General features: G+C 38.9%; 8 protein-coding genes and 1 pseudogene across 9 annotated transcripts; 5 read left to right on the top strand and 4 right to left on the bottom strand.

Annotated features, from left to right (window-relative positions):
• The first annotated feature begins 2,415 nt into the window (after positions 1–2,415).
• Positions 2,416–9,685, top strand: LOC144655160 (IQ motif and ubiquitin-like domain-containing protein; annotated as a pseudogene).
• Positions 9,686–16,678: 6,993 nt separating this feature from the next.
• On the bottom strand, positions 16,679–26,000 carry LOC144653755 (protein phosphatase 1J-like). Its single transcript, XM_078513850.1, has 11 exons — positions 25,698–26,000; positions 24,457–24,583; positions 22,723–22,965; positions 21,965–22,077; positions 20,996–21,080; positions 20,640–20,758; positions 20,255–20,321; positions 19,928–20,035; positions 19,350–19,445; positions 19,010–19,065; positions 16,679–18,713 (listed from the first exon to the last, which is right to left on the bottom strand). Exons 1-11 carry the CDS (start codon positions 25,946–25,948, stop codon positions 18,497–18,499), a joined length of 1,482 nt encoding a protein of 493 aa, XP_078369976.1. The 5' UTR covers positions 25,949–26,000; the 3' UTR covers positions 16,679–18,496.
• A 2,354-nt stretch (positions 26,001–28,354) lies between these two features.
• LOC144653738 (IQ motif and ubiquitin-like domain-containing protein) lies at positions 28,355–35,173 on the bottom strand. The gene is made up of 13 exons (XM_078513819.1): positions 34,441–35,173; positions 34,073–34,207; positions 33,380–33,547; positions 32,536–32,765; positions 32,263–32,361; positions 31,614–31,824; positions 31,276–31,451; positions 30,584–30,848; positions 30,294–30,376; positions 29,998–30,098; positions 29,469–29,616; positions 29,053–29,238; positions 28,355–28,747 (listed from the first exon to the last, which is right to left on the bottom strand). The coding sequence occupies exons 1-13, from the start codon at positions 35,066–35,068 to the stop codon at positions 28,586–28,588; spliced, it is 2,592 nt and encodes an 863-aa protein (XP_078369945.1). The 5' UTR covers positions 35,069–35,173; the 3' UTR covers positions 28,355–28,585.
• A 280-nt stretch (positions 35,174–35,453) lies between these two features.
• Positions 35,454–53,806, top strand: LOC144653728 (ubiquitin-like modifier-activating enzyme 1). The gene is made up of 35 exons (XM_078513801.1): positions 35,454–35,726; positions 35,831–35,895; positions 36,248–36,333; positions 38,073–38,155; positions 38,381–38,515; positions 39,293–39,399; positions 39,518–39,608; positions 39,822–39,905; positions 42,138–42,186; positions 43,147–43,244; positions 43,593–43,685; positions 43,972–44,025; positions 44,520–44,582; positions 44,843–44,953; positions 45,071–45,172; positions 45,293–45,373; positions 45,780–45,935; positions 46,366–46,462; positions 46,621–46,689; positions 46,781–46,863; positions 47,005–47,118; positions 47,303–47,367; positions 47,643–47,691; positions 48,449–48,595; positions 48,881–48,955; positions 49,209–49,272; positions 49,738–49,809; positions 50,058–50,117; positions 50,389–50,480; positions 51,026–51,118; positions 51,497–51,583; positions 51,677–51,781; positions 52,203–52,304; positions 52,716–52,816; positions 53,433–53,806. Exons 1-35 carry the CDS (start codon positions 35,616–35,618, stop codon positions 53,566–53,568), a joined length of 3,180 nt encoding a protein of 1,059 aa, XP_078369927.1. The 5' UTR covers positions 35,454–35,615; the 3' UTR covers positions 53,569–53,806.
• A 1,374-nt stretch (positions 53,807–55,180) lies between these two features.
• On the top strand, positions 55,181–66,237 carry LOC144653759 (histone deacetylase 11-like). 2 transcript variants are annotated; one of them, XR_013570819.1, is made up of 15 exons: positions 55,181–55,346; positions 57,278–57,426; positions 57,653–57,753; positions 58,020–58,136; positions 58,634–58,676; positions 59,278–59,354; positions 59,740–59,802; positions 60,718–60,814; positions 61,538–61,607; positions 61,867–61,922; positions 62,143–62,195; positions 63,181–63,267; positions 63,978–64,059; positions 64,344–65,450; positions 65,485–66,237. XR_013570819.1 is itself a non-coding variant. In XM_078513859.1 (14 exons), exons 1-14 carry the CDS (start codon positions 55,195–55,197, stop codon positions 64,412–64,414), a joined length of 1,218 nt encoding a protein of 405 aa, XP_078369985.1. In that variant the 5' UTR covers positions 55,181–55,194; the 3' UTR covers positions 64,415–66,237. The 2 variants fall into 2 exon arrangements, 1 of the variants encoding a protein (XP_078369985.1); XM_078513859.1 differs by having other exon boundaries at positions 64,344–66,237.
• LOC144653761 (RIB43A-like with coiled-coils protein 2) lies at positions 66,135–70,506 on the bottom strand. The gene is made up of 6 exons (XM_078513861.1): positions 70,252–70,506; positions 69,865–69,946; positions 68,945–69,227; positions 68,179–68,587; positions 66,805–66,971; positions 66,135–66,471 (listed from the first exon to the last, which is right to left on the bottom strand). The coding sequence occupies exons 1-6, from the start codon at positions 70,366–70,368 to the stop codon at positions 66,390–66,392; spliced, it is 1,140 nt and encodes a 379-aa protein (XP_078369987.1). The 5' UTR covers positions 70,369–70,506; the 3' UTR covers positions 66,135–66,389.
• Positions 70,507–72,719: 2,213 nt separating this feature from the next.
• On the top strand, positions 72,720–90,179 carry LOC144653735 (uncharacterized). The gene is made up of 15 exons (XM_078513816.1): positions 72,720–73,083; positions 76,028–76,116; positions 76,340–76,811; positions 77,040–77,293; positions 77,751–77,915; positions 78,388–78,658; positions 78,913–79,184; positions 79,964–80,406; positions 84,417–84,582; positions 84,749–84,938; positions 85,842–85,880; positions 86,196–86,268; positions 87,432–87,481; positions 88,152–88,400; positions 89,878–90,179. Exons 1-15 carry the CDS (start codon positions 72,996–72,998, stop codon positions 89,952–89,954), a joined length of 2,898 nt encoding a protein of 965 aa, XP_078369942.1. The 5' UTR covers positions 72,720–72,995; the 3' UTR covers positions 89,955–90,179.
• A 1,059-nt stretch (positions 90,180–91,238) lies between these two features.
• Positions 91,239–116,690, bottom strand: LOC144653737 (uncharacterized). Its single transcript, XM_078513818.1, has 20 exons — positions 116,548–116,690; positions 114,739–114,949; positions 114,043–114,236; positions 112,865–113,026; positions 111,676–111,813; positions 110,030–110,152; positions 109,276–109,398; positions 108,281–108,415; positions 100,959–101,042; positions 100,340–100,423; positions 99,597–99,668; positions 98,966–99,097; positions 98,648–98,728; positions 97,686–97,814; positions 96,627–96,749; positions 94,945–95,067; positions 94,413–94,523; positions 93,940–94,066; positions 93,411–93,547; positions 91,239–92,858 (listed from the first exon to the last, which is right to left on the bottom strand). The coding sequence occupies exons 1-20, from the start codon at positions 116,612–116,614 to the stop codon at positions 92,614–92,616; spliced, it is 2,601 nt and encodes an 866-aa protein (XP_078369944.1). The 5' UTR covers positions 116,615–116,690; the 3' UTR covers positions 91,239–92,613.
• On the top strand, positions 103,865–107,203 carry LOC144653797 (LIM domain only protein 3-like). Its single transcript, XM_078513901.1, has 3 exons — positions 103,865–104,145; positions 104,477–104,693; positions 106,553–107,203. Exons 1-3 carry the CDS (start codon positions 104,142–104,144, stop codon positions 106,782–106,784), a joined length of 453 nt encoding a protein of 150 aa, XP_078370027.1. The 5' UTR covers positions 103,865–104,141; the 3' UTR covers positions 106,785–107,203.
• Positions 116,691–117,778: the final 1,088 nt, after the last annotated feature.

Raw genomic sequence — 117,778 nt, 5'->3', positions numbered from 1 at the left:
TTTCATCTTTTTTTTATCTGGCTATCCAAGCTACAAATCAAAAATAAAATGTATCAAAGTATACAATCAAATAATGGTAACAGTTACTGCAGTACTGTCTGTACTGTCTAACAGTAATACTACAGTTGAGCTTAACCGTTACTAATAAACAAAATAAAATAAGTGTTTCTCACTTAGTGTTTAAATCTGTTTTAAACTATTATGTACCTCTTTTATTAAAAAAAACTTTGAGCAAATCCAGACAGTACAGTACCACATCCTCCACTTTTTACTTATCTTTTTTATTTTTTTCTTTGTATACATTTCTATTTTTTATTTTCTTTTTCCCTATTTTCTCCTTTTTTCATTCTTTATTTTTTTTTTATATTTTTATATGCTACAATGATTATTTATTTCTAATTTTTCATTCTACTTCTTTCTTTCATCTTCTCCCACATCCCCTTTTCACTAATAACTTTTCCTCTTCGTGGCATCACCTCCCAACTTTCCTCTAACTAACTTTTCTACCTCTTTTTTCTGTAAACTAACAACTTATTTCTTCCACTTCAAAGGAACCTTAAAGCTGTGGTAAAGTGCAACCTTGCACTACAATGGTATTTATTTTTACACATCTTCTTACATTTTAAACTTTTTTCCCTTCTTAAAAAAATAAAAAAAACTGCACATTACATCGACTTTGTGTGAGTATCAACTCTACTAAATATCTTTACTTTTCTCTTTCTATTCTTCTTTTCTTTTACTACTTTGATCTTCTTCACTCCGCTCTTTTTTCCATTCTCACTTAAAACTCAATCAAAAATAACAAAATCATCCCTGTAGCTTTCTTAATTGAATCCACATGATATAACTATACATTCACATCAAACTAAAATTACTTTCTACTACTTCTCTAATTCATTAACTGTGTTCAAACTTAACGCCACTACATACCCTTTATATTCATTATTATTATTTTTACCTGAGCAAATCTACTTTCCACCTTTCCTATCATAACGTTACTGACTTACACACATACGACATTTTTACTGTGGATAAATTTATTTTATGATTGATGTTTATGATTAGGAGGAGGGGAAGGGGCTTATACACACAAAAATGTTTCAAATACTACACGTTGATCAAAACATTTTTCTTTACAGTTTTGAACTTTACTCATAAATCAATTCATTTTAACTACCTATTTGATTGATCATTTTTCGCATTTTCCATACGTACACGGTCATCACTCGTTTTCACTTTGTCGATCGTTGCTTTGTTTTCTACTCCTTACTTTGGCTAATCTCGCGCCACTTTCTCACCTCACTAAAACATTACTCGCTGCGACTTTTTTCCGCTTTGCGTATGTACTGTTGTATGATTTTTCTGTGTTGCAGTCTGGCGACTATTTTATTATTCTTGGGAGGAGTGGTGGGGGAGGGGGGGGGGAGACTGGGTGAGTGAAAACTTATCTGTGGCGAGTGCTCCAAATTTTAGTTTCAACCCTGGATTGGCAATTTTACAGGACTTTTCATGAGTAGCTGTATGTTTTACCTATTTCAACTCCAGTCCTTTCAGTCCAGAGTGAGGACATTGACCTTTTTTTCTTGCTTCTGGCCAATACCTGAAGGAAAGGATTAAATTTTAACATTTTACAAAGTAGATTGAAATGTTTAAATTTTTTTTTTATTTATGATTTTTTATGAGTGCTGAGTATTTCCTTTGTTCACATTCTCGTGATTTACTTCTTGTCCGGCTGCTTTTTTGTTTTCTTTTTTCTTTTACTTTTAAAGTTTTTATTTTTATTTCCGGGCTTTTTCTTTTCCTTTTCTCTCTTGGGCCTGGAGGAGTGGCAATATTAGGAAAAATAAATATACTGTGGATTTTATTTTATTTTGGACTTTGACGTACCTTATCTGCTGTGTGATTTTCTTGGGACAAAGTTCGTCCGTCCGAGTTAAGTTCCGTCTTTTCGCTGGGGCGCTGGGTCCGTCTCCTGATCAGTGACATCTACTGCACTCATCAAACTAAAGGCGGTATTTGCTTTATTCTATTCTTCCCTGACGATGTGCAGCTGTTTTCGTAAAAGCTCCACAATAGGTTCAACAGCAAAAAACCGGAAAAGTTCACCAAGAAACTGACGTTTTCCAACGCGACTCACCCAAGTTGAAAAAGAAAGATTACTGAGTGACCAAGCCTTATATCAGCTGGGTGACCACGCTTTGCGAGACCACTCACTTCTGACGTCACAGCTTTTGGTTTCGTTTCCCTTTTCTTTGAAAGTTTTCTATTTTGCTTCAACAGTTTTTCCTCTCTTTTTAAGCCCTGTTTCCAAAGAAAAGAATTTTTTGTGAAAAAAAGAACTAGTCAAAATTAAAATTTTATGGCAAATTTTTTCGCGCGAAAGCCCTTTTTTGCCGCTCTCTAGCCGCTGTTTCTATGGAACAGCAATCTGAGAAACAGCGAGGGGAAAGAGTCTACAATCTGCGGCTGTATGTTAAAACTCTTGTTTATCAGTAATCTAACAACCTTTACCGAGAAATGTCTCCGCTGAAGAAGTGCTGAGAATCGGTGCAAATGATGGCAACAGTGGGGATCAAAAGCAACAAGAAATTTCTCCTCAAGGTGAAAATGTCGGCGATCCAACACAACCCGCCGATCAAAATGGCGGCGATATTGGTCAGGACTCTGCACAAGTTACAGAGGCTGATAAAGAAGGTGAAACTGATAAAGTAAAAGACGAGGAGAAAGAAGAGAAAAGCGAAGTTGCTGATGTGAATAATGATCCAGAGAAGCCAAATACTGCTGAGGAAAAAGCGAAAACCCGACCGAGGAACAGCAAAGCCCAGCGGGTCAAGAGGAGGATAGTAAAATGGATGAACCAGCTATGTCAGTCGTTATATCAGAACCAGATAAAAACGTTACAACACAAGAAGCGAATGCTCAAACAGAAGGAAGAGAATCGCCCGTTGGAAACGTGGAAAACGTTATTCCAGGGAAAGAAAATGACAAAGTAGTGGAATCAAGTCAGAGAGTGAATCGCCTTTGGTTGCTCCTCCGACATCTAAAGCTGAGAGGTCTATAGTAGTGAAACCCCGGCAAAAAATGCCCGAGATCAGCCTGAATCTGGAGGAATAGCTAAGGATGGCTTCACTGCAAATGGTAAATAGAGAATGGAACTTGAATTTCCCTTAATATTTTCCTGATCAAAGTTTGTAGGATGTAATTCCTTACTGTCAACTAAAAGGAGCAGGCTGCTATGCACAGTACTTGTATTTAGTCATTTTACACTTTACAGTGTATGTTTCTGCAAGTCATACTCCTTCTGCAATACTCACACCACAGTGTAGCGTATAAACCTGCATTTTAACAATCAGGTACTTTTCCTTTTCAGTTAGTTCTCATTATGCCAGAGGCCATGTACAGAGCATGACTTGTTCATTGAAACAGTCCTTCTCTGAGCTAAGAAACATTTTGCATCAGATTTAAGCCATCTCAATTGATCCTGATGTTTTGATGGTAAGTTGATTGATATTGGGAATGCAAAAATCCTGTCCGTAACGATGGTGGAGTTCAATATATTGAAAATGAGACCTGATTATTCAGAACTTGCTGAACTGACCAGTATACCCAAAATTTCCCCTCAAAATATGCAATACCAATTTAAAACAAGTAACTTTATACTCCCTAAAGGCCCATTTTAGGTAAAAACAGTATACCCAGTTTAAATGCCCCTGTTACCGTATACCTAAAAACCCTGCCCAACCCTGAGGTAAAGTGAGTGTGTTACTGAGGTAATGATTGTTATTGAGTGATTAATGGCCAGAGGATTGTGCTCAGAAGTCTAATTATGGACAGTGTAGGAGACATTCATAAAGTGTATGTTTCAGACTGATTTCTTATATCTTTGTCCTTTCGATTCTATAAAGGAAATGGTGAGACCACACAGTGTTGTCAACCTGGGTGTCAATCTGGAAGACAGTGCAAGTAAAATTCATACAGATCCTGTTAACAGACCTCTACAGTACAGGAAAGCATCACCAGCTTATAAACTACCAGACATGTCAAGGTCAAAGTGGAAGTTGGTAATATAAGATCTTTTATGTACGTTGTACTTTCCCAAATCATTTCAAACTATAAATGGGCAAAACTACAATTCTGTAAAAAGGTGATGTTAAACATTGCGATTTTATAAAATGATTTATATAATAAATAAATAAATAAATATGTGTTTATAGTGGTCATGCACTTAGCTTCATATCTCAACGAGATAGCTAGTTTACAGGCATGCCACTGAAACAGAGGAAACAAATAATTTATAAATGAACATAACAAGGTTAAAAATCCCAACTGGCAGGAGGCAGACCAGTTGGCTATATACAAAGCGTGGTCGAGGATTAGAACTCGGGACAACCGAGATACAAATCCAGCTAGTGGCAAGGGCAGGCCTCGAACCGGTGACCTCCGGATTACAACACCAGCGCCCTAAAGATCAGCTTAGTAAACTCTTCGACTCATTAATATGTATTATTTCTGTATGGATTAGAAGTGTGGGGCTCCGCCTATCAAGGCAAATATTTAGATCGGTTTGACACTTTTTTCCGGCGAGCCTATCGTTTTGGCTATACAAATAAGATATTTTTATATCTGATGTTATTAAAATAGGGACAGTGATCTTTTCAACAGAATCACAAGTGACACTGGCCATGTATTATATGACTTGCTCCCACCCAAACGTAACAGAGCTCTTAGAGAAAGGGGCCATGACTTTATACTCCCTAAAGTAAAAACGGAACATTTCAAACGCACTTTTGTAAATAGATGTCTTTTTAAATTTATTTCTTAAAATCCTTGTAACTGATACATATAATAGGTTCATTCTACTATTTTAGCTTATTTTAGATTTTTTTTTATTGTAAAGCCACACGTCTGTTGTGACTAGCATCTTAATAAAGACTTCTACTACTACTACTACCACTACCACTACCACTACCACTACCACTACCACTACCACTACCACTACCACTACCACTACCACTACCACTACCACTACCACTACCACTACCACTACCACTACCACTACCACTACCACTACCACTACCACTACCACTACTACTACTACTACTACTACTACTACTACTACTACTACTACTACTACTACTACTACTACTATATCAAAACGGTTCAGTTCATGAACGATTTTGTTAAAATCATTGTTAAAAATTGTCTTTAAGTGTAACAACACTTAATGATTATTTTATTAGTAGTCTGGCTATATTTCAAGAAACCTCTGCACTAATCCATGTGGTGATATTGTTAAATTACATAAGATGTTCACTTCCTTTCTGAACTACAGTATACCTCTTCATTTTTTTAAAAAGCTTACAATCCTCTTTGTATTTAGTGAGTTCAGGTCTTGTCTTAACTGGTACTGAATACATGTAGTATTGGCCTTTTACATGCTCATCCAAGGGGTTAACTTTCTGTTAATATTTCAGGTGGCAAAGAAGTTGAAGTTGTTGTCCACATCATACAGGAGACTAGAAAAAAGCCATTTTTAGGTGGCTACAAAACAGACTGACAGGTGCAGAGTTTCATATGCATCTGTACAAACACTACCCAATCCGTGTGCCATCATCTGTTGAGAAGTTTCACGAGACACTCAGACATACAAGCTGCGAAACAGAGTCCAGCAGACAACAAATACAACTTCCACACTTAAAAATATTAAAAGTATTTATTTTTAACTGCTCTTGTTACACTTGGAAACTTGTCAAGTATTCCTCCTACAAAGTATAAGTCATTTATGAGATAATGTCTTTATAATACTGTATCTTAATACTACACTGATATTCTGACTTTGTTTTTTTTATTCAGACAAGTGGCTGTTATGTGTCAGTCACAGATAATTCTGATTCCTGGTATTGTGACAGCTGAACAGCATCAAGAAAAATTTTGAAGAAGGTTAGTACATGTATGTTTAACTATTGACTTGGTAAACTGTGAAAATCAAGCTACTTACAAGTTTAGTCATTTTCCTGATGTCCAAAAGTGTTAACTTTAAATTCAGAAACATGATAGTGTCTTAGGTAGCAAAATGCAGAGAAGGAATAATAAATGAATGGCTACAATTGAGTAAAAAATGCAATATGACAGTTTCATGACAAAGTTGAAAAGTTGGCCATTTTTTTGAGATGCACTGTCTTTAGCTCAGCTTCTTTGAACTTGAACTTGCTTATTGTCGGCTCAGTTTGTAATAAAAATGCCTGATTTCAATCAGTGCCTTGCATGTTACAAATACAATATTTTATTCAACCTTATCCTTTTAGAGGTGAAAAATAGGTGCATCTTGAGAGAACAATATGGATTTGATTTTTTTAGGTGATCATCCTTCAAACTTACTGGAGAGATGGCTGGCTAAGAGATATGTCCAGAGACTAAGAGAGGATCGATACGGCGACAAGAATGGGAAAGACAGGAGGAACTAAGAAAACAGAGAGAAAGAGCTGAGAGAATTAAGAAACAATGGGAAAGAAGGATGAATCCGAAGACAAAGGAAGACTTTGATCTGCTCTATGCTCATTTGGAGAGTAAGTGAAATATAACATTGTCTGATTTTTCTGTAAAAGATGGTTGTTAGAACTTCATAATTGAAAAATGTTCTGATCACCCAGTGTTCAATTTTCCCTCTACTATCGTATTCTAATAGAGTGATGAAGTCATTCTAATCAAGTCTATTTCTTTGTTCAGAATGGCGTAATGAAGAGATGGCATTAATAGATGAGCTATATTCAGGCCCTGAGAGGAAAGCAGCTCTTGTGGGGTTATTAGAACAGGAAGCATACCTAATTGCGTCCATTGATAGGCACAAGCTGGCTGCAGATGATGAAAACAGGGAAAAAGAGTCAAGAACTTCTTGAATAGGTCTGCATAGGCTACATACATGCGTATCTTAAAACATTTTTTTTTTCCAAATATTATTTCTGCATGGCTTGTCGTATGTAATTAAAAAGGTAATTTTAATAATCCAAAATCCTTAGAGTTTTACCTAAAAATGCCAAAATCCTAAACAAATCCTCCAGTCTCACTGCAACACCTGCAAGTATTTTTGTGCCACCATTCGCAGGCAGGATTCTTGGCACAATGTAGTGCCAGTGTCAAAACTGTTACTCTCATAACTGCTTATTGTTTGTTTCTTATAATACCAGCTTGGAGAATTTAATGTTTCATCAAGAAATAATTTATCGCTTTATCTTTTGATTTATTCTTCTACTATAAATATCAGACAGGATTAACTATGAAGATTTATAATTAAATTTTATTTCTCTCTAGGCTGCTGCTCCAAAAAGTGGAAAGCTTTTGACGGCAAGGTCACTGAAATGGACACACCGTACACATCCTGCCCAGGAGCTGCGGGACATTTACAGCACACTCAGATGAAGTACCTAACGCAGGATGAGAGGCTGGACGTATTGTTGACACTAAAACACAAGTGAAAGAACATGACTGTAAACTGACACAAAAATTATTGAACTGATCGATAGAGAAGCTGATTTGCTCATGAGAGGAGTCAAGGAATCCAATCTAGAAGGTAAAGTGTGAAATATTATTAGAGCTCGTTGAAAGAAGATCACGACAAGATTCCTTTTGCTTGGTAAAGGATCTCATCATTTACAAAAAATTCAAAATCATAACGCAATGCAAACTGCACAAGTGCGGCCTGAAAGGTTCCTCCTGGCTTGGACATCCATTTCACAATAACTGTCAACTTACCCTGTCACAATTGTCTTTCCAGGTTTACGCAAGAGAATTTTAACATTGTTCCTGCAATATTGCAAAACACCTCTTTTCAATCCTGAGGCGGCTCGTCTTATCAAGGTACAGTCTTAAACTTTTTTTCTTCGTATGCCCCCTCAGTTTAGCCTCAAACACATGTAGTATCCGTAAACCACGAGTAACCCTTCTTTTAGCTACCGCCACTCAATGCTGCAAAACTAACGCTTTCGTTTGCTTTTGCTCGTGGCATGAAAGCGTACCGCGTATTAACTCACTGATCTCCTTTCAATTTCCAGGTTCCCCAAGACCCACAGTGTTACGTAAGAACATTTACTTCTGTCCAATTGTAATGCGTACCTGCCGTCAACGGAGTTTCAACTTTCGTCAAATTCAAGGTAAGCCAAAAGTGATCGCATAACCGAGAGAGCGTTGACCAACAGGGCGGGGGGGGGGGGGGGGGGAGCGATCGGTAATAATTATTATAATCATGACAGGTGAACCACTCGGCGTCTTGCAGTAAGTTAGCGCCAGACAAGGTATCAAGTCACTAATTACACGAAGAAATAGTGTTCATATTTCCATTTGTTGGGATGGTTTGAATTTTTTTTTATTTTGCCGTAGTGATTTTCCCGGTGGCGAGGTAACACTGTTAATGTTTGGTTTCGGAGTTTGTTTCGATTGTTTTCGGAATTATTCGGCAAACAGTCCATAATCTTCGGCTTTGAAGATCGATTGATCTGGCCTGTATACATTTATCTCTTCGTTTTATAGGGTTGTCGGAAGGTGTAGAAAGTGCACGAAACTTGACAACGACGCAAATTACGGCACGACTTCTCACAATACAGAGTCATGTTGAAAGATCTGAGACGTTCTGAAGAAACCTTTGAAGATGGTTCCAAAGTCGCCTACCTTTTACAGGTAAAGTAATGAGAAACACGTTGAAGATTCTGTACAGGGATGTTTATAATTAATGGTTTTGCCCATAAGTCGATTTACATTACATACACCTAGCCAGAGTGAACATTTGTTACTTCGCGCCTCAATTTTTCTGAGATTTGATTAAAAATTTCATAGATTCCTGTAGTGTCGTTAATGTTCGTTTATAATTTTAACCATGGTCCTATACTGTGCCGTTTCCTTCAGGAGCCTGATCTTCGTTATTTAGTGGAGAACATTTGGAACAGTCAGAGTGTGTTGAGCGCTCATGAGGACCTGTTTGACTTGGTGCTGGTTCGATGGAACAAGTACGAGGAGTGGTCCCCGTGGAATTGTATCTTGCTCACAAAAGAGGAAGCATCAGCACATGCAAAACTCGAGAACGTCACTGAGGTACTTGTTTGTTTTTGTTTCTTTAAGTGGCTGGTGTTTAATGGCTCGCCGTTTTCGTCTCCTGTCTCCAACTTGAAGACACAAAAGAACCACACACGCCTTGAAGCTTAAAGTTATGGGTAGGGTGGGGGTGGAGGTGGTGATGGGGGGTGCGTTTCAGTTTCGGATCTTTTGGCTCCAATTTGCCCTGCGACGTATTTGCGTTTTGTATTCCCCTCCTCAAAAAATTAACCGGCTGCCCGATTGATGCAGATGTTTGCCTTGTTCCAACTTTCTAACCTCGCGTTTTTTTCAATTTCTCCACAGGCGTACGGACGAATGTTTATAGGCAATTCTTCACAAGCTGTCCTACAAGGAACTACTTTTCACGGCTGCCTGGAATGGCCGAACATATGAAGAAAATATCTGGACAGAATCGAGGATTAGCTAACAACGGACCTAGAACAGCGTCTTTGAAAGCTTGATCTATGTAAACAATGTAAATGAACTTAGGTGCTTGATGTTGCACAACTTTCAAATTTTAGTTGTGAAAATATAATATTCAGTTAAAAAGATGATTTTTAGAGCAGCTGGATCGAAGTATCCCTCTGGGCAGATTTTTTAACCATTGTATTAGTATGTATAATTTTCTTTGGAAACTGTAATGAATTGTTCTTGCGTCATTTGTAAAAATTGATGATTGAGAAGTGTCCTTCCTTTAGTTTGTCCACTCTCCCAATTGTTTTTTGATCGTCACCTAACACTGTCTGTTTACATATTATATCAGTGTTGTGCCTTTTTATCTCTGATTTCTTTAACCCGCTTTCTATACTCATATCTTGATCCGCTACCTGTGACCACTGTCCTATTCCCCGATCCTCCCCAGTCGTTCTAGGGGCGATCGTGTGGGGAGGAGTGAAACACGATCGCCCCTAAGAACGACTGCGTGGGAGGCTAATTCCCCGAGATCTGGGCCATATCTTCTGTCGGGCAGGAATAGGACGGTTACCCGTAAACGGCTTTTAAACCTACTCAAGGGCAGATTTGTCTTGCTGGTAAAAATTAATAAAGACGCGACTATATAGCCCTTAGCTTTCTTATCAGAAATTAGGGGAGTGTATTCGACCCAAGATGGGTAATTTTCACAGAATGGTAATGAGGTATTAAAATAACTATCGTTTGCACTCACTCGATCACTCACTAACTTCATTATGATATCAAACCCAGTTAATGTATGCATTAAACAGTAAACGTGCTGACAAAAATGTTGTTTCTGACGAATGAGCTTGCGAAAAACTGAAACAACTATTTTGCCGGCACGGGATACAACACGGCCTGGGTCCCAGGCCGGTGCATTATGGGGGTTAGCCAGGGGTATATAAGGGGAGTTTAACATGTGATAGTCATCTAGGCCTCTGAACCAACCCTGTTCAGGGCTCCGTGAATTCGTTGTTTTTAGTTTTTCATATTTTCTTCCGCCTTGTTGCTGACTAGAATCGATTTTACTTGTTAAGCCTCCGTAGGATGGGCAGCCTATCGTTGGAGCATGAGCCATGGTTCCTACCCAGATTTCCAGCCTACTTATGGCAGGTTTTTTCTGGCCTCCGTGCTAATCAGTCTTGTCTTGACACTTCAGTATTAGTTGTTTACTTATTGCGGTTTATGCTCGCTCTATAGCCTTACCGGCTGCCAGTAGTGAAAGTTTGTTCCTCCTGTAGTTTTTTAGCCTACCTGGTACTAATTGTTTTGTACTTTTTGTTTTGTATGAGTAGGTTCTTGGTTTTAATTCTGAAGTTGTGGACTACTCAGCCCATCTGTCAGTTTACGCAATTAGAGTTTGTTTAACTTGCAACTATATTTGCCTTACTGGCTCTACAAGTTTGTATTTAGGGGATTTAAGTCCAAAGAAGTGGGCCCCTCAGACTAACTGGCAGTTGTACACAAAGTTTGTTTCCCTTGCACTTTATTTGCCTCAATGGCTCAATTATTTGTATAAAGGGGTCTTAGTCAAATGTAGTGTACTCCCAGTTCGTTTGCCTTGCAAGTTGTTAACCTACCTGGCATGGCGCTTTTGTTTGTGGGGTATTTTGGTCCAAAGTTGTGGACTCCCCAGCCTAACTGGCAGTTTGAGATGTAAAGCTTGTTTAGTTACCGTTTGGTCGTGCACTTACCGGTTTATGTAAACTTGAGAAATGCTCCGCATTTTCATATTCATTTTTTCGTAGTGATTCACAGTGTGATGTTATTCTACTTCAGTATACGTATGAGTTGTTACGTATTTACTATTGTTTACACTGGCTCTGTAGCCCTAGCAGCTGTTTGTAGAGAATTAGGTTTGTAGCTACTGTAGTTTATTAACTGGTACTATATTTATTTCTGACGAATGAGCTCGCGAAGGAGGCTGAAATAACTATTTTGTCGGCACGAGATACAACTAGACCTGGGCTCCAGGCTGTGGGGTCATGGGTAATGACGTAGGGCTATATAATCAATCAATTAATCAATCTTTATTCATTTATTCACACGGTAAAAAACATCAGTTAGCTAAAAATGTAAAAAAGCATGCATGACACTGCCGTTACATGATTGCCGTGTGGGAATCCGATATGTCAGAGATTCGATTTACGATTTCTCGTTTAAAGTGCTCAATGGAGCCAACATCCCTCAATTGCTGGGGCAAGTTGTTCCATAAAAGGGCCCCACTATAACTAAAACTTCGTTTTAAATAGTTTGTGTGTGGCTTGGACAGGTCAAGTTTTCCTTCGAGATTTCTTAAATTGTATTCTGCGCGGCGGGTAGTGAATAATTGGGACAAGTACTCTGGGGCAAGTTTGTGTATTGATCAATGCTTTTTGCTTCAGACAACGTTTAGATAACTTCTCCCACTTGAGTTTTTCCAAAAGGAGGTTCGAGCTCGTATCATAAGGCGATTTGGTAATCACTCTAGCTGCGCGATTTTGGAGTTTTTGCAGTTTATCGCTTAACTGGCTGCTCAAACAATCCCAAACGGGGCTGCAGTAATCATAATGCGCTAGTATTAGGGCATTGTAGATTTGTACCGCAGTTTTAGTAGAGATAAAAGGTCTTACACGTTTTAAAGCGCCTATAACGAGGAAACTTTTTAATATTTCTTAACGTGTTTAGACCAAGAGAGTCGATCATCAATAATAAGTCTAAGGATTTAGTATGATCAACCCTCTTGATTTTCTCCCCGTCTATTTCAATATCAAATTCGTCACTTTGGGTTTGTAATCTTTGCCTAGATCCTATTATCATTATATAAGGAAGAGTATAGCACGTGGACGTGGCTGTCATCTAGGCCTCAGAACCAACCGCGTTCTTGGTCTGCAGTTAACGTTGATTTTTTTTAATAAAAAAAATCTTTTATTAGGAAGCTCAATCACTTAAGTGGTTTACATGGAGGTCCTAACACTAGATATATTATATAATTAAAATCTATTAAGGATTGGCTTGGAGCTTGAGCCATGGTTCCTACCCAGATTTCCTGGCATTTTTTCCCCACTGGGGTTTTTTGTGCCAGGTTTTTCCTGGCCTCCGTCTAACCGTATTTGTTTTGTAAGCGGTTGCTCTGTACGCTTTAGGGCTTTTTCGTTCGTTTTTCATTTTCAATGTTTTAACGGTATGCTTTTAAGTTTAAAATACTTTTCTTGTTTGTTTTTCCGCCTATGGCCTTTACTTCGCGTTTTCGTCCACTCGTTAAACATATAGTTTGTGGATCCTTTCTTTCTTATCGGTTGTGGTTCTCCGGCCTAACTAACCTGTGTTTAGAGTTGCTCCCAACCTAACTGGCAGCCTAACTGGCACTAGTCTGAGGCTTACTGGGAAAAGTAGGTCAAGGCGTGGGTTTTCGTCTACGTCGTTAGAACATATGAGATTTGTGAGATCCTAGTTCTTTCTTATCGGAGTTGTGGTTCTCCAACCTAACTGGCTCTAAGCCTGTGATTAGAGTTGCTCCCTAGCCTAACTGGCACTAAGCCTGAGAGCTTACTGAAAGATGTAGGTCAAGGCGTGGGTTTTTTTGTACGCCTAACTGGCGTCCTATCGCCTTGTCTAGTTGATGTCGTAGCGACTATTTGTAATGCCAGTCATTTAATTAAGTTTAAAATGGATAAGGAAAATTGACTATAGCTGTGTTCTGTAACTAGAGTTTTGATGTGTTCTCACTGTATGTAAAATTGTAAAGTACAGGGAAATGTATGGAGTTTGGGTTGGTTCTTGCCAGGCCGCCCTCCTAAATAAACTTATATGACCTTTAGCTGTGTGCTTGTTTGTTGTGTAGTGGAGGCAAAATAGGTCCTTTAAACGCATCTGGGGACGAGAATGAGGCGAGCCATTCTCGTTCCCAGACCCGCGTCCCCCTGGACCAGCGGTCCACGTGGACGCGGGATCTGGGAAAGAGAATGGAGGCGAGAAGAAACACAACGTGCTCAGGCGCATCTTTCTCTGAAATTTCATCGGCAGCTAAAAAATAACGCTTGTCGCGGCCCGGTACGTATATAATCTACGTGCTGACAGGAAAGTAATTTAAAACGCAATTCAGCGCATCGCAGACAGTAAAAACATATTCAAAGGTTACACTTTATTTTTGTGGTGAAAAAATAGAATTTGCGATATGAGCCAGAGAGCGCAAGCATCAGTGACCCATTGACGCAACTCCCATGAACAAAAAACATTCAAAGGCAAATGAAGTGAGACTGTTACATCATTGAACGCTTATTTGGAAAGAAAAGGCGAAGGACGGCACTTCATCGAATTACCATGAGGTTGCTCGAAGGGCCTTTGATTTTTTTGCCACTGATGATGGCCTCTTTGTCGGACTCGTTATGAAGTTGAAATGGCCCAATCCACACCCTCCCCTCCCTTCCAACACCCTTCCCCACCGCCACTGAAGCGATTTGGAATCGACATTGTTCAGCGGTTTCCCGTTTGAGAGCTGTATTGTTTTAATTTTATCTTTTATTTTCCTTCGCTCGAAAGAGCCCTAACTATACAGCTCGTTAGGGATCTAAATATGAGCTTCAATGGCCTTAAGCGTATGCTAAACATTAACCCAGCCAATGCGCTTGCTTACTTCACCAATGTGAACTCGGACAGACGGCTGGGCTTTCGAGTATATGATGACATGTTGGACGAAAAGTACACGTATCGAAGGCCGGAGTTTCTTCAGCTGAACGAGGAGTCTGAGCAAGCAGCCTCGGACCACGAATCAAGGCCGATTATTATTCCACACAGGGAACTGCCCTTTAATGCAGGATATGCCGAGTAAGTCTCCCATTATCTTATGTAGTGACCGCGCTTTTAATAGTTGCATATCTAAGATAGTAGTCGCTCAAGCACGTACAAACTGCGTTAACTTCCTGCTGAAATGAACTAGGAAGGGAAGTTTTTTAGTTTGTTTTCCACTCCCCGTAAAAATAAAAGTCCTTGATTTAAGGTCGGTAAATTTTAACTTTTTTCACTGATAAATGAGTAGGTCCCGACCCAAAATAAAACAATGATCTCGATCGCTAAAATGGTTTTTGTCGATATAGTGGGTAAGCTGAATAATAAATGAGTAAGGCTTTCCACAAGAGCACTTGTACTGAATGGCGGTTTATTCCAAATAACCACGACTTGAGCGATTTATCTTACAGTGAATTCATTTGAAGATTCTTGTCAACATTTATTTTTTGATCCATTCTTTAGATGTATGGTAAAAAATATTGAGTTTTGTTTTGACTTCCGTGATCCCAACGGGACGTTTTCAAATACTGTCTGAATTTTAATAGGGAATTCTGGCGCCTGCCACTATATTTTTTCTGGTAATTTACTGCTGACTCATTTTGCATAATTTGATAATTATCTCTTCATATTGAAAAGCATTTATATGTGCAGATACTTGACTTTTTTGATGGTCCTTGCATTTGTACAGGAAGCACAGAAGTGCATTTTTGCACAACCTGTTTGTGTGACTGTTTTCATTTAACCTCACTCTAGCTATTAGCATTAGGCTAATCTGATCAACACCCTCAGAGCGTACTCCAGTTTCAGAAGATTTTTGAGGTTTATAATATAATCTTATGGAGACTTGTCAGGTTTCCTTGGATGGGAGCCTGACAGTTTGCAATGGTAGCTTTTTGCTCTCTCTTTTGCTCTTTTTCTCTCAGCCGATTTGTGAGGTTGTGTTAACATTCCTTGGTGGTGACAACAACTCCCAAAATGCTGGATTGAGCCTTAATGGAGAGAGGCTCTATGAAAGTAAACTACCTTACGTAAAAACACAAAAGTTCAACCCCAACCACCACTCAACCCAGACAAGTTTTTGGTATTTATTTATGAACATTTCATGATTTGTCAGGCTATCATGCTGGAAAAACACAAAAAATGAAGACAATCTGTGAAGGAATGTCTGCTTATGTTAGTAATAACAGTGAAGCAGAAGTGAGGAGTCCTACACATGTTACACAGGTACATGTTGAATTAAATTCAAACTTTTAAAAAATTTAATGTCAGAGGGTGGTTCACGGACTTTAGTTCTAGATATAGATCAGTAAAAGACCGCCCTTGTAGTCCAAACCAGGGACCACCCTTTCGACCCAATCCATGTCCCACCCTTTAATCCCACCATGGACAGGCCTTATGGATCCATTCCAGGGACAAGCCTTGACTTCTCTACACCCTTTGACCCAATCCATGGAACCCTTGTGGGGCCAATCCTTGGAACACAATCTACATGTAAAATTGGAGCATTCTTGTACCAATTACATCTTGCAAACCCATTGTGGAGCAAACCCTAGATCACCCTTGTGGACCCAGTCCATGACCACCCTTGTGGATGTACCATTCTACTTTGATCAGTCCATTAACCACCCTTGTAGAGCCAATCTGTTGTCCACTCATTTGTTGACCACAGACCATGCTATTGGTCTTAAATCCCAGGGGGGGATACTCCTGATTTCTAGACTGTTCACAGTCCCCTATTTTTCCGTGAAGTCGTAGAGATCGATCGTTCGTCCACGAGCCGCCATCTTGGTTTACAAACGCGAACAAAAACTGGGGAGAGTGCAACCCGTGGGTGGCTGGGCTGGATGCTCATAGCGTGGGGGTAGGAGAGCGGAAAAAATAGGGGGACTGTAACAGCTTCATAACTTTCTTACTAAAAGTACTTGTTTTCGTCGCGTTCGCTTGAAAATGTTTTGAAATAAATTGTACTTTATTATTTCACAACTGTACAATAACACGCACCTAAGATCACATTTCCTTGATTTGACAGGTTTTTTCACCTGGGGACGAGGTTGTTAATTGATTCAATTAGTGTAGATGACAAAATCGGACACACCCCTTGAACACGAGATGGAGTGAAGCTGTTACAGTCTCCCTATTTTTTCCGCCCCCGCCACACTCCCCCCCCCCCCACCCACCCACGGGGTTTTTTGCACTCTCCCCATTTTTTGCTCGCGTTCGTAAACCAAGATGGCAGCCCGTTGGACTGAACGATCCATTTCTACGACTTCACGGAAAAATAGGGGACTGTGAACAGTCTACCTGATTTCAAAAAGCGGGTTGTCGTTGAAACATTAGGGTCAATTTGATTACAGTGACGGAAAAACTTAATAGCTACGAGGTTGAAAAGTTTTTATTTCACCGTACAGGAAACAATGATTAATAAGTACGCCATGATATGATATTACGCAATGATGTCTCCCTGGGTGCCAGAAGTTTTTCTAGAACCATCCCGCTACGCGATAAAAATACTTTTGGTACCCAGGGTAAGTTAGTGTTCGAGTTCGTAGCTAATTTAGTGTAAGATTTACCACAAATCAAATATACGATGTTGCTGAAAATAAAGGATAGAAGTATTTTAATTGTGTGGTTATGTAAAGAAATTATGTTACCCCTAAATTACAATTTATAACAAATTTTGAATCAGTCATGGAAAGACATAGTCTCCGCAGCCGTTTGACATCCCAAAAAACGGCCGCGAAGGAGACTAGGAAAGACTATATTTTCCCATCACTTACTTTGCCAGACACATTTGTCTAAAGAACGAGCGATAAGAGAAGTATATGATTTTACGAATAGTTAGGCTTTTTTAAAAAATTGTTTCAACTGGCTGAATTAATTATTGTCGATTTTTTACTCTCCTCACGTGGAGTGTGTTTTTGCAGGTATTTCAAGTGATTTTTAAAATATCTTGACGGATCATATTAAGCTTTTGTACAATCATGTCAAAATAGCATCCTTGCCGACAAAATCTTATAGATTCAACACCAAAACTAGGGACTTTGTTTTTTTTAGCGCTTGGATTTCTGGGATTGTTTGGGAGGCAACAAAGACGAACCGGCGTCTCTGAGACCGACGAGGATTTCTAAAATACAAGCCCATAACCAATTACGAGCCTTGCAGTCGACAAAAGGTTTTGATTTTGCGATAGTACACTGATGGCTTGTTTTCAGGTGTTGTCTCCATTTTGAATTCTCTTGCATCTAACCAAATCATTCCAGAAACGCTTGCGCCCAGATTTCAATTGTTTACCAGTATTTGACATAAGGAAACTCGACTCGCTACAAAAGTAACTACCACAAAACTGAAATAGATGAGGAAAATCCCTGAACGAATATGAACTTTTGAAAGTTCCCACTTGAATTCCCATGTTTTACATGAACCTCCTCCTGCAAATATACTTGACATTTAACATATTCTTGATTGTACAAATTAGCTGTACTTTGGATGGCTCTAAGGAACTTTTTTCAAATTTACATTAAGTTGTAATGGTGGATTTTTTTCTAGTAGAATAGTCTTGGACTAGGATAAATCGACGGTGGTTCTACTTTATTCCAATTAATAAATTACTCAACATTTGAACCTACAAAATATATTAGCAATGCAATTATTTCCCGCGAATATTGCGGGGACAAGAAGGAGATTGGCACAAATCCTAACCAGAATTGAGCCAAGAATTTCAGAAATTGGTCTGCGACGTTTGCTAGGTAGCAGGTCCCATTTTCGGATAAATAATTCAACTCAATTTTCTCTAATTTCAATTCTTTCCCGTTTAATCAACTTGCCGCGCAGAAAAACGTTTAACACCCGCGATTTCTAAACAGTATTGCGGGTCAGGGAAGAAAACCTCTAGAACGTTTCTACATTATTTGCCAAGAATACTTCTTGTCCCCCCTGAATAAAACGAAATTCTATAGTAGTCTATTACGAATGTGTTAAGCGCTAAATTGCAATTATTTTACGTATAGTTATCTCTTATCGCATGGAAGAAAGGCATCATGGGAAACACTGGAGTCACACAGTAGCTGAGAAACTAACTTCCAGTCTACCGCAGACATGAGCAAGATGGTAGTCCTCAACAAACTCCGACTTTTAACCAATAAAGTCACATTATTTCCAATGGAAATCCACCTAAAAGTTCATTTTTAACACCTCAATCCTCCTCGTTGTCAATGGAATGTGTTGGTTTTAACGTTGGGGTGTCGTACTCTACAGTAAATTTAGCCATTTCACTGCTGCATTCACTAATGGGAATTACAAACGCCGAGATGTCATCGTACGAGGCCAACTCGCCATTAGCCCGCCTCCAGCCTTTCTCGGTCAGAGTGCCTCGAGCGTCCCCAACAAGGGCCTGGGCTGCCATGACGTACCTAGGGAAAAAGGAATTTTGACATGGACTTTATGGAAAAACTCATAAAGTCAATTTAATTAACCTTCCAGATTACTACCGAACCTGAGTAACGTCAACAAGACATAACACTGTTGAAGTTGCTGCGTTGTTGCTATTGATGTTAATTTGGGACCAGGCCCCTGTTTCAACAATTTACAGGAAGCGCCTAAATTCTCACAATTCTTCATTAACTACGAGACCAATAATAAGTCAGCTAATAGTTAAACAAGAACCCAATTGATCTTCTACATTTCTTTACATTCCAGCAATAAATACCTTCTTTTGTCGTCTTTAGGAACTTTGGAAAACGTTTCCATAACTAATGCAGCAGCCTAAAAAGAGAAAACAAAGTGTCATGAAAAGCTCTGGTTATAAACTCACACAGGGGGGGGGGGGGGGGGGGGGGTGGGGGGAGTTGATTGGGAATAAAGTGAAGAGAGGGAGGAGTGGGGACTACAGTGATAAATATAACGTGTCTATCCCTTCTGAATGACAAGCACTACTCAATTTCAATTGGATGCGTTTACAAAGGAGAACCACACAAATTAACCTCCTGTTAGTACGTTGCTTCCCTCTCCAATTAATTCATTTATACAACAGTTCATGATTTGATTACCTTTTCACTCGATAATCTTTCCCAGAGTCCATCAGAAGCCATTATCACGACATCATCTTCTGTCAGCTTACTGCTTGACAAGTCAAACTTTCGCACCTGAAAAAAAAGTACCTTAATTTGTTAAAAAGCGGGTGTATCAACAGGACAACCACAATGATCGTCATATCTTCCAATAAAAACAAGTCATCGCACTAGACAGACCTACAATAGCCCCTACTGATGTCCGGTACTGTTATTAACTGTTACCTTCTTCCATCATCAGGTGTTTTAAAATGTTTTGAAGTAAGAGTCAGCAACTTGAAGAGTAGGTGGCTGTGACAATGCCAAGCTTGTTTGTCACAAGCTGAGTAACCGGTGACATCTAATCAAGTAGCCGGCGGAACTCCGGCGGTTGCCCGTTTGTTTTGAAAACCCTGCATCATCAATTTTTTCTTTGTAAAAAATGAGCTCTTATTGTTGTTATTCAGGCTGATAGGATGCTGCTGTTATTTCAATTGCCCATAAATTAAAGATGTATACTGTGTACCATTGGGTCAGGGTTAAGGTATATACTGTGTACCGTTTTACATTAAACGTACCTCAGGTTGTGGGGTGAGAAAAGGTTTAATAGGAAGACTACAGAAAGCAACTTTCAGATCGTGATCGCCAAAGCCACGGGTCGTCCCTATGGTGTCCAGCAGGCGGGCCTAAATAAACATAAACAAAAAGCACTTAAAACTTGTCTTACAGCACGTATACAGTTCTCAGTAAATAGCGAGTCCTACAGAAAGAGTAGTAAGTCGTTCTTTTCTGGGAGGAATCTCATCGTGGGAAACTGTCTAATATTGTAAACGTTCGCTGACTGTGTTCGCGAGTTCTAACGCGCACAATTCTCATCTAATATGAGGTGGTTTCAAAGTCATTACCTTCTTTCCTTCTCCATTTATCATGGGAAATTTTCTTGAATCTTCTTCAGTCACTGTCTTTAGAGCCCTGTTCAAATTATCGTAACGGTGTTAGTTAAAGCAATGGAAATGGAAACAGTTCTTGCTTACTATATAGAACGAAACTAACCCATATAAAACAAACTTTGTTATAAACCCATCTCATGTACCAGGTAGTGAAAAACTGGCTGTGTTGGATCAAGGATCGTGGTCGATTGTCAGTAAGGGCCGGATTTTCGCTTTTCGCTCCTGTAATATCACTATCTTAAGACTGATAACAAACTTGCTGGGCTTATACCAGTGTACCGCTTCAGTAAAAGAATATATAAACTGGAATATCAATCAATTTTACATTAAAAAAACGCACCACCCAGTCATGTGTCTGTCTCTGTACAGAAGCTTTTGACCAATATGCTTTTTTCTTGCTCTTTGTTGAAACTCAAGCCGACCAAAGTCACTTCCAAGAAGCTGGGGCCTCTGATAAGCCTACCGAGAAAAAAGCGTTTATTGGCAAAAAGATTATTGTCATGTTGAGGCGAAGTGGTCAAGTGGTTAGAAAAACCAATCTTTACTTTTATTTTAACTAAGACAAGGACAACAGGGAATTGTCTAAACAAAGTAAATTTTGAAGGTACCTTTTAATAACCTTGGCATTTCGTGAAAGAAATCGCTTGACACTAAATAAAAATTAACTGATACTGTACAACAATAATCCATTCTTACAATCAGTTGAACTCTTTGTCGTTCTGTCTCAGGAGTGAAGTCTCTTGACAAAGGAATAACTTTTCCTTTATGTGCAACAATTGCTCTAAAAAACAACAATCAAAAGTACAACTTAAATCCAACTGAATCTCTGTTAACAAACACTTACATCACTAGGTACGATCACCTCTTGAGTGGATGTGAGTATTAACGATTTCCAAGCTATCCCAAATTTGATTGGTTTCAAGAAACCAAATCAAACTGCTTTCCAGCTCTGAGAGACACTGCAAGGTAGCAAATGTCTAGGCTGAATCAATGTTTCCTTTGTAGCAAATATTCGACTCCCTCCACTGTGGTTGCCTCGGAGTAGCTCAGTGGTTAGAGCACCTTCCATGAGATTGGGGTGTTATGGGTTCGAATCCCGCTCGGGGCATTTGATTTTTTTTTTCCGACATTTGTTCTGTTTATATATAGATAGGCATATCAGAGTTGACCTCTCTGATGATGAACAGTAAAGAGTCTTATCACAGCTAAACGTAACAAGGATTACAAAATACTGCAAATGGTGGCAAGAGCCTAAAGCTGAAAAATGCGTTTTACACAATCATTTAATATGTAATGAAAAATTATTGGCTTGGTTGTTGCATGATAGCATCATCTGGGCTTGAAACGTATTGCTATCATGCCCAACGTTATTCAGTCCATGTTTTGTTTTTGTTTACATGTTTTTTTTTTACAAAATAAACAGCTACAGTCATTCTGCCATCACGCCATATGCATAGCTGGGGAAATGTAGCAAATGATAAGATCTTCAAACAGAGATGGACTGATGCTGTAGCTGTTGGCATGACAACAAGCTGATGTGAAAACGTGGTACAGCTCTTGTTGCTTCTGGTAACAGGCACTGGAAAGTGCCTGTTACCAAGTGTTTTCCAAAGAATTTGCAGAAACCATCAACTGTCTAATGTAAGTCAGAGTAACTTGTGTTACCTGCAGTCTCCTGCATTAGCCACATATAATCTCTTTCCAAGAAACAGAGCCACTAAAGCTGCACAGCCTCCATCAATCCTGTATGTGACTTTTTCTCTTCTGATCTGTTCATCCTGGCAGAGGAATAATGTAATTCAGTCAATTCAACATTTCTATGACATGACATACATATAACTGGGGATTCCCCCACAGGAGGTACTCCCATATATGGGCTATATAGGTATGTGCCACAGGATAGGACATGGTTTTTGTGGTTTGCAGTCCTTAAATAGGGTATCCCTGTTGCTTCTTTTCACATTGTGTTCCTGGTATGATCGTTAGATTGGGTATCTTAATTCTATCAGCTAAAATAAACGCCCAGCTAAACAGAAAAAATTGTGTTTTGCCGTGCACTGTTAATCGTTATCTGAATTGTCACAGAACGCTTCTCCTCTCCTTCAATAGGGTGTCATTTTTCAGTTTTGGGCCTGAAAAAGGGTATCAATTTTTGCTTTTTTATCCTTACATAGGGTCAGGGTTTAAGAACCTATGCGGCACACGCCTATTCAAATTTTATGACAGTGCGCTTCCCCCCTCCTACCCGTGACATTCCCATGGAGCAGTTATTGTAACAAGAGAGGTCCCAAGTCCTTTCTTGGCAAATTATGCCCACACCAACACACTTTGTTCACGAAATGAAGCCTCTTGAGGAGGCACTTATTTCCACATTAGGTAAGTTTACTTTAAACATAGCAAACGATCTAAGCACACAGACTCACCATTTCAAAAAAAGCTTCTTCCAAGACTCCAGTGACTAGACTATCAATTGTGATTGATGAGACAACAGCTTCTGCCAACTCTCCTGCCATTGCAAGCTTTTCGTCACTCTCATAAGCTAACAGCTCTTTTACGCCCTGCAGTTTCTCCATGATATGAATGTGAAGTTGATTGACAGCCATCAGAGCTGCCCCACATCCAGCGTGACCATCAAATATCCCAAAATATGCATAGGGGATCTTGGTCTGTAAATAGTCATATGAAGGTCAGTTGATGCTCGCAAGAGTACAAAGTAGAAACTGATTTTCATCCTCAACAACTGATTTAACAACATCCTCTTTGATTTACATAGTATGACTTTCCCATATGCGACAAGCTTATGACAGGCCTACGACATGACTTGGGACCATTCACATGAGCAGGTGTCTGTTGTAAGGATGTGGTAGGGTTATTTACATGACACGATTCGTGTTGTAGTCATGATGTAATCATGTCGCATACGTTAAATATAGGCAAAATCACACTTTCTTATAAGCCCCTAAAACAGCTGTAACCACTGGAGCAAGAGGAAATCCTCCTTCAGACACTTGACTACCCAATCTGTGGACCACCCTCATGGCTTCAGTCCACAGATCCTCTTAATGAATTTCATGCCACAATTAATCATGGGGGTCTACTCAAGTGTGGCATGGTCCACGGATTAGCTCTTCAAGGGAACTGGGCTTACAGGAGTGGCCCATAGATGGGGCTGACTAGTATACAAGTCAAGGGTGACCTATGGATTGGGGTAACTTAACAAGGTTGGCCTAGGGATTTGGGTTATCTTCACAAGGTTGGCCCATGGAACTGATTTAATTTAAGCCACAGGAAAAGTACTCGGATTTCAAGTGATGGGGATGATCGAATGGGGGCAAAAAACAATACCCAAAAAAATTCCCTAGGGCTTCTAACATAACCCAAAAAAATCCCTAGCTCACAAATTGACCCCTCAAAAATCAACAGCAAAACAAATTTGTATGTACTTTATTCGCATAACTATGCATCCAAGGCACTACCAAGAATCTTTGGATTGTTCTTAACACCCCAAAACATCCATACTTAAATCCAAAAAATACTTGCCATGTTTTCCTACCCAAAAAATCCCGGAATCAAAAATTTCAAACCCAAAAAAATCCTTTGATCGTCCCCATCACTTGAGATCAGGGGGGGGGGGGGGCACAAAAGGGAACAAAAAAAGTACCCCCCTGGGATTTAAGACCGATAGCATGGTCTGTGGTCAACAAATGAGTGGACAACAGATTGGCTCTACAAGGGTGGTTAATGGACTTGATTCACAAGTTAGAATGGTACATCCACAAGGGTGGTCCATGGACTGGGTTCACAAGGATGATCTATGGGTTTGCTCCATCAACTGAGTTTACAAGATTGTACATTTGGGTACTCAAGAATGGTCCAATTTTGGTTAACATGTAGGTTGGTGTTCCAAGGATTGGGTCGATGTCACAAGGGTGGTAGATGGATTGGGTCTACAAGGCTTGTCCCTGGAATGGATCCATAAGGCCTGTCCATGGTGGGAATTAAAGGGTGGGATATGGATTGGGTCGACAAGGGTGGTCCCTGGTTTGGACTACAAGGGCGGTCTGTTTACTGGATCTATTATCTAGAACTAAAGTCCGTGAACCACCCTTTCTGACATTAAATTTTTTAAAAGTTGTGAATGTTAATTCAACATGTACCTGCGTAACATGTGTAGGACTTCCTTCACTTTCTGCTTCACTGGTTGATTTGCTAACATTTAAGCAGAACATTCCTGTCACAGATTGGTCTTCATTCTTGTGTGGTGTTTTTCCAGCATTGATAGCTCTGACAAATCATGAAATGTTCATAAATAAATACAAAAAACTTCAAACTCTTGATGAATCAGTCTGGGTCGAGTGGTGGTTGGGGTTGAACTTTTGTGTTCTTACGTAAGGTAGTTTACTTTCATAGAGCCTCTCTCCATTAAGGCTCAATTTCCAGCCATTTTGGGAGTCTGGTTGTCATCCTCCAAGGAATGTTAACACAACCTCACAAATCGGCTGGAAATCAAGCGTACTCCCGATCCAGGAGAGCAAAAAGCTACCATGGCAAACTGTCAGGCTCCCATCCAAGGAAACCTGACAAGTCTCCATAAGATTATATTATAAACCTCAAAAATCTTCTGGAAACTGGATTACGCTCTGAGGGTGTTGATCAGATTAGGCTAATGCTAATAGCTAGAGTGCAGGTTAAATGAAAACAGTCACACAAACAGGTTGTGCAAAAATGCACTTCTGTGCTTCCTGTACAAATGCAAGGACCATCAAAAAAGTCAAGTATCTGCACATATAAATGCTTTTCAATATGAAGAGATAATTATCAATGCAAAATGAGTCAGCAGTAAATTACCAGAGAAAATATAGTGGCAGGCGCCAGAATTCCCTTATTAAAATTCAGACAGTATTTGAAAACGTCCCGTTGGGATCACGGAAGTCAAAACAAAACTCAATATTATTTTTTCCATGACATCTAAAGAATGGATCCAAAAATAAATGTTGACAAGAATCTTCAAATGAATTCACTGTAAGATAAATCGCTCAAGTCGCGGTTATTTGGAATAAACCGCCATTCAGTACAAGTGGTCTTGTGGAAAGCCTTACTCATTTATTATTCAGCTTACCCACTATTATCGACGAAAACTATTTTAGCGATCGAGATCATTGTTTTATTTTGGGTCGGGACCTACTCATTTATCAGTGAAAAAAGTTAAAATATTTACCGACCTTAAATCAAGGATTTTTTTTTTTACGGGGAGTGGAAAACAAACTAAAAAAACTTCCCTTCCTAGTTCATTTCAGCAGGAAGTTAACGCAGTTTGTACGTGCTTGAGCGACTACTATCTTAGATATGCAACTATTAAAAGCTGCGGTCATCTACATAAGATAATGGGCAGACTTACTCGGCATATCCTGCGTTAAAGGGCAGTTCCCTGTGTGGAATAATAATCGGCCTTGATTCGTGGTCCGAGGCTGCTTGCTCAGACTCCTCGTTCAGCTGAAGAAACTCCGGCCTTCGATACGTGTACTTTTCGTCCAACATGTCATCATATACTCGAAAGCCCAGCCGTCTGTCCGAGTTCACATTGGTGAAGTAAGCAAGCGCATTGGCTGGGTTAATGTTTAGCATCCGCTTAAGGCCATTGAAGCTCATATTTAGATCCCTAACGAGCTGTATAGTTAGGGCTCTTTCGAGCGAAGGAAAATAAAAGATAAAATTAAAACAATACAGCTCTCAAACGGGAAACCGCTGAACAATGTCGATTCCAAATCGCTTCAGTGGCGGTGGGGACGGGGGTTGAAAGGGAAGGGAGGGTGTGGATTGGGCCATTTCAACTTCATAACGAGTCCGACAAAGAGGCCATGGTAAGCTGCCTTCATCATCAGTGGCAAAAAAAATCAAAGGCCCTTCGAGCAGCCTCATGTAGGCCTTTCTCGATTATGCTAGCATTTTTTTCGGCATTTTTTTGGAAAAACGAGCATTTTTTCGTTTTTTCTTCAAAAAAGAATTGCTAGCATTTTCTGTCACTTTTCATGACTGTGATTCAGATTTTCAGCACTCAGTACCCAGAAGGATAAATAATCCTAAAGTTTCACAATTTTGATTACATAATTTGATTGTTTTCTGTCTGTTTCGACTGTTTGTGCGTTGTATTACTTGTGTAGTTGTGTTACTTGTGTGTGTTTTTCAGTTTTTTATTTTTTATTTCTTTTAAAAAAATAAATATTTTTTTTAATTTTTTTTTTATAAACAAACAATTATTAAGTATCACCTGTTGTTGATATGAGCATATAATGTGAAAGTTTGTACGTTTTGTTTGAAATAAAATAAAGCATTTTTTGGAAATCAAGTGGCATTTTTAAGGAAATCAAGCATTTTTTTAGCATTTTTTTGGCTTTATTCGAGAATTTCTAGTAGCATTAAATGCCAGTTTTACTAGCATAATCGAGAAAGGCCTAACCTAACCTCATGGTAATTCGATGAAGTGCCGTCCTTCGCCTCTTTTTTTTTTCCAAATAAGCGTTCAATGATGTAACAGTCTCACCGGGCAGTCTCACTTCATTTGCCTTTGAATGTTTTTTTTGTTCATGGGAGTTGCGTCAATGGGTCACTGATGCTTTGCGCTTTCTGGCTTCATATCGCAAATTCTTTTTTTCACCACAAAAATATAGTATAACCTTTGAATATGTTTTTACTGTCTGCGATGCGCTGAATTGCGTTTTAAATTACTTTCCTGTCAGCACGTATATTATATACGTACCGGGCAGCGACAAGCGTCATTTTTTAACTGCCGATGAAATTTCAGAGAAAGATGCACCTGAGCACGTTGTGTTTCTGCTCGCCTCCATTCTCGTTCTCAGAGGCCGCGATCCCTGTTGCTGACCAGAAGGATCGCGGCCTCTGGGGACGAGAATGTGCTCGCCTCAAAAAGATGAAAAATGGATAATGACACGAGATGACGTGACGCGAAACAAAAGCGTGCCGTCTTGAACTTGTGTTTTTTCCAGTGAGCCGAAACGTTTATTATAAAATCACGTCATATGGTTTGCGAAACTGCATGTATCTCATATCTGCTATCAGTAAGTCACAATCTCACTTCATTTCCCTTTTTGAATGTTTTCTTTTTTCATGGGAGTTACGTGAACGGGTCATTGACAGCTTGTGCACTTAGACTTAGTAGAGCGATATTTTTACCACCACAATAAAGTGTAATAACCTTTCATCCCCTTTCGCATTCAGGAAAATTTATTTTGTAAATAATCAACCTCGTTCCCTGGAAGAGAGACCCTGGGAATGAGGTTGGAGAATAAACAACCCTAAAGAATTAACGGAGCCCTGAACAGGGTTGGTTCAGAGGCCTAGATGACTATCACGTGTTAAACTCCCCTTATATACCCCTGGCTAACCCCCATAATGCACTGGCCTGGGGCCCAGGCCGTGTATCCCGTGCCGGCAAAATAGTTGTTTCAGCCTTCTTTGCAAGCTCATTCGTCAGAAACAACATTTTTGTCAGCACGTTTACTGTTGCATACACTAACTGGGTTTGATATTAGAATGAAGTTAGTGAGTGATCGAGTGAGTGCAAACGATACCTCATTACCATTCTGTGAAAATTACCTATCTTGGGTCGAATACACTCCCCTAATTTCTGATTAGAAAGCTTAGGGCTATATAGTCGCGTCTTTATTAATTTTTACCATTCAAGACAAATCTGCCCTTGAGTAGGTTTAAAAGCCGTTTACGGGTAACCGTCCTATTCCTGCCCGACAGAAGATATGGCCCAGATCTCGGGGAATTAGCCTCCCACGCAGTCGTTCTTAGGGGTGATCGTGTTTCATTCCTCCCCACACGATCACCCCTAAGAACGACTGCGTGGGAGGCTATCGGGGAATAGGACAGTGGTCACAGGTAGCGGATCACAGATCATGAGTCATAGAAAGCGGGTTAAAGAAACTCAGAGATAAAAAGGCACATACACTGATATAATATTGTAAACAGACAGTGTTAGGTGACGGTCAAAAAACAACTTGGGAGAGTGGACAAACTAAAGGAAGGACACTTCTTAATCATCAATTTATTTACAACATGACGCATGGAACAATTTCATTACAGTTTCCAAAGAAAATTATACATATCTATATACAATGGTTAAAAAATCTGCTCAGAAGGATAACTTCGATCCAGCTGCTCTAAAAATCATCTTTTTAACTGAATATTATATTTTCACAACTAAAATTTGAAAGTTGTGCAACATCAAGCACCTAAGTTCATTTACATTGTTCACATAGATCAAGCTTTCAAAGACGCGGTTCTAGGTCCGTTGTTAGCTAATCCTCGATTCTGTCCAGATATTTTCTTCATATGTTCGGCCATTCCAGGCAGCCGCGAAAAGTAGTTCCTTGCTAGGACATGCTTGTGAAGAATCTTGCCTATAAACATTCGTCCGTACGCCTGTGGAGAAATTGAAAAAACGCGAGGTTAGAAAGTTGGAACAAGGCAAACATCTGCATCAATCGGGCAGCCGGTTAATTTTTTGAGGAGGGGAATACAAAACGCAAATACGTCGCAGGGCAAATTGGAGCCAAAAGATCCGAAACTGAAACGCACCCCCCATCACCACCTCCACCCCCACCCTACCCATAACTTTAAGCTTCAAGGCGTGTGTGGTTCTTTTGTGTCTTCAAGTTGGAGACAGGAGACGAAAACGGCGAGCCATTAAACACCAGCCACTTAAAGAAACAAAAACAAACAAGTACCTCAGTGACGTTCTCGAGTTTTGCATGTGCTGATGCTTCCTCTTTTGTGAGCAAGATACAATTCCACGGGGACCACTCCTCGTACTTGTTCCATCGAACCAGCACCAAGTCAAACAGGTCCTCATGAGCGCTCAACACACTCTGACTGTTCCAAATGTTCTCCACTAAATAACGAAGATCAGGCTCCTGAAGGAAACGGCACAGTATAGGACCATGGTTAAAATTATAAACGAACATTAACGACACTACAGGAATCTATGAAATTTTTTAAGTCAAATCTCAGAAAAATTGAAGCGCGAAGTATCAAATGTTCACTCTGGCTAGGTGTATGTAATGTAAATCGACTTATGGGCAAAACCATTAATTATAAACATCCCTGTACAGAATCTTCAACGTGGTTACTCATTAGCTTTTACCTGCAATAGATAGGCGACTTTGGAACCATCTTCAAAGGTTTCTTCAGAACGTCTCAGATCTTTCAACATGACTCTGTATTGTGAGAAGTCGTGCCGTAATCTTGCGTCGTTGTCAAGTTTCGTGCACTTTCTACACCTTCCGACAACCCTATAAAACGAAGAGATAAATGTATACAGGTCAGATCAATCGATCTTCAAAGCCGAAGATTATGGACTGTTTGCCGAATAATTCCGAAAACAATCGAAACAAACTCCGAAACCAAACATTAACAGTGTTACCTCGCCACCGGGAAAATCACTATGGCGAAATAAAAAAAAAATCAAACCATCCCAACAAATGGAAATATGAACACTATTTCTTCGTGTAATTAGTGACTTGATACCTTGTCTGGCGCTAACTTACTGCAAGACGCCGAGTGGTTCACCTGTCATGATTATAATAATTATTACCGATCGCTTCCCACCCCTCCCCCCCCCCCCCGCCCTGTTGGTCAACGCTCTCCCGGTTATGCGATCACTTTTGGCTTACCTTGAATTTGACGAAAGTTGAAACTCCGTTGACGGCAGGTACGCATTACAACTTGGACAGAAGTAAATGTTCTTACGTAACACTGTCGGGTCTTGGGGAACCTGGAAATTGAAAGGAGATCAGTGAGTTAATACGCGGTACGCTTTTCATGCCACGAGCAAAAGCAAACGAAAGCGTTAGTTTTGCAGCATTGAGTGGCGGTAGCTAAAAGAAGGGTTACTCGTGGTTTACGGATACTACATGTGTTTGAGGCTAAACTGAGGGTGGCATACGAAGAAAAAAGTTTAAGACTGTACCTTGATAAGACGAGCCGCCTCAGGATTGAAAAGAGGTGTTTTGCAATATTGCAGGAACAATGTTAAAATTCTCTTGCGTAAACCTGGAAAAACAATTGTGACAGGGTAAGTTTACAGTTATTGTGAAATGGATGTCCAAGCCAGGAGGAACCTTTCAGGCCGCACTTGTGCAGTTTGCATTGCGTTATGATTTTTGAATTTCTTTGTAAATGATGAGATCCTTTACCAAGCAAAAGGAATCTTGTCGTGATCTTCTTTCAACGAGCTCTAATAATATTTCACATCTTTACCTTCTAGATTGGATTCCTTGACTCCTCTCATGAGCAAATCAGCTTCTCTATCGATCAGTTCAATAATTTCTTGTGTCAGTTTACAGTCATGTTCTTTCACTGTGTGTTTTAGTGTCAACAATACGTCCAGCCTCTCATCCTGCGTTAGGTACTTCATGCTGAGTGTGCTGTAAATGTCCCGCAGCTCCTGGGCACGGATTGTGTACGGTGTGTCCATTTCAGTGACCTTGCCGTCAAAAGCTTTCCACTGTTTTGGAGCAGCAGCCTTTTGAGAGAGAACATTTAAAACTTTAGATTGATCAATATTCTGTCAGTAGTTAATCCTGTCTGATATTTATAGTAGAAGAATAAATCAAAAGATAAAGCGCATAAATTTATTGTCTTGATGAAACATTAAATTCTCCAAGCTGGTATTGTAAGAAACAAACAATAAGCAGTTATGAGAGTAACAGTTTTGACACTGGCACTACATTGTGCCAAGAATCCTGCCTGCGAATGGTGGCACAAAAATACTTGCAGGTGTTGCAGTGAGACTGGAGGATTTGTTTAGGATTTTGGCATTTTTAGGTAAAACTCTAAGGATTTTGGATTATTAAAATTACCTTTTTTAATAACATACGACAAGCCATGCAGAAATAATATTTGGAAAAAAAAAATGTTTTAAGATACGCATGTATGTAGCCTATGCAGACCTTATTCAAGAAGTTCTTGACTCTTTTTTCCCTGTTTTCATCATCTGCAGCCAGCTTGTGCCTATCAATGGACGCAATTAGGTATGCTTCCTGTTCTAATAACCCCACAAGAGCTGCTTTCCTCTCAGGGCCTGAATATAGCTCATCTATTAATGCCATCTCTTCATTACGCCATTCTGAACAAAGAAATAGACTTGATTAGAATGACTTCATCACTCTGATTAGAATACGATAGTAGAGGGAAAATTGAACACTGGGTGATACAGAACATTTTTCAATTATGAATTTCTAACAACCATCTTTTACAGAAAAATCAGACAATGTTATATTTCACTTACTCTCCAAATGAGCATAGAGCAGATCAAAGTCTTCCTTTGTCTTCGGATTCATCCTTCTTTCCCATTCTTTCTTAATTCTCTCAGCTCTTTCTCTCTGTTTTCTTAGTTCCTCCTGTCTTTCCCATTCTTGCCGCCGTATGCGATCCTCTCTTAGTCTCTGGACATATCTCTTAGCCAGCCATCTTCTCCAGTAAGTTTGAAGGATGATCACCTAAAAAAATCAAATCCATATTGTTCTTCTCAAGATGCACCTATTTTTCACCTCTAAAAGGATAAGGTTGAATAAAATATTGCTATTTGTAACATGCAAGGCACTGATTGAAATCATGGCATTTTTATTACAAACTGAGCTCTGACAATAAGCAAGTTCATAGTTCAAAGAAGCTGAGCTAAAGACAGTGCATCTCAAAAAAATGGCCAACTTTTCAACTTTGTCATTTGAAACTGTCATATGTGCATGTAATTTTACTCAATTGTAACCATTCAGTTTATTATTCCTTCTCTGGCATTTTGCTACCTAAGACACTATCATGGTTTCTGAATTTAAAGTTAACACTTTTGGACATCAGGAAAATGACTAAACTTGGTAAGTGCATGAGCTTGATTTTCACAGTTTACCAAGTCAATAGTTAAACATACATGTACTAACCTTCTTCAAAATTTTTCTGTGATGCTGTTCAGCTGTCACATATTTACCAGGAATCAGAATTTTATCTGTGACATTTGACACATAACAGCCATCTTTGGTCTGAATAAAAAAAAAGCAAAGTCATGAATATCAGTGTAGTATCTAAGATAAAGTACTTATAAAGACAGTTATCTCCATAAATGACTTCATTACTTTGTCATTGGGAGGAATACTTGACAAGTTTCCAAGTGTAACAATTGAGCAGTTAAAAATAAATACTTTTAATATTTTTACCATTTGTGTGGAAGTTGTATTTGTTGTCTGCTGGACTCTGTTTCGCAGCTTGTATGTCTGAGTGTCTCGGTGAAACTTCTCAACAGATGATGGCACACGGATCTTGGGTAGTGTTTGTACAGATGCATTATGAAACTCTGCACCTGTCAGTCTGTGTTTGTAGCCACCTAAAAATGGCTTTTTTCTAGTCTCCTGTATGATGTGGACAACAACTTCAACTTCTTTGCCACCTGAAATATTAACAGAAAGTTAACTCTTGGATTGGCATGTAAAAGGCCAATACTACATGTATTTCAGTACCAGTCAAGACAAGACCTGAACTTCACTAACATACGAAGAGGACTTGTAAGCTTTTTAACAACAGATAGTTGAATGAGGTATACTGTATGTTCATGAAAAGAATTGCTGAACATCTCGATGTAGATTTAACAAGTATCACCACATGGATAGTGCAGAGGTTTCTTGAAATTATTAGCCAGACTACTAAGAGTAAAATCTTTATATCACTTAAGGTTTTGTTACACTGTACATTAGACAATTTTTAACAATGATTTTTAACACAAAATCAATAACATGTAACATGACATGCTGAACCGTGTTTTGTTACTGTTTTTTGCATTCCTTTAAGACCCTGCAATAATGTTGTAGGAATTTTTACCATTGCGTTAAAAAGCATCTCATGTATTACAGTAGTCGCCCCCATATAGCATACATGTACATTAAAAATCCTTGTTATAAAATCGCAATGTGTAACATCACCTTTTTACAGAATTGTAGTCTTTTCCCATTTTAGTTTGAAATGATTTGGGAAGGTACAACGTACATAAAAGATCTTGATATTTACCAACTTCCACTTTGACCTTGACATTGTCTGGTAGTTTATAAGCTGGTGATGCCTGCCTGTACTGTAGAGGTCTGTTCACAGGATCTGCTGACTGAATTTCTACTTGCACTGTCTGTCCAGATTGGACACCCAGGTCTGATAACACTGTGTGGTCTTCTACCATTTTTCCTTTATTAGAATGGACAATGGACAACAGATAGAAGAAATCAGTCTGAGAACATACACTACATGTAGCTATGAATGTCTCCTACACTGTCCATAATTATTTAGACTTCTGAGCACAATCCTCTGGCCATTAATCGCTCAATAACAATCATTTACCTCATGTAACACATCTTATTTTATACCTCAGGGTTGAGCAGGGTTTTTAGGTATACGGTATACAGGGGCATTTTAAACTGGGTATACTGTATTTTTACCTAAAATTGGGCCTTTTGGGGGGTATAAAGTATACTGTGTTATTCCAAATTTTGGTATTTTGCATGATTTTGAGGGGAAATTTTAGGTATACTGGGTACATGCTTTTCAGGTATACTAGTATACCACCACCCCCCCCCTCCCCCCCTCCCCCACATGGCCGACCCTGATACCTCATGCAAGTTCTGAATGATCAGGGTCTCATTTTCAAGTATATTGAACTCCACCATCGTTACGGACAGGATTTCTTGCATTCCCAATATCATATGAACTTACCGTCAAATATCATCAGGATCACTTGAGATGGCTGGTTAAATTCTGATGCAAAATGGTTTCTTAGCTCAGAGAAGGACTGTTTCAATGAACAAGTCATGCTCTGTACATGGCCTTCTGGCATAATGATGAACTTAACTGAAAAGGAAAAGTACCTGATTGTTAAAATGCAAGTTTATACGCTACACTGTGGTGTGAGTATTGCAGAAGGAGTATGACTTGCAGGAACATACACTGTAAAGTGTAAAATGACTGAAATATAAGTACTGTGCATAGCAGCCTGCTCCTTTTAGTTGACAGTAAGGAATTACATCCTACAAACTTTGATCAGGAAAATATTAAGGGGAATTCAAGTTCCATTCTCTATTTACCATTTGCAGTGAAGCCATCCTTAGCTATTCCTCCAGATTCAGGCTGATCTCGGGCATTTTTTGCCGGGGTTTCACTATCTATAGACCTCTCAGCTTTAGATGTCGGAGGAGCAACCAAAGGCGATTCACTCTCTGACTGTGATTCCACTACTTTGTCATTTTCTTTCCCTGGAATAACGTTTTCCACGTTTCCAACGGGCGATTCTCTTCCTTCTGTTTGAGCATTCGCTTCTTGTGTTGTAACGTTTTTATCTGGTTCTGATATAACGACTGACATAGCTGGTTCATCCATTTTATTATCCTCCTCTTGACCCGCTGGGCTTTGCTGTTCCTCGGTCGGGTTTTCGCTTTTTTCCTCAGCAGTATTTGGCTTCTCTGGATCATTAATAACATCAGCAACTTCGCTTTTCTCTTCTTTCTCCTCGTCTTTTACTTTATCAGTTTCACCTTCTTTATCAGCCTCTGTAACTTGTGCAGAGTCCTGACCAATATCGCCGCCATTTTGATCGGAGGTTTGTGTTGGATCGCCGACATTTTCACCTTGAGGAGAAATTTCTTGTTGCTTTTGATCCTCACTGTTGCCATCATTTGCACCTTGATTCTCAGCACTTTCTTCAGCGGCAGACATTTCTCGGTAAAGGTTGTTAAATTACTGATAAACAAGAGTTTTTAACATACAGCCGCAGATTGTAGGACTCTTTTCCTCTCGCTGTTTCTCAGATTGCTGTTTCCATAGAAACAGCTGGCTATGAGGAATCGCGGTTTCAATAAAAGGGCTTTCGCGCGAAAAAAATTGCCATAAAATTTTAATTTTGACTAGTTCTTTTTTTTTTTCACAAAAAATTCTTTTCTTTGGAAACAGGGTTTAAAAAGAGAGGAAAAATGAAGCAAAATAGAAAATTTTCAAAGAAAAGGGAAACGAAACCAAAAGCTGTGACGTCAGAAGTGAGTGGTCTCGCAAAGCGTGGTCACCCAGCTGATATAAGGCTTGGTCACTCAGTAATCTTTCTCTTTCAACTTTGGGTGAGTCACGTTGGAAAACGTCAGTTTCTTGGTGAACTTTTCCGGTTTTTTGCTGTTGAACCTATTGTGGGGCTTTTACGAAAACAGCTGCACATCGTCAGGGAAGAATAGAATAAAGCAAATACCGCCTTTTAGTTTGATGAGTGCAGTAGATGTCATCTGATCAGGAGACGGACCCAGCGCCTCCAGCGAAAAGACGGAAAACTTCTAACTCGGACGGTGTCACGAACTCTGTGTCCCAAGAAAATCACACAGCAGATAAGGTACGTCAAAGTCCATTCAAATTTTAAGGATTATATTCTGAAATATCCACAGTGATTTATTGTTGATTTTTTTTCCTGAATCATTTGCCATCTTGCCTTTCCAGGCCTCGAAGTCAGACGGAAATATGGACCAAATGCAGATAGACGAAGGGCTTTATTCCCGGCAACTGTGAGTTTAAAATTTTTACATAAACATTCGTGTTAAATTTGTAGCATATATGTTGCCTAAAACGTGAAAAAACTAGTGCTGATTACAAGTATTTTCACATAAATTTCTTGTACTTTCACGTACTTTTGTAACTTACAAAAAATGCAGGCTGGATCATATGAAGTTCAATATCATGAGGTTCATACTTGTGCATATCAAATGGCATTGATTTAATTACTCAGCCTTTCAGTTTCAATATTCAGATGATTTTGTGTTTTGTCCATAAATATACAACAATCTGAAAATTTTAAACATTTCAGTTTCCTGTATTTCTCTTTGTGGTTTTATAAATTTTATTAATCCTTTCCTTCAGGTATGTTCTTGGCCATGAAGCAATGAAAAAAATGGCTGTTTCCAATGTCCTCATCTCTGGACTGAAAGGACTTGGAGTTGAAATAGGTAAAACATACATGCTTATCATGCTTGTTTACATGAAAAGTCCTGTAAAATTTGCCATATTCCAGGGTTGGAAACTAAAATTTTGGAGCACTCGCCATCAGATAAGTTTTCACTCACCCAGTCTCCCTTTTAAGAAAAAGAAAATTTAGCCCCCCAACACTCCTCCCAAGAATAATGAGAATAATTGGTCATTCGCGATACAGACTGCAATCTATTTCTTCATTGAAAAATTGCAAAAAATAGACCTTACTCCACAATTAAAACACGAGCACACTTACTTCAAAAGTTAAAAACACAGTTTCATGTGATATGAATTCCAAAATTCTTGTAGTTTGCAAGCAAAGTGTCGAAATTGTACAGGAAAAGAGGCAGGGAAGTCGGGGGAAATAACCATTTTGCAGCATATCTGCGGCTTGGTGGACGAGTTAGTGTATTTATGACCAGAGGTATTACCTTGTTCAAGTGTGTTGATTATGTAACAATCACCTAACAAAAGCCATTTTTGTCCATTTACAAATGCAAACACAGCTTTGTTGGAGATTTCAAAATGTTGGTAAGCTATTGGCTTGTGGACAGTGTATATTATTTTAAAGTGGAATGAATCATGGAATGAATCATTGTTTTTGAAAAGAAGGTCTGAAGTCTCTACAAACTATATTGTGAGAATGAAAATAACAATCTAGTTCTCATTTTTGATTAGTGACCAGTTAGTTATATTTGAGTGGAATCTCTTGAATTGAAGACTTTCCAATTGGAACTGGCTATTCCTGGTGTTGACCCAAAAGGATGTGGCCTCCAGTGATGATAATCAACAATTAGATTAGGAGCTTGAAATTTCTCTGAGATATGGCTACAGACAAAATCAGCTATCATCTCATAGAAATTGAGAGCAAAATGTATTAATCTAGTTGTTTTAGTAAAATTCTAACAAAAGTACTTCCAATTGAATTATTTAATTGTTTCTACACTAAAAAGTATACCATAAAATTCTGCTTTTAAGCCCCCCCCCCCGGTCACGAATAGACAAATCTACCTATAGACAAAAAAGTACATTCGATTATAGGCCCCCTGGGTATAAGCCCCCCTCTCCCAATATCATTTTTTTGCCTGGTTAGCTCAGTTGGTAGAGTGCCGGACTGATGTGCAGGAGGAAGAGGGTTCGAACCCTAGACTGCAGACCGGACTAATTCTCAGGGTCTTTAAATAACTGAAGAGAGATTGTGCTGCTTCTGTAATTACATGTACATCTGCAAATGGTCCAAAGACATTCTAGTCTTCTTGGAAAAGGATGATAAACTGTAGGTCCCATCTCCTGTAACTTCACTCTTATAGCATGGGACATTAAAGAACCCACTCACTTTTTGCCAAGATTAGAGCACAAAGCTTCCGGTGTTGTGGCCTGGCCTTTGTGTAAAGTAAATTACAGTATTGTATATTGTGCATTGTGTTCTATTGTGTATTGTGCATAGAGGGAATTGCAGTATTGTGCATTTGACCGTGTACGTAATGGAAAATGTGCTTATAAATGCATTATCATTATCATAATAGGTAGTTAAAATGAATTTGATGTATCATGAGTTTTTAAAGCTTAATTCAAAACCTGTAAAGAAAAATGTATTTTGATCAACGCTGCTGTAGCTCATTTTGAAACATTTTTTTTGTGCTGCTTATAAGCCCCCTTTCCCCTTCCTCCTCAATCATTAACACTCAGTCATAAAATAACATTTATTTATCCACAGCTAAAAATGTCGTACTGGGTGGTGTAAAGTCAGTAACGCTTCATGATTCAGGAAAGGTGGAAATGTCAGATTTGTCTTCTCAGGTAAAAATTAATTAATTAACATTAAACTTATAAAGGGTACTGTTGTGGCGTGTTCGAACACAGTTAATGAACTCTAGAGATAGTAACATTGTACACAAAGCTAATTTCTTTTCTAGCTTACTGCACTGTGCACATGTATAGTTACCTGTTCATGTGGAATATTTTCTTTTTTCCAATTTACAATTGTACAGGGATTGATGTTTGTTGATTATTTCGTTATTGCAGTTCTTTCTTCAAGCTGATGACATTGGAAAAAACAGAGCAGAGGTCTCTTTGCACAGAATCTCGGAACTCAACAGCTACGTTAATATGTCTGTTCACACAGAGCAACTTACAGAAGAATTTCTAGGACAATTTCAGGTTAGTTTATGACAACAGTAAAGACTATTCTCTGTTGAGTTTAGTACTGTTCTGACTACTCACACACAAGTCGATGTTCAATGTGCCAGCTACTTGTCTTGTTATGTTTGTTCTAATGAAGGTTGTGCACACAAAACAGTTGTAACATATTGTGAGAAGCATGCTGTGAAATAACATTAAGGTGATTTCCTAGTCTTGCATTGCGCATCCTTACTGCGCAGAATTTTACGCGTAATTAGCGTGCGCACATAAACAAAATGCCGGCTTTTTTCTATGCGGCTTGGCTCGCGAGATAGCCTGCGTAGCAGAAATCATCGTTTTCTCGTAAACGAGTTCGGTGACCTACCGTTTTTTTCTCTTAGTTCGAAAGTAGCGATCAAAGTCGTTCTATAAAATGAATACAGATCAATTTCTATGGCGGAATAATGCATAATCACCGAAAACGTGCACTTTCAGCATTACTTTCAAAGGAAATATAAGGAATTATATGGAAAATACAAGGTCTTCCTGCTCCTAAACGAATACGGTGACCCCCGTTTTTTATTTCAAAATTTAACTTCCTTTAAGGTAAACAGCAAACTGGCAAAGTTTGGTTGGAAATCTATGAGCAGTTCTATTTCTAGGGAATCACCTTAAATACCACTTGTAGTGCAAGGTTGCACTTTTACCACAGCTTCTAGGGTTCCCTGTTTCTGAATTTGCTGGATCCATCCCTGAAACTGAAGTTGTTAGTTTACACCCGTGATAGTTGAAGAATTCTTTGGATTTTTTTTCCAGGTTGTAGTACTTACACAGTCTAGTCTAGAGGAACAGCTTTGGGCAGGTGACTTTTGCCACGCAAGAGGAATTAAGTTTATTATTGCTGACACAAGGGGATTGTTTGGGTTAGTCACTTTTGATGACATTACATGTATCAAGCATTAGTAGAACCTTGAATATATCCTGTTTACTTAATACTTGTATTAGAAATCATAATAAGTATTTGCAATTCATTTTTTTCAGTCAAATATTTTGCGATTTTGGTGAAGGTTTCACAGTAGTGGATACAAATGGTGAACAACCCATAAGCAACATGATTTCCTCTGTAACAAAGGTAACATTTTAATTTTTGTCCATATTTGTAAAGAAACATCATCCACCTATCCATTTGGCAGCTTACTGCAGTTGACTTTGTTAGGTACACTGTACAAGAAAATAACTTGTCCATGTTTTTATGCAGATTTATATGCAGGAATAGACTTACTGTACAAGCAGACTTTTCAATTATTACTAAAATAAATTAACATTCTTCTCGTGTTGTTTTTAGGATGAGGATGGTGTTGTGACTTGTCTTGATGAACAAAGGCATGGTTATGAATCTGGTGACTTTGTCACATTCTCTGAAGTACAGGTACTGGATAAATTCCTCCCTCCCTCCTTCCTCCCTCCAACCCATCCCCGCTTCCACTTCCCAAACCTTCCTTCCTCCCTCCAATCTTTCCTCACTCCTCCCTCCCCCCTCCATCCCTTCTTCTCTTACTCAAACCTTCCCTCTCTTCTTTCCCCCATCCCTCCCTTTCTCCCTACAACCTTCCTTCCTTCAACCTCCTTCCCTTTCTTTCTCCAACATTCCCTCCATTTCTCCCTTCAACCTTCCCTCCCTTCCTCCCCTCCAACCTTGCCTCTCTTCCTATTTTCAACCTTCCCTCTGCTACTCCCTCCCTTCCTCCCTTCACCTTCCCCCCTACAACCCTCCTTCCCTTTTCTTTCTCCAATGTTCCCTCTATTTCTCCCTCCCTCCCCACCTCTCTCCAACCTTCCCTTCCTCCCTCCATCTTTTCCTCCCTCCCTCCCTTCCCCTCCCTTCCTTCCTCCATCCCTACCTCTCTTTCTCCCTCTTACCATCCTTTCTTTTCACTCTCCCCTTCCTCTATCTAACCTTCTCTCACTTCCTCCCTTGAATCTTCCCTCTCTTCCTCCCTTTGACACTCTTTTCTTCCTCGCTTCCACCGTTCAACCTCTCTGCCTTCAACCCTCCTTCCCTTTCTTTCTCCAAAATTTTCTTCATTCGCGTCTCTAACCCTCCCTCCCTTCATCCCTCCAACCCCACTTCCTTCATCCCTTCAACCCTCACTTCCTTTATCCCTTCAACCCTCCCTCCCTTCATCCCTTCAACCTTCCCTCCAGTCCTCCCTTTAACCCTCCCTCTCTAGTGGCCTTCGACCTTCCCTCCTTCCCTCCAACCCTCCGTCCCTTTCTCCCTCTAACCTTCCGGCCTTCTCTTCCTTCCTTTACCTTCCCTCTCTTCTTCCCCCCATCCCTGCTTCTGTTCCTCCTTCCAAGCCTCCCTCCCATCCTCCCCCCTTTCCTTCATCCCTTCAACCATTCCTCCCTCTATTTTAACCCTCCCTCCCTTCTGACCTCCAACCTTCCCTATTTCCTCCCTCCAACCCTCCCTCCCTCTAACTCTCCGGCCTTCTCTTTATCCCTCTAATACCTTCCCTCCCTTGCTCTCTCCAACCCTCCCTCCATTCCTCCCTCCAACCTTCCCTCCCTCCCTTCCTCCCTCCATTGTTCCTTCTGCTCCTCCCTGCCTCCCTCCAACCTTCCCTCCCTCCCTCCCTCTCTTCCCCCATTCCTCCTTCTGTTCCTCCCTCCAACCGTCCCTCACTCCCTCTCCCCATTCCTCCTTCTGTTCCCCCTCCTCCCTCCCCTCCCTCCCTCTCTGCCCCTTCCTCCTTCTTCCCCCTCCCCTCCAACCGTCCCTCCCTCCCTCCCCCATTCCTTCTTCTGTTCCTCCCTTCCTCCCTCCACTCTTTCCTCCCTTCCTTTCTTCAACCTTCCCTCCCTCCATCCATCCCTCTTTCTGTTCCTCCCTTTCTCCCTCCACTCTTCTCTTCCTTCCTTCCTCCACTCTTCCCTCCCATGCTTTCTCCACTCTTTCCTCCCTTCCGCCCTCCAACCCTCCCTCCCTCTCTCCCTCCATTCCTCCTTGTGCTCCTCCCTTCCTCCCTCCAACCTTCCCTCCCTCCAACCTTCCCTCCCTCCCTCCCCCCATTCCTCCACTCTTTCCTCCCTTCATCTCTTTAACCTTCCCTCCCTTCATCCATCCCTCTTTCTGTTTGTCCTTTTCTCCCTCCACTCTTCTCTTCCTTCCTTCCTTCCTCCACTCTTCCCTCCCATGCTTTCTCCACTCTTTCCTCACTTCCTCTCTTCAACCTTCCCTCCCTCTTTCTGTTTGTCCTTTTCTTCCTCCACTCTTCTCTTCCTTCCTTTCTCCACTCTTCCCTCCCATGCTTTCTCCACTCTCCTCCCTTCCGCCCTCCAACCTTCCCTCCCTCCCTCCCTCCCTCCCTCCAACCTTCCCTCCCTCCCCCCATTCCTCCACTCTTTCCTCCCTTCCCCTCTCTAACCTTCCCTCCTTCCCTCCCCTCATTCCTCCTTCTGTTCCTCCCTTCCTCCCTCCACTCTTTCCTCACTTCCTCTCTTCAACCTTCCCTCCCTCTTTCTGTTCGTCCCTTTCTCCCAACACTCTTTTCTCCCTTGCTCTCTCCAACCTTCCTTGATCTTGAGAGAGATATTAACAAGTTGACCATGAAGTGATGTTTTACAATATTTGTTTATTTTATTTTATTTTACATAGGGAATGACAGAATTGAACCAATGTGAACCACGAAAAATAAAAGTTTTAGGTAAATAACATTTTTATTCTTCACCCTCAGCATACACCTTATTCCAAAATGGCGGAAAATACATTAATCTTTTGCCTATATGTTAATTAGCCCTTATTGCCTCGTTTTAAGCCAATGATTGTTTTGAATTCTGCAAATACAATTGAGGCAATGAGGGCCAATTAACATGAAGACAAAAGAATAACATATTGTCCACCATTTTGGAATAAGGTGTATATAGATTTTTAAATACTTCGTTTTTTATTACTAAGGATAATATTACTGACAATGATTATTTTTAGTTTGTATTAGTGTTATAGAGAAGTTAAATGACTGTGATTATTCCATGAGCAGTCTTTAAACATTTTATTAAATTACATGGAAATCTTCTGCAATATAGCATCTGTAGATAAATAATACAGACAGTACAGACATTACTTATTCATAAAAGTGTATGCATTAGTGGTTTCCATATCTAAGTGGTAAACACACCATTTAATTTGGTAAACAACTGGCCCCAAGGCTGGATGTACTGCAGTTTAATTCATTAAGGTTAATTTAAAATCAATAATTTCTAGTTGTATTTAAAATTACTCTTATTAAAAACTAGCAATGGTATATTGCAATTCCTGAGTTTTGATTGGTTAACAGGCAATGGTATATGAGCTCATATACCATTGACCAAAATATGATAGCTGATACGTGTCAGCGAAAACAGCTGGGGAACTCAAATATTGCAAATTTTTGGGCGTTTTTAAAACAATTATTCCTCTCGGGCTTGTTGGATATGAGACAGTTATAGCCAACTCTGCACTTCACGCCTTGTTGGCTATGTAACATCTCATATTCAAAGCGCGCTCATGGCATAATTGTTAAATATTACTTGTGGAAAGCCGTGATAATTCTATTAAAACAATCATTATTCTGGTATTGGTTATGAACATTTTATTTGCATTGACACACATGTTTCTTGCCTTCCAGGACCTTATACCTTTAGTATTGGTGATACAAGGGGATTTTCAGATTATGTTCGTGGTGGCATTGCCACTCAAGTTAAAATGCCCAAAATAGTCAAATTTGTAAGTACATCACTTGAAAATACTTTAATTTATTCATTTTTCTAGTATCTGCTTGTATGCACTGGAGGGTACCTTGTAGGCAATGATGTTTTGCTGTCCCAAGACTAACTCCAGGAATAGTTATTTTGGGACCAGAGTCTGTACCAATTCTTAAAAATATTTAATTCTAATAAATAATATAAATTAAACTTTCTAAATATTGTCATTAAATGTGAAATTACATGAACCAGTAAGTACTTATATCATATTTTACAAGTTGTCTTTAGCCTATCACCTGAAACAATTTTGATTTTGGAAAGTTTTTGTTTAAATTTAATAACTTGGGGGTTATTTTTATATTTCCATTAGAAATCATTTAGAGAGTCACTCATGGAACCAGAGTTTGTACTGACAGACTTTGCAAAAATGGAACGACCTGGACAACTTCACCTTGGATATGTAGTGAGTTAACTGTTTTTTTTTTGTTTTTGTTTGTTTGTTTGTTTGTTTCCTTTTTTGTTTGCCACACGGAAAAACGTACAATTATAAAAATATTTAAGGTAGGTTAAACGTACTTATAGAAGTGGCAAGGCATCTAAAAGAAACAACAGTGACACTGGTGTGTAAAACCCCCAGCAATAGTATTCACTTAACAATGTACAACAGAAGCCCTTCTGGTAAAAGGCTTTGTTCTAACACAAATAATAACTGTCTTTAAAATTTTCTTTTACCTTTGTTTTCCATCTAGGCACTGCATAGATATGCAAAAGAACATGGAGCTCTCCCAAGACCAAGAAATGATGTAAGTTTTTATGATCAATGTTTGCTGCAGACAGTAGTTTAAGACTTTTATAAATTATGTGGTTATGCTTGATTAATGTCTCAATAAAATTTGGAAGCTTTGTTGTACATAGCTTCAGGTCTGAACCCAACTTCTTGCCAAATGCCACTTACCAAATATTACTTGATATTTTATAAGTTATTTGATAAGTTATTTAATAGCAATATTCAGGAACAGAGGCTAATCAAGATTTCAGTTTTGAATTTTAGTGTGTTTTTGGTGTGTCAAAGTAAAAAATAGAATGTAACAGAAATCATGAACATTTCAAAGTTCATGCTAATTGCTCAGTTAATCATGGATTAGCTACTTCCTCTGTAAAAAAGATACCCATGCCTTCAAGTTTACTACACCCTTACATGTATAATCATCTGTTCTGCTGAATTCTTTTCCAGTTGAGAGACCATTTATTATAAGATTGTTATAATAAACAAAACTGTTTCTTTTCTTTAACAAAGGAAGATGCTAAGAAATTTGTGGCACTGGCCAAGAAGCTTAATTCAGAAAAGATATGCTTGCAGGTGAGCAATACTGAATTCCAATTCCAGTTAATTATTATTAAAAAGGTAAGAGGGTAGGGTTGTTTGTTCCTTAACAATAAGGTCACGGGGCTCCCAGTGTCTTTGCTGGAACATGAGAGTAAAATTGGAAGAACTTGATGGTGCCTCTCCTCAGATGATACTATTAACAGAACTAGTATGTCACACATACACACTTGAATGGAACATATAATTGTATTAGACATTATAACTTAGTGTATTGTCTTTTAATACTTTCCCAGGTTGATGAAGTGGATGAGAACCTGTTAAAGCAACTGGCATTCAATGCTAGAGGTGACATTTGCCCCATGCAAGGAGTTATTGGAGGCATTACAGCTCAGGAAGTCATGAAGGTATGTTCCATTGTAGCAGTTAACCATGACACTATAAGCTGTAGCCTAAGACCAGCACCCACCTTTTTCATGGTTAGTGAGACTTTTTAACAACTTCTTTGTCTTTATTGTTTTCAGGCATGCAGTGGAAAGTTCAACCCCATCTTTCAGCTCCTTTACTATGACAGTCTGGAATGCTTACCAGAAGAAGGAGACATCTCAGAAGCGTCGTGCCAACCTGTATGATGATCGTCACTTTCTTAAAATTTCAAATATTATAGTGAAAACCTCTTGAACATTATATGGAATGTACATCCCTGTATTTGACTATTTTTTGTGTGTGTGAAACGTTTTTTTCAGACTGGTTCAAGGTATGATGCACAAGTTGCAGTCTTTGGAAGTGATTTCCAAAAGAAACTGGCAGAACAGAAGTACTTTATTGTAAGTGGACTCAAGGCATCACTACAAAGCAAAATCTAATTGCATTGTAATATTTACGTAAGGGGAATACCATTGCTGGGTTTAATTTTGTAAACTTGTGACTGTCTGAAATGAGCCGGTGCCACATGAGGAATTCACATGAAAAAGCCTGAACTTGAGGACAGGTCTCCTGAACAAGCTCAATATCATGGGACCATCAGGTGTTGCCTAAAAACCTCATCCCACTCTGACTAAGCTGATGAAATCCACAGTTATTTTCCATCAACACAAACAAGCCTTTAATTTTCAGAATCAGTGGCTAGCTTGACGCACTATAAATTGGTCTCTTTTCCATAAGCAATCTCTTTTTTAAAACTTTTATTAATGGCTCTTGACATTCAAATTCTTATTTTGTTTCTTTGATAAGGTTGGTGCTGGCGCCATTGGATGTGAACATCTCAAAAACTTTGCCATGATGGGGTTAGGCTGTAGTAGTGCAGGACAATTGTTTGTTACAGACATGGACACCATTGAGAAATCAAACCTCAACAGACAGTTCCTGTTTAGACCAGGAGATGTGCAGGTGACATTCCTATTCAATTTCCGTTTAATAACCACTTTCAAGTGAAGGGCATCTTCAGGCCATCAGAAATCTGAAGTGTCTGACAGTTCATTCAGTAGTATTACACAGGTTCTATGTAATGGTGTCTTCCGGCAACTCTTCTGTGTGCCTTGTGTAAGGTATTTGTGTCTGAAATTAAGTTTACTGATAGCCTATTGTTTTCTTATTAATATACTGTGAAAAAATTCTTAATCATACTATCTTGCAACATGAATTTTCCATCAGATGTACAAACACTGTCTTTAAGGCTGATTTACATTTTTTTACTGTGTTTCCTTAATAACTTCCCTTAATGAGAGATTTTCCTTAGTTTCGATAAAGGTTATGCTAGTTTTCACTCTTATTCAGTACACGACTATCAAAGTATCTCAAAGATGTCTTATTGTTGTAGCAAATAAAGTCAGAAGTTGCAGCACGAGCAGTGAAGGTTATGAATCCTGAGATCAATATCACAGCTCATCAGAACAGAGTTGGGCCAGAAACAGAAAGTATCCTTTACAACAGTAGCAACAGAAATATGTTTTTCTTTTCATTTGGATTTTGGATTTGTAATGTGCCATCCAAGAAACAATTTTGAAATTTTGCTGCCAGCCTTTTTCTGACCTCTTTCTCCCTAGGATTGTAATATATTCTTTAACTAAGTAAGAAATATACAATGATGATTTCTTTGAAGCTCTCCATGGTGTGACAAATGCCTTGGACAACATTGATGCTAGTAAGTCTTCCACTTCTCATTTGTACAGTGTCTTGTACATTACCAAGGCCGCTAGGTTAGGTTTAATAACTTGTGGGTTTTTTTTCTTCAGGAATGTACATGGACAGGAGATGTGTATATTATCATAAACCGCTCTTGGAATCAGGAACTTTAGGAACAAAGGGAAATGTTCAGGTAAATGTACAAATTGTAAGGAGCTATTTGCGACTTTGTCGCTTGTAAATCGTAGGTCAAATTGTAGCAAACCTTCAGCTTGCTTCCTTCATTCCTTTTTTTTCCTCGTTTCATACTTTGTATGTTTTAAACTGTTTTTAGGTTGTGCTGCCTTTCCTGACAGAATCTTACAGCTCCTCACAGGACCCGCCAGAAAAATCAATTCCTATTTGTACACTGAAGAACTTCCCTAATGCCATTGAGCACACTTTACAGGTAGAAAAAGGCATATGGTTAACTAAATTCAAAACAATCCTGGAAAACAGAAAGCAGAGCAGCATTTTTTTGTACAGCTTCCTTTTGTAAAACAAATGGCGTGAATTCACTAGAAAGATTGTATTTTTTAATTTCCAGTTCCTTGTGCGGTATTTTACCATTTCTTTCTATTTGTCATGTACAGTGGGCAAGAGACGCGTTTGAAGGCCTCTTCACTATACCAGTGGAGAATGTTAACCAGTTTCTCAGGTCTGTTACTCCTTTTTAGCAACATAATTGCCATGATCAAGTTGTCTGAGGATAGTTATGTTATTTCATGATTGTAAAAGCCTGACCTTACCAACTTATCGAGTTATAACTATACTCATTGTTTCCGTTACTAAGTCGTTTTTGCAAAACGCGTTATTCCATGTAAATGGTGACCATGGCTTCTACGTGTTTCCCGCCAAACTGATGCTGATCCCTAATGCGTGCACTGGGCTTAATTGTATCATCAAAATGAAAATTATTTTTTCTTTGTCCAGTGACTCCAAGTTTGGTGAAAGAACAGACAAGCTTCCTGGCATGCAAGCAGTGAGTTTTCTTCATCATTAAACATGTGACAGTAGTGACTAGTGAACCTATAGCCTGCGAATAAGCCAAATCAAGCACTGATGATACATAAACATTAAAGAAAAGGTCACTGACTTTAGTACGTAACACTGTGTTCCAAGAATTCATACCTACCGTTCATCATATTACAGTAGAACCCCAGTAACTTGAACTCAGATAACTCGAACAACCCCGCTATCTCGAACTAACTTCCATTTCCCTTGGATTGAACTCACTTTTCAGTCATTTTCACTCGGTTAACTCGAACTCGGATAACTCGAAAACCCCGCTAACTCGAACTAAATTTCGTTTTCCTTGATCAAAATTTGAGTCAAATTTACCCCGATAACTCGAATTCCGGTTCTTGCAACTCGCCACGGTTGCCCATTGATTAGAGCAACGAACAGATCACGTATTAATTTAAACAGCCTTTTTCCACTCTTATCATAAGAATTTATGATCGTGTTAGAGTTTCTGAAGAGATAAGTTTAATTTGCTGAAAAATCAGTAAACTATCAATTATTAACTTGGTAGATTAAATATTCAATCGACCCCGATAACTTGAAACCCCGCTAACTCGAACTGTTTTTCGTTTCCCTTCAGAGTTCGAGTTAGTTCTACTGTATATCATACCAACGATATGATACCTACCTTTCATCCAGACACACCTGCTTTAACTACCAATTTTGAGACGAACTTGGCTCCACATTGGTATTAATTCTCCTTTATTATTACATAGACTGAAATTTACGAGAGCATCAAGAAATGTCTAGTTGATGAAAGACCGCGTGAGTTTGCTGACTGTGTAAGCTGGGCCAGATTACAGTTCCAAGAAAACTACCACAACACAATCAAGCAACTGCTTTACAACTTTCCTCCTGATCAGGTTTGCTTCAGTTCCATCTTCACTCATAACTATGTTGTAAGGTCATTGTTTGTTATGAACAAAACTACCTGCAGATTTTTAATTCAATGGAAACCTTAAAAATAATAATTTGCAAAGGCAGAATGAACACCAAGGATGGAATAAACCAAAATGAAAAGGTTGATAATGACGGATTACGAATAACAAACTGTCATCCTTGACCCAGCATCTTATGGCTTTTAGGTTCTAACTGTAATACGGAATTTTTGCACCGTTATAAACTGTTTTCTTTTTCTCTCTTTGCAGTTAACCAGTTCAGGACAGCCATTTTGGTCTGGTCCTAAGCGATGTCCTCATCCTCTGGAATTTGATCCCTGTGAGGTTAGTTTTTAGGGAATAATGATAATATAATCAGTATCGTTGCACCCTCGACCTCTCACCTCGCCCACCCCTGCTTGTCACACAAGGATACAGGATCTTCTGCTCAGTGGCGTAGCGGAGTCCTCTCGTTCTTCTCCACAATATTTATATTCAAAGAAATTGATTTCACTTGAAAAAGCGGTTCTTCTAGGTAACGAAATGGACAACGCAAGACCCGGTCGGTTATTTTAATGAACACGTTTTATATTTTTAGCAAACACACATGGACTATGTTGTTGCCGCTGCTAACTTGAGAGCATTCATGTTTGGAATTAAAGGTATCCTTTTAATTTGTTTTCTCATCGTTAACTCAGTTTGTCAAAGTGTATGTTACACAGATTACACGTCAACCTAGTCATGGGATGTCACGCTCTTCTGTTTCTTTTTGTTCTTATATTTCAAGCTCCAACCTAAAAAGTACATGTTACAGTAAAAAAGGAAACAAATGAAAACATTTCTCTAACCTAGACAGAATTCAAGACATCTACAATGCTTTAAAATTTTTACCTTTCCCTTCTTCAATATAGGACATACTTTTATTTTACATAATTTTCTAAAATGGCGTGACTCGGCCCTTTGTAGAGACAAAATATAAAAACGTCAAGTTCCATTGCAGTGTCATAAAAACTAAACACCTGAGGCTTTAGTTTCCGATCGCGAAAAAAATGTGTTCCCCAAGCGGCAAGTGAATGCTAGTAAATTGCATTTTAGAGTAATTGTTTTTTTATTTTTACTTCCTGTAGGATCAAGAGACCAAAAACTTGTTCTTGATTGTTTGAAAACTGTCAAGGTGCCGAAGTTTCAACCCAAATCAGGTTTGTTGTGGGGGACCCCCTCAGTCAGTTGTTATCACTCAGAGTTACCGTTCGCATGTATGTTCCGTGTCTCCGCCCATGAAACATTACAGTCAAGTAACTAAACAACATGCATTTTACATTGTGAACAAGTCCAGATATTGTTTTCGTTTCCTTCTTTGTTTTTTGTTTTAAGAAAAAAAGTTAAGTGCGCGAAAATAAAAGAACGTTGGTTTTCATTTGTTCATTTAACATTACATTTTTTTCAGGCGTGAAAATTTCTGTTACCGATGAAGAGGCAGCTCAAGAAAACAACTCAGGAACTGTTGGTTAGTCGTTGTATTTATTTCAGTTTATTACGATACTATTGATCAGACCCAGAGCACTATTTAAACTAACTTAAGTCTGCGTCACGTAGAACAGTTTGTCGTCGACTTGTGTCGAAAAAAAAACATTTTGCAAGTTGAATTCACGAGTGTAAACCCAAGATACGTTGCTTTCTCTATAAGAAAGCAGTGTCAAACTTGATATGAAGTGTGCTTTCAAGCGATATCTAGTATTGTAGAGATTCTTATCATCTTATGCATTACCTAACTGTAGATGAAGATGATCTTGAAAGGGCAAAAGCCGCTGTTACTGCAGCCAAAGATCACATGTCAGATTTCAAGATGGTGCCTGTTGATTTTGAAAAGGTTTGATACGTTACTTTGATACGTTTTAAAATGTTTTTTAATTCGCACGAATCTTGAAAAGATTATTTTCCATTAGCAGTCAACATTTGAGTCTCCCTTGAAAGTTGAAGCCGACATTGCATGTAGCTTGACATTTTTCCCTTCATTTAGTCTCTTTCATTTAGACACCTCCCACCATACCATGGATTTCACATCAGACAGTCGTAAAAAGGAGTGTTGATAAACTCTTTTAAACCGACGTGCGTAGTTGTGTTTGATGTAATGTATATGAAATGATTCATATATGAACTGCGGATGTATATGAAAGTGATAAATAATCATCGCAGTGAATTTCCCATTTAAGCAATTGGAATAAAGAAGCCTGAAAAAAAAAAAATCCAGGGCTTCAACGGGAAGAAGCCCTGAATTTTTTTTCAGGCTTCTTTATTTCAATTGCTTAAATGGGAAATTCACTGCGATGATCATTTATCACTTTCGTGGTTGTGTTTGTTGTTTATTGCTGCAACTTATCAACTTTGTTCATTGCGCTGAATTTTTGTTTGTAGGATGATGACACAAATTTCCACATGGATTTCATAGTAGCAGCCTCGAACCTAAGAGCAGCTAACTACGACATTCCACCGGCTGATAGACACAAGGTACACTGCAACTTATCGGAAACACACTCCCTAAGTGTAGCCAACTGGTCAGTCTGCCACCAGTTAGGAGCTTAAGCCGTTATGTTTACTGAGTTTGTGATATTGTGTCCTTTAGTGTATAATATACCCAAATAGCCCAGTAAAAAGTAAATCAAATTAAAAGTTTTAATTTGATTTACTTTTTGCCTTCATTATTTTCCCTGAATTCTGCTTTCTAATTTTTTCCCGCTTTGCTGTGATCGCTGTACTTATTTCGATTTTCCTCGTGCACCTTACGAAGGAGTCATGTCAAAAGCAAAACTGATTTGGCAATAGATATTAAACGAAGTTTACTTGTCACAGTATAAACATGTAATTTATCTCTTTTCGTCTTAATAGAGTAAGTTAATTGCTGGTAAGATTATCCCTGCCATCGCTACCACAACCGCCTTGGTCAGCGGTCTGGTCGCACTAGAGTTGTACAAGGTAAGCTTTTGATTTCATCTTTCTGTTGTTGTGTAACTTTGCGGCAGATTTCAACAGCAATGTTCATGCTGACTTTATTCCTGGATATTTCAGATTGTTCAAGGAAATAAGAAACTGGAGACCTTCAAGAACGGCTTCATCAATCTTGCATTGCCGTTCTTTGGATTTTCTGAACCGATCACTGCACCTAAAAACAAGGTATAAAGAATTGTTATTATTTATTTGCCCGTGTGCTTTTGACACGCACTGACACGAGAAGAACCAGCTAGAGCTTGATGTGGCTTCCTCTCTAAATATAGCAAGTTATTTGTTGATCTTTTTTAAACCATTCGCTTTTGCTTGTTCAATTGAACATGAATGAATTATCAGATGATATGGTCAACGATTTGGAGGAATGCTTTGTGCTTGGAAGGGGAATGCACGTAAGACTGACTCAACAAGCTGACATCCACGTGGGGGGGAGGGAAGGGGGAAACTCGTGGGAACTGTAACTTTCCCACCTCCCAAACTGTTTTGTTCAGTTGGAGTGTGAAAAGTAACCCTAACTCTGATGCAAACGAATAATGACGTTTGTTTCGAGTTTTCATCGTGTTTAGTCTCTTCCGTTTCGTGTTTTCAGTATTATGACAAAGAATTCACGCTTTGGGATCGGTTTGAAGTCAACGGTCTGAAAGATGGCGGCGGCGAGATGACTATGCAGGAGCTTTTTGATTACTTCCAGGTAATAAATATTAAAAAAAAAACTTACTTGAGCTTTACAACCGGCTGACAAAACGCGTGTTTCATGCTGTAACAAATCAGGACAAACAGTTATTTTTACACCATAATAATATAATATTATTATTATGATAACCTATCCTGGAGCAAGACCAAAAATAATCGTGACTAGGTGTACGGATGCTTGGTACCGATGGCGAGTTACTCACTTGTTTCTTAACTTGTATAGTTACGAGGGGAAGTAAAACAAGTTATGACAGTCGAACAGATTTTACCCGCAGACAACGAGTTCTAAACAGCTGTTTAGTTGAAGCTGCATGTAAGGCTCAAAACAATCGGTAGTTGATGTGATAAAAATTTTGCTTTTTAAGTTTCAAATAATTTTTTGCTTTCTTTTCTTCCTCTATTTGTACAGAACGAGCACAAACTTGAAGTAACAATGCTTTCGCAAGGAGTTTGCATGTTGTACTCATTCTTCATGCCTGCTGCTAAGATGAAGGATAGACTTGCCACAAAGTATGTTTATTTTTCTCCTATAATTTACAGTTTACCTCTGTGTAATAAGCACTCCAGCACATCTACTGCACAAAAAAAGAGAAGGTAACCTTACCTGCATCGCAATTTTAAAACACGGAGTTTTTCAAGTTTCAACTTTCTTGGTTGATTTGTAAATAGAATGTCCTTTTTTTTTTTTTTAAAAGGGGGGGGGGGGGGGGGGGGGGGGGCTGGAAAAAAAAAAAAAAAATCCCCAAATTTGAAAAAACCGATAAAAAAATATTCTCCCCCAAAAAAAAAAAAATAAAAAAAAAAAAAAAAAAAAAAAAAAAAAAAAAAAAAAAAAAAAACCAACAAAAATCAACAAAAAAAATCGGTATCTCGAAGAGAATTTATTTAAGAAAGAGCGTTTTGCAGAAACCCGAACAACTGCCAGAAAGCCTGAAAAAATTTAGACACACACGTCGATTCGAACCCAGGACCTTTGCGGTGTAGGTGTAAATGCCCTACCACTAAGTGGTGAAACCACTGGAAAGTGATCAGTTTGACAGTTGCGAGTTATTTTCATACCCGTAAAAGGATAAATATGCTTTATTGTTCTAACAAGTTTTTCTTCACTCTCTTCCCTTCTCAACAGAGTCTCTGAGGCTGTAGAAAAGGTTTCTAAGAAGAGAATAAAACCTTACGTCAAAGCTCTGGTCCTCGAGCTGTGCTGTAATGATACAGATGGCGAAGATGTCGAGGTCCCGTATGTGCGCTATCGTTTCCGGTAGACGTGTATTTCAAGTCCCGTATGTGGTTTTCAGTCGCACGCGTACCAACCAATGTTTTGGATAAAAAACGAAAGTAAAAGTTACTATTTAGTTAGAAAAATTACGCATCCGAACAGGGCTTAAAGCCCTTGTGGTAAAATTTTAGTTCAGTGCTTTGTTTTGTTTTTGTTTAAGTTACTTTTCATCTGCTGAGTGAAATCACCTTTGAATAAATAAAGAAAGCTAGCGTCTGTAGAAATGGTGTCTGTTTTTCATTCTAAAATGTGTTACATTCCACACCCACCTCCCCTACCCACCCATTGACATATTCTCCATTTTTGCCTTCTATCTTTTAGTCACCTCCGTAGACTTTCTCAAAGTCCTTTTAATTTTTTTTTCTCTGGTTGGTCAGTAGCCTGCTAAGTGACTGCTTTCTTTCCGAGACACCTGAGCTCTCGGGCGCATTTCACACAATTATAATTACATACGCAAAATACGCTACAGTGACAAACATTTTTTAGCACGATACATCAGAACAGTTACGTATACTCCGGTCCTGAAGCCTGATATTTCGTTAGTGAATATTTGTCGAAGAAAATTTCGGATAGGGGTGTGCCGCTAAGGTTCTTAAACCCTGACCCTATTTAAGGATAAATTAAGAAAGCGAAAATTGATACCCTTTTAAGGGCCCAAAACCGAAAAATGACACCCTATTCAAGGGGAGGAGAAGCGTTCCGTGACGACCCAAATAACGGCTAACCGCGCACGGCAAGACACAAATCTTTATAAAATCGCTTTTCTAATACCTGAACAGAAAATTCAGTTTAAGATATCTTTTTATCGTTTAGCTGGGCGTTTATTTTAGCTAATAGAATTTACCGTAATGATTCGATTAAGCGCCCTCCTTCCAATAAGCGCCCCCTTCCGAATAAGCGCCCCCCTTCGAATCTGTTTTTGTTAATAAGCGCCCCTATTCTAATAAGCGCCCCCATTCTTTTAAGCGACCCCATTCGTATACGCAACCCTTTTCTTAAAAGCGCTCCTATTGTGGCTAACTGACTCTACTGAAGTCGTTGACGTGGAAAAGATAAACTCATGAACATTCACCGTACCGTACATGTATACATTTACTGCTAAAATGAACAATTCTTGTAAAAGTAACTGAACTTTCAACAAGTTTTGCTGTTGCAGTTTATGTTATTGCTAGTTATTTTAAAAATATATTACAGTTTTGTTTTAAACATTTGGTTGTTTCGCAAAAAATTAAATAAGCGCCCTGTCCCGAATTAGCGCCCTCTCTCGAATAAGCGCCCTCCCTAAAGGTGCCAAAAGTAAATAAGCGCCCCGGGCGCTAAATCGAATCATTACGGTAGGTACCCTATCTAAGGATCACACCGGGAACACATTGCCAAAAGGAGCAAAAATGGTACCCTATTTAAGGACCGAGAACCTCAAAAACCATACCCTATCGGGCGGCACATACCTATATAGGCCACATATGGGAGTACCCCCCCCCCCCCCCCGGGCAACAAGACTGACTTATTTACTAGACAGTCTGTGTTGCAGTACACAACGTCCCTAAGAAACGACCTAGCCCCAGTGCTGGAAGCCGAGAGGCCCTGGATCCGAAAATTAAAATGGCGGACTATGCTGCATGATTTGTTTCCTGTTTTGTCGAGTTTTGTTTTCGCTTCTCGACATGCAGTTATTCTTGACTTAAAGCACTCTCTTTTCTGTCGACGACAAACAAGACGTGACATGTCAGTTCTGAAGAAGCTCACTAAAGAAGAACAAGATGGGTGAGTACAAAGACAGTGCAGGATTTTCTTGATCAGTGATCTGTAGGTTTTGAATGAATGGATTCATTTATGAGTTATCATCTGTGCGATAAAATATTAAAACTAATAATCAAAGATGTTTTAAAAGATTTCTCCTTTAGCTTAACTGAAGAACAAAGTCAGTTTGTAAATCACTTGAACGGTAATGACCGTGTACTTTTAGACGGCTTTCTATTTTAAATGACAGCTGCTTCCGAGTACAAGCATAAAAAAAATCACTAAATGTTGATATTAGGAGTTACAACTACAAGCTACTACAGTAAAACTAAGTGTTGGGTTAAGGCTCCTTTTCGGCCTTTGGTTTATAATGAAGGTTAACCAATTGGTTATGGGTCGATTGAGTCTGGGGTTTAACCTCAGACTCACTCAACCCAAAAACAATTGTTTAGTACTTGCTCTAAGCACCATGCAGCAGTTTTGTGCCAGAAAATGGTTGCTTTCTTCCAATGAATCAACCTATTTGCAACTTTTCAATAACTGCCACACCTTCCCATTATCTCATTTAAATGCCACTAGGGGACAGCACCTATACTGAATTATAAAAAAATGTACCTCAGGACCTAGCTCCTATGAGCCTGGTTCAATGGGCTGGCCCAGTTACTGAGATCTTGCCCCACTCCTATTTCCTTGCCAGAAATTTCATTGTGTTTGTATGAGAAGATGGGCCAGCCCGGTTACCAAGATCTAAGTTGTAGAAACTCTGTTCCAGGGACGGTGGAGCATTTTTCCAAGTGTGTGTGTGTGTGTGTGTGTGTGTGTGTGTGTGTGTGGGGGGGGGGGGGGGGGGGCTTAAAAGACTCTTCTCTTAGTAAGTCTTTATTTTTTCGAACATTCTAGGGGACTATACCCCCCTCCCCCAGCCCCCTGGCTCTGCCGTCCCTGTGTTTACAGCAACCAGGATGGAAATTTTACCGTATGCACACTCCAGCCCGGTTACTGCACGCAATGAACTTATTTTGAGAAAATAGTTTCGCTTCCGCAACTGGGTGGTCATAAAGGCATAATTTTGCCTTGTATGTATTGATTTACACTTTAGAAGTATATGAATTTGCTTTATTAGAAAAGTTGCAAGTGTTGATAAAGCTATGATAGTCGCAAACAATGCAACTTTATTTGTTGCTATTTTGATTTCATCCTGGTCAGTCGGGTTGAAATTTCCCATATAAACAGCAATAACATTTAATAAAAATTTTTCCCGGTTAACCCGACTGGGTTCATACACATGTAAAACAAGGCCCTTAGAATATTTAACTAGTATACAGGGTTTTCAAAACAAGCCAGCACCCGCCGGAGTTCCACCAGCTACTTGATTTTATGTCACCGGCTACTTTGGCCATGCCAATCAGCTTGTGAGAAACAAGCTTGGCTTGTCACAGCCACCTACCCTTCCAGTTGGGGACACCTACTTCAAAACATTTTGAAATCCCTGAGTATACACCTTGCATGTAGGTCATAAGAATAAAGAAATTAAAGTTGCTACCATTTGAAGGATTCTATGCGTGGTACCGATGTGTGGAATAGCGCCAAATATTCGCCTTGCTACCTGCCCACTTTTGTTGATAAATTCCAGAGATTCCTGTTTCTCACATAATATGCCTCCTTGCCAACACTGTTGTTGCTGTTGTTTGGGGCTGTAGCTCCACTTCACCTCCCCCTCCTCCCGCTCTTCCTCCCCCCCCCCCCCTGCCCGGTACACCTATGACTATGCACAGCTGGCCCAGTCTTTCATTTCAACATCAGCAAAATGGGGGGAGTTGAACTGACTCATGCTTCTATCACAAACCACCTGCAAAGGGTTGGCTGTATTTGCAGGATAAACTACAATAAACACATGATTGCTAATTACAAGTTATTGGAAAACCACTGCCCACTTTCTGTTATTTTTTCTGCAGTGCTCAGGGATGTCATTTGTATGTGGAAGTGAAAGCCAACCAGTGGCCCATTGTGTACTCTGCAGATTATAATATTGGTTTCCTGGGTTTGGAGAGACTCCATCCATTTGATTCAGGAAAATGGGGAAAAGTTTTTCAATATCTAAAAGGTAACAAAAATCTTATTTGAAAAGTTGTTTTAACAGCTTGTCTGCTAATTTATTTTTTTTCTTGTTGCCCACCTGTCTGGATCCCTTCAGTACCCAGCTCCCTGGGTGATGTACTGACATTGAAATAAGTCACATGATTACTTAATTTATGGTGCTCATGCCATGCACTACATTATTAGCAGTCAAGGTTAGATTAAAGCAATCATGGTAACTGTTTTTGTATCAGATGCAAAGATGGTGGATGAGGCAACGGTTGTAGTTCCTAAAGAAACAACAAGTGAAGATCTGTTGGTTGTACATACTCAGACCTACTTAGACAGCCTTAGGGTAAGCTCTGTGTGCAGTTATATGTAGCACCTTGTGAAACATTAGAAACATAGAAATCTTGTTAACTTTGTACTTTATAATGAACATGTTTTGATCAACCAAATCATCCCACTTAATTACCCCTATGCTTATTTGACAGTTTGATGATATGGCTAATAAAATCCCTTAGTTAATAGCAAATGAGAGAATACTGTCACCTGGTTTATGTGGCATGAAATATACCTGGTAATACAGTTAATACCCTGTAATAAATGTTTTCTTTCTAGTGGAGTGTTAATGTCGCCATGATATGTGAGGTACCTCCAGTGGCACTTCTTCCCAACTTTATTGTACAACGTAAAGTCCTCAAGCCCATGAGAATACAGACTGGAGGAACAATACTGGTGAAGTTTAAAGCATGGATGCTTACTATTTATTCCTATTTTGTATTATTATATCTTCATGTAGTACAGTCGACAGTTCTGTAATGTGAGCAAATCTATATTGTGTTCCAATATAGAATAATGTTCTGCCAAAATTTACATTGTATGTAGATCAGTATTCTGCAAAAATGTACATTGTATGTACGGTAGATCAGTATTCTGCACAAATGTACATTGTATGTATGGTAGATCAGTACTGCACAAATGTACTTGTATGTACGGTAGTCAGTATTCTGCACAGATGTACATTGTATGTACGGTAGATCAGTATTCTGCACAGATGTACATTGTATGTACGGTAGATCAGTATTCTGCACAGATGTACATTGTATGTACGGAGATCAGTATTCTGCACAGATGTACATTGTATGTACGGTAGATCAGTATTCTGTCATGATAATGTAGACTAGTACAGTGTAGTTCCATAGCACAATAATATTATTGATATTTTATCACAGGCAGCTAAACTTGCAGTTGAAAGAGGCTGGGCAATAAATATTGGTAAGAACATTTGTAATAGACCTGTTCTCTTAGTCCTTTTCATTTTTTAAGAGATATTAAGGGTACACTAACTAACAGCTTGTTATAAAGCTTGTGAATTTTAAATTTGAACTTTTAGCTTTTTTATTTTTTCCCCTAATAATATTGTTAATTGATAAATTTTCACAAAAAGTTAATGGTAAAAATAAGCGACGTTTCGACCGATCTTCAGTCATTATCAAGCTAAGTGTAAGAAATAAAATTTGCATAGATATATATAGCTACAAAGAGGTAAAAATGTATGAGAAATATTAATGAAGTAAAAATATGTAAAAATGTACTACCGGTAAGTAAAAAGAATTTACAACATAGTTGCTAAAAACAATAAAAGGCATGCAAAGCTAATAAATAAATATTATTTGAAAACTTTCGTACGTATAGAGTCAGATTGTACATTGAGACTAGGTCTTAGTTCGGGAATAAAAAACATTTAAAAACAACCGTTTTACATTTCTTTAAATTCCCGGGCCAGAGTGTTCCCGAGTAAGTTTTCCAAATAACTATGTAAATTTATTTTGCATGAGTGTGTTACTAATTATTAAACCTGGTGACATTGGTTTAGGTGGTGGCTTCCATCACTGTTCTGGATCAAAGGGAGGAGGCTTCTGTGCTTATGCAGATATAACATTAGCAATCAAGGTACTTACAGTAGAAAGCAAACAAGCATCAAATTATGAACAAATAAACACACAATCAATGTAGTTATAAATACAGTACCTTAATTATATTTCTAATACTCACACACATTAAAGGTCCAGCCAGCAAGAGAACCAGTGGACATCTTACACTTGTATGACAGTTTACCATAATTTACCCACTGTCTTAAGTTAATTTGTTATTAAGTGTCAGGGCTCTAATGGTAATAAAAGTCACAACTTGTACTTTTTTCTCCTTTTATATCAATATTTCACACCTTTTTAACTGTACCTCGTGAGGATTCATGTTTAATAGCACCTGCTATAGACTGTGTTCACTCTTGACTACCATTTTTTTAAACATATGTTTAACTTGACTTTCTTTCTAGTTTCTTTTCAAGCATGTGGATAGTGTTACCAAAGCCATGATTATTGATCTTGATGCCCATCAGGTATTTAGTTTAAGTAATGTATAGCTGTAGTGTGTTTTTGTTCCTCTGGTATAAAGCTATTATAAACAGGATCCAGAATGTTTCCAAACTTTCAGCATTTTTTTCCAGACTCAAATTTTCAAGTTTATAAAACAATTAAATTGCTCATCTTTTCTAATTTATAAACAAGTTTGATGTACCAAGTTACAAAAAAAGATGCCATACTGTTATTAAACATAAAAAGTGGCCCTTTTGCTTTTAAAAGCAGAAATAAAGTGGACATTTTGCTTATTTATCAAAAGTATTGCAACATAAATAAAGTGAAACAAAATAAATAAAATTACCCACCCCTACCCCCAAAAAGCAGCTATTTGAAAATGCTTGGAAGGTGGAAATTAAGTCAGGTTTATTCAGTTTACGGGTGCAATTTTTTATCTTTTTCATACCTTTTTTGTAACTTTTTCCAATCTGTTTCATCAGTTCACCAGTACAAAACCAGGCTTGCTTCCAGATCAACTTATTATATTAACTCTGTCAAAACAAACTATGGTAAATTCAACATTTGCTTTGCTGCTGTAAAAGTTTGGAATGATTTGGATGAAAACATCAAATACCTCCCCCTCAAAAAGTTCAAAAATGAAGTTAAACTTGACATCTTACTAACAGAAATACTGCCAACATTAATGAGTGTTCATCTGGCACTTAGTAGTTACTTAATATTTAATACTTATCTTCCTTATTTAGCTTTTATACATGTATATATATTTTTTGCTATAGAATGTCTGTGTTAGCTTTAACGTTTTTCATTAACCGCTCTTTTTTCCTTTGCTTTATTGCCAACCACCTCCTTAGTATTAATGTAATTTAACTTCACTCAGCTCGATAAGCTTTTTAGTTTTTCTGAGTGTTATTACCATATTCTATTTTAATTATTAGGGGAATGGTCATGAAGCAGACTTTGATGGAGATGAACAAGTGTACATCATGGATGTCTATAATGCCTACATCTACCCAGGAGACAGGAAAGTCAAAAGTAAGGGGGGTTTACTTCAAGGTTACTTTTAAATTCATTACAATCCATTAATTCACTAAAAGACAACCTAGGATCAGCACCAAAAAATTAAATTTGCATTACACCTAGCTACAGTCAAACACCACCAAGATACAACTAGAATAACGAAATGATTTATTTGTTTGTTATTTTATTTGTTATTTTGATTATTGAAAACCATTAATATTAAGGAATCTTATCATTACAATTATCAGAATTAAGTTAATCATTTGGACTTTCTACTAGTAATGGACAGAAAAACATTGCACACTACAAAACTAGTGAGCAGGTGTCATTTTTGTCTCAGTGGACAGCTTATTAAATTAGCTACTATTATAAATGAATGTGTGTCCAGCAGCAAAAAAAAAAAAAATTTTCAGGTCTTCAGTAGTGTAAGGCCGCATTTGCATTAATCATATATATATTTCATTGCTACTGCTGGACACACATTCATTTATCTCACATATACTTGGGCCGAGTATCATGTCCACCATAAAGGGATTACCCATATACGACCACTCTCATGTGACTTTGATAGCTCAGTGGTAGAGCATTGCACTGGCAACGCAAAGGTCGTGGGTTCGACTCCCGCTCAGAGCCTGAAAATTTTTTTTTTCAGGTCTTCAGTAGTGTAAGGCCGCATTTGCATTAATCATATATATCTATAGCTACTATTATATTTTCTTAAAATGTTTTTTTCCTCAGGTGCAATAAAGAAAAATGTGGAGTTAACTCATCACACAGATGACAAAACATACCTTCCACTATTAAGAAAGTGTGTGCTCATTTCGCTCTTTTTGATTTTATTAAATATCAGAAAATTAATTAATGCTTTAACTGCATCTCACTCAAAAATGTGTTTCATCCTCAAGTTTGTTTGGTGTTTTTGCTTTAATAAATATAAGTATTATTACTTTTTATCATTTTATGCCTCAGGCCAGATATGATTTAATGCTTTAGTTTTCATTGAACTGTACATTTAATGATTGTCAGTAGAATTAAATGTACTGGTATTTGGTGCTTCTTTATTTTAGACACATTCCTGAAGCATTGGATGAATTTAAACCTGATATCATTGCATATAATGCTGGTAAGTTGGCTGTTGTATGGCTTTGTTATTGTCAGTGATTACTGATATTGATATTGCTTAAGCTTGACAGAACAAAACTTAATTTAATTTATTTTATAACATTTGTAATCAATTTCTGTCATTATTTCAAAAATCTTTAATGTCCTATGATAGCCTACCAATTTGGATATTAATTATCATGATTTTAAGTTTTAATTAAGCAATTTATTTTCTCTTTAAGGGACAGATATTCTTATGGGGGACCCTCTGGGTAATCTGGCAATCACACCTCAGGTAGGGCTTAAACTTAATAGTTTAAAATTCTAGCACTAGATACAATTTTGTAAATTATATAAAATTATGATTTTATAGTTGATTTCGACAAACTTATCTTCAACACATTGTCACATATTAGTTTAATTTATTTTATATTTGACGTGTAGTTTTTTTTTTATTTTGCTTATGATTGTCAAAAAACTTTTCTTATTAGTAAATAATACCCGAACCCTAATTCCATCCAGCAGAAATGTTCATTTGGTGACTGCAGACTATGTATAGCTTGTTTTTTTTTTATTTTGTTCAGGGGTCCTTTTTATAGTTTCATCAATATAGGGTATTCTTAAAAAAATTCAAGCTATTGCTTGAAATCTTTTGGTTAGATGGCCATAGCCCAAATCACAACCTCACAGCTCACAGCTCATGCAGAATTCACTAGAAATAATCCTTTCAAACAACATTTAGCTTGCTGACCAATTGCTTCATTCTCATAACCTGCATTCATGCCATATAACTTCTTACTTATAAAGTGCTGATTGCATGTGGAACTGAAATACAGTAAAAACCCGCGTATAAGAACAAGTGGATTAAGAACACCCAGGCCTGATTTTAGGAAATAAAGTACCATTTAAATAAGAACACATTCAACCTGAAAAATGAAAGTTGTTCTTATATGGAAAAATATCTACACTACTTTTCATTGCACACATAATAGTTCCACCCCAATTACAGTACAGTATTGCCTTGATTTATCAATTTTATTAAAATTAAAATACAATTGTGTGCATATATATTGATTTCATCTATTGGTAGCATAGTATGTTCCTTATTTTAAGAAACTTTTTTAAGAACACTTAAGAACACTTACAGGCTGATTTTGCAGATTATAACCCTTTATATAAGAACCAAATAAGCCTGAACCGCCAAAATAGGTGTTCTTATACGCAGGTTTTTACTGTATCCAAAATTATGCTTTCATTGTTAAAAATGTTTTTTACCTAAGGGAATCATTGAAAGAGATCAGATTGTATTTCAAGAGGCTCGGCAGAGAGGAATTCCAATCTTTATGTTAACCTCTGGAGGATACCAGGTAGAAACAATAATAATATTATTAATATAATCAATAAAAGTATACACTGAACATAGCTGCTATTTTAGTTCTGCATGAAAACTATAATAATTGGCTATTAGCTGAAGCAAAACTTGTAAATGGAATAAATTATGCTGCCAGCGGTATTTACAAACTTTTTAGATAAATTAATTCAATCTGCTTTTTCATTGCTCGTGATATCTACCTCAATCTGGTGTGCTTAAGCTATATCATAAACTATTCCCTTTTGGCTTGATTTTTTCTGAATATTTGTCACTTAAAAATAATACAGGAACTTGAAATTTACACAGTCACATAATTCAACTGAAATGATTACAAGGTTTGGTCTTTATGCCAGGTTGTTTTTATGCAAGTACCGTATAATTAAATGCCCCTGGCGTTTATTTCAAATTTGTCTCCGTGGATCCAGGGTTTATTTGAATGGTGCAGTTTATTGGAGCAAAATGTTTATTAAACCAGGGTTTTTAATCATTATTTGTGACATGAAGGTACTTTGCCATCATACCTAAAGCATATTACTTAACAAATAAATGCCTGGAAGGCTTACTTACAACTCTAGCTTGGAGACCCGGCGTTTATTCGGGGCCCGGCGTTTAATCGAGAAAATAATTATGGTATGTTACCACGTAAACCATGGTTATCTTGTAACGATTTCTGATTTGAAGTACTTTGATCTCGTAATACTGTAGAGAAGAACAGCCAGGATCATTGCAGACTCCATCCTTAACTTGCAAGAACAAGGACTCATCAGTTGCAATTATTCAGAATCTGGTAAGTTTCTGTAAAATTTAATGCCAGTCCTTCTTACTTAGCAGCTGTACAGTGCGTTTCATGTTATTATTGAGAATTCTGGTTGTACATGGATCTACATTTGACAAATATCCCCTACTTGTAATTCTTGACTTGATCTTCTTTAAAGTTATTTTTTATAAATAGTTATTTTCAAGAATGAATTAGATTTAAATCTCTAATATTGGGAATTCACTGAGTGGGACATTTCTTTGGTTGGTAGCCAAAGATATGTGAGTAATTTAAATTCATTTATCACCTTTTAGGGCCACGAGGAAACAGAAGCAGCAAGAGTGACAACCGAACAACATACAACACTTTTGAACATCATCTGTAACTCAAAAGGATCTCAATTAATACTAAACCAGCAAATGTTTGCAAGGTTACATCTAGAACTTTTAAACAACGAGATATACTCAGTCAGTCAATCTGATGCTGTTTTTATTTCATTTTTTTTACTTTACTTGCAACTCACTTTATACTGTCATTTTACTTTCAATAAAGTTTATTACTAAGTAGCTTTTTGAAGGTAAAACAGACCGAGATATTTTTTTTTTGGAATTTCATTTCCATAGAATTCTTTTTCTAGGCTTTAAAAAAGCCATCAATAATTCATAAAGAAAATACAAAAGAAATTAATGTTTAATGAGTGCCTTTATATCTGATAAAGACACGGCTAAACTTTACGTCTAATTTTCTAGGCCAAAATAACCCCAAATCTAAATATTAGTGCAAGAATGAGTTGATCTACGTCAGAAGATTTTTAAACCGTTCAAAAAATTCGCAGTTTGTGTTTTATCAAGTCTAAAACACTTGGCTGCGCCTCATGTTTTAAACTTGATAAAACACTGCTGCTCATGTATTAAACATTACTTGATTGCCTGTAATTCAATAACAATAGTATAACGTTTAGCTTTTATTATTTAAACTTGCACGAGGTAGATCAATATTAATTTTAAAAAATTGTTAATTTTATTGAAGACCTGGGAAAAAGATCTTTTGAGGGGTGAAAGAATTAAACAACTGGCAGAATTGGCATAAATTTCAACTTTGTTTGCAACATTTACAAAATAATATTTTTATTTCACTTTTTCTTGCATCAACATCTATTCCTGGGTTTCCAAACAAAAACCCATTTCTTTTTTGTAACATTATCAAATTAATATTTTTATTTTCAGACCCTGACAAAAATTTAAATTTTATTGGCAAATATTAATGTTTCATTTATAATAAAGACATCAATTTTTCAATGTTTTACATTGACTACCGTAAGCTAGTACGATGTATTCAGTCATGTTACATGACTTGGGAGTTTCACACTTCAATTGGCATTCCCAGACTCATCAGATGTTTTTTTAATAAATGACGACTGGGTACCAGTCTGATTAGATGAAGTTATGCTGAGAGCAAAGAAACTGACTGAAATTACCTATTAAACAGTTAGAATATTAAATGCAAAAATTAGTTTAATTTAGAATTGGAAAGTGTTTAAAGGTTAAGATATATATATGTACTAAATGATGTATACACTGTCCAGTATTCTAAGATTTAGGTCATTACTGTTAACCCTGATTAGTGTAACAAAACAAGGGTTAAAATGCTGTGAAGAAAATGAATGTCACAACAACTGTCAAAGTTTATTAGTTTTGGTCTGCTAGTGTTATCTCTGTTACAAAGATCTGCCATTAAGGCACTAAATTCCCCTAGCTGAACTTTAGTTTACACCCCTTGGACATGGGGGAACTTCTATATTATATACATGTGAAAAAGATATTAAACCTTCAATTACCCCCAATAGTGTGATCTCAGTACTTTAAGAAAATAGTATATATGGCAGGAACTTCTTGTGTATTGAGAAATCATGATTATTGCAAAAAATATCAGTTAATGTTTTGTTTTTTTACTGAAATTATGTTTTGATGTACAAAAGTGTTCAAACTCCATCCCTCGGAAGAGATTCTGATAGCTATAGGGGTTTAGAGAATCAAATGTGTCACTTTTGTATGGAAGTCCCCCCTCCCACGACTAAAATAACAACAAAATAACATTACACTGACTTGTTGAAGTCAAATACCTTTAATCAGGTCCATTACATATTAAGATATACATCAGAGTGTAAATAAAATTCTGAAGACTAAATAAAATTCTTTAAAATGGCAACATCTTGCAGATTCATGCTTCTTTTGCATTAGTCCAGTTTCTTAAAACTTGGCAAAATAGTCTCAGAACATGCATGGTCCTTAAAAACACTTGCTGATTTAAAAAGTCAAAGATTAAATTGTTTTGTACACTATTAAACTGACAAGGGCACTTCATCTGCTTGTTGTGTTAAACTGCATAAAGTAAGCTGCTGTGGGAACATTCGTGTAAACTTCTTTGTCTATGTATTCAAGTCTGTAAATAAAGAACAAAAATATAGAATAAGTTTTGGGAAACTAGTGTTAGGGTTAACTTTAGTACTAAATTGTTAAAGAACAATCCCTTGGTCTCAACAATGAAGGAAGTGGCCTAGCCAGGGAGCAGCACACACAGAACTTAAACCTGGATGTCATGGGGTCTACCAAATCGTTTGTATAGCCAAATGGTCACCTTCCCATCAGAAAATGATCTTTGTATAATTTATAATGCTGTCTTCATGCATTCAGGGTGAATGTGATGCTTCTAGCCTCTATGATCAAAGCTACTTCTACTGTTCAGTGATGTAATTTTACATCACTGAATACTTACTTGGCTGTCTGTTCAGCTGACAGTCTTCTGTTTTCATCAGCCTGGTCTTTTTCAATCTCCCTTTTCTTTCTGTCAATGGCACGCTCAGCCAGTATTCCTGCCTTGGCTTGCGTCAACCTCAGTCTGTTGTATTCCTTTTCCTGCTCTTCTTCTTGCTGTTTTAGCCTCTGTAAACAATCAATTTGAAGACAAGAATTGTTAGACATGGGACTTCTTAGATGTCATAACTGCTATAGGTTTTGAGTGGTACAGTAGAATATAATTACATTTCATGTTATCAAACACAATTCAAGGCTTTTTACATGCTATTTCTAAAACTTTTTTTCCACACAGCATTATGCTTAGAATCACATTCCTAGTTGCCTAGCTCTCACCAATTTTCCTGAGCAATTGAATTTTAAACTTGTGGCAGTATGGACTTCATCAGACTATTTTGTTTTTGTTTTCTTATATACATACAACCCTAATAATAATAATATATAGATTTAGGCACGCCTAAAAGCGGAGCTCCCCATTTATTTAATTTTCACTGGAGTTTACAATGTTTTCATTCTAGTGAATAAGCGGCCAAAGTACTAATGTTTATGGCGGTTTATAGGTGCAAGACAAATTTAAATAGCTCACGGTTAAACTGAATGTCAGCAGTACGACAAAAATAATAATCTTAAAGCGGGGCAGTAAATTATCTGCTTTCTAGCAATAGAAAATAGTTTCGCGATCCTGTTATAGTTTCGCAGCAGTTTAGTAGACTCCACAATATCTATTACATTGATATAGGATATATTCAACGTGTATTACAGAGTCTGTCGGATTAGCTCAATCGGTAAGGTGCCAGTCTGCGAATCGGGAGGTTGTGAGTTCAAATCCCAGAGGGTCAATTTTTTTTTTTACCCCGTAGCAATAAAATGGTTTGTTTATTATATCAACCCGATTTAGCTTTCGAATGCTCCTTTATGTACGATGCTGGCTTTACAGATAGACACGAAAGTCATTGATCGATTTAATATGGCTCTCAATGTCCACTTTTTTGGCAGTCGATTACTTTTTACACGTAATTTTCAGCCACATTTTGTTTCATTGCATCTTGTTTTTCTTTTCAAACCTCTTTATATTTTAAAGGCCGCCTTTATACGGCTTCTTGCTTCACTCTTTTTACCATCAAACTATGGCCGCCATGTTGCGCGACTCCGTATGTACGTATGTACGCTGTTCGTACGCGCCCGCGAACCATGCCGCTATCCATGTTGACCAGTGACCACGAAAACTCATTTCGATAGTGTTCCTTCTTTCATGGCTATGGTGCTACACTTAGGAGCTCCGCTAATAATTACTTACAAGGTATTTAAAAAATATCTACAGTGAAATAGGCCTTACCTCCTTTTCTTCCAGCTGCGCCTGTTGAATGCGCCTTATTTCAGCCAGTTGAGCTGGGCTCATTCCCTTCCAGCGATCAGTAATAACCCTGTGTGGTCCAAATGCACTCTGAGCCACATCAGGATTTTCTGTTAGCATGTCACCAAACACAGAATTGGAAATTTCAGTAAAGTTGTCATCTTGTTCTTGTTGTTTCTCTGCATCTTCCTTGGATTGTCTCTCTCTAGCTAAAGCTCGATTCAGGTCTTTTGCTGCCATATTTATTGCACGGCGACAATCTGCTTCTGCACTTGCAAGTTCACATGCCCTTTGGTCCATTTCTCTGGCTTTTAAATCATATAAGTGGTCTGCATACTTCTGATTTGCAAGGGCTTGGTCCCTTTCATTTGTCTGTTGTTTTATCCATTCCCTGTAGATAAGGAAATATTGAAATAAATAAGTTACCTTTAAGTCTAAACTTAAGATATCTCAGTCAATGCTTCTGATGAGGTGTTCTTTAATGTGGTAGAAAGTCTGCATTTGAACCATGAAGTACCGTATGAAGCGGTTGCTTAGCATGAAGTGACAGGGGATTTTGATACTCCTGCAGGCGAGTCATTCTTTTGTATGTTGCTGTTTCTTATTTAAATATTTGAAAATTGGGATTACTTTTCAACCTTTAACACCAGAGCTTTTGGAAGTGGCAAGGATCAGACATCTGCATATCATCCCCCAAGAAGGGGTTGGTTATTAAAAACACTCAGCTCAAAGATGAACAAGTGCTTACCGTGCTTGTTCTTGTTGTAACTTTTCTCGTGCCTTGCCATTTAAATCTTCACCAACAAACTTCTGAAGTGATGCAACACCACATCGCGGGTCGTCATCTGATACTCTGGCTGGCTTGTCTTTCTTTAAACTGTCAGGATCATTCAGGTCAAACTCTCGTCGAGCATCTGGCTGTTGGTGGGATTGGCGGAACTCGTTCACAGCCTTATTTAGCTCACGTATGTCATGTTCTTGGCGTTTTTGAAGTAGGACAGAAATCTTATCATTTCTTGTCATGTCAGCAGCTGTAACAGGAGGGAAAATGTACTCATTAATTAGCAGAAAATAACAAAATTACATTGTGCATTATGGCCCAGACTGATGTTTTATTTTATGACTGTGTAGTTCTGTATCACTACATAGCAGAAGGGGTGTTATACTCTGTACTTGCAAGAGAGTGGGAAGCACGAGAGGCTGGACAAATACTGTACATTAAATCACAATCAAAAGTACAAGGATCTCAACCGACTTGGTTGCTAGTGCAATGTAAACCAGCATAACAAATCAACAATCAAATGAAGACTAAAAATTAATTTACACTACCTAATGTACATGTTACACTAAGCTGCCACGAAAGATTTGATTCAATATTTCTTTCCTTTTTTATGACCACTGCATGACAGTGACATCTCTGATAGAATAGAATCTTTCACAAGTTTTTTCTCTTGTTGACACCCTTGAGAAAATTACTTTGGGTAAGCCTAGAACGTCTGTTACGCTGAGTTGCTTCAGTTGTGTCCGGGAGTTGAATACTTCACTACATGACTGTACAGTTAAAACTCTCATTAAAGTTGCTCTGTTCAGTAGTGTATAAACAAATCAAATAGTTTAGGAAGCCAGGGTCATTTAATTTAATAGCTTGAGCTGGACTCCAACACTTACCAAAAGCATTATGTCGTCTTTCCTCTTCAACTTCGCGTCGTGTTCTATCCTGCACTTGCTCACTCAGTGCATTTAAGTCAATCTAAAGGAAATACAACAGTACAGAAACCTTAAAAAAAATTCCCACGGCAACAAACAGTGTAGGTAAAACAGCCGTGAGTTCCACAGGTGGTTCGTTCGATTCCATATCCTTCAAAATTACGGTATAAGCTTACTCATTTCCAATTCGAGACGCATTCATTTATGCGATGGATTATACCCAATTACAACAAACACAGAACACAAATAAAGAACCAACATACATTTATCCATCCATAGAATTGCACCAAACTAGCTAGGGTCATTTAAACTACGCTGTAAATGAATTTTACAAGAAGCAATTCTTACCCCGATGGTTCGTACTCGGGCGTTGAATATTCGACTTTGCCGCTGCAACTCTCGATTACGCCGCCTTTCTATGGCGGCGCTTTCCTTCATATCCAAAGGAAGATCAAGCTTATACATTTTCTCTCGTTCTTGAGATCTCTAGCGCACTAAAATGATGATCACTGCTTTACCTTTGCACTGTTCTTGGCCTGTATCTAAAGCAAACTGTGTTGCTGGCCGCCTTTTGTAATCAGTTCTTCTTGCTTTGCACGGTTGCTAAGGAAACACTGTGCATACCATGATGCATTGCGTGCTACCACACTCGCCTCAATCCCCAACGGTTTATGATTATTTTGCTCCAAAATGTATGCCAAAAAATGCTTAAAATTTGCTCAGATTTTCAAAAGTTGTATTAAATCTAAAAAATTGCAGTCAAAAATTAATTACCACTATTAACGATTGGTTTTCCCTTTTGGGAAATAAAAGCTCTCTCTCGGGCTCCGAATTTGCTAGCCAAATACAGGCTCCTTTGTCTGGTTGCAAACTGAATGGGGTCTCCTAACACTCTTTCCTCGTCACTTGAAGAAGATAACGAGACGTCTGCCATTATGTTTTTATACAGCACATCAATGTATTTGCAGTTAAACACCACAGGTTACCTTGTGGTCAGCCTGTTCTCCCCGGCGCCGCCTACCCCTTCCCCTTCGGCAAAAAGAACTTTTTTTACAGAGATTCAGAAACGTGCTGAGATGTTTCTAGAACAGTTCCAGAGTTTACTTGTACCATATGGTCTACAAGGAATGTCAATAACGTAAACAATTCTAGCATTTCGGCTCAAACTTGCTCAAAAGCTGCCGAAATTATGCTTAATTTGGAAAAGTTGCTCTCCTTCAAAAAAGTTGCTCGGAATCCTCAAAGTTGCCGCGCACAATCTAGGTGGTATTCTTTATTGCTGTGTTATTATAAAATGTGTTTTTAAGGGAATAAACACAAATTAGTGTACTGTTTGTATATGGAAGAAATGCATGATACCCGATTGATGTTTCATTTTTATTTCAAATTAGCTTATAACTTCCTCAGTCCGGAATCAGTGGTATGTAGTAAACCGCATCAAGTATTAAAAAAAAATCCCTCCGATAATATCCCTAATCCCTCCCGGTCCCCAAGCCCTCACCACCACCACCCTGAGAAAACCCCACCGCTTGAACAAACTGCTACTTGAACAAAACCTAGGGGTTATCATTTAATAGTGTAAAATTATGTTATAAAATTTACGCCCGGTATCGACTCGGTAGCCTAAAGGCAATTAACATTTTCCACCTTTCTAAACATGACTCTGAGTGAACTGTCCAATGGTCTTTAAAAAATTGAACCTAAACTGACAAAAAAGTGATCTAAAGGAAGTTCAATCTGTCAATTTTTAAAACGAAAATGCATCTGTGGCGAAACACTCAGATAGCAACTCAAGAAGACAAAATTGACTGCTTTTCAAGGACGATAATGTAGACATGAGTGCTTATTGCTCTAAAAACAAACTGCATGCCGTGAGATCACAATAGCGCGGTGATCTCAATTACCATCACAGATGTCAAAACTGCTGCAAACAGGAATTTTGTTCGTAGTTGTGTCGGCCCGTCAAACTGTCCTCAGGGTTACTATTTATATTTATTTGCCACCTGCTTTCATGTCTTTCCGGTCATGTCTCTAGCCAGCACACGTTTGACTGTAAACGGTGACTTGCAAAAAACTCGCGTAAAAAAAACCTTAACTTTTCAAAGATTTTTTTTTTTCTGAAAGGAGTAAAAACGAAACGAAACGGTTCAGTGACCACGTCTTGCATTTTAATGTAAGAAGTTTCCAGCGATTCAAGCTCCGTTAAACAAATGAGTTTTTACTATATCTCACTTTTCTTTGTAGAACACTAAAAATTGAATTAAGATTGGCATTCGTAGTTCTTTTGTTATTTTTTTTGACTGATTTTCTCTTCCAATCCCCTAACAACAGTTGCATTTCATGACACTATTTTTAATTACTTACGTACACACAACCAAGAACTCAGGTTTCGGCTTCATGTCTCCTTTTACGCGTAACGAGAAAAGTCGTTCACATCAGTAAGCCTGATTAAATAATTTTATAGGTTTACTTGCAATATTTTCCCTCCTTTGAAATGGAAACCCAAATATAACTTTTTTTAAAGTAGCCCACCTGGTGTGTGTAAGTTAACTCGCAGACATGAGGCCTTTTTCTTATTAATCAGCGAATCCCGGTTCCATAGTTACCGATCGTCTATCAATTAATTTTAGCTGTGTAATTTACCTTCTATGGAAGTTAACAAAACCAAAGGTTTTATTATACAAGCTTGCTTGCGCAGCTGTAGGTTCGTTTCATATGCATTGAATATCAATAAATAATACGCTAAGAAAATCGAGAGTTACTTTTCGAGAAGTAATTTTCAAGGCAGAGTTTCTAGCCCTGATAATTCAGCTAAGATCGCTGGGTTTTTTGCTTATTTATACAAGCGTGAGTGAACGGGAAATTTGCATATCGTTTTGTTGACTCGCCTTTGAAATTCAAATTTCTAGCTATTGCAAAGTGTCAGAATTGCCCAATAGGAGACAAAAGACAGGCACCTCATAACTCAAGTCTTGGACATCTTTTAAAGCGACGATTTGTCCGATATAGTGGACAGGTGAAGAAGTTCGATATTTCGGGAGAAAACGGAAATCTTCTTCATGGTCTAAATTCGCTCAGCACGATCCATAAAGATGAACGCTTGTACAACCTCATTGTGCGGCGTATATTTCCTTATTTGTTGCTTTGCAACATTCTTCGTTGCCGGCAGACCCATGGCTCGTAAGTATAAAAAATAACAATTCTGTTTCCTTTATTTACGCTTAATCCTCGAAGCACATTAGCGAAAATTTTCGATTAATCCATGACCGCAAATTATTGAAATTTTACGACCATTCGAACCGATTTCACGCCGATTTTGATTATAACAAACTGGAAATTATGAATTGTTACGAAGCAAAATGCGAAAAAAATTGAGATGTAATAAATTTTGCTCAGTACGCGAGCGATCTTCACAGGACGAAATTTCGCTGAGTTGCCTTTTAGCTTCGGATCTTTAAATGGGTCAGTAGTAGAATAGAGACCTCAAAAATATTGCATAAAACATTTTGCTTTTATCAGTGAAGTCTAACAACAAGAACAACCCTTTTTGAATTTACATTAATGCTCGCAACAGATGTTTTTGTGTTACGCGTGAAAAATATTTAGCTTTCTAACTTTTAATCAAAACGAATCGAAATATACCTGTGTTCAAACGTCCAAACCCTTAAAAGCCGTCCCCGACTAGTTTTAACTGACCATAAATAGCCTTTCTTTAAACGTTTAATTGCATTATGGTTTTACTGGAGGCAGAGCTCGGCTTCCGTTTACAACTATAGTAAAAAGCTTCGTCGATTGCAGTACAGTACTCCGTTGTCATGTATTATTAACGAACGAAAGTGTCGCAGCGTGCAATGTAAGTTTGCACATAACGAAGCTTGTTTGGTTTTACTGTATGTTGGTTTGTAACTCAATACGATACTGAATCTGCTCTATACACAATCATTCTTATAATTTTGGCGTTTCGACCATCCTTGGGAATAACGGTGCAACAATATAGGAACAGTAGGTTGCCTTCAACGCCTGAATACAAAAGAAAATTTGTTTTCTAATACTGAAGTGGTTTGGATATATGCCATGTGAAACGAAATAATTTATTTCTTACGTACAGTTACAAATCGTCTGACCTACATGCAACTTAACATTTTTTCCCTTAACGAAACAACCAAAAGACCAGTATTGGTCTGCTTTAAGGGATTGAACAAAAATTGTTTCTTCTATTGAATATACACGAAATAGTGTCAATTGTTTTTTGTATTTGAAAGCTTACATAAGTTTGTGAAAACGTTTCAGAGTAAACGTCATTGAATTTCTTTTCCCGAGGCCCTAGTCAGTTTATTCCGTAGTGTCTTGAAAGTAGCAGCTGAAACGGGGAGAAAATAAACAGCATTTGCACATTAAAAACCAGCACAGCATTTCACACTAAAAACCAGGTATAGTGAGAAATTCATAATGAAGCTAAGCAACTAAATTAAATTTGCTAAAAACAAATGTTTCTGAAATTCGTCAGAAACCGACAATTTTCACTCCTGAAATTGGGTTTGGAAAAAACCCTTGATACCGCTGGCGCTGTTCAAAAGAGATCACAGCAGTAAAATAGTTACAATGTTAGTTGAGAGTTCAATCTTGTAGAGCTGCGTATAACCTAGTAAACTTAAATTTACATTTTCAACCTGAAGACGTGTGCGGTGGGTAAGACATTTTTTGTTTTGCCTTATAAAACAACTTTCCTTTTACAATGCGGCGAGTAAGTATTTACAGCATAAAGTTATCTTCTTCAAAGATTTCTGATAACTGATGACCTTTTATGCGCGCTACGCACTACGATCTACGATCGGAAAAGAAAGCCGGCTAAGACATTGCAATAAAATAGGACAGATTGGCTAAGTTTTAGGATCTTAATCTTGAAACAAAGTAGATTGTATTTCTATTTGAATGGAGCTTGGATTTCAGCTGTCGTTTGTGCCGGCTCAACTTGCTAATGTCTCAGAGTTTGACAGCGTGTTGTAGCGGGGACTAAAATTTAGAATCACATATCTACATACTGAAAAGATGTCATTAAATTTGGTCAGTTAGCTTAAAGAGATATTGGAGTAGTTAAACTCAATATGAAAAGCTTTGAATTTATCAGTCCTGTTTATAAGTTTTTATCTTTCTTGTTTCGAGAATTGTATCTCAGATCTTTTCCTTTTTGAACGGAATGTCATACACGAGGAAATAACTTGAACGCGATGCCGGAAATTTTTCAAACGTTTATGTTAGTTCGAACGGCAATTTACCATACATCAATATCAAAAACTACTTTGTGGATTGCTAAAATTTTAGCTAGTCGCAATAAGAAGCAAAAAGTTCAACATTTTGCGGAATTATATGTAATGGTCCTTATTTTCTGTCAAAAGCAGACAAGGGAAAATGTAATGAGAAAGGAAAAAGAAAAATGGTGAACTGAAAAGCTGATTTATTCAGAATGAAGTTTCAAAGTTACAGGTGCTGCAAACCGTGATGACATGAAATTTAACTTTGGCTTTTTCTTGTTCTCTTGTTGACGATGATAAGCGTCCTAAGGTTGTCAAAATATTTTTAGATTAACAAGGAGCTCCTTCACTAACAAGAGACGGTCTACTAGTGGAAAGGGCCGGTTTTGATAAGAGCGGGCGATGATGTTGAAAATTAGCTTACGAACACAGACAAGCGAAATCAATTTGACAGTTCTTGTAAAGCAAGTGCTTGCTAAGCTTGCGTGTGTTAATTGCTATGGTGATATGTACTGCAAACAGCGAGTCTGTTAACTCACGAGAGATAATACATATTATGTTTTAAATGCGCGCGTCAGCGACATGAATCGTTAGCAGCTGGAAACAGCAATTCTTTATTAAGTATGGAACCACTACACACTTATCTACTTTAGCTTCAGTAGTATGCCATAATTTTGAGCGCAGTCTTTTTGTTTTAGATCTTCGTGAGCCTCCTAGAAAAAAAAAAGAAAAAATGTAGGGAACAAGAGAGAAACTTCAAAGAAACGTGTAAACACCCTCACCCCCCCCCCCCTCTCCCCAGACCCCGAGAGGTCCTTTTTAAATGCAACATACGCAAATGCCCTAAACTTGTTATGAAACACTTTTTTCAGACGCAGCCTGTGTAAATGAATTCCAAGACGACTGTGATGATGACGACGCAGAGGAAATGCATCATGTTGTCAGACGCTCTATCCCAAATGTAAGCCTTTACGTCACTACTGACAAGATTTTCCTACCAATCGGTTGTTTTATGCTATTCGAGAACAAACGAGAGTCTTTATGCGTCGATTTACTCAGCTAAATACAATGACTTTTAAAATCGCGCGTTAAGCAAGGAGGCAAACATTCAGAGCTCTTTGATAGTTAGAGAAACAGGTATAAAAAATTTTCTTAGTTGTGGTGAATAATTCATTGTTTTTTAGCCTTCGACAGTCTCGCAGTCGTTGAAAGCTGATTTCAACCCAGTAATTCATAATGTCACCTACTACAACATTGGCGACACGATCTCGTTCCAACTTAACTTGACACACAACCAGTCAGTAGCGGTGGATTTGAAAAACAACCTGAAAGTTGTTCTCTGGTCCCAGTTCCTGGAGCCTGTACAAAATTCCTGGTCAGTATTGGCCGGCGTCGGGAGTATCACTGGAGGGCCCCAGTTCAACTCCAGCGCAATTTCTTTCGATGTCACAACGCTTGGTAGCGCAGATTTGGTGTCTGTTACTTTCGGGGCTAAGGTTACAGACTCGATTCAGCCTTTGTCAAATCTTTACTTTGCTGTGCTAGTCACTGGCCAGGATGGCGGCGGCGACAATTACCATTATGGCCCAGCTCCCTCACAGCCAACCCTGTATGCTGTGTTCCCAACAGTATCAATGACAAGGAATTCGTACTCATGTAAGTGTATTACTGATGAGTATCAACTTGATCAAGCACATGTTGATTTATAATCATACTGTTTTGGTTATTTACTTGGCTGTAGTAAAAAATGAACACAGCACAATTTTAATTGAACGTCACCCAAAAACACATATGTCGTTTTACAAATCATACTGATTGCAAGTGTTCCTGATTAGATCTTAGGGGTTGATATATTCACTGCCTTGCCTTTGATATGATTTGCAGACTTATGGGTTAGCAATACCACGGGTTATACCATGACTATCACCATGCCCCATCTGGACTTTTCGCTGCTGGTGGAGATAAGCACCAACATCAATGATTTCTCCTTCATGGAGCTGCACAATGTACAAGTCAAGAGCGTGGGAAGCAACGTCAAGACTTCTGGAGGCGGAATACCGGCTGCTCCTGTTTCATACGATTCCAGTGACGAAGCGCCCTTCAATGATCGGGCTGTTCTGGACTTCGGAAACTTAACTGTAAGTGAAACCCTCTGTGGAATTGTCACAGATGGCGATACTAAGTTATGTGTATGATTTAGAGAGTCTTGTCTAGATCTAGTTCATATATAATAAAATATGACTGAAACCGTATACCGTAGAGTGAAGCAGAAATCATACCCATTTGTAAGACTGGTTGACATGACGTGTCGAGATGCCATGCAACGTGATGTGTGTTACTTGATGTGACAATAATATGCACTATATAAATTAGCAAATTATTATTATTTTTATTATTATTATTATTATTATTATTATTATTATTATTATTATTATTATTATTACGTGTTGACACGTGACGTGAGTCCTCACCATCCCAACATTTCGTTTTGTGATATTCCATGAGTTGAAAAGAAGCAAGACGTCCAAATACGCTAAGAACAAAATCTGCTAATTCAATTTCCCTTCTTCTTCATTTGTTTTATTTCCCTACAAGGTACGTGGGAGCGATGCATCCCTTAACAAGATCGTCATAGAATACAACGTCACTATACGAGATCATCCCATGCTGGCCAATGACTCAAAACATTGGGTGGGAGCAGGCATGCGCAGTGGCTATCAAATGCTGTGGGTGGGTCAAGAGGCGCTGTATGTGTACAAGGTGCGTATCACTTTTTAATCTCAGATTCCCTCAGGGAATAGAAGTTGGTGTAATATTAGTTTCGAAAGCTTGATTGACTGATTGACTGACTGTCTGACTGACTGACTGACTGATTGAGTGACTGACTGACTGACGACTGAGTTCAGAAACTGAAGAAAAAGACTTACATGAAAAACAATTTGGAGTATGCAGTATTTGTGTATATTGTAACAAGTGTTTCTGTATTCCGGCCATCTTGTGAGGTGCGCCGAGCTACAAACGACATATACAGCAAGATTACGCACTATAACTTATAGAAAAGGTTTTTCTTGCCCGATAACCAGGCTTTGAACTGTGTTTAGCTTTGTGTGCAGATAAGTGATACCTCCACTGGCTGAGTGGAGTTAAATAATAAAAAGTTTAATCAATTTATCAGTCCGCTACTTTTTATTATTTTTTACACTTCTTTTTTTTTCATTTTTGCTACAAATAGAGTGAGCCATCGCTAACGGCCACATTTACAACTACCAACGACACTGCCAGTAATCGATACTTGATCGGAGACAAGCTGTTTGTCAACTGGACTGTCAATCACATGGAAAACACATCTTACGAGGACGCGCAGAACGTGCGAGTATCATTCTACTCTAACACACTGCAAATTCTGGAGGGGACCTATGATGAGCCAGGTGGCTCAGACCAGCCACTGACGATAAACAGTCATTTTCAATCCGGTGAAATCGCCGTCGCAACGTTGGCAAAAGGTAAGCAGTAGCTTTCATTATCAAAATGTGGTGTTTGTAGCCAATTATATCTTCTAATATCCTTTCATCATATCTATACCAACATTGTTAAAATTAATTAGTTAATGGTGGTTTTCAGCACTCTATTTTTCACCAAATGGTAGCGGGCAATTTAACAAAGTGCCTAATTACAAAATTCGCGTGCCTTGCGCTTGACTGGATTCCTTCCTGTGACGGACAATTTCTTTTTATTAACATTGTTTCTTATCTTTCAGGGCAACAGATAACTGGGGATTTAGTTCTGATTGTCAGCGACAAAATTTCTCCACTCGAGCCACTTGATATCTTTCTTCAGCTCAATTACCAGAACTTGAGAGGAGATGATAAACTCAACACTACCCACAAGCCTTCACCGCCCTTCGTGGCTGGAGTCCCAGGTTTCTCGCTAAAACTCAACAATTCGACCAATCAGATACGAATCGGTGGCCGCGCCAAGTTTTCCTTCAACATATTGATGAGACGAATCGTTTCCACTTTAAAAGTAGAGGTAGGAGGTTTTATCTCACTGAATTTTACAGTTGTCTTGGTACTTATTACTTGATTCTCACAGTCGTTAACACTGGCGCTTTTTTGTTTGGGACCCCCCTCGAAGAAATAACTAAGTCATCAGTAAACGTCAGGTTCCTGAGCAATTAAGGCGTCCTAATTGTGTCCCCGCGCGGCGATCAAACGCCAAACTTCATCATCGCTTCCGGTTTTTAAAACATTGCATGACTTGAATTGAATTGAAGAGTTCGAAGCATAATGTGCTAGACATTGGTAAGAAATCGTTACAACATTAGCACATTGCAAAGACATAACAAGATAATGCTAGGGGCCAACAAGTACTAAATTATCACATTTTGCTTTATCTATTGACTTTAAGCAAAATCACTTGGTAACAATCTTGGCAAGAATGCGCACGCGCCGTACGTTTGACTGCTATGAGCATGCGTCTTGCAGAGCTAGGTGACAACTTCTTAAATACACGCGAGAGCTTTCTAGTTTTTCTCGTGACAAAAGCCATAAAATAACTGGACTTTATAGTGCTTCTTTGTAATATGCCAACAACAATGGCGTATGGAAAACTTAGTGCCTCTTTTTTATAAACGTAATACTGGTGAGAGAATAACTTTGAAAAACAAAGCAATTACATCAAGAATAGTCGGGGTAGTGTTGCGCTTGTCAACTTAACAAGTCTCTAATGGTCACGTTTGCAGAAAAACGCCCAGTTTTTCAGCTCGAGTAATGAAGAGGAAACATTTCAGTGATATTTTACTATTACAGGTCATCCTTCCTGTGAATGAAACTTCAATCATGTCTCTTGTCTCACTTCGTGTCGTCCAAGTTGGTACAAACATCAAAAACAACACTGCCCTTAGCCAAATAACTGCACAACTCACTTCCACCGTCGGAGATCAGAAGCTTTACGACCGCGGTACGATCGACTTCGGCACGGTAGAAAATACCATCGGGACTGTGGATCACCCAGATAACAAGATCATGCTGGAGTTCGAGATCGTTGTGAACGACCACGCACACGTGACAAATGGTTCAAAGCACTGGGTAGGGGTGGGGGTTCGTGGCGGCAAGCGTATGATGTGGATCGGTGACGTAGCGCTGATTGCTGATGTTCCTGTCGACAGGAGACCAATCTTACAGGTTCAAGCGACTTGTGAACTTCCGGGCACTAAGCTGCCATGCAGTGAAGCGACCACTCTAGAAAGAAGGTAAGATAAACTTATAAACGTTACTGATGAAAAAAAAATCACATTCTTGAGCACATTTTTTGATGAGAATGGAGGCTCACTGGATTTTTAGCTTTGACAAGGTTGGGTATTGCAGCGAAAGGGTCTCATGAAAGGTAAAAAAATTAGGCTGAACAACTGAGGAAGCCCAGTCAGCTTAACTCAGCTTTGCTTGTATCCAATTTGGAAGTGTTTGTGAATGTGTTGTAGTTTTAGGGGAAACGGAAGAAAAATCGGAGGAGCAATGCAACTGGAATAAAATGCGATGGTTTTTTGAGTCTAATGCTTGCGTGCGCTTTGCGCATGCGCATTAGACTCTTTGTTATATGAAAAAAGCTGTTAGCAATCCCAAGGGAATGGTTCGGGATCGATAATCGTTTGCTGTAATGTAGAAAACAATGATCAGCTGCAAGAACGGACTCCGTACGGACACGCACGATTAGTTTCAATTAAAAACAGCCAATCAGCGACACGTGTTCCCACGCATAATTAAAAGTTCTTTCTCAAGTCACGATTATTCAACACTTGAACATGACGAAATAATTTTCCAGTTAAGACATTTGTAAGCTTTTTGTGAAAATAAATCTTCGTTTTCAGTTCAGTTAAGCACTTGTGTTTTCGTCTTGCTTAAAAAGCAAGACGTCTTTGAGAAAAAATATTTCGACGGCGACTCGCGTTTATTTACACAATGCGACCAAATATTTATTTTGTTTTAAAAAATAGAAAACTTTACCTCGGTTTTTGTATTTAAGTCATTCGAATTTTGACCAATTTTTTCTTTACAGTGCAAACAAAAACCTTCAAAAATAAAAGATTACATGGATAAATGTAAATCAAGTTACGCGACTAAATCAAAATCCGTTTGTTTGGCCGCTTTGCAGTATTACACTGTCCCGGCCTTTGCCATACACTAAATCGAATTTCATCTTTACGACTCTCAGAGATCTTAAGTTCTTCTTACAGCTAGAAAAATCATAAAATGGTTACTTGATATGGAAGTGTGTTCGCGAATTGTACATCTGATAAACAGTCTTCGCTCCTGTGTATGGTAGCTCGATAATAATGCCTAGTTTCCAGCGTTCAAAAGTCATCATTATATTGACGTGAGCATTTACACCTTTTGTCTCGTGACGTCATGACGTTGTCATGACGACACGAGATATTCTACAGGGGGAGAGGTGCATTCCATGCGTGTTTGCTTTCTGGGCCGCCGATTTCCCCCATGTCAACATTTCTTTTGGGCCGCGGATTTTCCCGCATTCAACATTTGCTTTGTGATCTGGGCCGCCGGAATTTCTTCAAGAAATATGTTTCTTTAAAAGGTCGCAACTAACGCGCTGGTTTATCAACTGTAGGTTAGGGTTGGGGCTATTGTGTAGAAATTTTTCCTAAAAAAAACTGGTAGCCGTGTTATTCCTGCGTCCTCGACAAATGCATAGCCAGTCTCTGAAAAAAAAGCCCCGCCGCTCCCCTGTCGCAAAATCTTTATACATTCTTCGGGTGAGTGGCGCGCCCTAAAGTAGCGCGGCCTTGAGGAATTGTTTTGAGCGCGCTGCTGGAGCTGGCGAGTAAATAAAAAAATCCCTTCCATAAGAAATTTACCTTAATTGTAAAAATAAAAGTACGCAATTGACCTTCTGAGGTTTAGAATACCTCACGCCATCGTATTTTCTTTCCTCTCTTTCTCTCTCTGCCATTTCTCTAGGGTACTTGAACTAGCTATTTACCTCGCTAAATGTCACGGAGTCTTTTGCTTTGTGATACCATGGAGATTGACATGGTTATTACCTGGTGGCGGTCACCGTTCCTTACGCGGAACCTACTGTAGGGCTCTGTGTAACACAACTAATACATATGTTTTGGTAATGGGGCTTGTCCTCTTTTATCAGAAATCGAACGATTCCTCCCCGTAAAAATTTTCATAAAAAAATAATATTTTTCCGATCCTAACTAAAATAGTTTAAATACAAAATTTTTACAAAAAAAACAGTGTTCTTTAGCGTGCAAATGTGACGAGAAAGCATCTGAGAGCGAAGAATGATGCGAAATGATCAGTGCAAATTTCACTCGAAATTTAAAAGTATACAACTTCTCTAGGCACACAGTGGCTGTTCTATTAAACCTGTTTCCCGTTCAAAATATAAAACTATCTGCTATCCTATCTAATTTGCAAACTTCCGTATGGTTTAGAACCTATTTCACAAAAACCGCTGGGCCAAGTTTTTTCGAATCCTTTCCCAAGATCTTCTAAAAATCTCTAGTGGCTTCAGATCATTGATCCAAGTATTTTCGGATTAGTAAAGCAAAATTTTGGTCAACCGGTTGGATTTTTCCAAAAGCACTAAATTTACGTGCACGCTATATATAATTACATGTCACGGGTTGCGTTACTTGAGAGATAATATTTTGCGACAATCAATTCAGAACCTTATCAGAGAATTTCTCAAATTTCTGCTGCTGTTATCGGAGTCCTTTGTTCAACGCTACATGTTGTTTTTTTCAGCTACTTCGGCTGCTTGGAAAAATCGCTTTTGATAAGGTATCGGAAAAGCGCGTGACAATTATAAGTACAAACATTATCCGCCTGACAGAAATAGCAAAATCAATTATTATATATGAATCAATGGACGCTTAATTACCGTGATAGTGATCGCAATGGATACCATTAAGGCATCGATTTCAAAACTTTGTTTTTAAGCATGTAATCTTATATATAAACAAAGAAAAATGTAAATGGTTTCACAAATCGTACGAGTGCTCGATGCAAATACATGCAGAGCGGGATACTATAATTAAAAGATTGAGACTGCACGGACAGTTACTTAAAGTTTCACGCACGAGGCGATCATCAGACTGTGCCGTTAATAGCAGTTGAAAGAAAATTTAAACTACACTCATGGAGGGCGGTTTGAGCGATCCTGCTTTTGACTGGCTGCATAAAACTTGTTTTCGTGCCTGCACTTGGTGATTAATTCAGATCTCTTATTGAGGAGAGTAGATCTGTCAGCGGATAGAATGCAGAGGCTTCTCTGTCAGACACAAATTGCAGCGAGACTGGTTTCCCCTGTAAGAGCTTGCTCGCGTGACAATTGACCACTTGATTGAGAAATCGGTGTTTTTGTCTCTTTGGTCCCAGATGTACTTTGATAGGACAGTGTCGTGGGAATGCTTACGATGCTTGAAAGAGAGCTTGTGGTTGTTATATCTAGTTTTAAAGCTGTGCTCCGTCATGCCAATATAGACCTTCGATTCGCCGACGGAGCACAGCTTCAAAACTAGATAAAATAAATTTCAAATAAATTAAACTCTGAAAAGAGTCACGAGACACTAAGCCCAGAGGGCTTTTGATTAGGAAAATCTGTCACTAAGTGCTTACAGTACAATGGAGTAACAGTCACTATTTCAAGTGCTTTTATTGCAAAATCTGTTTCAAGAGTCATCATCAAAATGGTGAAAAATCTGAAAGAAAACGATGTGAAGTTCTTCAACCCTTGTTGTAATGAACATGCTTTTTGTAAATCGTCACGCAATCTTGTCCAAATGTTTAATCGTTTCTGCTTTTACGGACAATACGGAAGAAGTAACATCAACTCCTGTTCATACTTTAAATTTTGTGAAGCATATAACATTTATGACTGTTTCGTTTTCATCCATAATCATCCACGTCCCCTAGCTTGCTATAAGCATTTTAAATTAAACTCCCGAACACAAACCTCTAACCAATTTTAACCGGCTTACGAAAACCGCGCAATCTGTATCACTATGCCATACGGCATTAGACTCATGTCACCCTTGGTGACCTATTTTTAGCATTTGCTGTTGTCCCAGGTGTAGGGATGACAAAGAATCAGTGCAAACGACTTCAAGCTAACGGTAAAGCTCAACCCAAAAGTATTGTTATTGATTCTTTTGGAGAATCACTCTTAGGAACGGTTGTAAATCCATTGATGAATTAGTTAGATGGTAATTTAGGATATTTGAAATCTCCTCAGCTCTAAAGTGCATTTCAATGGAACCATCTATCACGCCGAACAATCACAGCAATACGCCGACAATGTGAACGTGTTCTGGATGATACCGCCATATGTGAAGTATACTAAGTTGGACCATGATCCTGAGCTGACCTACCAGCAAACACAGCAAGGACCCAAGTTTAGCGTGAGTAGAAAATTAAACCTAGAGAAACGTTGTTTATAAATTTGAGAATGGCGCGTTTTCCGTACCTCAGAGCAGCGAGGAAAACAGCGAGGTAAACAGCAACCAACAGCGGGCCCTCCGTGACAAGTCTGTACATGTTTCTGATTTCGTCATGTTTTATTTCTAGTTCGACAATAGAATGCACTTCTTGGACCGTTTCTCCTTCTCAGTGGAAGGCAATCTGGACCCTGATGGACTTATGCCGCCAGGCGACACTTACGCCGTGTCCCCGATACAGCTGTCATACAGTCCATTCAGTATGTCAGCGGTGTATGGAGCTCCTCCCGTACCAGTGTCTCTCAAGTTTAAGTCGCCAGGTAAAGAGGAGAATGGGAACCATAAACTTCATGCCGGGCATATTCGATTATTGAAGAGCGGGTGGGGGAGGGTTGAATACTTAAAACCTCCTTGCACGAAATCATTGAAACTTCCTATATCCGTAAATTAAAATTTGCATAGTGACTTTTTCTTTGACTTAGGTTTTATTGCAGTTACTGTTATCGATTTAAGCACGGCCTCGGGGAGGTCAAACCCGTCATTCTTAATTCTGACACTCAGCAACACAATACCACTACTTGTACTTGAGAAAACACGAACAAGAATCGATTAGGGGTATCAAATGGTCTTTCGAGCATTTGCGAGCATGCGAGCACAGCGTTTTTCTTTGCGAGCACGAGCATTGGAAAAATTAGCCTTGCGAGCAACGAGCACTTTTAAAAAATTTACCTCCACTAAAAACCGAGCATGCGAGCACTTGTAAAAATGTGCGAGCACGAGCAAACGAGCACCCACTAAAATTTTGCGAGCATTGCGAGCACTGCGACATTTTGAGGGGCCATTCTTGACTCCTAATCGATTAGGACGCGAGAATGGCTTACCGCCAAAGGCCAGGGCGTGCATCATTTACCCTGCATGGCTATACAATCAAAGTAATCACTCTGGCCAATCGCAGTGGACAATACATTGAACCAATCAAAGTACATGTTTTCGGCGCGAAGCGCGGGAAAATGTTTGTGAGCGAGTCACGATTGGTTTTGGTTTGACTTCTGATTGCTTGAGAACATGACGCGAGTTTTTTCAACCAATCAATAAGCGTAATGATGCCAAACCAAAGCAAGTGAAAATTACTTTCGATACTCAAGTGAAAATCGTCCTAAAAGACTTAGCCCACATGTTTTATAACAGATTAATTGTCAATATTGTTGCAATTGTATTTTCAGGTGATGGTGCCCCTGTGGAAACGCCTTCAGAACTTTCAGGTAAGTATAATTCCTGTGCTCAAAGTTCAAATTCATTTTTAAAAACCAATTACAAAACTATCAATAAGCCCCTCGGAATTGTTTAATTCCGCTCGTCCATTCCTGAGTTTTTTTGGTTTAATGGTTTTATTTTTTATTTATCCTACCAACCTAGCTCCATCTATATTTTCAGAAGTTGGTAGATGGAGGGAAAGACCTTTAACTGTTGGGAGGTTTCGCTTTTAATACATGAAAAGTCAGAAACAAAAACGTCAAATTAAAACTTAATAAATTACTGAGTGTAATCTTATAATACACCATTTGTTCTCATTCCAGAGGTGTATAGCCGAGGATTTCTGGTGGACCCAACCAATGACATTTTATACGTGTGCCAGAAATCAAAGGACAGGTAAATATATTACATTTAAACAGATATTTTGACAATTTTCTGACTCTAAAGTAATCAGAACTAAAACAAAGTACAGGCGGACAGGCTATCCAAACCCTTTTTGGTAAAATCAAGGCAATTTGAATTCGATAGAATAACTCGATACTTTTTGGTCTAGATAATTCTTATGGCAAGGGTCTATGTCTTCTCAAAATGAGCAAACTGTTATCAAAACCTTGTGTGTCTGTTCTTGTGGCCTTCAGTGTAACTTAAATTCCAAATTAGTCCAAAATGTTTCTTTTCGCTTAAATATAAGGTTTCTAGTGTTCTTAGGTATGGCTGGTAGATATACCCTAGGCGTCTTACGCTCTTTTTATTTTATAAGAATCTAGTTTATAAGAATATCAAGGCTGAAATTTGCGAATTTTTAAGAATATTTTAAGAATAAATCTGAGGCTGAGATTTTGAAAAGAACAAAATTTTGTGTTGAAAATTTGTAAATAAAATAGAATAAGATATTTTTTAATTAACTGAACCGTATAAAATCATTTATCTCTCTAAACGGCAAAACCTTTAACTATCCAATAACACGATAAAAACTTGCACTAGCCAAAATGTTCGATGCTCATGACAGTTCGATGAACAGTACATTAATTGATACCCATTACGTACTGAAACGGAAATGTCAAACGGTATTAAAGGGTATTATCTAAGAATGTTCATAAGAATGTTTTCAGCCTAAATTCAACAGGAAAATAAGAATATTCAGCCTGGGTCGGAAAAACAATATTCTTATAAAATAAAAAGAGTGTATCTGATCACTGTGACTTATTACTCCGTACAATATCATTACATTGCCAAACAAAGAGCTACAAAGAGGACTAGAGTACGGATAGTCAACAACTAGCTAGAGGATGAGTATTGTGATGATGTACTGTTAGATTCTCACAACTCACATCAAAACAAATATCTTGCAATCAGTAAAGGGAATTTGGACTAATCGTGTCTGGTGTTTATTGTTACTCACAACTCACATCAAAACAAATATATTGTAATCAGTAAAGGGAATTTGGACTAATCGTGTCTGGTGTTTATTGTTACTCACAACTCACATCAAAACAAATATATTGTAATCAGTAAAGGGAATTTGGACTAATCATGTCTGGTGTTTATTTTTACTCCAGGGTGAAGTCAAGCTGCTACTCAACTGCTGACAAGACATACAGCTGGATTGGTAACACATAGATATAATTTATATTTTTACATGAAGTTATTTCTGGTTTAAAAGTAAGACTCGACAAGCGTACACTCAAGAGCTTTCGAGTTTTCTTTCATCTCAGTTGTCTGTGAAAAGCGCAGGGATTAAAATACGCCACCAAATACCACAAGGTTTTTACTGGTTACCTTTTGACTTTATTGTTACATGGATAACAAGGGTATCATCCAAAGCCCTGGCCACACGGAATCGAAAGACGACACAAATGAACTTGGGTACAGACATCAGCTGGGTTACCAAACTGACAGCACGTTGAAAAGAAAGCTTTAATCAGTGTTTTCGGATTTACATTAGTACCATGCGTGGCATTATTTAAGTTAGCAAAACCACTGCTTGAGGTGGTCGACTTGTGTTGGAAGTATCAATGAACGAAAGTCACATCAAGTACACGAAGGAAGAGGAGTCGCAGGTCAGGATAATACGCCAACCTGTGTTGACTTAGATATCCGTGGCCAGGGCTACTCGTAAAGTTAAAAAACTTAGAACTTTTTGTATTATGATAAAAATTTGTTCGGGTAATGAATCGTTAGCTTAACAAAAGGGAATGAATGATGCCGTCTATCTGTGTAAACAAATGTTAAGAAACTAATGTGATTGAGTCATCGTTTTGTATTGATTTCTTCCTCAGCCATGGACCAACAAGTTTGCTATGTGATTGGCCAAGATGGGGACGACTTGTATGGCATAGCATGCAACGGCCGTGCTTACATGCGCAAACAAGGCACCCAAGGGGCCTGGTATGGAATCGATAAACATGTATGGGAAGAAGCAAAGAACAGCAACATACAGGAGAACTTGGTTACGATCGAGGAGAACTACTCGCACACTGATAATCCAGAATCTGCCAAGACGAAGGGGACTTCAACTATCTGGGGAGGTAACTATCTCGTCTCCTGTTCTTGTGTCGTCGTTCCGTTAACTTTGCAAATTCAATCATAACATCATTTGGACGGGTTTTTTAATCAATCAATCAATCAATCAAACTTTATTTATAGAGGGTTACACGTAATAGTTTTACAACTAATAAATTTGTGGCCCTCTCTAATGTACTAAAAAATTAAGAATCTACTATAAACAATAATCTAATTAAAAGTCCAAAGCTTGATGGTCATTATTTTTCCTGCGTTTCTCTCGGTGATATGCTTCTTTCATTCCTTTTTATTCTTCCATGCACTCCCCACAACACATCATAGTTCCCAAATGACACAGAGAAAAATTATGGATAACTGAAACGAGGCTTGAGATTTTGCACTTGAGAATTTCAATGATGAGCCTAAACGTGGAATTTGACTTTTCTTTTACAAAAGGCGAAGTAATATGGCAACATTTTCTAGTAAACTTATGCGCAACAATGTTGCATTGCAAGCTGAAAAGCTTTATTGTGCGTATCTGATTACCACTCCTGATGCACGGTGCGGCAACATGTTACACAAAATTGAACCCATGTCTATCTCGCGCAAAACGTTGGCGCAACTTGCAACATGAGTGGTAGTACGCGCAATGTTCAATGCTTTACAAGTTGCAAAGCAACATTGTTGCTCGACAAAATTAACCCTATTCAGTCCGGGCTTATTTTCCAGATTATTTAAGCAATCACAATTAAAACTTGGAGGATATATCATCATCTGCTTCCTTATGTCTCCTCTGGGAGAATAGCTTCTCTGGAGGATACTCTGGAGGATATATAGTATGCCCAAAAATCTATCTTTTGATGTATGTCACGTGGGATGTTGACGTCACATCATGTGACAATTACATCATGATGTGAAAACAGCCGCCATCTTGGATCTGCCATCTTGGATTTTAAAATTTGTCCAAAACATCAGAAAACCTCCCAAAATTACTGCAAACTACTCAAAATCCATTAAACAATGCCATGAAACTCTAAAAAGGTGAAAATAATTGCATTAAGGTAAATTTTTCATTAACAGGAACACAATAATTACAAATTTGGGAAAACATGCCTGTCAAAATGCCGTTGCCATGGTAACGTGAAGTTCCTGACACAACAACCTATACCCCCAAATTATTCCCAGTTAAATTTTAGATAAACTGGCAAAGTTGCAGCGTTCAGTTGAATCTTAAAAACGTTATTAGCGTTCACAGTCAGCGCGGGCACCTTCCGTCCCCCCGCCCCCCCCCCCCCCTTGATCTGGATAGGGTTAACAAACAGCTATTCGCCGCATTACTTAGCCTTGACTATAGCCGAGTTTGAAGGCGACTTCTCGACATTACCTTAAGTAAATGTTTTTGTAGCATTGTGAGCAAGGTCCCCCTTGAATGATAAGTTTACGAAAGTACCTTGCTTCTCACATTTTTTAACCATGTTTTTCATTTCTTATTTCATATTTCAGGAAACGCAAAAGGGGTGTATATAAAAAGTGGAAACTACTGGCAGCTGAAAGCTCAGTGGAAATGCTGTGGAAATTGAATAGTCAACTTTCCTACGATTTTTAGTTACTAAGCCAGTAAAGCCATAAAAGCTTACTTACTTTCTAAATAGGAAACTAGCAGTGGTGCACTACTTTAAACTGATTGTTTTTTCGGAATCAGAACTTTTTCCGCACGGCTTTTACAGCATACTTAGACTAGACTGATGTGATTTTAAGAACCTAATTTATATTATTTATTCACACCTTTGTAATCGTAATGGCTAAGGGCCCGACGCACTGACGACAATTTGGCTCTCCGTCTCGCCCCCCGGCTCTCCCCCTTGTCCGTGTCTCGTTCTGTCCCTTCGCCCGTTCGCGGGTCTCGTTCCGGCCGGGCCGTTTTTTCGCTTGTCCTGTCTTGCTCCGCGCTGTCGCGCGGTCGTCCGGCGGTGCCGCCGGGGCGGCCGTGTGTGTGGTCGGTCCTTGGCCTCCTGCGTCTCTGTGCGTCTGCCTGTCGTCGCTGCTGTCCTGCTCCGGCGGGCGCGGCCCGGTGTCAGGCGCATTGGTGTCTGTCCCCGGGCGCCTGTCTCCGGCTGGTGCGATCTTCGCCCCCGTGCGTCCGGGCCCTAAATGACGTGCCTCACCGAGAGCTAAATTTAAAACAGCAGTTTAAGTGACCGCCTAACTTGGACTGTGTCCATGTAGTTACGTAATTGATGTAAATAGTTTGAAATGTTAGCTATAGCTTTAAGGAGCACTCTCTTGATCACTGGGTATTTGTTCTGTAACTGCAGTACTCAGTTTATTGAATAAAATTTTATGAACACAAATTTAAAAAATTGAGCATCTTCTGAAAGGTCTTTCAAAATTACAGGAATCTGGGAAAAACGTGAACATCAGTGTCTTGGACATTCATCTCTGGTGTCAGCTGCCGTCGAATGTTATTCTGCAAAGTCAAACCACTGAGCCCCTCAAAAAGATGATGAAAGTTCCCCTTCAATATTGCAGTCCTATATTTACTGAGCGGACACTAATTTGCAATTTTGAGAAAACTCGAGATATGAGGGACAACACGAACTCTACAAAACGCATGCCAGTCAGCAAGATAAATCAACAAAACACACATATAAACCATTCGAGATACACCAATTGTTTGAATATGTCATGATGGCTTTTGGGGAGCCCCGACCATACATCAAAGCTATAAAGGGGTATGTCATTTTAGACTCTTCCCCAGTCCTCTCTTAGACTGGGGCGAGTATGACGAAGAATTCCATTTAATTTCCTCCTCGAATTTACTCCTTTTATCAACAAAAGGGAAATAAATAAAGCAAGGACAAGTGTTTATTAGCGTAAACGTTTTATTTTTTTGACTGCTTAGGCAGACTTCTTATAGATATTTCGGCATTTGGCATATTTCAAAGATCCTCTTGAACACAACTACCTTTATATGCTTTAATATCACTAAACAGAAGTCCATGAGTCAAAGAACGTAATGGCTATAGACTTCTGAACCATTCTTCTAAAATAACAAAAAATAACGCTTCTGAAAATATAGCCATCATGCAGTTTGCTCTACCAAAAAGCATGGTTTATGACGTGGTGACCATTTTGTCACTCCTTGTGATAGACTACATGAAGTAAATTCTAACCGATTTTCGGCTGTCTCTTCTCCTATCGAGAGTCAACAAACAGCAAGAGGACCCTCTAGCAAAGCGCACGAAGTCCGACTACAAAGACTATTTTACTTGATACTGTATCTCACAAAACAAATTTTTGTGCCAAAAATGACAGCATGACGTCACAACTGTGTTTGGATCCAAACTCGTTTTATACAATCATAGTTGTAATAAAACTTTACGCAAAACTGCAAGGTAGCCAAGTGAGGCTTGGTACAAATAATAATAATAATAATAATAAAACTTTATTTAAACTCGAATTTAGAGTAGCTTGACAAGCTAATATTTCCGAGAACGAAAAATAGATAAACGTATACATATAAATTTAAAGAATGATTAATGGCACTCCCAGAGTGCTATATTGTTTCAGAGCATCAGCTAAAATGCAATGTAAATACCGCAGCAAAAACAATTGGCATGTTCATAGGCAGGTTTGTACCTCAACAACTCTGCCTCTATGTTTAGACTTCACTCAGTCAAAGTCCTGTTCTAAATAAACTCGAGAAGTACTAAATAGCTATATTTACCAAAATCTGGCTAACACCGACAAAGTAAACGCAACCTGAAAACAATTTTTGTATTTAAGTTGCCCTGACTAGGAAGTCAAGCATGAGTACAAGGGGAGCAGAGATTTTTTACTTAACGCCGCCTTGATTCTTAGTGTGTAAACACACGAAGAACAACTGTGTTCCTTCTTCTAATGCTTCTGCTTATTCTTGTCATTATTTTGCCTAAAAACTAGCCCTTAGCAAGTTAAAAAAAGAGCTGGGCCCAAGTAGATATGTAAATTTAGTGTAGCCAAATCACAATAAGATAGCAAGTTTACCAAGGTGGGCAACGTTTACATTTTTCTAGACAGTTATTTCTGACCGTATGGTCCCCCACTCCTTCTATTATGTTCATTATTGTAATTTCGCTTTTTATCTTATCAGTGAGTAAATTTATAACCTCGGACACAATCCTTTTTAAAACTAAAGAAAGGCGTACTACGAATTTGACAATACAAGGAAACTTAACGTGCGTGACACACGAAAGCCGACTAAAAGTTGTAACGCGATACGAAGACGTACATACGATGCACATAGCGTGACGCCAGATCTTTAGTCTCGGAATCAATGACATCTCCGCGGAATTCCAGGAAGAAAATCTTGGGGCCTGTGATTCTTTTCTTGTTTCGAATGTATGCAATTACCCCATTACCCTCATCATTTGTTGTTATTTCGAAATTATCCTCTTCGTTTCCACGGTGAAAGTAAAATGTGATATTTGGGCGTGTCCTGTAGCCTGCAATAAAAAAAAAACAAGAATGAAATTTTTATGCCTCAAGTTGATAACACTTAAAAATACCCTTGATGGCACATAACACAAACAAACAAATCTAGCATTCAGCCATTTCCTGACATTCAAAATATAAATTCCACTACAGATGTTGCACCGTGCGCAAAAAAAGTTTTCCCATCATTGAAAAGGCTACAAGTTTTAAAAAATTGGAGGGAACTATATATGGCCCGAGCTGGATGAGATTAAAATGGATTTTAAAACATTACCTGTTATCGATCCAGCTGACAGAATCCCGTTTTGTTCATTTTTTTATTGAACGCAAGTTGACAATACTCAAATTAAGTCTGACCTTTATCTTCGTGCGTTGTATTCCATATTAATGAGAGGCTGTACAGAAATCTCTGTAGTGTTTTTGATCGAGCGTAACCTGCGCGCCATAAAGGTCCGAAATCGAGTAAAAAAACAATCTGATACACTGCATGACTCAGAAGCGATCTTGCTTCGTTAAAAGTCGTGGTTTTATTATACACAAAGCCCCTTACAACGAGTCCTTACCATAAGTCACAATACGGTAACTGAAGATTCTTGAGGGGGGATCGTTGCTGCGTAGCTTGAAAGTCCACTGACTATACCTCTGAACCTTCCTGTTAAAGCAGGCCAAGTCGCCATCTTTGCAGCTTCGGTCACAACGCCTAACATAGGACACGAATCAGAAAGAATACAAGATAAGTTAAGGTCTGCTCTAATTCAGTACTTTACGGGTTGCGAGATTCTGCCAGGTTATTGGTTATTGAGTTTGCAAAAAGGAATAACCATCTTGTCACAGTGATTTACTTTTGGGTATTCAATTATTGCTGCATTCGTGCCATCAGTAATCTGACTACCACCCACCCAAGGAGTTTAACACAAGAGGGCGAGATCATATCCTGTTGATCTACAAATGGTGGTACATTTTACAAAAAGCTTTCCTGGACCTCCTTGCTGATAAATGATGAAAAATTAAACACGCATCGTCACGCAATCTCTCGCAAGGAACAAATAGGGAAAAACGTGATACGGTAATGACGTTTTTTTGAATACTTACGTATCAGAGACTTGCACGTAGTCTGCAGGGCACTCCATTTTATTAATGCATCTGTAATGACCGTAAGTGTTGAAGCAGAATTCATTGTTTTTGCATTGAGCAACTCCTGCTGCGCACTCATCAAAATCTGAAGCGTGACAGGAAAAAACGATTGCGTTACTCTGTGTTTGTCGACTCTGACTCTGAGAAATGACTGAGCCCGCGGTTTTCGGTATAGGAGTTACTAAGCAACATGTATGCTGACACCATATGGTGGCCTGTACATGAAGTATTCTTTTAAAGTGGGGCCGTACAGAAGTATTCTTTTAAATTTTTGTATGCTGACACCATTTGGTGGCCTGTACATGAAGTGTTCTTTTAAAACTTTTGTATCCTGACAACCGTGATTTGGTGCCCAGTACTACCTACTAGACTATCCCTGCTCCAAGACGATTCTAGACCGGAAGTGCAATATTTCAACACCAGGCCCTCACCTGAGCAGTAGTAGTTGGAAGAGTTATAACCACGCGGACAAATGCATCGGTAACTTCCACCAGTGTTAACACATCGATAAGCACATCTCACTGACTCGCATTCGTTCCTATCTACAAGGACAACACAGTGAGACAATAGAAAAAATATCACCGGGTTCAACACACAATGGGTCAGTAAGGGATATAATAATATAGGTTGTGAATTAAACAACTGTTTTTGCACAATCGTATTTTCTTTTCTTCCAATAGCCAATAAAAATGTTGAAACTAGTTTCATGTTCTTGTTTGTGTTTTCATGCCACGATTTGCCGCGTCCATCACAATTTCTAGTCGATTCTTGCCCAAAAACTCACAAACTCAAAAATTACAAAAACAGGAAAAAAACCAAAAGCTTATGCAATACCTTTTTGTGTCAAACTACTTGAGTAGTGTATGCATATTTTGTTACATCAAGTCACTCGCGAACGAGATATTTCACGGCGTACCATAGCATCGCATTTAACATTTGATATAAACATTTGCAGACACATACCTTTACAAGTTCGTCCGTCAGGATTTAGTTCGTATCCCCGTCTACATCGACACACAAAGGACCCAAGGGTATTCTCGCAGACATGGGAACATCCAGAAATACCTTTACTGCACTCATCAATATCTGTTCATTAAATAAGAAGATTATCACATAAACAGGCATCCTCCTTTTCTGCAGTGTACCGGTATTTTGATTGTTAGGAGATTTTTATGCTGGATTTTTTTTTTATTTAATAAATCTCGGCAGGGTTGACAAACAGTTCCTGTTAGCTATTTTTATTTCGAGTCGCACTGAGATGAACAGTTTTGCAATAATTGTTATCTGTAAACTAAACAGCCAAGTCTGCAGCTGTAGCACATCTGCTCAGTGTTGATGTGGATTCGTTGGCCTTTATTATTAACGTAGCAAACGAGTCTGAGACAGCCTTTTGCAAAAATTTGTTCAACCTCGATTCTCTTCGGTAACATATGGAAAACAATCGCTCCGTTACCTAGGGCCCAAACTGTGGAATGATCTCACTCCTAAACTAAGAAATTTACCCTCTTTGAAGCAATTTAAAAGCGTTATACGTAATCAGGACCTCGCTGCCCTAGCTGCAAATGTCAGTGACTGTCGAGGCTGCAACCTATGCCAAGAATGACTGGCCGCCAACATTACATTACATAATTTTTATTTTTAACATAATTTTTATTTTTATATTTTAATATAGTTAAAGAAACAGAATTGTAATATATTTGTACAGTTTTTTAGCTTAGTTAATAGTTGTAATTAGGTTTTTTTAAATGTCTATAAATATTTTGCAATTTATATACCGTAGAATTCCGGTTATAAGCCCTGGGCTTATACAACTTCGTAAGGCGTTTTGGGTGGGCTTATAAGCGAAGGGGCTTATATCCGGGAGGGCTTATAAGCGGAATGAAAAAAACGTTTCGAAACGAGCCACAGGAGTGTTATGGAAATACGTTTTTTAGTTAAAAACGCATAATAAAGCAACATTTAGAGGGGGGCTTATATCCGGGGGGGGCTTATAATCGGATGTATTTTTTTGTTTCCAGGATGATGGGCCTATAACCGGGGGGCTTATAAGCGGGGGGGGGGGGGCTTATAACCGGAATTCTACGGTATATTAATTATGTTTTTAGTTAGGCATATTAGGTGTCCACAATTAGTAGAGGGGACTTTTCCCCTCAGCTACTACAGTTTGACACGATAATAAAGTTATTATTATTATTATTATTATTATTATTATTTTTTTTTTTTTTTTTTTTTTTTTTTTTTTTTTTTTTTTTTTTTTTTTTTTTTTTATAATTTTTTTTTTTAATAATTTTTTTTACCATTTTTTGGGGTTACCCCTTTTTTATCCCAAATTTTTCCTTCTCTCCCCCCCTCGATTCCAAACTATAATTAATAGTTTTTCATGACTTTCATGTATTATTATTATTATTATTATTATTATTATTATTATTATTATTATTATTATTATTATTATTATTACCTGCAAACTACGGCAAGACAGGGCGAGATATTGTAATATTTTAAAGGTAGTTCAAAAAGATAGACTTGCTAGCACAAAGTTTCTTCAACTATAAATTTGCTACATTTTTCTGACTTTTGCAAAAAATCGTTGTTCCCAATAATCGCGTGTATCATCATTTCTAACTAGATTTTGTGTCCATTCTTACCTTTACAAAATCGTCCATTGGGCGTCATCTCGTAACCTTTCCTACAACGGCAGACGAATGAACCAGGCGTGTTTTCGCAAATCTGGCTGCAGCCCGATCTCCTTTCGCTACATTCATCGATATCTAGAGGAAAGAAGAGAAACGTAATGAATTTAAAATGATTCTGTGTATTGCCGCAACTTTTCCAGTATCTCACTCTCCAATTATTGCTATTCGTTTGATTTCTTTTTTCAATTGTCGTTGTTTAGTTTATTACTATTCTAAGCAATTTTTTTGCCTTTTTATGCTCCAAAATATTCTATCTTTTTTGGCAAAAATAAATTGGTTGTTGTTGTTTGTAGGGCTGTTTCCCATTGCATGGCACTAAAATAAGATTGTTCCTTTGACTGGATGCCCTTTCCTCCAAACACGCGCACACCCTTCAAGATCACGTCAGGTCATCGATATCCATTTTTATAACCCACCGATTAATTTTTGTACGCGCTCATTGAACAGAACGCATCACGTGGTACAAAATCGAACGACGGGTATCAGACAATATACCCCGTCCGATTTGATATTCGTCGCCTGATTTTATAGACAAGTGTAAAACGAATAAACAGAGTCACTTTTTCAAGACTAACTTTTTAACCGAATCCGCCGTGTTAAAAAAATTCGTAAACGAAACAACTTGCCGATTATTTCAATCGCAGTTAGGCCGTGATTATCGTTGCAGGTTTTTTACTATTTACCGGCGATAAAGCGCGTTGTAGAAATTAATCGGAGGGTTATAAAATAAATAAACCCCTTTCTGGCTTGTTGGTATATTGGAGGATAATGCCCTTGGCTGAAAGATTGTTCTCAAAATTTCACAGTTGCCCTCGAAACTTCGCTTCTCGGCCAACTGTTCAGTTTTCGACAATCTTTCAGCCTCGGGCATTATCCTCCAATATACCAGCCGTCTAAAGGGGTCTATTTACTAAATAATCTCGAGAAAGGGAGGTACTGTGAGAGAAATGTACATTGCCAAAGATATTCTACAAGGAGCTCTCTAATACACAGACAGATAAGTGTACATACCTTCACACTTGTTGGTGACACTATTCAGTCGATATCCGTCTGGGCATGTGCAGTAGTGACCACCAGCGTAATTAACACACCTCTGATCTGACCGACACTTGGGCGGCGACTCCAGACATTCATTGATCTCTGTTAACGTTAGGAAAAAGACGACAAATAAGTCAAAGGTAACAAAAGTCGCAAAGTGGCGGACTGATTGCCTTCCTGCCTGCCGCCTGACGCCTGAATGAATAACTGACTGCCTACCTGCCTGCCTGCCTCCTTTCTGTCTGTCCGTCTGTCTGTCTTCTGTCTGTCTGTCTGTCTGTCTGCTTGTCTGACAAACTGCCTGCCAGTCGACTGCCTACATGTCTGCCTGACTGCCTGCTTGTCTGTCTGTCTGTCTGTCGCGATTGCCGGCCTCCGTGTTTACTTGTCTGAGTATCTGGCTGCCTGCCTGAATAACTACATGCCTGCCTGACTGCCCGTTTGCGTGTCTGCCTGACTGCCTGCTTGTCTGTCTGTCTGTCGCGATTGCCTGCCTCCGTGTTTACTTGTCTGAGTATCTGGCTGCCTGCGCATGCCTGAATAACTACATGCCTGCCTGACTGCCCGTTTGCATGTCTGCCTGACTGCCTGCTTGTCTATCTGTCTGTCTGTCGCGATTGCGTGCCTCCGTGTTTACTTGTCTGAGTATCTGGCTGCCTGCCTGAATAACTACATGCCTGCCTGACTGCCCGTTTGCATGCCTGCCTGCCTGCCTGCTTGTCTGTACGGTCAGTCTATCTGTTTGCATGCCTGCCTCCCTGTTTGCTTGTCGGACTGCCGGCCTGCCTTTTTGCATGACTGTTTTCCTGCCTACCTGCCCGCCTGTCTGCCTGATTGCCGGCCCGCTCAGTGTCTGCTTGCCTGACTGCCTGCCTGTCTGCCTAAATAACTGACTTGCTGCCTAAATACCTTGTTCTACAATAACTAATACTCACCGTTACACTTATAATTGGTCTGATCAACAACGACACATTTGTACCCACGGGGGCAGGGTTCATAGGTGCAGGGGTTAACGCCTACAACAGGAAAAAACACATAACATTAGCACGCAAAATAGAAATACGAAATTTAACGAGAAATCCCAGATTCATGCATCCCAACCAAATCTTTTTACTTGTACTTTTTGAAAATTTACAGAGAACTTAATTGGCAATCCTTATATGCCAAAAATATTTAACTTGTAATCGACAACAGCCAACACGAAAAAAAAACAATCGTCATAACCTTTAGGTAATTTTCTGTCACAAACTTACGTTCGCATTTTCTTGTCCGACTGTTTCTCTGGAACTGATCACGACACCGACAGCTGTAGCTTCCATAACTGTTTACACAGATCTCTTGTTCTCCTGTGCACTTTCTTGGCGTGATTCGACACTCGTTTATATCTAAAAGCACGGAAGCAATGACATGAGTTGTAAGATAAAGGTTAAGTCTGTGTCCGAGCCAAGTGGCCGGGTTTGCCCCCAAACAGCCGGAGCTTATCCCGGTTTCCGTAGCATTAAGCGACTGAGAGTATTGCTACTGCCCCCCCTCCCCCCTGGATGGGATGTCAGTCCATTGCAGGGATTACCCCCCAGCAGTGAGATCGCCGGTACCCATTTATAACCTGGGTGGAGAGAGGCACTGTGAGAGTAAAGTGTCTTGCCCAAGAACACAACGCAGCGCCCCGGTCAGGGCTCGAACCCGGGCCGTTCGACTCGGAGTCGAGCGCGCTAACCATTAGGCCACCGCGCCTCCCATGACATGAGTTGTACTGTCTCGCCTTAAGGGTGGTTCTCATATGTTTGCCCAGATCGTTTCGATTGCCAGTCATGAAATTTAAACTGAAATGGTGCTAGATCAGTTAAATTTCCTTTGTTTAGAAGACAGAAAATTCTGCCTTACCCATACAACTGTACGATCTTCCTGCGGGCTCACACTTCAGCCCGGAACCACAATCCACACCTTGACAAGGATCTAAAATATAAATATAACAAAAAAATTGTAAGTAAAGAAATGATCATCTTATACTGTTCACAGCCCTCTATATTTTCGAATTTTTTTTTGGATCGATGAGCGTAGGGAAAGAACGGCGAGAGAACTGGACGCCAGTGTAAAACGGTCTAAATTGTAATTCAGCATTTTGTAAAGAAGCCTTAAAACATAACCCATGGCCGGCGTGTGACCGTTGTGTGACGGCGCGTGACCAGCGCCATGCTTTACCAACTGAGCTATGGAGCCTGTATTCTGGGAGCGTGGCATGGTCAATTAATGACAATAGTAATAAACTTAGTTAGGACAGTTAGGTATGCTAGTGAAGAGGGGAGTTTATACAGTAGAATCCAGACTTTTCGAAATTCCAAAGTTGGTAAAAAAATCGGGCAGTTCAAGAAATCAGGGGGGGGGAGGGGACTACAGTGTTTGACTGAGGGAAGGATACGACTTTTGGTTCGAGTTATCAGGAAAAATTGAGGGTTCGAGAAATTAGGAGTATCGTATAGTTTAGCTGTGATACTCAAGGCAAAACAGTAGACACGAATCCAGATGTACTCAAAAGATTGGCGAAACGGCGGGGCAAAAGGGAGGGAGAGATTTTGAAACCATCACCACCACTGAGAATTTCAATTTTTATAATCACAAATTTGTACCTCGACATTCAAATGTCCCGATATAGTTAAAACAAGCTTCGTTTGCTTTGCACTTGGGAGGCGACAGTGAACACTCATCAATATCTAAAGAAATGAAAAACAATAAATTAACGTTACTTGGCATAATAAGTTTAACGAATCAACGTTATCTCGTATGGCTTTGGGTATCTTTCATATACCAGTCCTTATTCAGGTTGTTCGATTATAAAATCACGTCACTACCAATAGTTAAGCTCTGGAATTCATAAATCACCAGAAGAAAAAAAGTAATTCAAAGACGGCCAGAATCTGCAGAGCCCGTCACAGTGTGACAAGCTCGCAAGAAAACTCTCAAGTGTTCGATGGTGAGTATTTAAAGACGATTGGCTGAAAGAGGCTTTTGTTCAGTACTCTGTCAGCAGACCTTTTTAAGTTTAATATTGCAAACGAGCTCTACGCAAAGCCGCTTAATACAGGCATCTCATTACTACGAACAGTTCTTTTGGTCAACAGCTCATACGTTTTTCCCGACCTCGTCAGCAGTCAGCATTGCAAGTGCAGCATACAGCAAAAAGCACCAATCTCAAATGAATTGTTGGTAATAGTATGACTCACATCATTATCGTTTGTGTTACCCTACCTTGACAAGGCCGTCCTGGGCTCTTAGGATCGCAGACAAAGCCATCTCCACATTGAATTCTGGAGCAAATATCCACTTTCTTGGCTGAAAGTAAAAACAGAGAGGTGCATGTTATTTGGAGAAAAAGAAATTGGCCGGAACCAGTTACCAACACTTTTTGCTATAATTTTATCAGAGAATATTTTGGCCTACGTTTTACAGCGGTTTTATCATGGACGTGTCAAAAATTTCCTAATACATACTAGTTATGCAACGCTTTCGAGTGGTTCTATGGAATTCCCACTTCACTTGTATTTTCTTGGTTCACACTCGCCTAAAGGCTCGTGTGTAACCGAGAATACAGTGACAGTGGGATATTCCATAGTTCCACGAGAGTGTTGTGTCTATTTTTACCATCCATGATACGCCTTCTAATTCGTCGAGAATACAATCGCAGCGCACGATGGGAAGGTTGGGTTGAATCCGTCGAATATCACGGCTTTCCTGTATTCTGATTGGCTGTTTTCTATGGCATGGTATAAAAGGCTGAAACGTCTACACGTTCCTTCTTTCCGGTCCAAGCCTATTCTAGATTTAATTTCGTATACTGTAGGAGCTTGGATGCCCAGAGGAGATTGACATTATTTATATGTATGGTGCTATGAATATACAGCTATTTCAATAAACGTTGTCGGTCAAAGCTAAAACTAAGGCAAGACCGTATGGCGTTCTGGGTATTCACTACAATTTGCATATGCTTCATTAGCATCATCGCACGTGGAGAATGCACCAGTTTGTTTTTCCTCTCGGGGCCTTTCTGTGCTTTACTTTCACTGTCGCTTGTTCTGAGTTTTGAAAATTCTCCTTAGATTCAGTGTGGCTAAACCACCTTGTTTCACATGTCTGAGAAATAGAAAACGTGCAAATTCGCGTTTGTTATGTCATTATATATTTTAGTATCGCACGTGCAGTTGCCCTCTTCTTCTACCCATACTGCCTTTCACTCTTGTCTTTAGCTTTGATCCCGACAACGTTAATTGAAATAGCTGTAAACAAAAACAGTCAACTCTCACTATAACGGACACCTTCGGGCGGGACCACCATTTGGTGTCTGTAATACAGGAAGTCCGTAGTGGCGAGAGTTATTTTCAGTAATTTTCATTCGCGGGGTCTTAGGTTCTGCAATAACGGGGTGTCCGTAATAGCGAGGTGTCTGCAAGGCTAGAGTTACTGTAACACTGAAGTTTTTTTTAGCTAGAGCTCAATTCGATGTCTGACGAAATCATTGACGCAGGCAGTAATATAGGAACACAGAATTCATCTCTCAACAATTTATTTGTTCGCAAAATTTATATCAGCGCAACATGTTGTTTCATTTATGTTATCTCCTGATCTATTTGCTGGAAAATCCACCGCGCAATGCTGAAGATCGCTCTCAACGCTCTAAACAATTTCGTTATCGGGATGTGGGGCGGGCGGCTTCTAAGGGCGTTTTGACAAAACTTTCGAATTTAAACTTGTTACGCTTGAGTTTCCACAATGGACGTAGAAAGAGGTGTTTTTTTCCTCTTTTGTAGTATAGATACTGGTACTAAATGAATTCCTTTTCAGCGCTAGAGGAATGCACTTGTTTTATCTTTCGTTTTCTTTAAAAGGTCATTTCGCTTATATTACTATAAATATATATTTTAGATTTATCGGTATACTATTGAGTGTAAGTACAACTGAAATTCTCGAGAGAACATTGAATCTTAAAGTGGCGATGAAAATTCTGAAACTTGTACCGGCAATACATAATTCAAGAACATAGAACGGTTTAGAACAAAACTCGTGCTGTTTAGTAGATGTAAAGTGTATTAATGGAAGCAAGGACCTTTAAATTTATCTTAATCACAAGGAGATAAAATGTCAAACCTAAAAAGAGAACAATTCCAAAGTAATAATATTAAGGTATATAGCGTTATTCACTAGCACCAGGAAAATGGATTGAGACTACAAATGAATAAATGATTTTATTTGTCTTCTTGGATATCACTGAGAAATCTATTTGAATAAGAAATACAACTTTGATTGGCTGTTTTATTTAGCCAATAACTATTTTTTTATAAGTAAAAACTTACAAAAGCTTTACATGAGGACGATTAATTCCCCAGCAACGTAAAAAAAATCTGCTCAGACAACGGCAGCCACTAAAGTTAGCTTTCATGAATGGTGTTTTTTGCTATAGTTTTAATTTTGGTACCCGTGTAACTTTGCTTGTGGCAAAAAGATTTTTCAGTTCCCACTGTCGTGTTAAAAAGCTTTTTATTCTCTACATAATGGCGCACAATTAATACGTCGCTCCTATCCAAATTACACAGAAAGGCTAGAAATCTTCTCCGCCCTTAATCTCTCAAATATTAATTCAACCTTACGGGTAGAGATAAAGAGAATTGCTTTGCAAAGAAACGTTAAAAAATCCCTGAGCAGAAATGCACTTCAATAATATCGGGAAATTAACAGAAGGAATTCAACTTTGGGTGTAGAACTAGCGAAAGCTAATTACGATTTTTTTTTCTGCTATTGAAAGTGTTTTCCGTGAAATGTAAAAGGAAGCCATTAGTGGCATAAAACAAAACTTGATAGTAATTACCTTAAAGAATTTGCATGTAAACTACGAGCAGATGGCCAATTAGCGACTATTCTCTCATACTGTAGGATTAATCTGAAAACAGCCGTTTTCTCGTTTTTTAAAACCGCATAAAAACCATCTTTTAAAAGTCTTGCGCGGCCATGTGTGTATCTTGAATTCTTGCCGTCTTTATCACTTTTATCCACCGCTGATATTGACTGGGAGGGACAATATAAATGACAGAAATGTATGCTTGGTCAACCCTTCCATTTTACAACTCGCTTATCGCATTTGATAATTACGATGATTTCTTTTCCTACACATGGATACCTGTTTTATTTGGCCCATTTCAGCCAATAGTAAGAGGTGCGTCATTAGAGTTAATTACTTGGCGAAATATCAGTGTTTTTGTTATTTCGCCGCCAGAAATCATTAGCGTTCAACACGACTGATGAAATACCGGGAGACAATGAGTTTAAAAATCATTGCTGGTTGAAAGTGGTCGGTACTTTTTCTGTACCCTCACTCGAGACATCAACACAGGCTTTCGCCGAGAGGAACGTTCAACGGGGCCTTGAGATTACCTGACAAATATGGGTATGTATGTACGCGCGAAATGTCATAGCAGATTTGGCTTACATTCTATGTACGCAGTTTCACATGGCGGAAGATTCTGCGTTACAAGGAATTAAATGTTTAAATACACGAGGCGGCGCTGAACTCGATAATATCAAGCGGTACAATCGTAGTAATATAATGTGGTAAAGTCCGTGTGAGATCAGCGCAAATTATTTTATTAAATGTCAATTTAAACCCAGCCTAAAGCAAGACAGCGGCCGTCACTTTTACTTTAAAAACACAATAAAACTCTAAACCGGTTGTCGCTAATCCACGCTAATTATGTGGTTATTCTTATTTATTTCTCCAGCCACGAAAAACGTAGAGCTTGTAAAAGAGTCGCAGAATAGACATCTTTGCAGTGGATGTAAAATGCCGATCAATGATCGTTACTTGCTAGAAGCCTTAGGCCTATATTGGCATGAAGGCTGTTTAAAGTGTAACTGCTGTGAGTGTAAACTCGGCGATATCGGCTCCACACTCTACAACAAGGCAAACCTCATTTTGTGCAAGAGGGACTATTTAAGGTCAGTGAAAATAGAAGTGCTTGTTTGAATATTCTGCTACCCGGCAGTACCTGAAGGGTTGTTTTTGGTGGTTCTTACTCAAATGCCACTTAATGTTTTTGTTTGGTGCACAACCACCGACGAAGCTAATTCAAAACACTTTTATTCAAATACATCTTCTTGGAATAAAAATATCAAGATTGCAAGATGAGCATTAAATGTAGGGACCGAAAGCGTTGTTAAGAAAGTTTCAACCTTTCGATTGATTAAATTGCATTCCTTATGCAAATTCAAAGCGATTCAACTGAATTCCAAGACATCGAAAATATAGATATTACAATCAGATAACTCCCGACGAGTTCCATTGCGAGCGAGCGCGGAAAATATCGTTCTGTTGTATGCTCCCATGTAGATCGCTCCCAAAAAACATTCCAAACATAGGCGGATTTTGAAAAAAGAGTTTAGCAATGACTACATTTTATTTAAATTAGTCTATTCGTTTATCGCTGTACTATGGTTTTATTGATAAGGGAATAACACATGACTCCCCTGCGTCAAGTCAGCTTCGTCAAGTCAGCGGTGATACCATGAGCCATATGTCTTTCATGTATGCTCCTAAATCTCTCGGTGGGCACCGAACCATTGAATTATGGCAGCGGTCTGCACAAAGCAGACGGGCTCATTAGAGTTGGCGCTAAAAGCCGGTTTTTGTAGCAAAACATGACCAGAAATATGATGAGATTCTAGACTATTTAGAACCACAAAAAAAGAACTGGACACAATTTATCGTTGCACTTGGGAAAGGATGCTATGACAAAAGAAATTATTTCACCTGACGAGACGCATGGCATAATAGAGCAGGAGGGCATTTTGCGGGCGCTGCGTGCACCGCTGTACAGACCGCGTGATCTTGGGAATAAAACGGCGCGGAGATTTCTTTGTTTTTTGTCTGTTTTCGTCACTTGGTCGCTGGGTTGTGTGTGGCAGGCTCTTGTGGAGATTAGCATTGGGATGTGGGACAGGTGGGCCTCACGACATCAGGCCGTAAGGGAATTATTCGTGTGCTGGGTGTGATGGTAAGTTCACTGTGCGGTGGGCGCTTGTCGGGGTCGGCGGTCACAAGGGTCCCTGAGGGGAGACAGTGGGTGTTCTCACATGTCACTCACTGATCTCTCCCCTCGACTGGCCAGGGTGCCTCGGTCGCTATTCCGAGTGCATCGCTCGCCGTGTGGGGCAGGTCCCTCGCAGTCCTCCGTGCGATAAGCTCGTGTCGCGAGGGCTACAATAGCATTCGCTCCTCCAGCAAGCGATCTCATTTCTGGTGCCTGAGTGGCTGGTTCGCTCGGCGGCAGTGTCGACATCATACACTCGCTCAACCCGGATCTTGACATCGTATAGTACTGTTTTTTAGTCTGTGCCGTCGCTGTCCGTTTGATCTCCCGCTACATGGCAGGTATTTGGTTCTCGACTTCGGTCGCCATTCCCGTGCAATGTTCACCAGTCGATCGTCGGCCGCGCACATCTTGTTGTTGTCAGGTGCGGGACTCTTAGTTCGTTCAGCTTACTTAACACCTTTTATATTGAGCTAAATTAGGCATATTGTGAATGTAAACAATCGATAGCAGAACTTCTCTGTCGGCCGCCGTGCGCCCCCATATCGACGCATGCGCACGCAAATGCCCTCCTGCTGCATAATAGTTATTGTTTTGGCCTCTGCACCGGGTTCGATCGAGTCCTGACCGGGGTTGTTGTAAGGTGTTCTAACAGAGAACACCCAGGTGTATAAATGAGTACTGGCGGACTGTTGGGGCAACCGGACGAAATTCCCTAGTGGGGACTCTTACGCTCTGCATTTACAACTTTGTTTTTCCTTTCTTTAGATTGTTTGGGATTCCTGGTGTTTGCGCCGCATGCAGCAAGTCAATAGCCGCGTTTGAGTTTGTAATGAGAGCTGGGAAAAATGCCTACCATATCGAGTGTTTCTCGTGTCAGATCTGCAGACAGAGGTTCAGAGTTGGAGAGAACTTTCACTTCTACAACAATAAAGTCCTTTGCTGGGATCATTACAGAATCGAGAAGGAAGAAGACAAGACCAAAGAAAACTCGACGTAGTAAACAATCACTGGATAAATGAATTCTGCTCACGCACACTGTTCGGGCAAGATTAATAAATAATTAGCAATAATTATGAAAGAAATTCATTTAAATGCTTTCATTAGCGATGTCCCAATACACAACGTGGTATGTGTGCCAACGCTTTCAGGTTTCGACAGAAATGTCCCTTTGGATGTTGTGCGATTGCGGGATTGCGGGAACAAATCCAGGGAAACAAAACGTTGCAAATGAACTAATTATTGTATATGGTTGAACTATGTTATTTGTAGCGATACCTATGTTTTATACACAAGAAAAATAAAAGAGACACTGAATATTATAGAATAATAATGTCGAAAATTGTTTATAATACGACATCAAAAGAAGCGTAGTTATCTAGTTACACGTAAAGACGAAATGTTGTGAATAAACGAAATTAAATCATTTTGTATCTTTTCCATGATTTGGGAAACATTTTTCTTGAAAACACCTTGTCTTTTGTTTTCAAAGGTGACGTTTTCTGATACACAGGCAACTAATGACAGCAATGTCTTTGAGGAACCTTCACTTATTATTCTTGGAGGCGGATGTGTGCATTACGTTCCCTACTTGCAGTTTAATCTGTTTTTTTTTTTTTCGTTCTCTTTTTGGTTAAATTTTTATGGTGTTGGGACAGAGAAGGAGGTTTTTCGTTTTCATTACGGTTACTGATGTTTTTTTTTTTATCCTGTAGCTGACAAACTTCATCCTGTGTTTTAATTGCCAAACCGGAACTTACTGCCTAACAGGTGCCGCGAACAAAGAAAAGCGTTCTCTCAAAGTTAAATGTTTTGATGATTTACTAAATTCTTAGAACTGCCATAAAAGAAGCACAAGTCAGTCGGTAATGAGAATTCTTATTTTTATCTTAGAACATAACAGGCTTCGATTAAAGGGTTAAAAGAAAAATTATCTAAGCACCGTTATCATGACAGCTTTAATCCCCTCTAACTACATCTAAAGTACCTATTAGCTTCCTCACCGGACACATTAAGAGGCCGTCTTTCTGAAAACCGCCCACTCAAATTGGCGTCAAAAAATAATTTTGCTTGAAACTCTGGCAACTAAAAGACCTTTACCGAGACAAAATCTAAAACAGATTTTGTTCGATTCAAAATAATTTTCTGGCCGCGTTAAGAGCCATTAAATATTTTCCACCTTCTGGCCCGCCGCAACATCTCGAAAATTAGAAAAATAGGCATTTTTCGAGCCACTGTAAAATATTTCATTCACATCTACACCGACAAATTTTAGATCAATTTGTTTATAAACATATTTAGTTTTCTACGAAAGTAGTAAGGTTTCCCTCGATTTACCTGGAAATGTAAAATCAAGGATATGAAACAATTGTCCCGCTTAACTTTGTGGCATGTCGTCTAATTTTTGCCAACTCGGGTTTCTTTAAAGCTCATCAATCTAGAACTTTCCTCCCAAATTTCCTGTCTATTTTTTTTTAACATTGTAACAGCACTTACGTTTGCACCTGCCGTCAGCACCCAGTTCTTGTCCAGGCGGGCATTGTACATTGGTACACTTGTGGGACCCATCCGTGTTCTGGCATTGTGTTCCTTGGGGGCAGGAATGTTGTCCAGTGGAACATTCATCGATATCTACACATTATTAAAAACAAAGATGTCGATCAATGGGTAGCAGAAAAGTCAAGTAGGGCACGGATGGGAAAAATGGAAGTAACTGCATCCATGTTGAAAAATCGAGAATTTCTTTCGGCTTCGATTATGAAATTACCATGCCCTGATAAGATGATTGTTTTTCCTCTGAAAGAAAAAGGAGAGCGTTACCATTTCTTATAAGTTTGTTTTACTAGTTTTAAAATCAAAGTTAAGAGGCAATAAAGGTGCTAGGAAAGCAAGCACTGGCATGCTAACAGACTAAAAGAATCAATCACTCTGGTGCATAAAGTAGCACGTAAAAAATTCTTTGGGATACATTCCCGAGGCAGACCAACGAAAACAATAGTAACTGAATTTAGCTTCTGCTATTGTGAAATAATAATATTAGTAATCATCATCATCATCATCATCATCATCATCATCGTCATCATCATCATCGTCATCATCATCAAGCAACCATAGTTAATACGATGCTATGCAATTGTTTATTCTAAAGTGGCTAATAACAACAACCATTTTATTTTGCCAAATTAAATATAAGATAAATTACAGCATAAAATAAATTAACTAAAATAGGCAAAAAAACTACTCAGAGTAGAAATAAACTAAACGAGCTGAGTAGTTAAAAAAAAATTTAATTGCTTTGACAAGGTTGTACATAAAAGAAGACAGAAGTAATGAAATGATGATGATGAAAAAAGATAATTATTACATTACTTTGTGGTTGAATAACCCATTACATTAAAAGATATTGCATTGACACTTAAGCGCTCTGTTCGGCAGTCATTGTAGTTGATCCTCTGTGGTGTCTTTATCGATGCATGTTAAGTTAATCTTACCCTCGCATTTGTTATTTTGTAGTTGTCGTCCTCTTTCGCATTCACAGCGATACGATCCGTTAGTATTGATACAGCTGGAGTACTGTGGGCATTGGGCTTCCTGTGTTACACATTCGTTTTTATCTGTTTATTCAAGAGAATAATTAGACACTAATTATCTTATCGCACACCGTCAAATTCTTCCTTGGGGTGCAGTGGCGGAACTTGACTTGACAAGTACAAATTTACGCTACCCACTTCCCCAGTGCAGCTAAATTGCCACGATCGACAATTTTCCGATTAGTCACGAGCTTTTCCGGTTAGCTTCGGCCAAAGTCCCTCAGCGTAACCAAAAACTAACTATGCAAAAACAAAAGGACTATTGTCTAGTGCTTAATGGAAAAAGTTAAGCCACAACAATAGACTATTTCTTGATACGGTATTCCTCAAGAACAGCAGCACGCAAATACTTTCAGTTCCACTGTAGCTAATAAAATGTAATTTTCAGATCGTCGACTAAAACTGCAGATAGCTTCTGAACAGTTAGTTATATTCAAAAATAGCACACAAATAAACAAACATTTTCGGGAAAGCCTTTTCTATCGTTATTGTTTCTGTTGTTCGTATGAACCGTGGATGACAGTTTTTCAGTATAATTAAAATTCCTTTTTAACGAAAGTACCCACATTGAACCACGCACAATTTTAAGATACAGAACGACATAATTTTTAGATTTTCGAATAATCTCAAATGAGCGCCTTGTGTGGATACTGACCTAAACAGGAACTTCCATAGGCTTCGAAACCTGTACTGCAGGCACAGCTGTAAGATCCGTCATTATTGACGCATGTCTGTTGACTACTACAGCGGTGCTGTCCACGCACACATTCATCGATATCTGTCAATCAAAGAACAGATTAATCACAGCCTCGCTTTTATTTTGACTGACACGTGTTTTCACGAGCGATGTGATTGGCGCGTGATTTTCACGAAATGATCCACATGTAAAAAAGCCCGCAGTTGTAATTGGTGTTTATGTATCGTGCCATGTGAACGCTTACATGACCCGCGTCGCGTTTGAACATTAGGTGATATTAAGCAATTATTGGATGAGGTTGAGCATGTTATCGTGAATTATCAAAACCGAGGTCTGTGTTATCTGCCGAAGCCGAGGCTGAGGCAGATACACAGACACGAGGTTTTGATAATTCAAGATATCATGCGAAAACCGAATTCAATAATTGTTTTATTATACGTTTTCAAACAATTTGCCATCACTTTTTCTATAGCGCCGGCTTAAAACTTCGTCAGAACATTGGCCAAAGCGGTTTTATCTTGTGGTTCCTCCAGGTTCTTCTCCCTCAAATAATCATTCAGAATTTTTACAATTGTTTTTGTTGTTCTCTTGGTGTTTTTAGAATCTTTGTTCTCGATCAAAACTTTCAATTCCTCTTCGGAAACGGAGGCGAATCGCTCAGCCATATTTTCAAAAGTTTGACAGCACTACGCGGACGAGGGGCTTGGAAACTAGGAGGACTTTGAACTCGACATGATAACCCAATATCTGCTGCAGATATTGGGTTATCATATCAAGTTCACATGCTACTGTATATTGACTGAATGCTCTCGACCAATCACATGTTTCAAAGTAATTCTAATGTATAATAATATTGGTTATGGTGTGAACACTTTACAAGTTAAAATATAAGGATATGACAGGTTTTGTGTTAGTCGCATAGCAACTAAGCAGGAAGCAATTTGATTGGTTGTGTGAAACACTTCGCACTTAAAAAGCAAACGACGTCATTAATTTTGATGTTATACATGTACGTACGAGACGTTTTAGATGTGAACGAGGCGATTGATTTTGTGTGAAACGCATAACACACGGTAAGAAAATGGTGCGGTTGGTTTTGGTGTGATACGCTAACTTTACATTTTGATGTTGGAATGTACTACATTATGGAAGAAAATAATCTGCTTCGTTCATAGGGACCATAAGTGAAACAAAGGAAATGTCCGGAAAACTGATTACGTTTAGATTCAAAGGGTTTGGCGGCAGGGGAAGGAGCTTTTCGTTATATTAACATGTTATTGAAACATAATTAAAAAAATTAATATGTGTTTATAGTGCCGGTCATGCACTTAGCTTCATATCTCAACGAGATAGCTAGTTTACAGGCATGCCACTGAAACAGAGGAAACAAACAATTTATAAATGAACATAAGGTTAAAAATCCCAACTGGCAGGAGGCAGACCAGTTGGCTATATACAAAGCGTGACCGAGGATTTGAACTCGGGACAACCGAGAAACAAATCCAGCTAGTGGCAAGGGCAGGCCTCGAACCGGTGACCTCCAGATTACAACACCAGCGCCCTAAACCTCTCGGCCACGCTTGCCTCCAAAACATGCCACTTACCTATACATCTACCGTCCAGTTTTTCTTGTCCAAGTTTGCAGGCTGCCTCAGTTTCATTTTCACATCGGTACCTACCAGGAATGTTGACACAGCGTTCTAAAGGAGCACAAACACTGCCTGTCTGACACTCATCGATATCTGCAACAAAATAGGGCATATTGCTGTCGGCCTCATTCCTTTAATACAGGGGTGCAGGATTGATCCCTTGTCTGCATATAGCTGCAGCCTTTGTCATCGCGGTGCTGACTGGTAAGATTTTCGACTGGCCTGACAAATTAACCAAGGGTTATCCGTCTAGCCTGTGTACAGCTGTCCGCTCAAATGGTAATTTTACTTGTAAAATATAGTTACCTACATCTACTAAGAGCGTTTAGTCGGCTTTTGTGTAGGCCACTGTCAACAGTGTTTTTAAAAGGGTAGTTTCTGTCCACACTCTGCTTATACACCAAAGGTCTTGCGTGAAACTGTTTTATTACAACAACTACCTTGTTTATAGCATACGACATTAACTGACCCTTGTGCCTTGAGCCTCTGTGTACCCAGGCCTCCATTGTTGGTAGTCCGTGACTGATAAAAAGTTATGCATAATCGGGTAGATCGAAGTTTTTTGTTCTACGATTTCTTGTGCACATTGCATCGTGTTCGAAATTAATTCACTGCGCGATAGTTCTGTAAATTCCTTCCCATCACACCCTACCCTTATTCAATAAAGCAGGACTACTGGCTTGGGAGCACCCCTTACATTTTGCTTTGCACGTATATGTAGCAGGCTGATTAATCATGGATCCCTTCCCTTATTTAACCTTTCACCCATTTCCGATTGTGACACGCGCCAAATTTGGCTCATCCTTTACCGCGCAGGGTGTATCATTACTTAACTAATTCAGTATTTTATAGGATGTGTTGCTACCGCCCGTATCTTTTTTACTTTGCCGGGTATATTCCCGCCACCCTCATCATGTCACGCTGGGGTGCGCCCAACATCCATTTAGTCCCATTAGTTTTGTTAATGGGACATTTTCCGTTTGGATTCTTCAGTTGAGATTTTTAAAATTGCTTTCAAGAAGTTTAGGACAAGGACAAAGTAGTCTATCCATTCACGTTCCGTCTTAAATAGTGAATGATTTTTGAATGATTTTTGTGTTTTGTCACAATGTCAAGACAAAGCAACGCAGTGATGTTGCCCTACCTTTACAAGAAACTCTGTCAGGCTGTAGAGCATAGCCGCTACGACAATAACATTCTGCGGCTCCGCTCGGTGATTTTCGACACAGCTGCTCACAGAAATTGTCAGAACACTTTGGTTGCCGAGACGGAAGCGTCGGAATAACCGTAGGCAGCGTTATGTTACCTGTGAAGAAAAAATGAAGCTTTCTGTTTGATAATCGAACGTGTTAAAGTACACCTAAAGTTATTTTTTTCTTAGTAGAAAACTCCGAGTAAGGCAAATTCCAATACTCCTTTGTATTAATTTAGGGAGCAGGGATGGCGCAGTGGTGAGCGCTCGCCTCCCACCAATGTGGTCCGGGTTCGATTCCCGGTCCCGGCGTCATATCTGGATTGAGTTTGTTGTGGATTTTTATCTTTGCTCAGAGGGTTTTTCTCCGTGTTCTCCAGTTTTCCTCCCTCTTGAAAAACCAATATTTCCAAAATCCAAATCGACCAGAATATAGGACCCGGATGAAAACCAGCAAGAGCTGATGTGGCTTCCTCTATAGGGGGGGGGGGACAGGGGGGTCTGAACCTCCCGCCTCCCGTACCTTTTACTCCCGCCTCCCATCCCTTTCCGTAGCTGTTCTCTCCTGTTTGTTCCATGTCTATTGCGAAATATAATGAAATGTTACAAAATTTCACTCGTTTTCTCCCGGTTCCCGCCACTTTAGGAATCCCGCTTCCCGCCCCTTTTCTCACGTGCTCCCGCCCCCCTGTCCCCCTCCACTCTATAAATGTAGTAAATATAGTTATTTTGTCGTATCTGTTTGGTAAAACGACGGGCAACTGTTGGCGCCGTGGTCAACACTGCAGCTTTCTCAACCAACGTTTCCTGATCTTCTCTGCTCAAGAATAAAGTATTGAAAGCCAAGGCTTAAGCTGAAACAGTTCTACCCGTTGTTACAGACAAACCGCTTCAAAGTGGAAATGACTATTTGTAAAGAGATGTACATTGATTGGAATAGTTCACCTACAACCCCTCTCCTCAAGTAAAACTTTGTGGTACAGGCCATTTGAAAAGATAGTTTTTTTTTATTCTATCTTGTAAACCTGTTCTTTTTAGATGATTTAAATAACAGAAACAAGGTGTCTTAACAAGTCGATAATACAGAAGCAAAACAACAGCAAGAAATGACCGTTGATCGTTATTCTTACCACGGCAACACTCGTGAAAGGCCTGGACGCAGGGAAAGCTAAAGTTCTTGGACATGATCTCTGGAAACTTGTCGGTAGAACAGCTCGCATACGGGTCCGCCCTGGCTCGGATTCCCAGAGAACAGCAGTCGCAGCACTCTCGAAAATCATCTCCACCAACAAATGGTCTGAAAGTGTCGCACGACTCGCCCAGGCTAAGGAACAGAAAAATACTTATCTTCAAAAAGGATTCACCTGTGATGGTAATAACAGAAAGTTATAGTTCCGAGGTAAATTTGAGAAGAAAAGCGTCATCGCGCTTTTTGGGTTGTCAATAGACCCTTTGCACCTACAAAACACGTGCTCTAATTTTCTGCATTAAAATTTACGTTAGAGGCTTTTATTTAAAAAATTACCAGAGGAGAAAAAGATAGCATTATAAAATTAGGCAACTTAGCCTAGTTTGAGGTCCCTTTAGTAGCCTTGATTTCTAGTGACATTTTTCATATACTTTTTGCGTGGCGAGAGAACTGCACACAGGACTCGATCTCGGAACTCTCGACCTGGAATTCAACTATAAGCCAATAGTTTACAGATGAACTGAAGACCTTCGAAAACTTAATAATAAGAAAACTAGTAATGATATATTAAAAACAATCAAACCCTTTATTTTGTGTGGTTTTTAATCACACATCAACTCATTCTGCCATAACTTACGATGCCTCGTATTTTCCGCTCTGACAACTCAACTTCTGCATTTCTTTGACACAACAAATTCTCTCAGAATGTCGGCAGATGATGCGGTCCATGACGTTCCTGAATCGTCGTCGGGACAAATCGTCGGAATTACACGAAGTTGGATCATTAGTCGCTTGGGCTTTTCGGCGACCTTTGGAGCAGCATCGAGTGACCCAGCTCAAATAAGAAGCTGCCAGAAAAACAAGCACCAAATAGATCTTAAATGAGGAACTTCATTATGTCCATGTTTATCTATTTATAGTATACACTGAATAAGTGATCCCAAGTTGAAGTTGTTGAAGTTGAAGGGGAAAGATAACTTTGTTAATCCTGCGAAGCTGTTTTTAATCAAGTATTCCGAGGAACCACGCTTTTTGTTCATAGCAACCACAAAATGAAACAAACAAGCAAAACAAATAAACAGAAAAAAGGATCGAAAAAATTGACAAAAATGCAAGTAAAGCCTTAGCGAACACTTGATCTAACTAAGCGGCAATGTACCCCGCGCGAGGACGATTTACTTCATCCATCCCGCCAAGGGTATTTCCCACAATGCATAGTATTGCTGAGACAACTGATACAGAGGTGGGGAGGAAGGGAGGAAATACGAGAGGAAATCAATATGTCTGATGACAAAATCCTCTTGGATTTGAGATCACTTTAATAATCTTTAAGATGATCTTTTATTAAGACGGACACCTGGTGTTGGTCTCGTCCCCACTGTTCTTCAGTGATACCCGATTCTTTGAATTTTTGGTGGGTCTACACAAAATATGACACTTTAAAAATTTGTAACCTTTTTCAGAGCTGAAATTTTTGTTTCAAACTGGTCACAGGTTGTTTGATGAGATTGTGTTTCATTGAATCCAATGACCCTCTCGACTAGTTGTTTTTTTCTCTTGTATTTTTGGTTATTGATGTAGATAACTGGGTGTTCTACCTTTCCCTTAGGTGTGTCGTTGGATTTGGAATTAAAGTACTTAACCCTTTTGAAACACATGGTGCCCCTTCACACTGAATAATCCTAATCACGCAGATGAGAATTTCAAATACTTCATACTGGCTGAAAAAAATTCTCTTCATTGCAAAAAGGAACTCCTAAATGAGGAATTGATCTCAAGAAAGATAAATCACATCCGCGAGAGTGGCCGCCCTGAAACGCCATTCAGAGAACATTCGATGATAGGTAGTGGCTGTCATTATAAAGCGATAAGAAAGAGCACTGTTACCTAGCTGAGGAATCGTGAGGACTGAAAATATATTAAATGGCCGTCTGTCAGTTACACAGGAAATATGAGTATTTATCACCCTGGGTAATCACACCCCACGTCTGCCATGAAACGTCGAAGACCGTGAAATACCCGCAGCATTGGAGCGCATCTAGGATATTACATGTGTAGGTTTGAAGAAAAGTATAAGCTATTTTGGTCGAAAGAAGCTTATGCTTATCAACAAACACTTTATTGTTTAGATAAGGTCAAAAGATGACGGCTGCCAAAATTTTTCCACTGCACTATTTGCAATTAATTTGTAAAGCAAATGAAATTGGCATGTGTACATGTGCGCGCGTATTTCAACAAACACGGTATTTAAACCTCCCTTTTTCACTTCAGAAACTCCTCACAGCTTTTATTAAGTACTTGCCGCTGGAATTCGTGACCCGTAAATACAACTACAGTGTGATTGTTTCTTACAATGATGTAAATAACAAAGAGAGCATAATCAGCTATCTCCGATCACGTTCGAAATCTCGCATCCTGTGACTGAATAAAATGTTTTGTAACTCACCTCGGACAGTGGAAATGTACACCATAGAAATGACCAGAAGCAGCAAGATCTTCGCCGAACGAGTCATGTTTAAAAATCGCTTTCCCAAACTTCCAGAACGCTGTATACTGTCTGTTGCGTGCGAAGCTGAGAGATACGCAATCCAAGGCTCACTCGAGATAAAATGACCTGTGACACAACCTCAGCTAAGTGGTATCAAAAATAATGACGTCACGAAATTGGACACCCTGGGTTCTCAAGCTGCAGTCTGAGACGCTAATTAGGGACAGACCGTTTAATTGTTGAGGAGGGAGGGGTGGGGGTTGGTAATTGCGAAAAAAATCTTGCACACGAAAAGAAGGAGATAAAAAATCAAGCAAGCCTCGCCAGGTAAACGGGGATTGCGCAAAAACGTATCTTTCGGAGGATTATGTTGGAAAAATAATTTTTGCAAATATCCTTGCAGAAAAAAAATCTTGCTCAGAAGAAATTGCCCAACCCCGGTCCGTCCCTTAAGGCCGCCCAACACATGTTGTTTGTCCCACTTTAATATTTATGTGTTATTAAACTCTATTTAAATTTTTAAATCTTACTCGGCTTTCATAAAAACCAATTGTAATTGATGGAATTCCGAGTATAAATAAAGTTTCACTTCACTTTACTTCACTTCACTTCACTTCACTTCACTTCACCCTCACTTCACTTCACTTCACTTCACATGTCATTGGTTTGGACGATTGGACAACAGGATAGCAATAAACAACATCCAGAGGGGCAAAAAGGAGCATCAAAGGCAACGGGAATATCACCATGGAACTGTGTCCCAATTGAAAGTGTCGCAGATTTTGGTTCAAGATTCTCCTTACTATGTTCTTTGAATGGTCTGCTCATTTGTCACACATTTATTTGACATTTTGTTCTGGGAATCTGGATATACATCACCAAATAGACTAGAGACTTTTCTCGTTCATTGATAAGAATTGGCCCGTTCCCAGTGAAAACGGACTGTTACTCGGCACTGTAAAATCAAAATGCGCGAGGTAAACCTACAAAACATACAGGAGTCATCCAATTCACTGCTGCTTTGCTTACATCAAGGAAAGAAAGAAATAGGAATAAGTGGTGTTATGACACTTGAGTAGTATAAAATACACTGCAACGGAAGAGTGGCTTGTCCCAGGTGAGATGTGCACCAGGTACGAGGTGTGCGCTCTCACCACATTTTTTTCGGCCCCTTCTTTTTTTGAATTTT

This window comes from Oculina patagonica, chromosome 5 (genome assembly GCF_052425735.1).
Source record: "Oculina patagonica isolate OP01 chromosome 5, crgOcupat, whole genome shotgun sequence".
NCBI classification, from domain to species: domain Eukaryota; kingdom Metazoa; phylum Cnidaria; class Anthozoa; order Scleractinia; family Oculinidae; genus Oculina; species Oculina patagonica.
This window is presented reverse-complemented; position numbering and strand designations above follow the sequence as displayed.

Coding starts and splice junctions, on each gene's coding strand:
- LOC144653755 (XM_078513850.1), bottom strand. CDS start 25,948: ATGAGCTTCAATGGCCTTAAGCGGATGCTAAACATTAACCCAGCCAAT. Junction 19,446..19,927: donor TTCTCACCCCACAACCTGAG/GTACGTTTAATG, acceptor CTTTTTTTTCAG/GTGCGAAAGTTTGACTTGTC. Junction 18,714..19,009: donor CCTAAAGACGACAAAAGAAG/GTATTTATTGCT, acceptor CTTTTTCCCTAG/GTACGTCATGGCAGCCCAGG.
- LOC144653738 (XM_078513819.1), bottom strand. CDS start 35,068: ATGTCTGCCGCTGAAGAAAGTGCTGAGAATCAAGGTGCAAATGATGGC. Junction 34,208..34,440: donor GGATGGCTTCACTGCAAATG/GTAAATAGAGAA, acceptor TTTCCTTTTCAG/TTAAGTTCATCATTATGCCA. Junction 29,239..29,468: donor AAGTCGCCTATCTATTGCAG/GTAAAAGCTAAT, acceptor CGTTTCCTTCAG/GAGCCTGATCTTCGTTATTT.
- LOC144653728 (XM_078513801.1), top strand. CDS start 35,616: ATGTCATCTGATCAGGAGACGGACCCAGCGCCTCCAGCGAAAAGACGG. Junction 35,896..36,247: donor GGGCTTTATTCCCGGCAACT/GTGAGTTTAAAA, acceptor CCTTTCCTTCAG/GTATGTTCTTGGCCATGAAG. Junction 43,686..43,971: donor AACTTCACCTTGGATATGTA/GTGAGTTAACTG, acceptor TTTTCCATCTAG/GCACTGCATAGATATGCAAA.
- LOC144653759 (XM_078513859.1), top strand. CDS start 55,195: ATGCTGCATGATTTGTTTCCTGTTTTGTCGAGTTTTGTTTTCGCTTCT. Junction 59,803..60,717: donor TTGATCTTGATGCCCATCAG/GTATTTAGTTTA, acceptor TTTAATTATTAG/GGGAATGGTCATGAAGCAGA. Junction 62,196..63,180: donor ATCTGGCAATCACACCTCAG/GTAGGGCTTAAA, acceptor TTTTTACCTAAG/GGAATCATTGAAAGAGATCA.
- LOC144653761 (XM_078513861.1), bottom strand. CDS start 70,368: ATGTATAAGCTTGATCTTCCTTTGGATATGAAGGAAAGCGCCGCCATA. Junction 69,228..69,864: donor AAGACGACATAATGCTTTTG/GTAAGTGTTGGA, acceptor CTCCTGTTACAG/CTGCTGACATGACAAGAAAT. Junction 68,588..68,944: donor TTACAACAAGAACAAGCACG/GTAAGCACTTGT, acceptor CCTTATCTACAG/GGAATGGATAAAACAACAGA.
- LOC144653735 (XM_078513816.1), top strand. CDS start 72,996: ATGAACGCTTGTACAACCTCATTGTGCGGCGTATATTTCCTTATTTGT. Junction 73,084..76,027: donor TGCCGGCAGACCCATGGCTC/GTAAGTATAAAA, acceptor CACTTTTTTCAG/ACGCAGCCTGTGTAAATGAA. Junction 87,482..88,151: donor CAAGACATACAGCTGGATTG/GTAACACATAGA, acceptor TTTCTTCCTCAG/CCATGGACCAACAAGTTTGC.
- LOC144653797 (XM_078513901.1), top strand. Junction 104,694..106,552: donor TGCAAGAGGGACTATTTAAG/GTCAGTGAAAAT, acceptor TCCTTTCTTTAG/ATTGTTTGGGATTCCTGGTG.
- LOC144653737 (XM_078513818.1), bottom strand. CDS start 116,614: ATGACTCGTTCGGCGAAGATCTTGCTGCTTCTGGTCATTTCTATGGTG. Junction 98,729..98,965: donor TCGGACAAGAAAATGCGAAC/GTAAGTTTGTGA, acceptor TTCCTGTTGTAG/GCGTTAACCCCTGCACCTAT. Junction 93,548..93,939: donor TACGTGCAAGTCTCTGATAC/GTAAGTATTCAA, acceptor GTCCTATGTTAG/GCGTTGTGACCGAAGCTGCA.